Source organism: Perca flavescens, chromosome 6 (genome assembly GCF_004354835.1).
Source record: "Perca flavescens isolate YP-PL-M2 chromosome 6, PFLA_1.0, whole genome shotgun sequence".
NCBI classification, from domain to species: Eukaryota; Metazoa; Chordata; class Actinopteri; order Perciformes; family Percidae; genus Perca; species Perca flavescens.
In genome coordinates, this window is record NC_041336.1 from 28,389,244 (window position 1) to 28,532,035 (window position 142,792).

Consider the following 142,792-nt stretch of genomic DNA (forward strand, 5'->3'; position numbering starts at 1 on the left):
CTTATAATACATACATAAAAAAACAGTATGCAACAGGAATAAATGGAAACAAGTGGCACATTACATAACACTCATTCTGATTCTATAGTCCCAACCATAACATAGCACATGTACGTCAAGTTATTAGTTGTATTTTCACAGGACAGTTTAATCAACTTCAATGCCATGTAAAAAAAGAGTCGGAGGTTCCAGACACGGTTTCACTAAGCTTTGCAAGGTATGGAAATCACTGACAATGACAAACATAGTCCACAACCATTGTAAAGAATCTGTGTCAGAATGTGTTTATATCTACAATACAGTATACCATTACATTTTATTTGCAAAGTATTGCACATGATTTATGGATTCATCAATTCAGCATTATTCCACCGTCTTAAAGATTATAATTTGGTAACTGAATTAGGAGAAAATCTAGTCAATCTCTTATAAAATAAGTTAACACTCCTCGGAAGAAGAATACAAGATTCATTTTCTGTCTTGGTCTTTTGTTTGGATGCATAGATTGTAAAAAAAAATATATTTTATACAGTCATTGTTTGGATGATACTAAAATATCAAGATATTTTTACATACATAAAAACAATACTCATGAGGCATATCATCAGGAGATACCATTTTTATTTTTCTTTAGATAGTTACACAATATACAATATTACCAGTGTGCACATTACAAGTACAAAGGCTTTGTTATATTTCCTGAACCTTTACATGCCTTCCATCTCCTTGCTTCACTCCCTCCTCTGCACCCTTAGAGAGATTTCTCTTGGGGAGGACATCAGGCTCGAGGCTCTGAAGTTCACTCGGACTGGCTTGCTGAGGTCCTGGGTTATTGCAGTCACTTCCTGTGTATCCACTCCGTTATTCCCCTTCCCTAGTATAACTGGCTTTTGTTCTGGGCACCCAAAGGTGGTTTTGGCATGATGTAGGTCCCTGCTGGTGTTGAAGAATGGCAGCTGGTGCTCTGTCATGCCTCTGCTGTCGCTGCCCAGCCTCAGCCTCTGGCTGAGACTCCTCTCGACCATGAAGTGGACCACCTGCTGCTGCTTGTAACTCTCTCTACGAATGTTGTCTGTCTCTGACAGTGTCAGCCTGGAACACATTACACACATCAGATGTAGGATTTTTAATCGACTCACTGCAGTGCCTGAAATGGGCCACCAGTACTTACAAGTACTGAGTACTTCTGATTTCTATCCATGAGTACGCTTGTTTGTTTCTTTTTTTTAAGATTATGTTTTGGGCATTTTTGGCCTTTATTTGATAGGAGAGCTGAAGACAGGAAAGGGAGGAGATAGAGGAAATGTCATGCAGCAAAGAACTCGAACACTCGGCCGCTGCGGTAAGGACTGAGCCTTAGTACATGGGCCGCACGCTCCACCAGGTGAGCTACCATTGCGCCCTGAGTACACTTACTTCTAATTGTTATTATAAGTTTTATTAATAGGCTGATATTTATATTTATGTTTCATAGCAACATTTTCAGACATTGTGACGACTCTACTGTGAGATTGGTAGTCAAATCAGGCGCCTTAGATCGAATCGCTGAATAGTCCACTATTCGGGGTCACCCCTACAAGATATACCTATGAATATAAATATATCCAAGACACATGCAATGATCATTTAATGTAACTGCTGAATTAGTGTACTGGCAACTTTTTTTGATCCAATTCAGGCACTGGCTCTCTGTAATACACTAAAGAAGAGTGGTGCTGTGATCATATCTCTTTCACATTCTTTGCATAGTATAGACAATAGGGCTAAATCCACACTGAATTACTCAAGGAGAAGCCTGCTGCTTCTCTGCTCTTTGTTAGTTAAAACTTTAAAGCCGGTCACATTTTTTGACCACATCACATGACATATTACAGGTGTTTCCCTTTAGTGGTCACCTGCAATGACATCCCTGCTCAGGATGAGGTCATGAAGTGTAACTTGCCTGAAATTTTCAATCCAAAACAAGGCAGTGCTGCTGCAGTTTTCAGCCCTACTGTAAGCCAATCCCTCTGGATGTTACCCTCCACAACATGTCCATGTCATGTGTTTACAGTAAAAACATGAGTGCATGGGCTGCTCTGTTGTCCCTTACCATCTATCCTGCTGCTTGTCACAACATACTCAGCACCACACGGTCTACAAATCTACAAATACTTCTCAAAGTTCACCATAACACAATAGATCACACACTATTCAAACACAACGTGAATTGCAGTGATTCAAACAAAACATCATCTAGAACTAAGCAGAATGTCAAGTGAGAGCAACCTACTTGTATTGTGGTCTCGTTTCAAGGACCAGGCTCAGCCAGCATGCTTGGTAGCTCTCCTTCTTCCACTGGTTTTCCTCCTGAAGATCACAGTAGGAGTTCAGCAGGTAGCAGCCTCCCCTGCTCACACAGTGCATGGTGGGATTTTGTCGAGGGTGTGAATGTCCGTAACTTGTGTGTGTAAAAAGTGAGCATGTACCAAGACCAACTTCTGTCTAACTTTACTTGCATAAAACTTAAGGGAGATGGATAGAACAAGCGATCAAACCATGTGTTATCATCAGTGTGTGTACCAAGTAGTCTGTTTGGCAATGTCTTAAATACCAAGCCTTGTTTCTATTTTTACTCCACTGCATCACTTTGTAGTGAATCTAGTGAATGTCCTCGCTCCAGGGATGGTTTTTATTTGAAAATGACACGAGTCAACCATATGAACCCACAGATTTCATTTGTTGAACTCATTTGTGTTGTATCATGTTCTGTAGATAAAAAGAGAAGTCATCTTAAAAAAAAATCATCTTAAATGATCCAAACAATCTGATCTTGTTCAACTTACCACAGTGTACCTTTGGATTCTTGGTATTATGGTGTGGGTTTGATCATGTGCATGCGAGTATAGGTTTAGGGAAATGGGTTTACATCCATACTGTAAGTGCATATTTGTGTTGACAGAAGAATGAAATGACTAATCTGCTTGAATGATCCAGGGTTCATTGCATCAGGTCAAAGAAAATATCCTCCAGCTCCTCGGATGTCTCTCACATAGACCACATGTCTGAGGAAGGAAACAGCTGACGGCAATCAGTCATTATTCTATACTGTCTGGAAGCGTGGAATAAATGAGAGATTTATGCAGAGTTCCGAGCTCAACAGATGTGTTTCCAGTATCTTTTTATTTTAGTTATAATTGATGCATGTGAAATAAGGTTTTGGAGGCCAGTACCTTGCTGGACTTCTGTATGTGGAGCTACTTAAAAAGTAATTTGATTCCACACTAAATTCCTGACCTTTCAATGACTTAATTCTGTTCTTATGAAAGTTCACAACTCATTTAAAGATGTGAATATCTAATATTTTGACACAGATACACAGATTACTTGTGCTGTCAGGAGGACGTTTCATCAAAGCGTGAGGGTGAAACTGAATCGGAGGGTGTATGATAGAGTGACGGAGGCAGTGTAAGGTATGCTGGACTCATCCCAGCAAAAACAGTCTGTTCCCACAACACAAGAGCCACTATTACACGGATTCAGTTTGATGTTGGATCCGGATGTTGCTGGGGCAACACAAATGTACATTTGTAAACAAAAAACGCATCTCTTCACATTTAGAAGTGGCAAAAGGTTTTCCATCACGAGGAGGCAATTCTACAATCAAGTGCTCTAATGTCGAATGATATTTGATAGGTCGTTTAATATGAGCTATTAAAACGTTATTTTTAAAAGGTGAACAAACAAAGTATATATGATTCTTTTTTTTTCAAATAATGAATTTATTATTCAAACATTCAAATATACAGTAAATTTATCTCAGTCAAAAATATGACAAACGGTTGAACCAATGACAAAAAAAAGCTGTCTGATACCATGATGTGCCTCGCATCGATGATATATACCAGAGTATGTTCACAGACATAACGTAAGTCTGATGCGCCTGTATTTATCACGGTTCCTGGTATCAGTGCTGATCAAACAATCCCTTTATGTTAGTGGTTTGTGGAAGCAAAACTGATAAATAAGCCTCCCCATTTACTGAATAACAGACTGGATAAAATATGCTGTTTACTACATAATAAAAAGAATCCGTGTCTGACCAGACCTGTGTCAAACTCAAGGTATGTATCACACACAGCATTAATATCTTGGCTTCAGTAGCTGAACCAGGCAGGCCTCTTCCTTGGTCTCTCCACAATCCTCTTGTCCTTGTCCTGCTGACTTGGTGTTTCACCCTCGTACAGGACGACAGTCTCCACAGTCGGGGCCTTCAGGGGGCCGCCTTCCATATCTTTTATCTGTTGACGAATCACAGCCGTCTCCCTGCAAACCTTTGCGTAACAGAAGCCACACATGATATGTTTCTGCTTCAAGTGGCCACACTCTGGACAAGGCTCGATGTTGGGCTGAGAGATAGAGAGACAGAGAAACTGTGGGTCAAACAATGTAATGGCAAGACCGTTTCTAAATGACTTCTGACATATCTGGTATTTTCTATACAGCAATTTCTTGTTACTTATTGGCCAATTTATAAACCAATGCTGATATATGTGCAATCAGCTAATGAGCAGCTAATATCAACCGCTAATACCAGCCTGCCTCTACTGGGGATGTTACTTATCTTGGTTCTATTTAAAAATGTTCTGCTGTTACTTAGGTCAGATATTGATAACAAATCATGTTAAACAGAATTGTACACTGATAAAAGCATAAATTATAGAGAATTTGAAGTGTGCAATCTCATCTGTAATTCTAAGAGAGTTGCACCCCTTGTTATTAACAAATATGCCCTTGGTATGCTGAGGCATACAATTCTTGAACAACTTCTCAATTAGACTGTTCACAACAAAGTTGTGCAGATAATTGTGATTGATTACATGTATATTGATAAAAAAATTCTAAACGGCTCTTATTTTATTATTAAGCGTATGATCTGATGTAGAGCAAAGTTATTGAGGAATATTAATCACTGACTGCGGACAGTAGGCAACTCTCTAAGTAAGACAACAATCCGTTAGGTTAATGGGTAATACGACCCTTTAAGAGGATCCAAAGTGTACCTGGACTTTTAGGAGTTTGCTGTCCGCTCTCCTCCTGGTGCGGTTGATCTCTATAGTACGTCTCTTCTTCGGTGCTGCCATCCACAGGATGCCGTCGAGGACGCCGGGAGGCTGCTCCGGGCCCTGCTGCTCCTCACCACGTTCCTCCTCCCCGGTGAGCTGAGGCAGGAGGCTGGGGCCACTCACTGCCAGCGCTGGAGCTGCACACAGGGAAATCATTGTAGGCTAACTGCTATTTACTGCAACCCCAGTCAATCAGTTCAGCATGACCAGATGCAAATGTAGAGGCAGCTGAGGTAAGACGACAATCAAACACAGGTGGTAGACAAAGGTAGCGTATTTAAACTTTGGATGAAATGTACGTATTTGTGTGTCAGTCAGTCTGTCAGTCAGTCAGTCAGTCAGTCGGTCAGCCAGGGACAGGGCTTGTTACCATGATTAGCAATAATGTTAGCAGCCTTCCTGAGCTCCAGTCAGTAAACTCACCCAGTTGTCTGTCTAGTCCGGCCGCCTGCAGAAGTCTGCTTTCAATGTGTAGCAAAGAGCATCTGAGGCTGTGCACTAAAGCGGCTAAATTCATCATTTTGGTTGTCAGCACGCTTCTTTCCCGTCCAGCATGTCAGCAAACAGCTCACGGTCACTGACGTTTGCTACGTCATCAAACAGCGACAACAAAATATACTTCTTTTGTTTAATTTCCGGCAGGCAAAATAGGTGTAGGCTTCGTACTGCCGTCTAGCGGCCATTTGTCTAAACTTCACTCTTTAGTGCAGGTTATATATAATACGTCCATGGTTCAATACTGCTACTCCCTCGGTTTAGAGTAATTCAACAAAACGCTTTCCAAGTAAATTCTCCAAACCAAGTAGATCCTGTGTGCTCTATGAGCTATTTTTCATAATAGTCTGAACTAAATAAAGCTTTTGCATCCAGTTATTATCTCTTAGTTATAGTTCTAAACTATATTTTCCGATATCTTGCCTAATGTTACTTTGTCATTCAATTGGAACATACTGATTATTAATGAATTTCTATTTTAAAATGTGTTTTTAGGATTAAAAAAAAGTATTTCAATAGATACATGTAGAGAAAGGATTTAAATATTTTTTTGTATTCTTTTTTTCAGATAATTTGATTAAGTTTACAGTGCACGTACAAAAAGACCCAAATGAATTTCTAAATCCTCTTATTGTACCAACAGATTACACAACATTATTCCATTGTTTATTGGTCCAATAATAATGTAGGATGGTGAATCATTAATAGAATTAATAAGTATTGCATGAACAGCTTTCTCAGTGAGTTAGCAGGTGTATAACTATTTCCAAAAAAAGCAATAGTCCAGATTACGTTTAATTTTATCTTCAATTTTAACTTCCGTACGTATGGTCTATTACACCACAGGCTTGTTCTCATATATTGTTTTATATTTAGTATTTCTAAACGTTTGCTTTGTAGGGCAGGGTCATGGCTGTAATATATTAACGGGCAGGGTTGATGTATCCTTTAACTGTTGATAGGTGGCAGCATAGACATAATTATGTCTATGGGTGGCAGTATACACCGTTAAGTGGATTTGCAAATCTGCAGTTAACACAGAGTAGAAGAAGAACAACAAGATGGCGGAACGTGGCTACAGTTTTTCCCTCACCACATTTAGGTAAACTTTGTCAAAATTGCCATAAAATTTTAAAATAGCATATAAACTTTCAGCCTGTAGGGGCTGTTGTTGAACAATAGTTTGATAAAAAGTGTGCACAGTTTACCATTCGTAAAGGAAAAGAAGGTTTTAGGGGCCGTTGTAGTTGATGCACTGTCATTGTTAACGTTAACTGTTAGCTAGCATGTAGGCTAACGTTAACATGTTTCCAAATGACTTTTTTTCTTCCGATATCGACTTAAAACTTGCCAAATTGTTGTATTTGCGAGCGTATTATTGAATAGACCGGAACAGGTCAGTTTTACATGCTAACTATAACTTTAAAGAGACTAGCTTAGCTAGCTAACGTAAAATTAGCTCTAAGATGAGTCGGTTGTTTTAGCTTTTGCTTTCAGTTTTGTCTTTGGTAATCGTCGCACTAAATCTTGTTTATTTGCAAACCACAGTAGGTTTTGTATTTGCATACAACGTTAGTTTAGTTAATTTTCCTGCTCCTCCTCACAGAATAGTAATGTAGCATCATGTGTTTCTTCCTGCAGCCCTTCGGGTAAACTGGTCCAGATTGAATATGCCCTGGCAGCCGTAGCAGCCGGAGCACCCTCAGTTGGCATTAAAGGTGTGTGTAAATGTGTGTGGTTTAGTAAACTGTAAGTTTCTGAGCAAAATAGATCGCGGGGCTATGAAGATTTTTGTATTATTGTGAAAAGTAACGTTAGTGTCATGCTTTGAATTCAAAAGTTTTTATTAAATGGGAAAATAAACCACATTCGTTTGATTACTGATTGTTATCACAGGATGCAACATGAATCCCTGCCTGGATAGGTGTATAATGCTAAATGACATGCATTTGTAAATGATAGATTAACATAAACGCAACAATTTCTGATTTATCACCGCTCCTTCAGAGTCATTTCTCCTGACTTTAATGTGGAAAAAGGCAAGTGCAGAGGGCAGTGGTGCATAATGAATAAATTTATTTCAGACATATCACAAATAAACCAAACAAAACATCAAAGAAATGTGTGTGTGTGTATATGTGTGTATATATATATATTGCAGTATTAATTGTGGAGAAACTCAGTTTTACAGATGGTTAATTAACTACATTTATATTGTGCTTTTCTAGTCTTAACCAACTCTCAAAGCGCACAGCTCTGTCAATTAAATCAACTAATCGATTATTCGACAAAATCGTATAAGTGTTAGTCGACTAAGAATTTCTTTAGTCGAGGACAGCCCTAATAATATATATATATATATATATATATATATATATATATATATATATATATATATATATATACACACACACACACACACACACACACTTTTTTTAAGTAAATTATTACCACATATTTATATCTAATTTATATTTATCTATTTTATTTATATATACAAACATACAGATACCTCAGTGAACACATTGCAATTGTTAAAGCCCTCTTTTCCTATATCTTTTGAAAATCGTTGCTTTGTACCTTTTTTTTCACTGGATTATGTTTGGACATTGCTTTAGTTCTGTGCTCAGAACTCATAATCAGGATTGTTAACCTTAAAAAACTGAACTAAATTGGTTTGTAAATGTGATACAGCTATCAAAAGTAATATACGCTATATTTAGAAGGATTTGCTATTTATCCAAAGTCAATGGAACAAACTTACAGACTGGTGCAGCACCCTAAGCAGCCATCAGCATCCTTAAAGGCTATGCATGGGATGACATAGTTAGGATTTGTGAAGATGCTAATTGTGATACTGTCTTTCATTTTCAGCTTCCAATGGAGTTGTCCTGGCAACAGAGAAGAAACAAAAGTCCATTCTGTATGATGAGCAGAGTGTCCATAAAGTGGAGCCCATCACTAAACATATAGGCATGGTCTACAGCGGCATGGGGCCTGACTACAGGTGGGGATTCCTTCTGCATTTGGAAGAAAAAGTATCTTTCTATGAGATGTCCAGCAGATTTTAAAGGCACTGAAGAGGGAAAATGTGAAGATGTTTCCAAAATGTTCATAAGCAACAATATTTCTAGGCTTATTTTTAAAATCAATTATTTTTATTTATTTAATTTTTACCAATGATTGACCTAAATATTTTCTCTTTATACGGTACAACTGAGGGCAACTACAAAATATCCGTTTCCAGCCAAACGGACCGAGAGCAGAAAATGTCAGGCCGACTGACGTGATGTGCTTTCGTCTTGGAAAACAATTAGTTTTAAGAAATGTCTCATGTTATATTGTCTCTAGAAGTGTATTCTTCAACTTTTGTTTTTGTTAAAGAAGGAAAGGAAAATCGCAATTCTCAATACTGTTGAATAATAAATGAAAATCGCGTTTCAAATTGAATAGGCACCCATGTATCGTGAAATAATTAAATCGAGACAAAAGCATATTGTCCCAGCCCTAGTATGTGAGAAATCTAGAAGACGCCACCAACATTTGTCTGACTTACTAAACCTCAAATGCACAGATAAATGAATAAGTTGTATTGTCTTTGCAGGGTTTTAGTGCGACGAGCCAGGAAGTTGGCACAACAGTACTTCCTGGTTTACCAAGAGCCAATCCCAACAGGCCAGCTTGTCCAGAGAGTGGCCTCTGTAATGCAGGAGTACACACAGTCTGGGTAGGTATACAGAAATACACAAATCACCTTTTTATTTCAGAGGAATTCAACCTATCTATCTAGTATTTGGATTTAATTTAGATTTAATCTGTGCTGTTTTTTTCCTCCAGTGGAGTGCGTCCATTTGGCGTTTCGTTGCTGATAGCTGGATGGGATGAAGACCACCCCTACCTGTTCCAGTCAGACCCTTCTGTACGTGTGCTACTTTCATTTTTTCATTTGTTGAAAAACATTTGTCTTCAATTACTTTCTAGCTCAAAGCTTAGTAATTGTTTTATTTTAATAAATCTTTGACAGCAGACTAACCCTGCCTTTGCTGTAGCAATAATACTTAATTCTTTCACATAAACTAAACTGGTCTTTATGATACTATGTCAAAAGCATAATTTGTATTCTCCTAACTTGCAGGGTGCATATTTTGCATGGAAAGCCACAGCCATGGGAAAGAACTACGTTAATGGAAAAACATTCCTTGAAAAAAGGTAAGATTTTACAATTAAAAGCATGTCTTGTTTTTATGAATAGAAGAAAATCGGTTGCGGACAGAAAATGTTTGGATTGTGAGCTTAGTACTTGACAATCGGTGTCCAATCTCCTACAATAAGGGCTCTGTATGTTTATGATGGCTATCTCAATGATAAAAACACTGGTGTCATTCAAAGTCTGAATGGATACCAATGACAGAACCGTAAACATAAAAACCATAAAGAAAGCAATACGTCTACTTTTAATGTTAATGCAGATTGACATAAAGCCCCACTGTGCTCTAGAACTGAAGGCTGAAATGTGTGCTGAAGCTTTACTATCCAATTAAAGTAATTTGTAGTTGTCACACAAGGAAAGTGAACCAGGATGGTACAGTATCTGCTTCACTACAATGGAAAACCCTGGAAAAGTAATTCAGTTTTGCATGAGCCCTAGGGTGTAGAACCAGATTTTAATGGTTCATGTTCCCAGCAAGTGACCTAAAAGGTGTGAATTGATGGCGCTTACCCACTGCTAGTACCAGCTCTGCTCGACTCGGCCGCGGTACCCCGTCCATTTTCCATTGCAGATTTAGTACCGCCTCATGCCTGAGGCGAGCGTGGCTGGTCATCATAGCGACGACGCAGGAAACTAACGCTACACACACACACACACACACACACACACACACACACACACAATGTCGAAGGTGTGTTGTTTTTGACTCTCTGCATGTGGCTGTTTGAAAAAAGGAAAAAAAGAAGCTGGAGGCAAAAAAAAAAACATGCTGGCTAAACTATTTAAAAATGGCGGGTTTGTTCACAGGACACCCCCGTCTGTCACTAGCAATGATGATGCAGTGATTAGTGACTATTCTCTCCGACCAATCAGTAGTCTGTTTTCACGTCACCTTTTGGTATCGCCTCAGCTCGCTTGGAACCTCGACGGAGGTGATCCTAAAAAAAAGTACCTGTTAGCAGGTACCGGGGACGTTTTTATTTTATTTCTTATTTTCTTTTAATGGAAAACCAAAAAAGGCGAGTCAAGCAGGTACCATGTAATGGAAAAACGCCATTAGTGTTGCCCTGGGCTCATTACGTCATATGAGCACTAGCATGGCTTTTAATTAAAAGGGCATCTTTCAACATTAAGCCCCTGACCCGGTTTGGGTCATTGGGACATGGTTTAAGAACAACAACATACAGTACACCATGAGTGAGAACAGTTTGAGGTGTTTGGTACTGTGGGCCCTCAACTCCTACAGTTTTTCTGTTCTTCACACTTCACAGATTACTAGATGACAACTTTGTTTTGTTCCCCAGGTATAACAATGATCTGGAGTTGGAAGATGCCATCCATACAGCCATCTTGACATTGAAGGTAGGGTGTTTGTTATAAAAATACCTAAGGTATGAAATCTATCTCCTTACATCATCAATCATTTACACTCTCCCATCTTTGTGTTTCAGGAAAGCTTTGAGGGTCAGATGACAGAGGAGAACATTGAGGTGGGGATCTGCAACGAGGCCGGCTTCAAAAGACTCACCCCAGCGGAGGTGAAAGACTACCTGGCAGCTATTGCGTGAACACGCCCTCCCTGTGACGGGGCTTTCTGGATACATTTCATGACATAAAAGCACAACAGCCAACAGTCTCATGACACATTGTCAGTTATTCAGGTATTTTGGCCACATTTTGTTAACAGTGATAGTGTTTTTGACCTGAAAACATGATAGGAATGCCAGCCATAACGTCACTATATTCAAGATTATTAATGTGAGTTGGCAGGATCAGACAACCTGTTTAGGATAATGCCCAGGCCTAGGTCTTATGTGTGCAGCTAATCTGGCTGCCACTCACAATTGCATAGACTAAACTCCATCAATGGCTCTGAGGTGGCAAACTCATGTTATCACATAACTAATTTGATTTATTGAAACATACTGTGAAATGTGACAGTTGGCTGCTGTGCATATGAAAAGGAATGTGGGCTCTGATAAGTGAAATCTCAAGTCTTTCATTGAATCCTTCTATTTTCTTTGTTGAAAATCCAGCACGGTTGTTTTATATTTACTCAGAATTCGATTGCTTGTAACCATTTTGGCAAAATGGCCTCTGGTTTAACAAAAAGCTAAAAATTAAAATGGTAATGAGGCTAGCAGTTATTAAATACAGGAAAGAGCTTTGGTCTTGGTTACTCACCTTGGAGATTGGTAGTTTTCCCTTTATTATCCTGACTGCACTTCATTAGTATCCCTCAAACACTAGGAATGAGGATCCGCAAAAGGGAGGATGCAATGGAAAGTTGTAAGATTTTACAGTTAGGATCTGGTTGCCTGTACAGCAGTTTTACACAATGTACTTTTTTTTTTTTTTTTTTTTTTAGGCTAGAAACAATTCTAGACTTTGTATTTTCTCTTCTGGTATCTGTCACTTATTCAAATAAAAGATGATGAGCTGATGTTGACTCCTGTGTTTTGAATTATTTTTGCTATTGTTTGGAAGTGGCCATTTGAAGCAATTTGATTGTTAACCCTTGTGTTGTCTTCCCGTCAACCTTGATGTTTGATTTTTGCTTTTTCCAACGTTTTAAATTGTGAAATTTTTCTTCTACACATTTTCAGCTCATATTTCCACGTCCCATATTTTCTGATATAAAACAAAAATTGAAAACTGGTCAATTTGACCCGAAGTCAACATAAGGGTTAAATGTGTAAACGTGAATATGCTCTTAGTACATGGTTTGTGTTAACAATGAAGTGCGCGCTATTGCGCAGTTTGGAGCAGAGCGAGCTCTTAACTTCGACCGGAAGACCTTTTTAAATAGTATTCGTATCCCTCCGCACATGTTATGTTTAAACAAATCCTATGACTGATCTCATAACACCAGTGACCATTATAATGGGCTGCGTCGTCGATGTGGTAAAATTACTGAAATATAAAACTAGTTTTACAACTTGACGTTAATAAAATTTTTCCAAGAGATCTATTTTTCCTGGCGGTAGCTCTTAGCCGCTTACCTCATAACCTCCGATGACGTTTATGGCGCCAGAAATCAAGGGGTTTAGTGAGGAGCTTGGTTGTCAGCTGGCGGATATTTACCGTTATATCTGTCATGTTGGCGCCACCGTACACGTAACACATTTGTAAGGCAGAATAGCAGCTGGTTGTCTGTCGTTCGTGCTAGTATAGAGTCGGTTTGGAGTCAAGATGGTGATACTACGCAGCAGTAGCGGCGGTGTAGGAGCTGAGCCGGTGGCAACAACTCCAAAGAGGAGATCGATGGAGTTGGAAACAAGCTCCGAGTTTTTGTCGCTGTTTCCCGCGTCGCAGAGAAAGTCCGCCCGGCAGACCCGGTCCTCCCGGGCCCTGGATGACAGCTTTAGCAGCACGGAAAACAACATGGTGAATGTGATCATCTACACTTAGACCGCTGGTTAGATAACTAGATCACCATTTATGCTCTTGGTGTATAAATTATCCATGAACATAACTTTGCTGTGCTAGTTTTGCTAGCGTGCTAAGCTAACATTAACTAGTCCGTTAGCCAGCTTGTCACTTAACGTTACTGATGAATTATCTGAATGAGCACCCGTAACGTTAGTCCCGCTAACATTTTACTGAAACTTGCATGTCTATTGGGCATTGGTTGATTCATTTGTATCAAACATTTACACACTCTACTGTCAAAATGGCACAGGTATTGGACCATTTCAACTGTAATGTTTTGCTCAGTGTTCTGTGTCATGGCTATATATAACAATATTATAACGGTGGGTTACTAGACCAGGTTGTCAAATGCCCTAACGTTAAAAGTCAATTGTTTTGGTATTGTTGCGGGCTACATTATTATTTTTTTGTAGAGGGACGATATGTATTATTTTATTAGCTTAATCATTCATTAAACCGTGTCTCAGACAGACGTATATTTTACTTTATAAAGTAAAGTTTAATAAACCGTAACCCTCAATTTTCACAGAGGCAGTCTTTTGCAAAACATGACCATTTTCTGTAGGATTAACCCTGGCCTTAGTCCAAAACCATATGCTTTATCTTACATGCATGCTTGACATGTATATTTAATTATGTTCATATACTAGTTGCTAAAGTATATTCTGAGAGTAAACTTACTTAAGCTTAAGATTTCTTTTAGGTCGTCATTTCTAATTCATAAACAACACACCCTCTGAGACACATAAGGAGTATTTTAACAAAGTGCCTTCAGAGATGGTGGTCAGCAGCAGAACCCAAAGGGCAAATAGTGGTTTAGTAACTGACAAGCAAGTCTTTAGCTTTCTAGTCATGAGATAGTCATTGCCACCCAGCAGTCTGGTCTTGGCAGCCATATAAATGTATTTATTTCTTTTTTTTGGGTACAAGAATTGATGTATTTATTTCAAATGATAATCCACATATATTCTATTAAATAAAGTTAATGTTTGAATGTTGTATGAACATTTACAAAGTGTAAAATATAATTTAAAATTCAATATACAAAAGCTGGAACAAATTAACAGAAATAAATGGGGATACTGGTAATTGTCACATGTTAACAGTGATGATTCACACAGCTTGCTTCACATTGCAAACATATTCTTTGTTGTGAATCCTGTACACCTTCAGTTTTGTACAGGTCTAAAAGTAAATCAATAAAAGCAATAAATAATCTTCATCATGGCCCATGAATAATTTGAATTTCTAATTTAATCGCAGACACTCCTCATTCCTTCTATACATGCTATAAACTCTCAACTCATAATCTGCCAGGGGCATGCTGATATGAAGCAGGATGAAGGAAGTGGACTCCATCACGCTCCGAGGACGCGAGGACAGAGAGTTAAACTAGAGGTCTCTTTTGCGGACACCGAGCCGAATACCAGCTCCCATGTGAATGAAGACCACTCTGGAGGAGGATGCCTCAGGTAATACAGACTCCCTCACTTTGATATTATTGATACTTTCTAACCAGCTTCTCTCTAAGGGGGATGGTTGCTAGTCAATCTACTCTAGTCAGAAAGTCTCAGGTTTTTTTTAATTAGTCTGACAAAACGTGTGTCAAAAGATTCTTTGCAACCTAAATATTATTAATTTAAGTTCAATTTTATTTATAGTATCAAAACAAGAGTTATCTCAAGACACTTTACAGAAAGAGTAGGTCTAGACCACAGTCTATAATTTACAAAGACCCAACAACTCCAGTAAGAGCAAGCATTTATTGCGACAGTGGCGAGGAAAAACTCGGACAGACCCAGGCCCTTGGTAGGCGGTGTCTGACGGTGCCGGTTGGGGGTGTGATGAACAATGGCAATAATGGTCACAATAAAGATAATAGAACAGTGACTAGAAATAGTAGTTATAGTAGTTCATGGCACTGCAGGGTGTTACAGGATGTAGCATGGCACAGCAGAGCATAGCAGGACGTAGCAGGAGCCTGCCTCCCTCTATTTTTATTATATTATTGATTATAAATGATAATGGTAAATTAATCTGATGACTATGAAGAGAGCAGGTGGGCCGGGTTAGGCGGACGCTGCAACTCCTCACTCCCTAACTATAAGCTTTATCAAAGAGGAGAGTTTTAAGTTTACTCTTAAATGTGGTGACGATGTCTGTCCCCCGAACAGAGCTCCCATTCTACTTTTTAATTGTCCAGAATAATTTTTATTTTTTTTGTAAGTTGGCTGCTAGCCACGTCTTGGTCTACATTTATTACAGAGTCATTCTTGGAAAGACCTTTTATGTCAGCAAATATGTGCTTGCCATATCAAATTGAATGTAAATCCCAAGTTGGGAGTATTTTTAAAAACAATTCTAAATTTGTGCACATAACTATGCACATTGTTAATACTCAAATAATGAGTATAGTAGGAATTAATTTCTGATTTTATGTGTCCTTCCGCTCTTCAGAAAATCTTCCAGGCTGCAGAGAGAGGGAAAAGCATCCAGTGGCAAACAGCAAGCAGGTACAGTTCGCTACAGTGTAATTTCTCTCCAAAGAGCACGGGAGCAACTATATAGCACACTAAGCAAGTTTAGCAGCATTTTAAGGAGAGTCTATACTAGTAAGCTAACATTAAACTGTTTCCATTGCCACAGATGTTCCAGATGAGGTGGAGGGGTCATCCACTCCCAAGAGGAGCCGCTTCAATCTACAGAGCCGACAAGGGGAGGAAGAAGAAGAGGAGGAAGAGGAGGATCGTTCAGTGCGACGTAGTTCCCGAATCACCAGATACAAACTGGATACCCGTAACCAGTCAGTCCTCTACGACCGCCTCATCACCAAGTGAGTTGAGCAACAACTCCAGCTTCTTTTTGCCTCCTGCTTCAGTTCAAAAATAACGCTGATCTATCCCCCCAACAAGTATCTAACAAATGCAGGGACATGCACATATGTGCTGTGGGTGTGGATTTCAAGCTAATGAGTAATGAGATTCGAGATAAACTCTGATAAAATCTGCTAAATTGTTACTCTGATTGTCCCTCAGCACTGCTGAAGCGGTTCTGCAGAAGATGGACGACATGCAGAAGATGAGACGCAGACTGAGGAGCAGAGACCGGGACAATGAACAAGAGGTAAGATCCCACAAATGTTACTTTTTCCTTCTAAAGCTTTACATTGCGTTGTGTAATCCTAGTGTTTATGTTGCTGTTTGAGAATGTGTAACAAGCTTCAAAACAGTGGATTAACCAGCATTTGACCGGTTTCCTCTGAGCAGCTCAGTGTGTACACCAGGGGTAAAATGACAAGGTCCCTTAGGACAGATGTGGAGAGTAAAGACTCCAAGGAGGAGAACCAAGGTGAGATGCATTAGGATTAATAACCACTTCAGGTACATAGCTGGGAAATGCTTTTTACCTTTTTAATAGAAACTTAAATAGGGATGGAACCCCCTTTTTCCCCTCTAATTCACAGGAGAGGATAAGGACGATGATGATGAAGAGGAGGAGGAAGATGGAGAAGATGAGGAGGAGGAGGAGGAAGATGATGACGATGAAGGTGGCGAGGATGAGGAAGAAGAAAATCAGAGGCGTTATGACTTCAGACAACGGAAGACTGTGGTTCGCTACCAGGCCCCACAGGATGGTACTGCTTTTGTTCAACTTGATCGCATCGTGGCAGATATGCCCACATGTGAAAGGCAAAAAATACACTTAATACCTTTTTTTTTATTACAGGGTGGCCGCGGGTCCTTAAAAAGTCTTAAATCACTTTTCCTAAAAATAAGGCCTTAAAAAGTATTAAATTGTCTTAAATTCAGATTGGATAGGTCTTAAATATGTTTGTGTCATGCCACCGCAAAAATGCAGGCAATCTGTTCTGCCAGCCAGGTCGAATATTTTTTACGCAAGGTAACGTAACCCCATTTGTACATGACCTATCCCCTGACCAATCGGCTATCCTAACCTTAACCGAGGTCAAATGCCTAACCCCTACCAATCGAGCTGCTTCGTGGGCGGGTCTTGGCGTGGCCATAGTCAGTGGGATTTGCAATTTTGCCGCATACAGGTAATACAGCAATGGTTGATAGCCACCTAGAAACATGGGAAAATGGAAGTTCAATTACAAATGGCTTGAAAAGAACGAGTATTATTGGTTAAGGTCGGTGCCTGGGAATGTTTATGAAGCGAACTGCGTTATGCGTCGGGAAGAATTTCAAACTTGGTAAACTACGTACTACGTAAAGGCTCGCCAGCAGCCCGTAATTGCTAGTTTCTGCTACACCATTTCTACCGCTAGCAACGATGTAAACGCTACAACGCTGGATGTTAGGATGGGAAATCCACAGCCAACAAAAATAAAACCATGCCAATCTCTAGGTATGGTGAAGGGTATGTGATGATGTGGGGGGTATGGTGAAGGGTATGTGATGATGTGGGGGTATGTGATGATGTGGGGGGTATGGTGAAAGGAATGTGATGATGTGGGGGTATGGTGAAGGGTATGTGATGATGTGGGGCTATTTTTATGAGCAGCATGTATACTATTTATACATATTGGCAGGTAAACAGCAGACTCTAATACCATTCTAAAACTCAAAAAACTTTTTAATTCATTCATTTTAATTTGTCTAATTAACGTATAGTGCCCTATCCATAGTTGTTATTCACTTGACAAATCAGTAAAGCTTAACTATATGATACACAACATACAAGAGGTTAGTTAATAAATATATTTATGGCACACTTGCTTTGAAATGCTGAAGTAGATCCTGGGCAGTTGCATGGCCCATGAACTGCTCCATATAAACTTGACTGGATGTGGTCATTTAACCAATAACTCACATGCAAGTCCAGTTGTTTGCTTTTGGTTGTCTGGTTCAGTGTCTCGTTGAACATAATTACAATGCACCGCATTAAAGTCTTAAATTTAATTTAGAAGTGGTCTTAAAAAGTTTTAAATTTAACTTGTTTATACCTGTAGCCACCCTGTATTAAATTGTCAGCACAACATATATTATACAAGTATAGACTAGAGCTGTCAATCTTTCTCTATAATACCATGCCAATATCTTTATTTATTTATATATATATATATATATATATATATATATTTTTAAACATCAGAATATTTAATACTTAAATGCAGCCCGTTATTAATATGCACTACACTACTCAGGCATATGCATTGTCAATGCCACTATAAGCATGTGGTTGTGTGTGTAGGCCAAGGCAAGAATGGGTAGGCCAAGGCAAGAATAGGGAGATTAGCTGATGTTAGCCAACATATTTATTAAAAAAATCACATTCGAATAGTATTGATTTTTTTTTTTTTTTACTATTCTAATTATATTCGCCTTTCCGAATTCGTTCAATCAGCCCTAGTCTAGACCGACATGGATGTAAACTGCAACTTGACTGGTTGGCGGAGGCATACAACCGCAAGGCGCTAATTCTAGTTTTAGTTAGTGTTTTTAGTGTCTACCAATATTACAACTGATAGCATTCAAATTGGTTTCAATTACTTCATTGTAGATCTTAACATATTGCATATTTGGCATGTAGCGCCACTCTATAAAATTCACTTAGAGAAACTGGATTATTCATTAGAACGCTTTAAGCAGACTGTTTGCATTTTGTTAAATTTGACGGTTTTATGGGGTTTGCTTTTTTTTTCTTAGAACCCAGAGAGCCCAGGAAGCGCAGCATGTACAGCATGGACCACTCGTCTCCTACCAGACGCAGGTTTAGATTCAGCTCCACGGCCCCCAGGAGCCCCTACAACAGGAGAAAAACCAGCAGGTTAGTATGACACAGAGCTCTAGACTGTGACCAAATTGGTTGCATATGCGTTGCACAGCGCGTGATGCGCATGTTTACGTAGCGGTGTAGAACTTTACGGAATGATCCATTTAGCTGTTACCGGGTTCCGCAAATGAAGCCGTCTATACAGTAGCTGATTATTTTAAAAAGAAAAATGAGGCTAGAGAGGAGGAGGAGGACGATGAGAGTTTCTGAGTCAGACCCCACTAATGATGAAAGTGCAGGCAGGGAGAGACTGACTGAGACAGTGAAGAAGAAAAAATACCAGGATGGCTAACGCTGTATCTGTGATTGCGGTACGAGGGGAAAGCTATGCTGTGTGTATGTTGTAGGCGATATGGCCTGCCACACTGTACCAAAGAAAAGGCGCAACCAATTCATGTGCTACCACTGGAAAAGTTAGTCTGGGACTCTGATGACAGCTCATACACCAGCCAATGGTGTATGATCAAGGGATCTGTTTTCTCAGTAACACTTATGTTCTGATTAATACCTTATGAAATAATGTTAGAAGTTACTGTAGCAGTGAGAAAAAGTTTTCTGACTAACGCAGCGTCCAGAACAGGATCATATAGCGCTCTCTCTAATAGCCAATTTAGTATTATCATTGCATGTAAAACCAATCCCCAAATTCCTCTTTTTCCTCTTTTTTTCTGATTCTCTTCATCCCACCCTCAGGAGTAGTTCTGAGAGGTAAGACCCTTGCTACTTGTCCATATTGGTGTTTATTGTTAGTCTGTAGTTTGTCTTTGGGGTGCTGTCTGTCACTGTAGTTGTTGGAGGGTGTGGCACATTTGGGACAGCAGATGGTGAACCAATCTTTACCTGAACTTAATGTCTTAACATTGTTTAACTTTGCAACAAAGAAAAACCCATTGTTTAAAGGCTGAGTTTCTATTAGCCAGTATTTGGTGTAATTTAATTGTTTATGTACATGAAAAACTGTAATTAGTGAGTGGTAATGGTGCTGTGTGTGTGTGTGTGTGTGTGTGTGTGTGTGTGTGTGTGTGTGTGTGTGTGTGTGTGTGTGTGTGTGTGTGTGTGTGTGTGTGTGTGTGTGTGTGTGTGTGTGTGTGTGTGTGTGTGTGTGTGTGTGTGTGTGTGTGTGTGTGTGTGTGTGTGTGTGTGTGTGTGTGTGACCTTAAATTTAGTTTTTTAATACTAAGTGTCTCCCCCTCTTGCTGAGGGCAGCATAGCAAAACCATATATTTTAGTAGCTTAAATGAAAAAGAAAACCATTACCTAAATGCGGTTGGGATTCTTAGTTGTAGATAAGCTTATAGTAATAATGATACAGATAGGACAAGAAATAATGTTGTTGCTTCTTTTGCCTCCGCAGAAGGAGACACGCCATCCACAGCAGCGACTCCACTTCCTCATCTTCAGACGATGAGAAATTCCAGAGACGGAGAAGTAAGAACAGGAGCAGGCCAGTCAACAGGTGAGAGCGTCAGCAGCAGCTGTCATACAGTACAGGTAGACAACAGCAGTGTTCTGTTTTTTTTTATTTTTTTATTTATCTCTTAATTCATGTAAAGGTGGATGAATAGATAACTATTGAGAAATAAATCATGCTTCATTACTAGTGTGACCTCTTGGGTCCCTTAAGGATAACATTTTACAATTTTCCGTTACCCATCACCCTGTTATTTAATGATTAATTAATATGAAAATATACATTATATTTAAAAAAAATGTTTTTGGTTAAGATGTCTGCCAATGAACCTTGCGAAAGACGACCTGCTAGGGATCCAAAAGGACAGGATGAAGATTGGTGCCAGCCTCGCTGATGTGGACCCCATGCACATAGACAAGACGGTAAGACGCATTGAAAGATGGACGGATGCAAACACATGTCCAAATTAGTCTGACAAACAGGTACATGTGTTGCAGTGTTTCCTTTAGGATTTTTTTAGCAGTGGGGGCAGGTCTGTCCGAACAAGCAGTGCCGAGGGGTACCTCCAGGCGGCACAGAGGGAGTGGGTTACCACTACATCTATAGACTATTTCCAATTGATATTATATTACACTGACTCACTTACCGTTTTAATGTTTCCAGATGTTTGATATCAGGACGATGAGCCGACAGAACTGACGAGTTGACCGTTGTCCAATTAGAACGGTCCCACCGCGGTGACGTTTTTGGTGGAGCTTTTCGTTTAATAGTCGACTCGGAAGAAAGCAAACGTTTTGACGATAAACTACATCAACACAACAGTATGTGGAGTTAAACTGGACGGGCCCAATAACCTCTGAATAGTTCTACTTGTAAAATTGCAATGTGAGCGGCAGCCAACATTATGTTGGCAGGATAGTTTAAAAGGCAACCACGACTACATTGTGCCTCTGCCCTATTTGTGATACCGTGGCGGCAGAAATTTTGCCATGGTGGGCCGCCACTACAAAATCAACATAGAGGAAAAACTGTGTTGATATGATATAAATATTGACATTAAATATAGCACAGCATAGCACACTATCACTTAAAGGGGCTTTTATTCCTGCTAATACGATACTGATGAATGGATGCTTGGACAGTTTGTAGGTCAGTAGTATTCTAAGCAAACAATCTAAGCATAACACTTATTTGTGTCATCCAGGTGTGTTTTGAAAGCATCGGAGGTTTGAGAAGACACATCTCAGCGCTGAAAGAGATGGTGGTGTTCCCTCTCCTCTACCCAGAAGTCTTTGAGAGGTTCAAGATACAGCCTCCCAGGTAAACAATGTGTGTTTGTTGTGCGTTCATTTTACATTCATGTGACTTTACATTCATTTTACATTCAATATCTCATTTACTGTTTTTTAAGACTGGCCGGCTTATGCTGTCCTGTATTGCTGTCAAAGTTTTTATTTATATATATATATATATATATATATATATATATATATATATATATATATATATATATATATATATATATATATATATATATATATATATATATTTTTTTTTTTTTAACTTCTTTTCTTTTCAGTCTGATCCCTTCTGCAGGCTTTGGTTGGATTGTAATGGCAGTAAAACTCTAATAAAGTCCCTGTTATTGATCTTTGTCATATTTTCCTCTTGTCTTTTTAGGGGCTGTCTATTTTACGGTCCTCCAGGCACAGGGAAAACCCTTGTAGCCAGAGCGCTGGCCAATCAGTGCAGTCAGGGTGAAAGAAAGGTGTCTTTCTTTATGAGGAAAGGAGCTGATTGCCTCAGTAAGTGGGTGGGAGAGTCTGAGAGGCAGCTGCGACTGCTTTTTGACCAGGTAAGCCAAACTCCTCATCAACGTACTTTTTGGGATGGATGGAGATTGTCCGTTTTTTTTAATTTATTTTGTTTCCCCCTTTGTTGCAAGCATGATTGGTTCCCATCGACAAAGAATATCAGAAAACATTTATTGGAAAAGCTACTTTTAACTCCCTGAATTTTGACACATTAACTTGTAGATTAGGATAAACTATTATCAAGTATCAGGTTTAAAGATAATGCAATCTCCAACCGATTTGAATTCTTATTGAATTGTTTCTAGGCATACCAGATGCGTCCATCCATCATCTTCTTCGATGAGATTGATGGTTTGGCTCCAGTCAGGTCCAGCCGTCAGGATCAGATCCACAGGTGAGCAGCCTCCCTGTTCTCATGTTGTACAGAACACACATGGTGATTGTAATGAGATTAGTGAGCGTTAAATGTACAGAGTGGAAGAATGAAAATGACTGTTGGATCGTGTTGGGTTGCCAGATATGGCTGCCAATTTTCTTAAAAAGAAATAAATGAATCTTAATCAGCATTAAGCATTGGCCGTCATAAGCCTAGTACATGCCTCATGTGAGAACAATCACAGTTAAGTGAATACACTAAAATAACATAATTCCCACCAGCATGATTTTTTTTTTAAACAACTTGGATGCAGCTACACAAACACACCTCACTCACTCAGTTGAAAACAAAGAAGGTATACAACCCTTGAATGTTTGTCGCAACATTTACTGTGGACACATCTTACACACACTAAAATCATTTATGGCCGCGATTGTTGCCCAGTCTGAAAATAAAGCGTAGTTAGAAATGGAAGCAGTGGGCGCCTGGGTAGCTCACCTGGTAGAGCAGGCGCCCATATGCAGAGGCCCAGTCCTCGATGCAGCGGCTCAGGGTTTGAGTCCGACCTGCGGCCATTTGCTGCATGTCTTTCCCCTCTCCTTTGTCTACAGCTGTCCTGTCTATTAAAAAGGCTAAAAACGCCGCCCCAAAAAAGAAATGGAAGCAGTTAAGAATGATCGGACATTTATTATAGTAGTTATATGTTTGAATCCTAATTTCTTCATAAGACATCTTGCGTTTATCAGGAAAAGAAAGTGGCAGCTTGAAAGGAGAACGTGGGAGTTCACTATCTTTTAAATGGATATTATTATATTGTTTTTGCAAGCAAGTAGTCACTAAAATCCAATATAATTAATTTGGCTCAGTGTTCTGCAGTTATATCCTCTTTGTTACAGAGAGATAGTGTTGACCAGTTAGAAAACCTAATCTGAGTCTTTTTTTCTGTCTCTGTAGTTCCATTGTGTCGACCCTGTTGGCTCTTATGGATGGATTAGATGGTAGAGGAGAGGTTGTTGTGATAGGAGCTACAAACAGACTGGACTCCATTGACCCAGCTCTGAGAAGACCTGGGCGCTTCGACAGAGAGTTCCTCTTCGGCCTGCCAGACAGAGAGGTGAGAAACTGTAGATACCCTCTACTGCTTGGCTGAGATTTGAAAAAGAAAAAGAACAAAAAATGACGTGTGGAATGATTTTGGGTTAAAACAGTGGAAGTCTTTCAGCTTGCAAATGTTGGACCTGAACTTGAAATGCTGTGATCTTATTCAATGTTATCAATTTGTATGGCAGGCGAGAAAGGACATTCTGAAGATCCACACCAGACAGTGGGATCCACCACCCTCCGACACTTTTCTGGAAGAGTTGGCAGATAAATGCGTTGGTATGTTCGCATATGATGGTCCAGCAGCTTGAAAAATACACATCTTGTTAAATGTCACCAGTACATATAACAATTGCATTAGATAAAAATTGTCAATACTGTATAACTTGGTATGAAGAGAAAGACATTTTTTTTTTTTAAATCTTTTAGTGCAACATCTACTGAAAATTATACAGGTATGAGCCTAGGACAAACCGGTGTCTCACAACCAAAACTGTCCTTCATCTCCATTCAGATCATTTGCACAGGAACACTGGCACACAATTTGTCCACACCTACAACTACAGATTATATAATGATTGTCTACAATCTGTTTGCCAGGTTATTGCGGAGCAGACATCAAGGCAGTGTGTTCAGAGGCCGCCCTGTGTGCACTGCGGCGTCGTTACCCACAAATCTACTCCTCATCGCAGAAACTTGTTCTTGATGTGAACTCCATCGCTATCTTAAGCAAAGACTTCTTGTCCGCCATGTCCAAGATGGTCCCTGCTGCCCAGAGGTACAACCAAACTAACTGTATATTGTAAAAGGAAAAAAAAAGAGTGTAACATTATTGTTACATTTACAGTGCCTGGTTCTTGCATATGGTTGTCTTAAATATGATGCTGATTGTGATTCTTAGGGCAGTAGTGTCACCAGCCAAGGCCCTGATACCTGCTATTCGTCCTCTGCTGAGTGCCACCCTACAGAACATCCTCCACACTGTCAGCAGACTGTTCCCGCATGCTGAGCAGGGCTTAAAGAGGAAGAGAGAACTAGGTGCAGGTTTGCTTTGTCTTGTTCTTTTGTTGTGGTTTGCATTCATTTATTCTGGCAATCGTCTGTTCTGTTCATTTAACCAAATTATTAGTTGATTGTTCCTTTACCAACCCCTTTTGGGGCATCCGGAGTAACTGCTGTACTGTGTTTCGGTGTGCGTGTTTATTTCCAGATGTGGCCTGTGGTGTGTCTGAGGATGATCTGATGTTCAGTGAGGAGGAGGACTCAGAAGTCTGCCCCAATGGACAGACCTCTCACTCCCAACTCACACCTGCTGTCCAGGGACTCCTCGACCTCAAAAGGTTGGTTAGCCATTGTTCAGGAGGCAATGTTATGCAGGGGTTCATAGAGCTCAACAGTGACAGCCCACCTGTTGAACGGCTCTGGTTCCAGAAGTGATTTTCCCCCATTTAATTGCTCCATTGACCTTTCAGAAAATGCTTCTATAAAGAGTGTTAAGCCTGGAACCAAGCCAAATAAATATTGTTTTACATAATTTCTTAATTTAAAATTGTAGTCCTAATGTCCCAGTGACTCAAATCTTTTTTTTGAAGATCTTTTAGGCAAATTAGCCCTTGAGCCCTTTCCTACCAGTTTACCCATCTCAGTGTCTCTGTCATCTCTCTGTGTGTAGCAATGTGCTGAGCTACCCGACCTCCTACCGTCCCAGGCTGCTGTTGGAGGGCAGACTAGGCTCAGGTCAGAGCTCCCATCTGGCTCCTGCTGTCCTCCACGCTCTGGAGAAATTTACCGTGTACACACTGGACATGGCCGTGCTGTTTGGAGCCAGCGCAACTGCACCGGAAGAGACTTGTGCTCAGGTAAACAAGAACACTATGCAAAATAATGCACTGGTAAATTGTTATTTGGTACATATTTAGTTACGTATAACCAGTCATGAGATGTCTTCCAGTTGGGCATTTTGCATTTAAACAGAATCAGGCCTCACACACAACTGATGTGGACTAGAGGTAGTCTCTACTCTTGCAGCCTTGTCAAATTCAGTGTGTTCTTTTCAGTGGACTTCACTGGCCAAAGTGGCTGCCACATTGACTGTAGTTCATGGGCCCCACCTCCTTACATCGTGGGCAGTGGGGATAAATATGTACTACAGACAGATACTCGTATCAAAGAGCTACGTTAATGGCAGTGGTGAATGAGTCATTGCGTTACCAAAAGTGATGTCTGGAAGTTGCTTATTTATTATGAACAGCAGTCAAAAAAAAAGATCATTCTCTACTTAGTTTATATGAAAACTACTTTATATGAAACGTTTGAACACTAATGCTTTAAATGTACTGGTGATTTTGTATGTCTACATTTTACCTTTGGTATGTCCTTTGGGTTACAGGTTTCTACTACACCCTCATATGTTTTTTATATTTCTTCACTGTGATTTGTATTCATGTGTGTGAAACAAATAAACGTAAAAGTTTAAATGTACAATGACGTGAAATGGAGAAAACCAAACAAATCCTCACTTTCGAGAGAGGCTGTAACCTGGAAATGTGTTTTTTATACGTGAAATGATGTAAACTATTATCGATACACTGTCCTTAACTCTGTAAGGTCCTCATCATACCTGTTGAGTTATGCAATGAGACTCTATCATCCCGTCAAATTGATCCCCATCTTATATTCTATGAAAGTGCCACTGTTATGTACACTCTTTTGTTGATTTACATCCAGTTTTAAATATCCATATCATATATTAATGTTTCCATATCATATGTTCTGCAGATCTTTGTTGAAGCAAAGCGGACCTCTCCCAGTGTCCTGTACATCCCTCACATCGGACAGTGGTGGGAAACAGTGGGTCCGGCCTTAAGAGCCACCTTCCTCAGCCTGCTCAGCTCCATCCCTGCCTTTGCTCCTATTCTGCTTCTGGCTACGTGCAACCTGAAATATGACCAACTCAGTATGGAGGTATGGAAAGAAGAATGATACATGAGGGCATAAGAACATAGTTGTGGTGTGAAATTAAGATTTCATGCCATCTGATGTACTATTCTGTGACAGATGGACACCGTACTGATCTACAAGCCTTCTCTCACTTTTCTTGTCTCAGGTGCAGGAGCTGTTCCGGATGGAGTACGGAGAGGTTTTTCACGTCCAGGTTCCCACCAGCAGAGAAAGAAGAAACTTCTTTGAGGATCTAATCCTCACTCAGGCTGCCAAAGCCCCTGCCTCAAAAAAGAAAAAGCTGGTGAGAAATAGACAAGTTTATAATAGATACTGTAATAGCATTGTGTGATCTGTAGTTAAAGTGGGCAGGGTTGATTTCTTGTTCCTAAAAAAACAAAGGAGAAAAAAAGAAGATGCTGATATTCACATTCAACCCAAATAGAGCAGGATACAAGCTGCTTCAGGTGGAGGATGTTGGAGCGTAAATACAGAGAAGAGAGTAAGGATGTCTGCATGCTGAAAGTCAATGTGATACTAATGTGCGTTGTGTAGTACTATGTTAGTTTAATTCACTTCTGACTTTGTGTTTATCAACTCCACTTTCTTCAGTGCTCAATGCATTGGAGGTGCTTCCTGTCGCCCCTCCACCTGCACCACGTCAGCTGACAAAAGAGGAGACCCAACGATTGGACGAGCAGGAGGAAGATACCCTCAGGGAGCTCCGCCTCTTCCTGCGTGATGTCACCAACCGCCTGTCCCAAGATAAACGCTTCAAGGCTTTCACAAAGCCTGTGGATTTAGAAGAGGTAGCTGTTCCATTATATTATATTATTAATTTCATATTTCCTAATAAAGCCTTACTACCCAGTTTGTACTCACTGCAGCCTCTTTGTCATGTGTTTTAGGTGCCAGATTACGCTGAGGTGATCGAGAAGCCTATGGACCTGTCAACAGTGCTCTCTAAGATCGACCTCCATCGGTATGGGACTGTCAAAGAGTTCCTCCAAGACGTGGATCTCATCTGGCAGAATGCCCTCGAATACAACCCAGACAGGGACCCCTCAGGTACACACAGTGATATACTAAGCATCCTCACAGAGAACATATACAATGTAATGCAACAAGTTTCATTCTTGCTTGTTTGAGTGAGTGTATGTGTGCGTTTCCTCCAGACCGTCAGATCCGCCACAGAGCATGTGCATTGAAGGACACCGTCCATGCTATCATCAGAGATGAACTGGATGAAGATTTTGAGAAGATTTGTGTGGAGATCAAAGCGTCGCGCAGCACAAGAGGTAAATGCGATGTGTTTTTGTGTATGCATGCATACAGTTAGAAAGTAAATATGTGATGTTTGACGGTCAACATTGTCCTAGCCTCAGGGATTACAAAGACATTCTGTGTGATCCCAGCTTTTAAATATTAACCAGTAAGGTACTGTTCATTTCTTATTAAATGGGCTACCGGAGGAGTTTTGGGATCTTTAGTCAAAGTAGACTTGACCCTCCCTTCGCCAACGATACATTTTTCTATGACCCTCCATAATGATTGGGGAAAAATAGGCATGACTCTCCCCAACAATTTATCGATGCCTTCTGTACTGGTTGGCGCTTGGCAAAGATGTACAGATAGCCACTGTTTTTTTTACAAACATGAAATACGTGACTTAACCTCTGCTTTTTCATCTTACACATCACACTCCTCTGTTATGGTGTGGTGGCCATTTCAGTAGATTTATTCACTAACATAGTTGTGGAAGCACAATAAGCATGGAAACTAAATGCACACTTCCTGCATTACTTCAAATACTAAGTTACTCCTCTAGTAAACTAGTATTCACATGAAATAAAACATTGAGACCGTTCAACAAAGCACACTGGGTAATAAGAAATTCAACACATGAACTGGTTGCTATGGACTCGTCACTAGGCTTCCTCAGTCATTGTATATTTTAGCATATAGGTAAAGCTGCCAAAGCTGAACATTATCCAAAACTCGATTTCTCAGACGATGTCAATTTGGGAGCTTGCATGCTACCACTCCTTCCTTCTCAAATGTGGTTTGCACAATTTCAAATCACCGGGACCCAGGTGCGGAGCTGTGGCCTGTCAAATCAGAAATTCAAAGTGTGTTGGTGTGCAAAGCGCTGCAACAATCACAACAACCATGGATTGCTGTTGTGGCCAACAACTGGAAACTTTATACATTGTTTGTCTGCTATTTCATTACTAAATTCACTTCTGAGACTTTTTTTATGCAGATAAATCAACTATGGAGAGCTCAAATATGGGTCGTTTTACGAAACTCGTTGGCTAATTGCAAATTTGGTCCGACTGTGTCAGAGTTCAGAAGCTCCACAGTCTGACGTGACAGCCGGTGGGTGCCTGCCAGGGTCGCTGGTTTGCCGCCCAGCCTGTCCACCTTTTTTTCCCCAATCGTTCTGTTTAAATAACTCGACACACTCAAACCTGTGGTTTTTATGGCTGGGTATCGTTCAGAATCTTTCGATCCGGTGCCAATTTCGATACCGGTTCCTAACGATACTTTTTTCAATACCATATGTTTTAAAATCCATTTCAACATCAACAAAAAACCCACACACACGCATCAGGCAGAGGAGAGGGAGAGCAGCGTCTGACAGGGCAGAGAGATACCAGAGAGTCTCCCTTTGACAGTCTTGTAAATAAATTATAACATGTATATTAGATCTGTCAGTCTTCCTCTATCATAGGCGCCGATTTATGTTTTCCTCTGTGGGTGCTCATTGGCGCACCCCTTTTAAAAAAAATTAAAATAAAAAAAGTAGTCAAAATATTTTGCATTTCAGAACCTTAGGAAATGACTGACACAAACGCACACGCCAATTAACTCGATAATAAAGCCGTAAAGTAGGCTGTCTTTCAATTCAGGACAGCGCCACTTCTCACAAATACAGATAGGATTGGAGATAAGAAGTTTAACTGAAACGTAACCGCGATCAGTGCTCACACGCTCCACTCAGCCCCAACTGCAATGTTTAATTTTAAATGAATGTAGCCTACTGGCAGTCTGGCACACGTGGATGATCAGTATTTTCTGTGGGTGCTCGAGGCAATGTAAAACCTTTGAGCTAGTCAGCTTCATTATATTCCATCTTCATGTCAGTGATGATACTTTGGCAACAGGTGGCGCAGTTTGCTATAGGGCTGCATTCTCAAAGATATAATAATAATAATAATAATACATTTATTTGATATAGCACCTTTTACAGACAAAGTCACAAAGTGCTTCACATGATAAACATTTGTACAAATACAGTACAATCCAACAGAAAATAAACTGAGGAAAAAAGAAAAGAAAGCAACTCCAAACTTGTGTTGCTGTCATGTTTTTTTGTTTGGTAAGACCCATCTGCTAGTGATGGGGGCCTCAACAAAGAATAAAAAGACATGATCTTCCCCTATTTTACTCCGGTGGTCCATTCCATAAATACCGAACGGTCCCTAAAGATCACTTTAGTTACCCAGGGACAGACTCTGCTTACTTATCTATTTTGTCATTTAAGTCGCTCAACTTCTCACATAACTGCACAATTGCGTCCACTTGAACCAGACCTCCAGTTCCACAATGAATCGTGTTTCTCAAAGGTGTAGAATTGCATTGTGCTTTCTTTTTCTTGACTACTTCAGATTGCTCCACTGCCCGGTTTGCTCCATCCTTCTACCACGTCCTTCCCAAACAGTCGAAGTCTCCTGCTGAGGCCAATATCATCGACATGACCCCACAAAGAGAGACGGCCGGGCCCACAGCTGCAGTCACTCCCACTACAAGTGCCTCTGCTGTTACAACGCCTAAAAACTCAGGTAAAAACTACTGCAGATAACAAAACAAAATAATTGCCTAAGAGCTATTGCAAAAACATCTTTATCCCCTTTGGTTTCTTCAGCTCAGAAGAAGAAAAGGCGGAGGAGTCGCTGGTCCACTGGTTCCTATTCAAAGAAGAAGTCTTCCTGCTCTCCTCACACGTCCAGAGATGATGCACACTCTGATGTGGAAGAGGAAGATGGGGACAATGAAGAGGAGGTTGAGAAGGGAGGAGGAGCAGAGTGTGATGAGCAGACTGGAGGAGAGGAGGAGCAGATGGTGGTTGATGTAGAGTCGGGGCCTGCACCAGCCCAGGAAGGTAGTTTTGGGCTCACTGCGAAGGAGCAGGAATGTCAGGAGGAAAGAGAGGAGGGGAGTCAAGCTGCTGAAGATAAGCTTATCCTGCGTGAAACGGGGACACCAGAAAGTGATGACCAGACAGAGAACGAAAAAGAAAAGGTGGAAAAAGCAGTCACAGATCAACCAGGTCAGCCAGAGGAAAACAAAGTGTTGACAAAAGCAGGAAATGAGAACAGTGAAACCATTTCAGTGAACACTAAGAAGGACAGCCACACTGAGACAGAAGGAGATACCCAGGGGCAATCCAACACAGAGGAGAGTAGTGAAGCTACTAGCCAAAAGCTAACAGAAACTGAGACTGAAAAATGTGTAACTGTAATACAGGCAGACAGGAACAACAAGGTAGTTACCATAGAGGAGGCAGAGCAGAACAGTCCTGCTGAACCAATGGAGGTGGAAGCAACAGATACCGCGACCACAGACACCTCTGCAGCTGTCAGAGGAGGAGAGGACACAGGCACAGGTTTGATATTACCCTTGTACTATACTTAAAACCTGGCTCTTTAACTTAATGTGTAGAGACAATATTCACTAACCAATCCCTTGCTAAAGAAAGTCAGTGTAGTGTTTCTAGAGACAGCGAGGTACAGTCCCAGTGTTTCAGAGTGAATGTGTCAGCAGACTGTCATCTACTATAGTGGTCTAAACACTTTGTGTGCATATTTTTGTGTCTCAGAGCCGAATGTGAGGCGCATAACTCGGGCTCTTAAGAACGCTGTGCTGCAGCAGCAGATGGTCGATGTGGACAAAGCTCTGCAGATCCTGGACCAGGAAACTCCCCCTCTGGTGGTGGACAGAGACAAATTAAAGGTGTGTGGGATATTGTGGGTGTCTGGCTCATTCTTGAGTCTTTTTATAGTAGGTGGTCAGATGGGTTTTCTGCATCTTGACTTTACTCATAGAAGCCCTAATAAACAGATGACAAGATGAGGCTACTTTGCATTATCTTTCCCTCATCCTGTACTCTTGGGCTTTTTCTCCATATGAGGGTATGACGATTGACAACTAAAAATGTAATCTGCATGTCATTCCTCTTTGTTTTGCCTTTTCTTCCTCATTTCCTCAGGAGCTGTTGGACAGAGTAGTGACGAAGACTGAAGGCTACGAGGTTTACAAGCTGGAGAAACTCTATGCTCTGCTCTGCCAGAGCATCTATAGACACAGACGAGACTACAACAAGGCTTCACTAATCCAGGTTAGTATTGGACTGTACTGATGAGAAGATGTAGCCTTTTTTTACTGGAGATATTCTGACTTGTCATAGCAAGAAAAGCACAGATGTGACTAATAACCTTAATGATGGCTGTAAATAAACCATGCCTTTGAGCCCAACAGCAAGGTCCTGATACACCTCATTATTAATGTTATTAGTTACATGTGTGCTTTTCCTGTGCTATGTGTCAAAATGTCTGCAATAAAGGAGATATTCCAGTTTTTTTTTCATATTTCAGTATTGCAATGGTATCTAAGAGGAGGGAAAGGTAAGGATTAATTATAGCCTTAACATAGAATATTGCCATTGTTATTAGGTATTAATTAAAATAATATTGTATATTACTAACACACAATAGATGTTACTTTTGCCTAAAGGACCTTAATGTTTCTAATCTATTGTCCTTTCCTGCTCTTCTCATTTGATTAGGAGTTGGAACAGGAGATTGAAGACTTCTGTTGACTTTTCTACAGGAAGAATGTGATTTTTCTTTTTTTAAATCATGTTCATCCTCTGAGCTATGTAAATATACATTGGTTCTATTTTCATAGAAATCTACAAGCACCTCTTTGTGCATTAGCTTAATATTTGTATTACCTCTTTTGTTTATATTTAATTAAATGGATTTCCCCTAAATGTCATTCTGTGACCATTTATGTGCTCATCACGTCATAGCTGATAGTGTGACCTTTGCTGTAACTTTTAGCAAACCCCGATTCACTTGGACACTGCAGTGTGTAGCGGGGAGGGGGTTGTATTAGAAAGTATCATGATTGGTTCCTGGAAACAGTTATGTTGTATTGTGCACATTGTACACATTTAGCAGCCTGTGTTATGAGTTATGGGTGTTGTGGTTGCATTATGAGAGCAGTATGATTCAAGGTTTTTGAAGTCTCACCCATTTAAAAGTCCTTATATCTCTGTATCTGCTGCATCATTTACCATTTTATTTAATCTTTCTCTAACAGCGCCCCAACTTAATGGAGTTGCAATACTAAATTGTTCCATATAGTGAAAAAAATCCCTTAGTCACTTTATTTATCTGCAATAGCTTCTCACAAAAAAGGTGTGCAGTTGTTTGTAAGTCCCACAGTGTTCTACCAGTCATACACTGCACCCTTGTCTAATGTTCATTTTCTGCATTTTGGGATATTAATTTTTACAGCCGCAGGCTAGTAACTTATACCCTAATAACAAGTTATCTTCTGATATTTGTCCATCCCTGTGGTGGTAGTAGTTTTTAACCACTCTTTTAACTCTGCTAGTTAACACTACAATATAATTGTACTTTCGCACAGGTATTACTATATAATAAGGCGTTTGCAAAGCCGTGTCAAACAAGATGTAAAAGCCAATTACGGTGTAGCCAAGTTAAAAATACATTGGAAGTAGTCGAAATAATCAACGGAAACTTCTAAACCGCAACACAAGACAAGATCAACATTGCAATTTTAGTGTTGTCCTCAAGTAGCTTCCCACACTGCCCTGACAGGTCATGTAAGGACATTTTGGCAGACAGCCGGGTAGGCAATCGAATTAGTTTACGGTCCGCATTAAACATCCTTCAATACCACATTTTATTTCTGGTCAGCGCGTAGCTCAATCCATCTCGTAAAGTGCATATTGTAATAGTAGAATTGTTTATTTTTGCTAAATTCCCGAAATTATTAGAGCGCCAAGAGTCGCTGACGAATGACGTCAGGACGTATTACATTGAATGATGACGCCGTTTGATCATTAAAAAAATCAGCCGTTAAAAAATATCAGAGAATTATCCTAGGTCAGCAAACTAACTCAGTACCAACGGCCACGCCATGGGTGTAACTACCGTGTTTTTGAATATATAACCTTCACAAAGACGCGACCTGGGCATACAATATACAACGTTAGGAGAGAGATGTCCGGTGTTTCCAGCATCTGCAGACCGGAGCCTTAGACCGGTCCGTCTGTCTGCTTGCCTCCCTCCGCTGGGCTTTGGAGACCCGCAAACACAAAAAACGTTAACACTAGCTATTGTAGTCCCGGCCAGGCTGGGGCTGAATGGTTAGCCGGGGAAGGAGAGACGTCGACACACACCACCAGACAGAACCTGAAGGCTGCCCTGCCGAGACCCAGGAAATTACTCCTCGCCTCGTCTCGACAGCCTGGTAGCAACACAGTGCACATTTCAGTAACGATAGTTCCAGTAAGTTTACCGCCAGACATGATCAATAATAATGACTGCCCCGGCTAACACCGGCTAGGTGGCCCACCTCATATACATACTAAATGCTGTGGAGCTAAGTTAGATGTCCTTTTATGTTAATGTGTTGCTTTAACGTTACTTTAATTATCTCGAATTAGCTAACTCACCCCTCCAAATTTTATTAATGCGCTAACTGTTAATGCAAATGATCTCATGATGGCAGTGTAGCATAGCATAACGTTACTGTACACAGTTAACGTTATTGTTAACGCGTTCTATCTAGTTAATAGACTTTACCAGCAATAAGTCATGAACCCCAGACATATTAAAGTGGACAATTACACATTTAAAATAGATACGCAAATATTTGCACTAACCAGGTAGCTAATGTGTGCCAAATGTGAAGTTAAGATGATCTAGCTAAGTAATATCCTTAAATGTATTCGGATATCATTTGGGCCCTGCTACTGTTGGAATACCAATAAACTGACTTAAGTTGGGTGTACCCTGATACACTCCAATATATTGTAAATGAATAGGAATTAGCCTACACATCAATTAATTAAGGTTTGAGTGACAATTCAGTACTATAGTTAATGTCTTTCATGTGGAATAATACTGTGTTAGGATTTTACAAAACTCAGTTGTCTGAATTAATGACTTCAAATATAGGGATGCAACGAGTATTAGTATCTAGAGACCAATGATCTTCCTATTGCTGGTTGTGTCTGACCAACAATTCAGAGATATTCAATTGTATTCAAATGTAATGCATGCATTTGATAAGATGAAACCAGCAAATGTTTAGTCTTTTTTTGCTTTATAAATTAAAAAAATTTGCATACAGAAGTGATGTAGTGCTTAGGGTGGTACAGTACACACATTTATACAACATAGGAAAAAGTGAAGAAAAAAAAACTTATGTTAGCAAGATAAGCTGTATGACAGTTTAAGTGTAAAGTAGGGCTGAATAATTTGGGGGGGATCTAATTGCGATTTTCCTACCAGATATTGCGATTATGATTCAATTTGTGTTTTTTTAGCTACATATTGCACCTTCTATGATCATGTTAATTAAAGTAATAAAAAATAAATGAAAGATCCACTGAAAATAGTAAACAATCTGTGATATGTAACACTATTCCAGCATTAATCTTATGAAAAAACAGTAAGTCTAATAATGAAAAGAGGAATAAAAAATGTTAAATCAAATCTTACACCAAACATTCAACTAAATATTTCACGTTTGATTAATCATGGTCTTTATGATCAGCTAATTGCATTCTTTCAATTTGAAAACGATTAATCGTTCAGCCCTAGTGTAAAGTACCATGTTTTTAGTGGATATAATAAACAATTTGTTGGATGTGCAGTCTTATTGAATTCCAGAAATAATTGAATAGATATCCATATATATTGTTGTTCTACTATATCATGGTTATAAGTAGGTTTAAAACTTAACTACTGATACATCTTTTGGTTATTGTTATGGTCATGGCATTGTCATAAAGCACAAGAGCTTAAAATTGCTTCTTGTCTAAGTAAGTCTAACTCTAAATCCTAATGGTAATCAGTTTCTATTGATAGGAAGCAGAAAAGCCAAACCACTCCTGTGAAGCTGCATTTTATAGGACTTAAAACCGAGGAAAGCTAATCGTCGAAAGAAGTGTTAGGAATAAAACAAATCCCTTGTTTAAGAATTAAACAATCCCTTGTATGACATTTGCATATTTGTTATGTTTCTTCCACCAGAAAAAAACATAATTCAAGGACTTGGGCATGTGAACCCAAACACCTAAGACATGTGAGTCTCGACCTTTCTGTCCCAGATCTTCTTTACCCTGAGTAGAAGTTGAAGTTTGACAATGTCGAGCCGCCGGAAATCGACCACACCTTGCATGGTGCTGCCCACTGATGTGGTGGAGCAGGAAGAGGTGGAGGAGAAAACCGAGAGGACAAAGGAGGAGGAAGAGGAGGAGGAAGGGAAGAAGAAGGAGGGAGCAGAGGAGTTGGGTCAGGCAGTAGTGGTTGTCCCCACCCCTCCAGATACCGGTAAGATTTCTTTGGGCCCATTCTCCCCAAGTGTACACAACAATGGCACTTTTTTAGCCTGAAATATGTACAAACTGTCAATGAATATATTATTATTATTATTATTATTATTATTATTATTATCATCATAGATGAGCCCAATCTCTCTGCTGTAGAAGACAGCGAAGTCCTCGCTCCCTCACTAAAGCTCAGCTCTACAAACCCTCCTGAGGATCCAAGCAGCGAACAGCCGCCCCAGGAACAACAGTATGATACACCCGAGGAGGGAGAAGCAGACCCTGCCACGGTTGCTGCCATTTCCCTCAGCAAGACCCCCATCATGAGGATGAAGACCAAATCTGAACCCAAGAGGATCGCCGTGTCCCTGAAATCAACAGACAAAGCGGTTGATGGTTTTGGAAGGGGTGGTGAGGGAGAGGTGGGAGGAGATCAGGAGCCCATTGAAGCTCCTCTCGGGCCTATGACGCCCGTGGAGATGCTGCTGCACGACTCCATGAAGCTCGGGGGAGGGGGCTTGCTGGTCAGCCCATACTCAGAGCAGCAGAGAAAATCAGCAACTTTAAACCCCACAGTTCTGCCTGCTGGCCTGGCACAGGTAGAAAGTCTTGATTATTAATGATTAAGTAGACTCATTGCAGCAGTATGGGTGTAAAAATACTTTTATTATATACAGTACATTTACCCCTATCTGTGAAAAATGAATGCATGTTTTCAGACTCAACAGCGTTCCTGCACACCTAAAAACGGCTGGGAGGCTTTAGATAATGGGTGGCCTTAATGTTAAATATCCCCAACAGAAGGGTTGGATGTCAACTTCCCAGAACAGCAGCCCTGCAGCTGATAGATATTCATTGTCTTGTTCAGAGACACTTTGGCAGGACAGCAGCCAAAAAGACCTCAGAGCAGTGTCTCACCTTTCCCACCATGTAGCATTATCTGTCCAGACCTTTTTTTCATTTCTCCCCGTCTTCCTTTATTTCAGGTGCTTTCTGCTTTCCAGGCCCAGCAGAGTGCAGCAGCAGCTCAGCCTCAGCTGCTAATTCCCCTCAGCAGCATCCCATCCTACAGTGCAGCTATGGACACCAACCCCCTGCTGGGCAGCACATACAAGAAGTTTCCTTACCCCTCCATGGCCGAGATCAACAGCCTGGCAGCACATACACAGTTCACAGAGGAGCAGATCAAGGTAGAGCAAAGTTGGCTGTGGTTTTCAGTAGATTACCTCTGCTGACAAAGGATCTTGTTTTCACCCCTGTGTCTGTTATAAGATACATGTACATCAAAAAACTTCAAATAGAAGCTCCTTACTCTGCATATTACTATGTATATATTATTTATTAAGTAAACATCCACCTCAATCTTGATTTAGAATTTAAGTCTGAAGTATACTAAGTATGGCCTTTTTGCCTATTTTGTAAATGGTGGAGTCAAATGTACTTGATCTCCACCCAGGTGTGGTTCTCAGCCCAGCGGCTGAAGCACGGTGTGAGCTGGACTCCAGAGGAAGTGGAGGAGGCCAGGAGGAAACAGTTTAATGGCACGGTGCACACGGTGCCTCAGACCATCACTGTCATACCTGCTCACCAGCTCTCAGCAGCTGCCAACGGCCTGCAGTCCATTCTTCAGACCTGCCAGATAGTGGGCCAGCCCGGCCTGGTATTCACACAGGTAGGTAAGGAAAGAAAACACGGCTTTGAACTGCCTTGCCTGGAACCCAGTGACCTTAAGACATATGACTCTGATATGCTTTAGTTAGATATAAATCGACCTGGGTCATCTGCTTTGGTTTAGCTGGTCTCGTTTGACATCACTCAACAAAAGTCAGCCTGGCATGGCTTGAGTTTAATTTTAACTTTTAAACAATTTAGTTGTTGCAACTTTGGATTGGACATGACTTGCTGTATGTCTGTCACTCTGCCTCAACTATTGATACTGAATTAGTAGTTTAAATAGGCAGTAATGGCTTAAGAGTGAAGCCATAATAGATCACAATTAACAATGTCAAAGCCTGTGTGTTCCATGAGCTGTGAAATTAATAATAGTAATACATTTTATTTATAACGCACTTTACATATCTCAAAGTGCTGCAGGGTAAAAGCATCAATATAATAGACAAATAAAGCATTAAAACGGGAGACTAAAAGCAGCAACCAGCGAGTTTAATTAAAAGTCATAGGTATTGCTAAAAAGAAATGAAACATTTTCTTTGCTTTAATAATGTTTTTATTAGGGCTGCACGATTAATCGCGATTTTATCGAAATCGCAATGATTTTATGATTTCATGTAGGTTACAAAATGCTAACCATATTGCCTGTTAGCAGATAGGTCTACTGTAGGATTGTGGGATGTCTCTAATTTACTTTTAATGATCTTGCAGTTGGAGTGGCCAAAAGAAAAATATACTGTATATAGTTAGCTCAGACTCACTCAGGGCTCTTTTCATACAGTAAACTAAAGTGTTATAGATCATGGCTACAGTCACTTGAAACTATAAATACATCCCTGTTTGGCTATCTGGCTCATCCTCCCATTCTGTGTGTCATTATTTTCTCTCTCTGTGTAGGTTGGCCCAGGAGGGCACCTTCCAGTGACCAGTCCCATCACTCTGACAGTGGCAGGGCTGCCCAGCCAGTCCCAGAGCTCCAGCAGAGTTTCCTGCCAGCCCACCCCATCAAACAGTGAGCTGAAACGGGCTACTACTGTTCAGCCTCCCTCTCTTTCTCCACAGGTAGGGACAACACTTTTTTGCTCTTGTGCTCTCAATTGTGTTACGCCAGCTTTTTTTTAATTTTAGCCCAATCAGTGCACAAAATTACAACATGGTGTCGCTTTCAGTAGTATGTAATGTGTGTCTGAACTCAAAAAAGTTGCACACATCTCATCTGTAGTCATTTTTGTCCATGTATTTGTTATGTCTGCGTGCAAAATGGCAGTATAAACGCATATTTAATATATAATTCCCTTCCCTTTCTAAGGAAAACTCTGCCCTCAGTGCTGACACATTCAGTTTGCGGCCGAAGAAGTCCAAAGAGCAGCTGGCAGAGCTGAAAGCCAGCTACCTGAAAAACCACTTTGTCACTGATACAGAAATATCCCGGCTGATGAAGCTCACCAACCTCACAAAGGGAGAGATCAAGAAATGGTTCAGTGACACCAGGTACAACCAGCGCAACTCCAAGAACAGCAATGTCATAGTTTTCCCTGACGGAGGGGGCAGAGGAAGTGGCAACTGTGGTAGCAGTGCTGGCCCCACCATTATTATTGACTCAAGCGATGAGACCCCCACATCTCCCCATTGTCCGCGCACCCCTCCTGTGAAGGAGAAGGAGACACGGCCCAAAACATGGAATCCGTTCCCAGATTTCACCCTGCAGAAGTTTAAGGAGAAGACTCCAGAGCAGCTGGTGGTGCTGGAGGAAAGTTTCAAGAAGAGCGGCACCCCATCAGATGAAGAACTGAGCCGTCTGAGAACAGAGACTAAACTGACGCGGAGGGAGATTGATGCCTGGTTCACTGAGAGACGAAAGATGCCGTCTGTCAGTACTTCCCCCCCGGGTTCTTCAGAGGGAGGAAAGATGGAGGTAGACGGAGGAAAAGCAGGAGAAGGAGCCACTTCTTCTTCTCCTTCTGCTTCCTCGTCTCGTAAAGGTAGCCAAACTCCTCCTGGCGGTCGGAGCAACAAAGACGTGAAAGATAAGAGTAAAAAGACTCCGGAGCAGCTCCATATTTTAAAAAGTGCCTTCGTGCGGACCCAGTGGCCCACACCAGAGGAGTACGCCCAGCTGGCAGAACAGAGCGGCCTCCCTCGGTCCTACATCGTCAGCTGGTTTGGGGACTCTCGGTACTCGTGGAAGAACAGTAACCTGAAATGGTTCTTCCAGTACCAAAGTGGCAACGTCGAAGGGCCAAGCAGCGGTGGAAGCAATAAAATGGGAAGCAGCAGCAGCGCCAGTCGAAAAAGACGAAGCCGAAATCGTGGTTGGGGGCGGTCCCGAACCAGAAAGCAGCCAAGAAGATCTGCCTCCTGCAGTGCAGATGTGGATAGATCTCCCCCGTCAAAGAAATTCAAGAGCGGGAGGGAGATTCTGAGGGAGTACTACATGAAGCACCGCTTTCTCAATGAGCAAGACCTGGATGAGCTTGTCACCAAGACCAACATGAGCTACGAACAGGTAAGGACATGGGATACGACTTAGGTTTGTGTCATTGTTTCCTGTCATTGTAACCCTACATATGTTCTTTTTTCTTTACATTTGTAAAAAAATGATCAAAGTTGGCCTTAGAAATCTATTGTAAAAATTAGGAATGCACAATATATCGTGTTTTTTTTTTTTTTTTTATCACCATCGCAATATCAACAGGCACAATAAACATTGCGAAAGGCTGCGACATATCGCAAAAGACACTCAGTGATTTTTTTTTGTTAGGTGTAAGAAAATAGGAGAAAACTGCACTTTATGATGTAACTCTCATGGCTGGGTTAGCTCAGTTGCTAGAGCAGGCGCACATATACTGAGAGGTTTATGCCTCGACGCAGTGGTCCAAGGTTCGAGTCCGACCTGTGACGATTTCCTGCATGTCTTCCCCCTCTCTCTTTCACATCTAGCTGTCCTATCCATTAAAGGCGGAAGAGTCAAAAAAAAATGTAACTCTCTTTTAGTGGTGTCTTTTATATTCAATTCAATGTTGTTCAATAACATTTTTTTTTTGGATGGGATTTCCTTTCATTTGTTTAAAATTCAACAAGCAATTTGTTGTATTTTAGTAGAATACTGAAAGCAGCAGAAATGCAGAACTGAGTACATTTAAGTATCCGTTTATTTATTGCAAGTAATATCGTTATCGCAATATTCTACACCGTTATCGCATATTTTCCTCATTCACTAAAAGGTTCTTGCACTCCAGGAAGTCTTGTGGACCAAAGCCTCTGAAAGAACTCACTCTGTTAATGTTGTAGTCCTCAGTCCTTCATGAGGTAAAATGAACTTTGAATGCCCAGAAATATCACACCGAAGACGTGAGCTTGGTGCCCTAAATGGTAGCTACATCCATGCGTTCATCACCCAGTTAACGCGTTCCTCTCTTTGGTCAAAAGGTGAGGGAGTGGTTCGCCGAGGTCCAGCGGCGTTTGGAGACGGGGTCGGATCCCTTCCTGGAAGCGGCGGCGGCGGCAGGAAGGACAGACGGCGGCAAAACAGGAGAGGGAGGGGAGACCCAGGGAGAGGCGTCAACCGTCACCGCGGAGCAGCCCGGCATGGGGGTGGGAGACGAGGATGATGATGATGATGATGAAGGCGATGAGGACGACAACGCCGACGACACAGACGACAGTGAGGTTTGGGAGCCGTCGCGCAGCGTCAGGAAATCCTTGTCAGTCTCCGAAGACTAATGATTGTGGAAAGCAAACAACACAGAATGTTACAAGAGAAATATAGTTTTATGATCAATGGAAGACAGTTAACTCAACCAAGTCTTTTTGCCACTGATTAGCGAATGTACTCAACATGAATTCACTGTATTTTGAAACTATTTCTGATTACACGAGACTAACAGATGGACTATTAGCTTTAGCTCACTCTCTCAATGCTTACCTTTATTAACTGTAAGTCATGTGTAACAGTTTAGAGTTTAGAGTCATGGTAAAGAAAGAATTTTTAGCAAACTCTGGCACAGCAAACTTTGAACATCAAGTGCAATCTTCAAGCTGAAGAAGAAAACTGTTGAGTTGAAATAGTTACCCAAAAAAAGACTGTGTCCAGACACATCCGTACAATGGATTTCAATTGATGCGTACTGACTGTTGTAGAGTTCTAATGTCAGCCATCCCCCCCCCCCCCTTGTGAAATTAGCCAATCTTTGTTTGCTCAAATGAAACCAGTAAGGAAGTTGTATTTACAGGTGTGTGCTGCATATCCTTGAGAAGGAACCTGGAGCCCGTTCAATCTTCAATGTTATGAACGTTTCACCCCTGGTACCAAACTTAACCCCGAAATTCCACCAACTGCGGAACGGCTGCGGATTGGCTCCGCTGCGTGTCGGCTCCGTGCTCTGCCGTCCTTCACTACCCACCAGGTCCGGATTTGTTGCGGATCCGCAGACATTCTGCAGCCGGTGGAAATTGGGTGTAACAGCGCACACAGAAAAAAAGTGTGTTTACACAGGTGCTTAAAAACGTATCACAGCTAGATGTCACTGCTGAGCAATGTCCCCAATGAAACGAACAAACATCTATTTGTGGAACTGGTTGAATTTTCCCTGGTACAGTACATATTTGTTTTAGAAGATCATCGCAAGAACCGGACAATCAGCAGATTATTTGAGCCAACATGGATTGATAATGACTCTGAAAGTCTGGCATTTATATCTCTTAGACATAAATCGCTAGAACGATAAGAGAAAGTACCTTACTGCCGAATGAATGCCAATGCCGTGATGGTTTTAAACACAGGATGTCTACCCAAGTCTTCCCTTTACAGCAGCTTGTCGTTTCATTAGTATTACTAGTATTATAGATTTTTAACTGAACACATACAGATCTGATGGAAAATGCCACAGTATGTGTTTAGTATGCACTGCTAATGTTACATTCTTCAAATGTAAAATTTTAAACATATTTTTCAACTTTTGATAGAACACATCCTGTGCTATTGTGACCTTTTTAAAGGCGGATTGAGACAGTATGACACTGTTGTCCCAAAGTTGAATGTGTTGTCTCCTGAGCGGTGATCTGTTTGAGGCCGATGCACCATTTGTTAACCAACCAATGGCCACTGTGAGGCAGACATCTAGGTCCCCTGAAGTAATAATAGTAACGGAAATATTTTGCTGCAGTGTTTCATTAGAATTTACTTTTCTGATGGGTTGAAGGGATGGACTGAATTTTAAGATGGTGGAAATTTTACCCAAAACATAAGCACCAGCTGCATCTCCAGTGAAAATGTAGTGTAAGTCTACCCACAAGATATCACCCCCCAAATCACCCCCGACACCTTGCCTTTGAGTTTGGGCTCATCCGCTCATGTCAAAAGCAAGACCTGTGAATCAATCTGGGTCTTCTTGACCCTTACTTAAAAAAAAAAAAAAAAGACTGTTAAACAGTATTTCAAAAAATAATTAGATTTCAGTCTGCACTGAAGAGACAAACGTGAAGCACCTAAACTAAACTTTTTAAAAAATGCACTTTGTCCACTAGTGTACATAGTGGACTAAATCCTGATTTGGCACCTTAATCTCTTATTATACTATGGAATGGCTCTGAGAGACCAAATCGTTTTTTTATGAATACAAACTGAACCAGTATTTTGCCTTTTTTATCCTCTGTGTGTTTTCAGGAGGAGAAATCAATATATCCACTTTTTTAATAATATGTGTCGTTTCATAGTTGGATGTTTATTGTAAGGCTCAAACACTTACTAGAACGATCACCCAGCGCTTTCCTACGCTAAATTGCACAAGAGCCCCATTTCTAAGCTTTTCTCCTTTTTTGAAAATGCACACGTGTTATATTTGTTGTTATGTTTTGTACTGGTGCTTTAACCCATGGGAATTGTCTTCTATCTCTTCTTTCTCTGCTCCCACATTCCCCCTGTCTGACTCTTTACCCTTCTCCTCCAGTCAACTTTTGTAAAATGAATGCCTAGACTCATGATGTGCACTTCCCAAGACATGTTTCTGTAAATGTTAGCAGTGTCCTGTTGGTTCTGTCTCTTTCAATTGTCTACAACACAGACGGACCGAGAGACAGACAGACAGGGGCTAAAGGGACATCTTCAAAAGACTAAAACTGTTCAAAATCGCTGTAATGCCTGAAGAAAGAGCACAGCATTCCCTCAAAGTCTACCAAATAACGCTCCTCTTTCTCACTGTTCTCACGCTTTACCGCATTAAATTGACAGGACAGTGGACTGAAAACTGTCTCGACCACAATTCATCACAAAAAGGGGAGAGACTCTGATGAAGCTTTGCAGATAAACCTATGTGCCTACATGGCTCGTACGCTTGTTTGAACTGAATTTCACCAACTCTCGACAGAAGAGGATGACAGAGAATTTGTGAATGCTTTTTCGAAATCACATACTGTTGGGTGATTTTGAAGGAAGGCCTGTTCAAACTAAGTTGTGATGCATGACCGAGCTCTGCTAATGCTAAAAGATGCCTAGAAACTCTGAAGTTCAGATTAGAAACTTCTGTTGTAAATCCTTAAATGGATCCCTTGGTGTTCCGAAGTGTATTGTATTTTTTTAACCAAGCACTTGTCACACTGCATATTGGCACCTTCAGCTGTCCAAAAAGGATTTTAAACAACGTTGTCTGCTAGCCATAAACTAGCTAGAATAGCTGGTTTATAGCAACCAAAGGGGAGCTGAAACTTTTTGTTGGAATGTGACAAGTACTTGGCCATGAAAAATAAAACATTCAAAATGTTACGGTATACCTTTCGTCTAATACTGCATGCAATAACCAAGACAAACAACTGCTCATTTTGTACATACAATATTTTGGGTTGGTGTACTTGGCACAGTAAAAGCCTAATCTGGGACTCTTTGTATAGCTTTAATACTAGTTACTTTTCATTCTTGGACTTTTTTTCTCAAAAAAAAAGAAAGATGGACATATTTTAGTAATTTGCTCTGAACTACGTTATCACCACAACAATGACAGTTATGATACGGCAGCCATTTTGTGCCCTATTGGTGAATCTTGGTTCTTTGAGGGCTAATTTGAGCACACGCTACAAACTGGTTGTCCGCAACTAGCTTGTTTTAGTCCACAGATTAGGCTTCATCCTGCCCCCGGGTATCCAGCCCAGTCTTTTACAGCATGCTCTGTCTTTACTATAGTCAGTCTGTTTTGAATGGTTTTATATGTTTCTATCTATGAAAACTGTGTCTTTACAACTCTTTCCAGACATCAGTGGATTGCTTGTTAATGAGACAGAATCATACGATATGTACAATAGAGTAGTGTTTTTGAAATAGAATCAGTTTTAATGATCAGCCAGTGTTGCCCAAGTGGCTTTTTTGGTACTTTGGTTTCAAAGAATATAGAATCAGAACTCAATAGAAAAGACATGCGCTCAGTTGAACAAATTGCTAAAACTAATTTCCTGTTGTTTTTTGTTTGTTTGTTTTTTTGCTTGCTAATCATGCTTTCAAATTTAAGAATCTAGAACCATGCTGTTTTTATAAAGATACATTCATTGTAACAGAAAACTAATTTCAAATCAACACAGTTGCTTAAAGGGGCACTCCACAGATTTTACACGTGAAGTTTACTCGTCATGAGAAGTATTAGTCAGCCTATGAAAAACACAGTTGAATAATGTATTCTGTGGCTCTGGAGGGAGCTTTCATAGTGATGTCATTAGGGTAATCTCAGATTTGAAAATCAAATTACAACAGTGAACATGCACTATAAATTGTAGATGTAGGGGTAAAAAGTAGGTTTTTAGAAGGTAAGGTGAATCTAATGAAAGACAATCTGTTGCATTATAGGAAATGTAGGATCTTGTGTTTTTGGAACATGACCCATTATAGAGACTAAAGATCTAGATAATTCAGCCTCTGCTGCACACATTTTGACAATTTTTTTTTTTTTATCTGTCTCTTGTGTGAGTCCCCCAAAGGCAGTACTTAAGCTGGGGTACCCCTTTAATGACGTCATGTCCATTAGACAACAGGTAGAAACAGAAGCAGCCTGGCTCTGCTGCAATATAACTGTCTAATAAACCTGTTATTTTAAATAATAAACCTTCTACTTTAAATATGAATCATGTATCTAAATAGTTTTCCTATCTGTATCTGTCACATTGTGATCGGCGTATTTTACCTGATGTCCTATTGTGCACATGTCATATCTGTATCCTTTGCTATACTCCTGTTATAGTCCTTATTTGTTTTCTGTATTTAGACAGATAGTTGGTTGAATGTTTCTTACAGCAATCAGAGATTCAAATGTTTTCACTATACAGCAGCCAGCTTTTTTTGGCAAAAAAAACTAAACCTTGTCAGAATTGTAATATACTGTATGTATAAATGTTTGTTTTTTTTTAAACTCCATTACAGTGGAAATTTCCCCTTTTGGTTTTTCTGCTCTAATTTCTATCTGTTAACAGTTTTTACCCCACGTTATTGCTTCTAAAGAGTGTGCTTTGCTTTTAACCTTTTTTCTCTTTGTTCCTGCTTCAAAACAACTTGTATTTCCTGACCTGTTTTACCGAATGATGACAGTGATCTCTCAGCTCCTGTGTTAAGTTACAGTTGGTTCCGTAGACACAGATACTGTAGGAAGAATACAATGATTTAACTGTATACTCTTATTAAAGGTTTCATTTTGGGGTGGCAGTAGCTCAGTCAGTAGGGAGTTGGGTTGGAAGCCGAAGGGAGGCTGGTTCAAGTCCCCATACAGACCCAAGTATGGTGGTGGACTGGTAGCTGAAGAGGTGCCAATTCACCTCCTAGGCACTGCCAAGGTGCTCTTGAGCAAGGCACCGGACTCCCAACTGCTCGGAGTGCCTGTCCATTGACAGCAGCAGCCCCCTCACTCTGACATCTGTGTATTTCAGGCCTGTGTGTAATGTGGATTCTAATGACAGAGTGAAAACATTGTAATTTCCCTTGTGGGATTAATAAAGTATAAACTATTATTATTATTTTAAAGATGACAAGTATTTACTTGTTTTAAAATGTCACTCCTGACTTTAAGTAACATTTTGTCCCCTAGACCCTAGACCCAAGCCGGGATCTTGAACTTGAGAATCCACCTTGAACTGATATGCCTTACCCCAGACTTACCCAGAACACCTCATTAACGACAAGAAGGGATTCCGGGAATGAAACTGACTTAATAGAGTTGATTTTTTTTGCAGGTAATGTAGGCAAAGATGTTGTTGTTGATGATGATGATGACCTAAAACTAAAACAAAACAGGACAAATTGGTGTTATTCTGTGTCCACGGAACTGACATTTCCATCTAAGTTATTCCTACACTCTGCCTGTACATCCGAAATGTGTTAAAAACTGAGAGAGTATCTTTCATAAACTTTGATTAAACATGATATGTATGTGCGCTCGCCTCTGGAGGCTTCCTTTAGAAAGCTAACAATTCCTTTTGCAGTCCCTGCAAACATCAGCTTGTAGCTACCAGCTGTGAGGCAGACAATTTGTGCAATGTTAATTTAAAACCCCAGCTTTTATTGAAGCTTGATTTATAGTCTGATTTAAAAGAGTTATATTTTATACTTGTTTGAGGACAAAACCCAATAAAGATTATAATAAAAAAATTCGATAAAAAGATGTGCACTTGTGAGCAACATTTTGCATGTTTTGCTTTGAATAAGTGTGAATTGAAGCAGTGGACTAAATACAGATGCCGAGAACAAACTACTGCATAGTGTCCCATTAAAACTATGACCCTAGGGTCAGTCACCATTTGTTACTTTGAATCACTGTAGCTACTTATTAGTCATTTTAGGAATTTATCATCACAGTTGATAGTATTAACAGTGTTTTAAGTAAACCACCAGTACCAGTTGTAGAAATAGTTGTTACTATTCTTATGTTCTTGGAGTCCATCAAAAGTCTGTCTGTTGAAATGTAACATGTAACTGACAATCAAATTTATTTTGTGGCAAACTTTGTGAATAGATTTGTATATATTTGTATCAAACTCAAAACTTCTCTGTTGAAGTGAATGCATACAATATCATGGGGCTGCAGAGGTGTTTGCATGTGTTGGAACAATCATGCGCTGACATTCTGTATGTTGACCACAGAGAGCATTGCAGTCCCGATATCTTGAGAGATTTGAATATTTCCTGGAGGTGCTTTGACTAGGGGAATAGCTGGACTCTGCATGACAACCAGAAGAGATAGCATTGCTTGGGGTTAGTGTATTTTCATATAGGCAACAGTCAAGGAAAGGAGATAAGTAGAAATACAGCTGTAGCTGGGAGAGGGCATCAATTTACCATCTTTGTGGAGAGAGATAAAGGCTGACAAGGTGAGGAAGGTTAGTACAACATAAATTGTTTTTCCTTTTTTGTAATGTTCAAGAGTCCTTCCAAAGTATTTTCTTAGATGTAGAGACATTTGTGCAATTTAAAGGAAATTGAAAGCTTTATTTCTGATTTTAATGGACTAGTTTGTTACTTGTACAGAACATTTAACTTGTCCTTGGTCAGCTGATGTTGCTGTGTTTTCTCCTCCACAGTAAAGATGCTGTGGACTCTATTGGTCTTTTCTCTGATTGGTAAGTAGCTCGCTTTATTCATATCCACGTCAGTGACTTTTTAAATAATTGACACACAGAATGAGATGTCCACCAAAATGTGAATCATGGATAAAGTGATGAAATAGGTCACCGCATTTGACTGTAAATTGCTCTACACTCATGAATGAAGCACACAACTTGAGGAGAGGATTTGACTTGTATGCCATGTAGGCCATTAAGTATTTATTGAAGTATGGGTATTCCAGTAACTTGACATGACTAATATATATATATATATATATATATATATATATATATATATATATATATATATATATATATATTATAAATAGGGAACAGGAATACTTTTTTTTAATTCTCTGGCGTTTCACATTTCACAGGAAGTGCACACTTAAAAGATACAAGAGGTAGGACTAAATGCATTTTTACACCTCAGTTTAATTTCTCTCAAGTCATGTAAAAAAAAAAGTATGAACATATTTTTATGCTAAATATGTAAGGGCCAATATTTTGAAGTGAATTTTAGATATTTTTTCTCTTTTCATTTGCAACTTGCTGCCAAATAGAAGATATAAGACGTAATGGGACAACATCTCAGTCAACAGTCTATGTAGACAATAAAGATGGCCCCCGTATCCCCTATATCGCTGACAGAGCTATTGATGGGGATCTGAAAAAATGTGCTCACACACTGCAACTGAACAACTCCTGGTGGAGAATTGACCTGCTCGGTGTCTACAGAATTTCTAATATCACTATCTACAACATAATACAAGACAATACTGATATGAGCGGCGCTCAGATCTACATTGGGAACTCTCGTCAGAACAACGGCACCGCCAACCCATTGTAATACCTTTGTGTTATTTCACAATTTCAGGCTTCGGCCTGTCCAGTATTTGCTTTTTTAGGTGGTGCATATAGGCTAATGTTGTCTCCCCCTCTTACTATATGTTCATCTTGTTCTCTCTTCCAGGCGTAGAACCATCCAAAACTTCCTAAAAAACGTTTTCAATTACTATGTATTTAATACAACAGTGTCGGGGCGCTACATCACAGTCTTTTTACCGGAGGTAAAAAATTTAATTCTGTGTGAAGTGATGATCTTCGGCACAATAAAAGGTAAGCTACATAAAAGTTCTCCTCAAAGTGAGTTGCTTAGAAATGAGGTAATACTTTCCTTGAATGTGAACAAAGGTAATTATTAAAGAACAGATAGTATTATGACAAACAGCAGGCTAAGCAAAAACCCACACTAATATTTTAGTAAATTAAAGATTTGCAAAACTATGGCCTACTATGAAGAATTTAAATTGACATGCTGTATGCAGGCTAATTGTAAATAATCAGGGGAAAAGCTCAAATTTTTTTGGATTGTTTTTCAAGTGAAGGGATGGCCACAGGGCTCAAGGTTTGATGCATGATGTATTCTGAGGTATGATGTATGTATTCTCCCTAATTTGTAATTATTTCAATCCTCAAGTGTCTCGTGAAACTTACAGGCTATGCTGCAATTTATAAATGACATCACATGGGCTCATTTTTGTGTTTCTGTTTTTCTCTCAGATGTTCTGTTTCTGGGAAATCTTCCCATCTCATACCCTATTTTTTTCTAATTTGCCCTTTTCTTTGTATTCCAAAATTTAAGAAAAGTAAGAGAATAAGAGGGAATAAGAGCCATCGTAGAAGACATATTTGTTTCTAAAGTGAAGGACTCCCTTATGTTTTTCTCCCCTCTAGAATCAAGCTTTGAGCTGGTCAAAGAGAACAAGACGTGGGAAGATGCCCTGTACTACTGCAGGGACAGAGGCATGGACCTGGCTTCCATTGTTGACGAAGACACCCAGGTCTGGGCTGAGTTGGAAGCCCAGAAGGCTGACACTCCTTTTGTGTGGCTGGGCCTTCGCTACACCTGCACCCTCGGCTTCTGGTTCTGGGTCGATGATCAGCGCTTAGAATTCAGTCGCTGGGCCCCAAATAATAAGACAGAAAAGTGTGACATGAGTGTTGCCATGGACAGACAAGAGGACCATCTCTGGTACAGCAAGCTTGATGACAAGATGTTTAATTTCATCTGTGCAAAGTAGCCTACATGAAATCAGAAATCACTGTTTTGCTGTTCTCAGTCCCTTTTTTTCATTTGGTTGAGTGTCAGTGGGGACATTGTTGTGTTGTGACACATTCTCCTCTGATGTGCTGTAGGTGATGGGTTCAGGCCCACTGCAGCAGCTTTCCACATAAAAGTGATGGAATGATACCGAGAGCATCTCCTCTCTCACCTGAAGCGTAAATATGGCTTAAAACAGGGGTGTTTCTAGGTGTTACATGCCAGACAAAGGGCCTGTTTGCATGTGTTCTCCCTCTTGTTTTTCTTTCTCTTCCCCACTCTGTTTTGACTATGTGTTTTAACATCATTTTGGACCATCATTGTATGGGAAACACTGAATTGTGTAACTAGAAAGAAACCAACAATTCTTACTTTAATGTTGAGCCCCAGGGCCATTACTACAAAGGTGAGGTAGTAGTACAAATGAAATTGGATATGTATCTATGGATAAGCAGACATTTCCAATATGCGGTATATAACTTTGGAAGATTTGAGATTCATGCGATTTTTACTATTTTCTAAAAATGGCTCAGAATGTTTTTCTGAATGATCTAAGCATCCACATTCTGGGTTTAGTTTCACAATGCTCTGATATTCCTAGAGCAGAACTCCTTAGCTCACAATAGGTTAACACAGACTTTTTTTTTTTAGCAAATATTTTTTAGGGGTGCCGGCATCAAGTTTAAGGGTAAAAATTGCCCCTGGCTTTAGAAACTATTTATTTATTAGTTTCACTCTGTATTTTAGGCCATGCATGCACTCACTTTGTAGATGTTTGGAATATGTTTAAAGTTGAAGTTTGAAGTTGTGTCAATGTATCCATTTGAATTCATGATACCGTAATATAATGGTTATATGATAGAGCAATAATTTCCACTGTTATAATATGTAAGAACATTAAGAAAAACTTTTTTTTTTCTCTTCCTGAAAATAGATCTTGCTGGAAATATCTTTTTAGATGTCTCAAATATACAAAAATGATGAAAAAAATGCATTGCTATTTATATTGTATAGGCCTACATTTTATGTGGCCACATATATTTGCATATACCTTTGTTGATATAAAACTTTGGCAGCCTTCAATATGTATTTTGATTGAATTACATTTACTCTATATTATTTCAGCTGAATGCATAGGAAATAAAAGAAGATTATTAGGCTATATAATGTATACCTATCGGTTAACTTTTTTAGTGCACTATGAAGATGCAAACTTACCTTTCACACTATTTGTTTTTAGGATGTCAGTGTCAGTTAAAATAAAAGTTCAGAATTTGAACAATTAATTGTCGTTACGTTCATGTGTGCTGCATGCACCCGTTTTCATCATCTGCCGGTGTTGTGCCAAGTTCTGCATGCCAAGAATTGCATCCACACGGGAAAATAATGGATTTTAAGCCTACGGTTTAAAAACTATACTTCTTGGCCATGTTCAATTTTCATCAATGATGATAAATGATCTGAAATCTCTAATTTTAGAACGTTTAGGGTCATCAGTTTTAATTTTTATTCGGCAGAAATTATTGATGCTGCCCGAGCCGGAAAAACTCGGCACAACACCAGAACACCGGAACCTTTCTGCCCGGAACTATAAACCCTGGACACTGTTATTAGTTGAGCACTTTACAGTTAAGGACCGCGTAACCATGAGGGTGTAAACAAACATGAACTACAGCCATAGACAGTATACAGCTAGCTGTTTTGTTGACACGCGTAACGTTACCTGCTGAAATTGGGGAATTAATCGTGTTTTCGGGTCCGGATGGAGATATTTGGAAGCACGTTTGACGATTCGGTGTTTTTGGAGGCGAGAGACCGAGTCTCTGTGGCTCTGTCGTCTTATAACGCCAAACTGTGTAAACCAGAGGTGAGTCAACATAGCTAAACTTCATAATGTTACATGCGGCACAAAGTTGTGTGGACCGACGATGCTGGACATGGATGAAGTGGCACTCTCTGGAAGGCTTTATGACGAGAAAAAGCTGCTAGCAAGCAAGCTAAGGTTAAGTTGAATCGGTCGTTACAACAACATGCATGAACAGTTGCACACTCGGCTAATATGCAAGTAACACAATAAAAGGGAAGAAGAAAGCCCAAAAAAAAAAAAAAATCACAGATTCAATCAAACATGGGAAGTGAAAAGACAAAAAGGAACGACGAAATAAAATAAACCAAACTATAAATAGCATGTAACACACACAAGGTGTTCTGCTTAAATTTTAAGCAAAGACGGATCTGTAATATGTTTGTTTCTGGATTCAGTCAACGTTTTTTTTTTTTAAATATTGCTTTACATTCTATTTGTGGCACTGTACATGTCAATAATGCATTGTGCATGCAGCTTTTTTAAATTGTCATCTTTCCCCCTGTTGTTTGTCTCTGCAGTGGTTCTGTGAGAGCACTGCTCTGGACACAGATGATCCTTTGGAGAAGCAGAAAGTCTTTAAGTTTAGAGGTGACTTGGCTGTGAGACAGGGAAACCATCAGGTATATTCAGTTTGGTCAGTTATCCCTAATTTCAAATGCTTATTAATGACCATTGTGACTCATCAGTTATGTAAATAACTAGTAAATGTTTCTGTAGAGCTGCTGCAGAGATAACACCAGACAGGACTTTGTTACATCATTTATTCTTGTAATGTACACATTAACATATTATATCCAACAGGACACACAGCAACATTATCAGACAACATGAAAAAGACTTGTAAAAAACATCACACCAAAACTCTTGAATAAAATAAAGCTGGGTTCAATTGCTAGAGTATTAAATACAGCCGTAATGTTGACAACAATTAGTTTGTTGTTTAAGTACATTTACAGTAATAGTACCAACATAAGCTGCTTGGGACAAATAAAAAACTGGGTTTGCCTCATAATGTGCCAACCTTTTTTCTTGCTCATTCATACCACTCTCCATTGTCCACTATGAGGTGTGTAATGTTGTGTTGGGGGATGGTGTGGTGGGTATAGAAAGCCTTGGATGCATACAGTAGCTGCCTGGAGTGGATTGCTGACAACAACCTTACTATCAGAAGAGATGTGCTGGAGGGAATGGCCCGATGCTGCACCAGACTGGGACAGAGAGACAGGGCGCTGGACTTGGCTGACTTACTGGTAATTCTTCAAAGCTTTTTCTGCCTTTCCTGCTTTTACTTACTGTAACAGCTTGTTGTCATTGTGAAAATCACATATATATATATATATATATACACATATATCTCAATTGGTGTTAAAGAAAATATCTGTGTATGTTGTACTGTGTATATATAGTTTCTGTATTATATGTTACAATACACAATAAGTATAATATTAATGATCGTTTCTTAAAGTATAGCATAGTTTTGGTGGAGGAAAAGTTTATTTCTTACCCTCCAGGTAGCAATTGCTTTTTTATTCACACTATGTTAGTTATTTGTTTTTTACTTAAGCTTTATGAGCTAATAAAGATTTTATTATCCCCCGAGGCTCCAATATTAAAATTTTACCAGAGTCCACTTTGCTTATTTGTTTACTGTATATGATTACAGTCTCCTGGTGTCGACCAATGTAGCTCATTATTGCAGTCTGTGTGGGCAGTTGTCTCCTAAATCCTGGATGCTACTTTACCATTAGCACACAAGGCTTGTAACATGAATAAAGCTACAGGTAATTTAAAAGTTCTCTGTGATAGATAAACTATCCGAAGAAGCAAGTGAAATTTGAAAGCTTTGGCTTAGAAAATGACCAGAAATCAGTCGTAATGTATAGATGATGTTTCTCCAGAGCAAAGAAGCCTCCAACACCTGTCACCTGATCAGCCTCCTGCTGCTCAAAGTCAGCATCTACCAGCATTTTGGAGACATACGATTAAAGATGTCGTCTCTGCAGCAGCTGTGTAGCATGCTGCCCTTCAACCCCTGGCACTGGTACAGCCTGGGACAGACGTGTCTGCAGCTGCTGGAGAGTGACAGAACCACCGGTAGGATAGAGTTATCTTCCTTTCTTGAGAGACAGTTATACAGGAAAAATGGTTTGCTGGATGAATGCTCCTGCTCTTTTTTTCTTTTTGCAAGTTGTTGTTTGATGAACAAATTATTTGTCTTCATGGTCTGATGTGAGCTGTCATATTTGCCTTTATTAGGTTTGTGTTCCCCACAGAGATTTGAATCAGTAGAAGAACAGAGTGCGGAACAACAGGAAAAGGCAGCAGAGCTGGATGAGGACAGAATCTGGCTGAAAGCGTGCACCTGTTTCATTAGGACGAGGTACAGCATAGCAATTGTAATCCCTAGGCCTCATATACTTTGCACACAAAATATCATCCAATTTTTTACATATGTAACATATTGTAATAGTTGAAAGCCACTGGAAAGAGCAGCTGGCCCAGATGTTGTATAAACTTCTTGAAGGAAAGGGCTTTTAGGTTTAAAAAATCTAACCAAGACATCTACAGCTTTTAAAATATCTAATTTTAACCAGTTGTCTTGTCCAGATAATCTGCAAAACATTAGTTATGTAGTTTGTACTAAGGTACTCTGTAATACCACGGTTGGATATGTGCTCAAATTAGAGATTTTCTCTGAGTATTTATAAAGAGTTTAAATTATAAATCATAGTGTCTGAATGTCTCTTCTGTCTCCCTCAGACTCCTGTTGAGAATCCTTCGACAGCAGCAGTCCTCCTTTGTGCTGCAGCGCACTGAAAGCACCCTCAAAACGACCGATGAGGTGTTACAGAGGCTAAATCCCAAAGAAACCACCCTGCAGGCTCTCACTGAGGTGAAGACACGCTCCTGGTTTATAGTTTGTGGTGCTCATAAGTTTATGAACCCATGCTAAAGTTGACTAAAAAGAGGAATAAAAAAAATTATCTTTTGGAAATTGATCTTAATGCCTTAATTAAAAAAATAGGAAAAATCCAACCTTTTTCTTTGTGAATGAATAATGTATCATAAATAAATAAATAAATGTTCTTCCTTAAAATACAGGGGGCTTAAGTATACACACCCCTATGTTAAATTCCCATAGAGGCAGGCAGATTTTTATTTTTAAAGGCCAGTTATTTCATGGATCCAGGATACTATGCATCCTGATAAAGTTCCCTTGGCCTTTGGAATTAAAATAGCCCCACATCATCACATACCCTTCACCATACCTAGAGATTGGCATGGGGGTACTTTCCATAAAATCATCTCTCAATGCGAATCAAACTAACTAGGCTAATTGAAATAAAACCATGCCAATCTTTGACTGTACTTTAAAAATAAAAATCTGCCTGTCTCTATGGGAATTTAACATAGGGGTTTGTATCCTTATGCCCCCTATATTTTAAGGAAGAACATTTATTTATTTATGATACATTATTCATTCACAAAGAAAATTGGTATTCTTAAATGTTGGATTTTTCCTAATTGTTTTAAGTAAGGCATTAAGATCAATTTCCAAAAGATGTTTTTTTTTTAATTCCTCTTTTTAGTCAACTTTAGCATGGGTTCATAAACGTATGAGCACCACTCACAGTGTCGTGCCTTAATTTTGGGCAGGTTAAGGTAAAGTCAGTAGTTTTTACACAGTAACACACTTTGAGTTTCTCTCTGTTTGATCTCCCAGGTGGTGTCAGAGGACCTGATCCCGGAGAAGATGAGGGAGGACTACCAGGACGGGGAGAGTCTGGCCAGTGTGTGTCTGCAGAGCTTCAGGGGGCGCTGGTGGAACAAGATCTTACTGACTGGGGTGCTAGAGACTGATGGCTGTCAACATCAGACACAGACGGACACAGAGTCCTGATGCTCCAGTGATGCCTGTTTACAGAGAAGTTGGCAGACAGGGAGGGACTGAAGAACATGCTGAAGGTCCCGTCACTGTACAGACCCCATCAAAGAGCAAAAGACACTGACTGAATGATCTGAAAGCCAGGTTCAAGTCCTGAAACAGAAGTGGACATTATTGATATATAACAAGTCCACATACATGTGGAAATACACAAATACAAGTCAAAAGTCAAATTTAAATTCTGTCAATCTCAAAAGTACCACAAAAAAATGAATGTTCAAAAGAATAAACCACACTCTTAAAATGTCACAGAATTCTTCATCCTCACCTCTTTGCTTAATTCAAGCCTAAGGAGAACTGCATAGTGAATGTTAATCCGACAGTATCAAACAAACCAGCCATACACAGACCCACTGTTTCATCCACTTCATACTGTGTGTAATATCGTTTATGGCAGTGATTCTGTTCTACATTGTGACAGGAATCAAAGTGAAAAATTCTTTGAATGTTCTGCCTAAAATGTCACTAATGCCTTAACATGTTCATATTTTAAGAATGATTTAAATAAAATTGTTGTCGTTTGTTGCTGAAATATTGTCAAAAATTTTGTGCAGAAGTAACCTAAACGGGCTGAAAACAAAGGATGGGTTAGCAGACATTTTCACATGTCATAGCAGGAAAAGCATGCATATTATCATTAATAGCTCCATAGGTGTGACTATCATAGTCATAGTATGGTATGTCGAAAAAGTAAGAAAAAAGTCATAGTATAGCATGTTGAATAAGACCTTAAAGAGCGGAACATTTTGATATTTGAATGTTTTTTGTAGCTGAAAGTATGCAGAAGCATTAGGCCACTAAAAAAACATGGAGAAGAAGCGGAATGATAAAGCTTCGGACAACAATACTGTAAATGCTGCTGAATCAGCCTTCACACAATGCATGGAATTGAAATAATGAGCAGTTGGTAAGGGGAGACTTTATTTTCTTTTACATGGGTAATAGAAAGCCCCCACACATGTTATACCCACATAGGTGTTTTTCCTTACAGTAATGGTCTCATTAGACCTCACAAAGTGCTTCATTGATGTCTCCCTCACTGTTTGTTGTGTTGTATCTGATATTATTATTATTATATATATATATATATATATATATATATATATATATATATATATATATATATACACACATATATATATACACATATATATACACATATATATACATATATACACACACATATATATATACACACACATATATATATACACACATATATATATATACACATATATATATATATATATATATATATATATATATATATATATATATATATATATATATATATATATACATATATATATATATATATATATATATATATATATATATATGTATATATATATATATATATATATAACTCCCAGCATTAACCTCAGCAGAGGTCAATCAACTAATAACTGAAAACACCTGTGTGGGTTTGCAGGGCTTTTGAATAGGAACACGACAAAGTCAACCGAATATTCTGTTAAAAAAACCATCACATTTTTGACACAATTGTATAGGCTTTTAAACATTTACTGAGCAAAAATTAAATCATTTTGTTTTTAACAAACATATTTTTTTAAATGCTACTCACAAATCACATAAAGGTTGATGCTCTAAAAATAGTTCACACATCAGTCTTATATATATACACTCATTTTATATAATTTCATATATTTTTTTAAACAGTAAAATATATTTCATATGTTTTAAACAGTAGAATAAACTTTAAAGATCAACTTAGTCTGTATATTGCTTGGTTATGTTTGGATTAAGGCTTGCTAATTGTCTGTCAGCCATGCTCTGGCTCCTCCCTGCTGATGTATTCATGCTGCTATGAAACGGCCTCCAGCCCATCTGTCCGTCCGTTTGCTGTCCCGTCCTGTAGGTGGTGCTGAAGGAGCTGTGGCGAGCCACAGGTCTGGGTCTTTCAGTGCGACTCTGGCTCATCCAGTTTAGTCTTGGAGGGGGCCTCGCCTGCTGGGAAGAGTGGGGCTCTAGATGTTGTGTGGCTCCTGTACCTGGTAAGAACAACTGGGAGTCTGACTGGAGCTGAGGTTTAAAATGAGCTCCCAGGGCTGATGATGCTGAATTTAAACCTGGAGCCTCTGTGGCTTGGTGCAACTGGAGGTCGGGTTGGCGATGCCTCTGGGAGTGATCTTGCCTCCTGGTTCCTAGAGAGGACACTTTAGTTTGTAGCCCAGATGTGTGTCCCCTCGGGCGGGTTAAAGGAAGCCACAGGTCTGTCTTTGCTTGTTTTTGCTGTAATGTGGAAGGAGACAGGACTTTGGAATTATCAGATAGAAAGTCAGCCTTTGGTTTAAAGTTAAGTAAGTAGTTCCATTGTCGTCTTTGTGTGTCTAGACCTGCAGCAATCCCAGAATGCTCTGTCAATCTGTTCCTATTCCTTTGGTGAAAGAAAAGACCTTCAGTACCCACATAAGGGCGCTCAAGATTAGTCCTGAAAGTTGATTGATAGCTGACAATCCTGTGCTGATTGTGTGCTGGGGAAGCAGTGTGTAGAGGGTTTGACTCTTGAACTCTCGCATTCTTCTCAGCTGTAGCGGCGATGAAGTGGTGGTGAGACTGAACATTTGAGACATGGGGCTGACTGAGAGGGTTTAAGTAACTCTGGATCTGGGGTTGATTCTTCTCCAGAAACTCCACATGTGTTTGTGCTCCAAGCTGTGTGCAGACAGCTTCTATTGTATGCTCTCCCACAGATACACTCTGCAGTGCCCCTGGTTGAATAAGAGGTTTTAGGCACAATTGTGGAGGTTTTTCATGCATTTGTGTACCAGCGCCTGCTCTGTGTAGAGGTTGGGTCTTACCCTTGCTGCACTCCAATTCTGCACTCTGTGAATTGGATAAAACAGGCATTTTTGCTTTTGTTTGAGTGTCTTGACCATCTTCCTTCTGAGCCCTGGGGCATATTGTTTTGGTCGGGCTTGGTTTTGACATACTGGGATCATTGTAAGTGCTTTCAGCTGCATGTAATGTGGTGTAAAGAGGGAGAGTGTGAGGCACTGTGATAAAAGTATCAAAGCCGGGGATTGGTTCGGAGCTGGAATGTAGCCTGAGGAATTCCTGATGGAAAGGTGTGACTGCGCTGCCCTTTACAAGAACAGCAAGACTACGATGGGTCTGCCAGGACAGCCAGGAGAAACTGAAGAGAAACCAGACACGCGCGCACGCACACACACACACACACACACGCACGCACGCACGCACGCACACACACACACACACACACACACACACACACACACACACACACACACACACACACACACACACACACACACACACACACACACACACACACACACACGCACACACGCACACGCAAATTAATGGTAGAGCAGAAAACTAAAAGAGACGAGACAAAGGTAAAGTGGACACAGACTGAACATGCAAATCTAGACTTAGAAGAACACAAACGTTTATTATTTATAAAAACAATTTCTATTTGAATGTGTTCAAGTGCGTGTGTGTGTGTACCTGTATGAGCCAGTCAGCACCTCAGTCCAGTCAGAGATGATAAAACTCTCAGCAATCTCACCAGTCAGCTTCCTGCCTGTCTTGGCACAGTAGGTCTGTCCATTCACACTGTGTACTGACAGTTTCTATTCACACACACACACACACACACACACACACACACACACACACACACACACACACACACACACACACACACACACACACACACACACACACACACACACACACACACACACACACACACACACACAGCAATTCTTAATCAATTATTCAATGTATAATTTGTTTTTCACTCGAAGAAGCAGGGGAAAAAGCACATTTTCCAAGGCAGTGAGAAGTTGAGATGTTTTAATAGTTTGGGAAATTGGTACATTAATAAAAAGTCAATTATCTTCACCACCCAGTGTAGTTATTTTGCAATAGCAAACTTTCGATGTTATGCATATTAAGTAGCTGGTGATCCACCCCATCCTGCTGTACTGTTCCCCGGGTTTCTACAGCATGCTCACCATTTCTAACAAAACCTGAATCACCAAGATCACACACACTCTATTTATCTGTTGACATATTTGTCCATGTATATTGCCATGTACCTGTCAGACTGTGAAAACTAATCTCGCTTATGGGACAAAAAATATCTATCTATCTATCTATCTATATATCTATCTATCTATCTATACCACCAAAAAGAATGCAGCAAGGCTCAAACAGGCAGGGGGTGGAAAGACGAAGATGAACAGACTCACAGGAAAGTTTTTGCTGTTGAGTTTGAGTTCCTGCCACATGCTCACAAACAGGTTCAGGTGGAGATGATCCAGCAGCAGATAAACAGACACATTCCTCTTCCTGCTTGCCTCGAGAAGATCACAGAGCAGCTCTACATCACTGAAACTGTCCATCACTATGGCCAGGGCCTAAACACACACACACACACACATACACGTCTTAAGCTGTCTATCACTATAGCAAATACATGCACAGACACATATCACCCACTGTGTATGACTGTGTATGTGACTTTTCAGCACACAAGATCCAATACTAACATTTTCCATCATCCCTCACATGTACAGGAAAACACGTCATGTTCCGCGCACACAACACACACATGCACACACACACGCACACACACACACACACACACACACACACACACACACCATTCCAGCCTTGGTGATGAACTCTCTGACCAGGTCTTTCATGCTGGCTGCTCTGTTGTCAAACTGAAAATAAACTTGAACATCTGGCTTATCCAGGGCAGGGTCAGTCTGCTTTACATCTGGAAGGGACAAAAACATAATCAGAGATGGCAGCAAATGAGAATGGATACTGATTCAACATATAAGTACATTGGGCTGACACACTAAAGTCTCTGCAGGATTTTAAATACCAAGAGTTAAAACACCAGAAAAAAATGTACTAGTAGCAGAGTAATAGTAGTTTGTTTTTGGAAAGGACTTGCTTCCATATAGGTTTTTGACTCCTGTAATACCTTTTTGGCTGCTCAGGTCCAAACCTGCCAAAATGGGGTCACTGTCTGTGGACACTGCAGGACATTGTGTGGCAGACTGGGATCCAGTAGACAAGCTGTCAAACTCGGTGGCACTTTCATCAGACGCACCAGGATCAGCTGTGTAATGCAAGAAGCGGTGAAAAAGTAAAACAACCAGCTATCTTTTTACTTTTTAATCCAATGAATCAATCTGATGGTTATCTTATGTTTTCAAACACAACAGGCTGCAAAGAGTAGGAAAAAATGTGAAAAGGATACATCACAATGTAAAAACAAACACTTACAACCTGTATTTCCATCCCTCCCATTTTCCAGGATGTAAATCTTCTCCAGCTGTGACAGAAAGTCCACTTCTCCCTCTGCGTTCAACACCTCGTGGTATCCCTCTAAGCCGTGGCTCAGCAGGGAGTCCACTGCCAGCCGGGCACTCTCGTTATGGCTCAGATCCAATGCCGGTCTGCTGGCTATGAAGTCATAGCAAGACGGGGAAGGGATTCGGAGGTCTTGAACCCGTCGCCTCACCTTCCCCAGGGGTTTTGATCTCCAGTACAAAGGCGCTGACGCACTGCTGTCATCCATGGATGGTGGACTTAAATGCAAGTCTTTTTTAGTGGTTTGCTTTTTTAAAAGGTAGAATTATCTCATCTGACAATTAGAAGAACCACAAGCAGGTCCATGTTGCAGCTGTGCACGATCGTCAAAGCGTGGATGAGAGTCTCATGCATGTCTCTGACATTTGTGAATGAACTACTGGTTGAAGCTCACTGAGAGGTAAATGGCAAATGGTAGAACCGCCCCTGCTTAGGGCAATACTGTTTCACAGTAATAAGTGATGACAGGTGACAGCTGAGAGCAAAAAAAACATGCAATAGAGAACAAAAGAATGTAGCTGTGGTAAAAAATCCAGCTTTCCTCAGGTCTCCTTCAGGTCAGTGTCCAACATAACAGCAGTAGGTAATAACCTGTCTCTGGCAGAAGAGTAGTTCAACTCCAGGTCTCCATAGATGATGGGAGACGTAACAGCTGCCTGATAAGACTACTGGTTCAAATGCTACAATCCCACCTAGGTCAGAAGAGAAAACACACATAACACATACTCACATTTGTATGCACACACCAAGTATAGGCTCTATTGCAGTATGGTCAAGCTGACATTGTTAAGGTAAGGATATGTGTTTACAGCTCTCGCAATATCATTGTTTACATTTATGATTCTGCGAAACTTAACATCTCCAGCTAGGTTTAAGTACACCTTGAGGAAGAGATATTTCAGAGTTGGGATGGGACTACACAATAAACAAGTTCATTGCTGCTTCTGTGTAAGTCATCAATATCTCCTGAACCTTCTTCATGCATCCAAAGTCAAGCTGCTGCTGAGTTTCTTCATAACAACTCAGCGTCAATGAACAGGATTCCAAAATAAACTAAAGATCTGGTAATTGCAAATTTTCTTTTGCCTTACCATGTCTGAGTTTTTACAGAATCATAAACTGTGTTTGAATTTGGCTATAAAAAAAAGGCTGCTAAAACTAAGACAGCAGATTGTTTTCCTGGGCCATTTTATGGTTGAGGGCAGCACAGAGTAGTGAGATCATATCTTTAACAGGGTGATGTTATAAAGTGGCTGAGAAATGCCTTTTTTATATAAGTCAATACTCCACAAAAGCGTTTTGTCCTTTGGAAATGTTAGCCTCTGAATTGCCTTTGACACAAAGGTAAGGTGCTATTTGGAATATGTACACAAGAACAAGAACTTCTGAATTTACATCACTAGGTCTCAAATTACCACTACTGAAATACAAAGTTAATGAGCAATGTAAAATGCGAAGAGCTTTGATGCAACTGCAGTGTTTATTGCTGTCTATGTCTGTGTGTTCAATGTTTTAATGTGCATGCTGTAAATTGGTAGGCTAGCCATCAGTCCTCAGCAGAGTCTAACATTCAAACTGTACCACAATCACGAGAAGAACAGGCAAATCTCCTAGCAGTGAGCAAACACAGACACAGAGCAAACAGACAAGCCTGCAGTGTCTCCAACACCAAATCTCATGTCAAAGCATTGTACTCTCCACAAATGGCGGTAGGAATAATTGGGATGGAAATATGTTTTTCTATTCACTTGCTTCTGTGTGAATACACAAACGGCCAATGGCCTTAGAAACAGCTGCAAATGTTTGCAAGACTGTATGAAAGTGTGGCAATGGCTTATCACCATTGTGGTGAAGACTGCGAGTGGGGATCTGATGAGCTTAAAGAAATGATTTAACTGATTGCTACGCATGTCGCTGTGTGTCATTTGCTGATATTGGAGGACGCTTTATAGGCAAAATCAGGTAGAACTGGAGCAGCAAGCGACTGCAAATAGGAAAAGACAGGAAGGGCTAGACAGACTAGAGGCTGAACAAGTTAGAAACTCAGCTGCTCCTGAGTTTTTACATAAGAGAAGGAAATATTTATTCATATGCAAGTTCATAGCATTATGTGTGACGTGAAATTGTGCTTCAAGACATATTTGTGTACTTCCACGAGGCACCAAGTGTGTGTTTTTGGTTGTTGATTCAGATGATAGAACAGAAAATATTCAACTGATTTTGCTGTATTCCTTCCAGGGCCTGAGAGTGATTTAGAGCACGTCAGGACAGATCAACTTTGGGTGGAGGGAAAGAAAAGAATGAGTGACAGGAATGGAGATGGCTGTCATTTTAGCTCATGTCAAACAACACCTGAATGACTATAGGACCAAAAGACAGAGACAGACATTCACAGGCACACCCAGTGAGGAGCAGAGTCCAACCTGATCTGGTTTATGAAAAGAGACAAGTTGCTTATTGTCTTGACATAAGCAGACAAACCATGAACACCCTGAAACAAACTCCCTGATATATCCAATCAAAACATACCTCTAATCCAAATTATAGTGAAATCTAAATGATAATGCCTGTAGTGGAAGCCCTGAGGAACTGGATTTGCATATTGCATGTTGTCTGTTTGTAATACACTACCTATGAATTCTGTATAGAGAACATTTCTTGAAAGGCAAAATGAAACAAAATTGTAATCAGAATTTTCTTTTTTTTTTTTAAACATTTTATCCAAACCAGGTTTTAAATAAGACAAATCACACAAAATTGTATTGAAATAAAAAAAAATTCTAAATGGAGCACCAGCGCAAATATTTAAAAAAATGACAACCATGAATATAAAGTGTACAACTGAACATTAAATGGAATGTGGTATGATAACAAATTCAGAGGTATAATAGTTTGTATAAAGATGTTAAACTGCAGACACTATAGAACTAACAGATGTTTCACATACAGTTAGTTGAGCTAGACATGGTACCGACAGTATTGTACGCTGCATCAGTTTGTAACAGTGCTCACAACTATCCCCAGTTATACAGGACAGTGTGTTTCTGGAGTGGCCACAGACAGACTTGAGTTAAAATGAATGAAACTGCCGTTGCTTGCAGGAATATTATCAGAGAGCCCAGGCATGAATGATGGTCGACCTAGAGTGGTGACAAAAGCTAAACAATTGTGCACATCACACGAGGCAACATCAGAGCACCCATTTCTGTCCTCACAGGGAACCAGAGGACTGGTGTCTTAAACGGAAGACGTGGGTGTTCATGAGATGGTGGTTGATGATGCGCAGTTAACATGTTTGACTCTATTTGCGTTAATAATGTGTAGTTTAAAAGGATGGTATATAAGCACATGGAAAATGGTAAACGGAGTCTGAGTCATTGTATCTGTTGCTTGCTTGAGGCAAGAATATGTTTTTGTGACACTATGAAGACAAGAGAGCAGTTTGTGGTCACGGTGAGACAGAGGACAGTGTGAGGACAGACTGTGAGGAGGCAGAGCTGCCCTCTCTGGCTCTGGCCGCCAGCTTCTGTCTCAGTTCTCTGACTTCCTTCAGCAGTTGTCTCTCGCTGCTGTCCAGCTGGGCCCGGCCTCGGTCCAGGGAAACTGACACAAAATAAAAAGCACAAACAGGAAAATTATTGCCGCAGAAACTCAAGGTAATGGTGGTCACATTATATCGAGCTGCAACAATTAGTGGATTAGTTTATTGACAGAAATTTCATCAGCAAATACTTTTGATAATTAAATGTTAAGGGCCCTATTTTAATGATCTAAGGGCTCGGCGTGAAGCGCATGGTGCAGGTGCGTTTAGGGCGTGTCCAAATCCACTTTTACTAGTTTGACGGCAGAAAAGAGGGTCCGTGCACCGGGCGCCTGGTTCAAAAGGATTGTACTTTGTATCTTCATTAATTTATAGGTGTGTTTTGGACGTAACATGCAATAAACCAATCAGAGTGTCATCTCCCATTCCCTTTAAAAGTCAGGGGCGTACGTATCTTGGCGCATTGCTATTATGACGGCGGATTTGCACCGTAATATTTTTGTTTGTGTGCTGCTGCGCTTCCCTGTGTGTGTGTAACAAGCATAGTGCACGAGCACGAGCATAGGCGCATTTTACCAATTTGCTGTTAAAATAACAATGAAATGCTGCGCTATTGACTTTTTTTCTTGGTCAATGGCATGATCACTTTCCGCTGCCTCAAGATAGCAATACGCCAAGAATTCACCTGAACACACCTCCCTGGAAGACCTGCGCGCCCATAGGCGCAAAGATGGGAGCAGGTGCATTTGCTATTTAAACGACACGGGCGCTGGACGGGAAATTGACAACTGTGTCGGTCTTAAACTAGCAAAGACACTTGTGTCGGGCTTTGTGCTGCACCGGGTGCGAGATAGGGCAAAGTCTATTTTCAAGCAAAAATGGCAAACATTTAACGATTCCAGCTCCTCCAATGTGTTTCCCAGCCTTATATTATAGCAGTAAAGTGAATATCTTTGGATATAGTCTTAGCCTATCATAAGCCTATATAGTTATAGCCTTATCTACTTGATGAATGAATGACTTACAGTTGGTGGCTGTGCTCTCTGAAGGTGAGCTGCTGTTTAGACACACCAGGTTGGTTCCTGACTGCTTTGGGCTGGTGGCAGGGTTGTGTCTGACTGCTGGACCTGCAGTGCTGCTTCCAACATTAACAGCAGTGGTGGCACTGGCTCTAGGAGGAAGTCCTCTGGTCGAACACAGGGATCTTACCCCCATCTGTCTCTGGTTGTCTGCCACAAAGCAAACACATATTACAACACCAATATGCAACACCCAGCTTCTTGAATATAATTCAAACCCCTGTGCAATATTCACCTTGCCATAGGCCTTGAATGTATACATTTTTTAAATTGCTTCTTATATTTTATTGTTTTATATTTTATATGCCTTTCTATATTTACTTTATTTCCTTTCACTCATTTGTTATGCACTTATTTTATTAAATTTCCCTTACATTTACTACTCCCAGCATAAGCCTTTCACACATTTGTGCTTGTATAACAGATGTGACAATAAAAAAATTTTGAATCTTGAATATTAGATCCACGTCTGGATAATGGACAGGTCAGCTCAAAGGCCACAAACACAACAGGTGTATATGTGGAGTAACACCTTTGTCTGCTGTAGATCTGGGTGGCTGCTGCTCCCAGGGCGGCGGCTGCTCCTGTAACTGGGCTCTGGAGCTCATCACTTCATCCCACTGCAAATTAACAAATACTTATTGTCTAATTGAATAACGATAACCAAACAGCATAATTTTCTCAGCAAGGAAGACAAATCTTAAAACCAATTTTGCAGCACTGATTTTATAGGTCACAGAAAAGTCCATAAATGATGTCACAATCATTGTACATAGTCAAGCAAAAACATCATGTAATTTGTTCAGTCACCCTCCTTCCGGCCACATCTCTCACGGTGTCAGCCAGTCTCTCCTCCTCTGCCAGGGTTTGCCTGTGAAGCTCTGCCAGTCTCTCCCTCTTCCTCTCCTGCTTGGCATCGACCTGCTGCAGACGCTCCGCCACCTCTCTCTGCCAGTCAGAGTCCAAGCCGAGCTGGCACGCCTCCGCCAGGGACTCCTCCAGGACCTGTGTGTGTGTGTGTGTGTGTGTGTGTGTGTGTGTGTGTGTGTGTTTTAGAGAAAGTTAACGGATAGAGGAAGAGGAGAAGATCACCGGTACCTGTGCCAAAGTGAGTTTGCATGCCTTCGTGGCTAACGTGATAGTTTCCCCGTAAAGTCAGACCAATTTTCGAGTGCATCGAGATGGTGTGCTTTTATCGAGATTATTACACTGGCTCCATATTGGAATGTGTCACTAACCTGCATGTTTGTCTCTGTGCGGTGTAGCAGCTCTGTGTAGCTATCACCCTCTCGTTCTGCCCTCCTCATCCTCACCTCGGTCTCCTCCTCGACCTCCCGTCCCATTCGCTCCTGCTCCTTAAACAGGTGCTGAGGGAAATGGCCATGGGGAAAAAAAAAAACTTCAGGACAACGTGATGTCATTAGATGTGTTTGTGACTATTACATCATCTAAAAATTGCTTATTTTACAGACCTCAGTGTTTGATTGTAAGAATCTAAATGCAGAATATGTGTGTGATATTCATTTATTATGATTTTAGAAGGTGGTGTCTAGAGGAGGCTACAACACTGGAAAGTCTTGAATTAGGTACAACCATCAGTGATTTCACTTCCTATAACAATAAAGTCTCAAACTTAGAGGCTGACCTGTACCTCTATACTTAACGTCCAGTAAGAGAAAGCACATTTCCTTTTATGCTTCTAGGTAATTCAACTGCAGAATGCTTTCTAGGTTTAGGGGAGTCATCATTGGGGGATACATGGTCACAGAGAGAGAGGAAGGGAGGTAGAAATGAATCAAAAGAAGGATGTTGGGAGAGAGGAAGCTGCAAGCATGCAAGCTGTTTGTAACCTGTTCGAGGCGTCTCCTCTGAGCCTCCAGCTCCATCTGTCGGACTTCTAGATCCTGGACTGATGCAGCTGTTTCTCGCTCCCGGAGATCCATCTGTAGCACAGCATTAAAGGTTATTGGTTGGTTAGTGCTCAAAAGTGATGGCTACTAAATCCATGATGAAGATTATTTGGTAGAAAAAAAAAAAAATGTAATAATGAGAAGCACACTACCCATAATAAAGTGAGCAGCAGAGTTCGGGATCTGTGGTATGGCTAATGCAGGCTCCTTCATACAAAAGACTACCTTGCATTTTAATCACCAGGTTACCTTTCTACTGATATCCTGGTCTAGTCTTTGGACCTGTGAGGCTCTCAGGTTGTGTTGGTGTTTGAGGAAACGTCTTTTAGTTTCGTCCAGCAGCTGTAACTCCTTCACCTTCAGCTCTCTCTTCATGGATGCCAACCTGCAGAGGATGGAGCGGTGTCAGCAACCAATGCTGCTAAATCACATCGTTCTTTTGTCCTCATGACTCAACTATGGAGGTGTGAGCATCTGGTGCTTTTTACTTTGCCCTCTGCTGTGTTAGTTTTTCCTCTTCTTGTGCCAGGATGTTTTTGCGCTGTTCCTCAGCCTTCTGCAGCAGCTCCTGTGTTCAAATCAGTCAAAGTATTCAGTTCACTTAACTTCCATTTCAGGCTTGTGTTTCACATACAGGTTAACTTTACGAGCAGGCAAAACAAAACCAATTCCAACCAAATTTATGGTTGAATTCATTTTGACAAACAATATCTACCTGTTGTGCATAATAGGCCTCCTCTTTAGCTTGGCGACGCACAAAATCTGCGTGCATGGCTGACACCTCCTGCCTGATGAGACAAACAAACACTTTTCATCTGTTGGATATTTTCTCACTAATGGCTTTGGAATGTATTATCTGACGCTAGTTTTAGCATTTCTTATCTTATTAACACTGTGGATCCACCATCTGTAATATCACCTCTCGCGGAGATACTCCATCTCCTGCAGTCGTATCTTCTCCCTCTCCCGGCTCTGGTAATCCACTATGAATTGGGGGTAGTGGTTGAACACGGGGTACTGGCCTTTGGTCAGTGGTGTGAAGTCAGAAAGCATAGTCCTGGGATGGATGTCAGTTGGTGTGCTGCCCATGAGCCGGTACGCTTCCTTTATCATGGCTCCCAAATCCAGGTTGTTACGGTGGTGGAAAAAATACTGGAAGCAAAAGAAAACAGGACAAAACATTTGATGGAGGAAGAGAGATGGAAACATTTCCTGACTCACTATGAGAGTTACCTCAAAGTCCTGTTTCTGGGAGCAGAGCAGCAGAGGCTCACGGCAGCAGGTGACGTAGGCCACGCAGGTGATGAGCAGGAAGGACGGATGGTTGGAGAAGATGTTGTCAAAGAGTCGGAGCCACTCATCGCGAGTCAAAACCTCTGAGAACAAGGTCTCCAGCAGGGGCCACACGTAGAGCTAAATGATATAGAGATGCACATCACATGGAGTTCCAGGACAAGCCTGTCTCTCACCACTCGTCCACTCTTCTCCTCCAGTTGTGTGTAGTTGCGTACAGCTGTTACCTGTGAGGTGATGCCACAGTCCACCAGGTGCTGCAGCAGTTCCTTGTCATGATGAGCCAGAACGTTCTCCGCCATGCTCAGGATGTTCAGAGGAGGGTTGGGGAAGTACTCGAACCAATGCTGACCCCAATTCACTGTGCAACCAAACATCAGCGTATTCAGACAGACTGATAACACAAGACTTGGACTCAAGACATTCAGATGCCTGATAAACAGAGCCAGAGTTGTAAAATGTGAATGTTGCACTGCCATTCTCTACACATAAACAAGGCACAAAAAACATGTAGTAATCCTGGACATAAAGCAGCAGCCCAAAATATTGGAAAGCTTTCAAATGTGTGTAGTTGAAATTTCATATACGTTCATAATGTTGCGTTGACTCGGGAAATGGCATTTTATAATTACTACCATGAAGTACCTATGACAGTGGCCACCACCTCAAAGCAGAGCATCGGGTTGTTCTGGAAGAGCTTGACGAAAGGGAAGGCTACCAGGGGAAGGTACTCCACCTCTCCAAAGATGGCTGCCCAGTGAGCGAAGGCAGACAAAACCCTGTGGAGCCCAGGAAAGGACTAAATAATTAATTTGTTAAAAATCATTTATATTCTGCAGAAAGAAGAAAATACATAGAATGAGTTGCAATTGTGTGTGTGTGTGTGTGTGTGTGTGTGTGTGTGTGTGTGTACCTCTGCAGTCCCCTCTGTAGCTTGTGACTTTTGATGGGGTATTTATCATTCAGAGCGAGGTAGGCTGAATGCAGACCTTTATCAGTCAGACTGCTGTACGCCGCATGGTTCTCTGGGAGACACAACAAAGACCGCCATACAAACATCCTGCAACACAGATACACAAACGAATCATGGAAATGTTACATTAGGTGTTAAAAACTTGGCATGATGCAGTTTTTAAGTCATCAGATGCATGCATGAATCCTGCATGAAAGTAACCTTTACCTGTATTTAGCAGGATACTCTCCAAACGCCTTGAGCAGAGCCACCAGTCTCTTCTTATTCAGACCAGCAGGTAGTTCATTCTATTGACAGACACGAAACCGTAACACAGTATTAAATACGCCCTTATGCATCTGGTTAGAGCGAGGGAAATGCTTTGTGTGCATTTGTGGTGGAACATCTATGATAAATAAAATTTTACATCACTCCGCAAAAAGAAAAACACAATGTATAGGAAACATTGTTGTGTGTTGTTCCCACCTCTTTATCCTCAGCTGTAGACCCAGCGGGGGGTCGGAGTACCTTCACCTGTGTCCGCCTACCCAAGCTCTTGGCTGGTCTCTGAACCACCTCGGACCGGACCCTGACCTTTAGGTTAGACAAGTCCTGATCGTCAGCTCCACCGCCAGTGACCACCGCCACCTGGGAGGGAGGAGGCTGGGGGAGGGGCACACACAAACGCAGGCATTATATGAATACAGATCAATATCTTATTATCAGCAAATGAGAAAACTCTTGCCACCTTGTCCATCTTTGCACAACTATCACAACTGACTGTCACCTTGTTGACTTCCTGTGTGAGACTCTGAACACTGTAGACTTTGATGCTGCCATTATCCATGATGGCCACAACGTGTCGGCCGTTAGGGCTGACCGCCGCCGTGGTGATGGTGTCATCATGGGAACCCATGTGGAAAAGCAGCTTGCAGGTGTGAATGTTAATGAAACGCATCACGCCGTCCTGGCTCAGTACACCAAGTGTCTACAGAGGCAAAAAGTCTCAATTACACAGGGCACAGGCGCAGAAAAGTGCAAACATATGCATACAGAGATACAGAAACAGACGATGGGCTCATTAACATGTACAGATACACAGACGGGGCCTCTTCCAGGCAAGTGATGTCAAAGATGTGTAAAACGAGGTTCCATAGCAGGAGAACAGAGGAGATGAGTGAAAATTCCTCGGTTGTCTGTGTACCTGGCTGGCTCCACCGTCAAAGCTGTCGGGCAGGAATTCCAGCTGTCGGATGGTTCGGACCTGCGTGGGCATCTGAATCACCCTGATCAGCTGTTTGCTGTCCAGACACCACAGGTGCAGCAGGTTGGAGCGCCCACCAGCAGCAAGGCTCTTACCATCACTGCCAACACAAGTCAGGTATATCAGTGTTTGATAAAGCCTTCTGATCCCTATTTACTTTTTATTGTGCTTATGAAGTGTTTAGAGCCAAGCAGGGTGGGACATATAGTAACGAAGCACTACACTGGAAAGCTATATAATCAATGCGCTAGTTAGTTGTTGTGATGTGAAAGACCGTGTGACAGCAAAGGCCTTGTAGGAGATTTTGGGTCCGCAGTCGGGGACAGGGAGCTGGTATTTGCAGATCAGCGTGTCGCTCTCCCAAGCAAAGATGGAGTCATCACTGAAACAGCTGAGGATGGTGTTACTGAGAGGCAGGAAAAACACCTGCAACACAAACAACAGTGGGCCACGACAACAATGAAGAAAGAACACATTTAGTGCGTGCATACCATAAATGCACTTGACATACAGTGCCCTCCACAATTATTGGCACCCTTGTTTAAGATGGGGTCATGGACTTCTAAAAATTCTCCTTTTTTTTAAGCAACATAGAACCCAAATGCAAAAAAAGAGAAAAAATCCAACCTTTTTTTTTTAAGTACATTACTTTGGTGGTAAAAAAAAAAAAAAAAAAAAAAAATCACACATTTAGAAAAAAAAAACTTGAAATCATGTGTCCCACAATAATTGGCACCCCTAACAATTCCGCTGAAAAATTTAATTGATTTTTTTTTAAATATATTTTTCTGTAGTTGCTAAAGTTGGTCAGGGTATCTAGGAACTTTTAAATAGTTAATTATGTAATAGTAATTCATGACTTCCTGTTTCCCTGGGGTATAAATATGACGTGACACAGTGACAACCTTGTTAGGGTGCATGGCATTATGAATGCTTTGAACTACCAGGACATTTTAAATAAAAACCTGATGGCCTCTGCCAGAAAGCTGAAGATGGGTCGTCACTGGGTCTTTCAGCAGGATAATGATCCTAAACATCTGGCAAAATCTACACAAAAATGTTTTTTTTTTACAGTCCTCCCATGGCCATCTCAGTCCCCAGACCTCAACCCAATCGAAAACCTGTGGGGTGAGCTAAAGAGGAGAGTGCATGAGAGAGGACCCAGGACTCTGGACGATCTAGAAAGATTGTGCAAAGAAGAATGGTCAAAGATCCCTCTCTCTGTGTGCTCCAATCTTGTGAAATGTTATAGAAGGAGATTAGGTGCTGTCTTGTTGGCAAAAGGAGGTTGTACAAAGTATTAACATCAGGGGTGCCAATAATTGTGGGACACATGATTTCAAGTTTTTTTTTTCTAAATGTGTGATTTTTTTTTTTACCACCAAAGTAATGTACTTAAATAAAAGGTTGGATTGTTCTCTTTTTTTGCATTTGGGTTCTATGTTGTTTAAAAAAAAGGAGAATTTTTAGAAGTCCATGACCCCATCTTAAACAGGGGTGCCAATAATTGTGGAGGGCACTGTAGTATATCAACAGCTTCAAATTAACCAAAAACTCTATAACTTCATCATTAAACTACTATTTGCAAATGTTGCTTTCATTTTGCATGTTTACCCTCTGAATGCCAACAGACTGTCGGATGTTGAGCTTCCTCTTTCTCTGGAAGGTGTCCAGGTCCCAGAGCTGAGCCGTGTCTGAAGACGTGCTGATGGCGTAGCGGCCTGAGCTGTGGACAGAGATGGACGAAACTGCTCCCTCGTGACCTCGCATCCAACTGACCAGCTGCTTTGTGTCTGAAAGAAAAGAAAATGAAACAATAATAATGATAATAATAATAATACCTTTATTCAGGACACAAATGGAAGGTCAATAGTACATTAAAAATGACAATATTTACAAACATATAGCAATAAGTATACAGTACAATTCATATAAATTAATAAAAGGTCAACAACCCGTAATATACAAACAGGAGCGCCAATGTCTCCACAGTCTAGATTCATACCTGACAGAGCTAAAATCAATGTGGCCTAAAGCTTGAATGATTCTGTTTTCTGAGACAGACATTCTACACATGTATCAATAAACAAGGTTTCATATCAAGACAGAATACACCAACACTAACAAACATGTGACTAGCACTACACCATCTTGGTTGTTTTAGAAGCAGTCTCATGCCATCATTATACGCTACATTCAGGCTCTGCATGTTCTTTTTTCTGTAAGACCGCCACAAGAGGGCAGTATATAATGGTGTACAGAATGCTTTGAATAAAGCTTCCTTAACATTAGCCGAACACATGCCAAATTTACATGCAAGCACATAAGCCTGAGCGTACATCTGGCGACACGGTCTGTTGATTTCCTTATCATCTGATAAATCATTAACAATATGATGGCCAAGATATTTAATCTCATCACACACTTTAAGGGCAGTACCAGATAAAAAGAAATCAGGAAATAGTAATTTCTTGTCTTCTTTACTTCTAACAATCATAATATTGCTCTTATTTGCATTATATTTGATATTGAAATATTGAAAAGTTGTTGTAACCCAGCACTATATGGGCAAATGATTACCAAATCATCTGCATACATAAGGTGATTAATAGCAAGTGTCATTGAAAATTACATTGTTTGGAAAAAGTCCTGAGAACCTAAAAACAGGGTACATGCCTGAAAGTTACTATGAAAAGAACAAAGCAACGTGCCTGGATGTGTTTATCCTACCTTTGTCAAAGCACTTGATGGTGTAGTCAGCCAGAGCCACAAGGAACTCTGTGGTCCTGCGAAGGCTGAATGCCAGAGCAGTGCAGGCCTGTCCTGTCTTCTGCACCAGACGAAATCTGCCCCGTGAAAGAAGCGATGAAAAACACAAGATCACATACACACTCGCTCACATCAAGACCACTTTGTTCAGCTCTATACAGAAGGAAGATACATTTATATTTGGAACACAATCATCGGATCACGTCCTTGTAGATGAGAAGATCAATTGGGAAGAAGATAAAAGTATTTTTTACCATATTTTTGGCTCTAAATAGAACACATTCAGGTGAGAGAAGAGACATGTCAAAATGAAATGCCTATGGCATATATAGGAAATGTGGGCTTATGACTGTATATGGACCATACTATTCGTAAACATGTCACAAGGCAAATCATGTTAATAAAATAGAATAGTGATAAACAAATACTTAAAACACTCAATTATTTTGGGGCTTTTGAGCAGTCAGCCACCTGTTCCTACTGATGTCAAAGACGTAGATGTTGCCATGGTGATCTCCAGCCAGGAAGGAGTCTCCTGTGGTGTCAAAGGCAACATGGAGGAAACGCACCGTCTTGGCCTGCTGAGCTCTGCGGACCACCGTCACTAACACACTAGGACACACAAGGAAGACAAGACAACACCCAGATAGTACTCAAATGAAAAGCAACAAACTGATGAATCATGGCTGCTCTCTAGTGGTTACAATTACCCCCTGAAAAAAGTGGTTGAACATGAACAAAAATGTAAAGAGGCATCCCCTGGGAGTATACAGTACAGTATCATACTTACATACATGCAACATGTGTGACTGAACATAACCGCATTGCAAGCAGTTAGCTAACCTTCCAATGTTAACGTTAGTTTAGGCTCAGAGGTATGCGTTATAGAGACATTTTACAGCCTAATCCAGATAAATGTGTCACTCCCCGCAGCATCAGGTGCACAATGACAACTAACGTTAACGTTAATCAAGCATCGTTTAGCTATTTCCTACCTTTTGCCTAGTGTTGGTTTTCGATGCCAGACTTTCCCCTCTTCTTTGTTTCCGATGTCCGTCACTTCCATTTTAAAGAAGTCTGAAGAAACTCAGTGCATACATTTACAATACAAAATAATATCCTCCTTACTTGACTTGCCCCAGTTTACAGTAGCATGGCTAGCTAACGGGCTAGTTGGCTAAGTTAACCCCTTTAAAGGCGGAGCAAACAGCGCGAAATTTGAAAGCTCAGGCAGTAACGTTAACGTTATATTTAGTTTTAAGTAACGGCCAGAAAGGCCGTTAAGGTCAGCACCATTTAGAAAAATCGGAGCTCAATAGTCCTTTAAATGCTTATCAAACGATACGCTAACAGTTTAACTACAGTTTCAGGAGATGTTGCTTGTTTTGAGCTTGAGGAGTTATTTTGTCGCCCAAAATTGACGTCAAAGGTATACAGCGACGTGCAGTATGGGAGTTGTAGTTCAAAACAGTTTTGAACACACTAACTTCTATGCTTATAACACAAGGCTTACAGAGATATCATGTTTTAAACTGAGAGTGACACTCGATGAAATGTGGTATATACCTGTACCTGTACATATTTTAATTTAGTTTGTTATAGGCCTATGTATGTACAGTATATGATTCTTCGATTAAAAAAAGACACGTTTTAAACTGGAATTGTTAATTTGCTTATAAATATTTTACATACATTTTACTTCCCAACATGAATGTCTAAATGCAGGTGTCTCTGAATACAGAATGTCTTCAGGAGAAGACAATGAGAGGGAATAGAAAGCTCCAAAGAGAGAAAAGAGAGTATTGGACCGGACCCTGAGTTAAGATTTTTTTCTGAATATGTTGTTTTGGATTTCTAGGACTTTTCTTTTCTGCAAATAATACATTTTGAAGTAGTCAAAATGTTGAACCATTCACTGAGCACATGGAGTTGTAACAGCAAAAAATAAATACAAATAAGAGTAAAACAAATAAACAAAATAATCTAACTTCATCTCTTGCTTATCTCTTATTGTGGCTTTGTTTTTGTTCTGTTCTTCCTTTTTCATCTGGTCTATCCATTGACATATATATAATGGACCAATAGACCCCGTTGCTCTGGACGGAGACCAGTGAAGGCTATTAGAAGCACTTTTCCGGTGATCTCTTGCTTTACTGCGCAGCCTCCAACTGACAGAGACAACGTGAGCAACGTGTCTGAAAGTTGGAAGTCTTCTGGTAGCTGTGCCGAGAGAAATCTTAATCATTTCCAATCTTACAGAGACGGAGAGTGTAGGTATATGTAAGGAGATAACATAAGCACAGGCTAATTATTGCTAACTAACATGCTAGTTAACATTAGTAATTAAACCTAAACAGCTAATGTAAGTCGAAACTGCTGCGAGCTTCTCCTGTACTATACGGTAATTCCTCTACTGTGCGACAGTAAGTCACTTGGTTATGACACAATCGTTAGCTTATTTTTATAAAAGCGTCTGCTACGGAGCCATAACGTGAGATACAAGGTAATGGAGCCTTTTATACATTGTCGTGTTTCTTTAGAAATAAACAATGGACAAATAGAGTCTTTAAACGCTTCAGATGTAAAGTTATTTGCAGTCAAGTGACGTAAAAAAAAAAATGGCGGTCAGTGTAATGCTAACAAGAGGTGATCGCTTCGTAGCAACAAAATGGCGCCATCGGAGGTTCGCGTTCTGAAGCGAAGCTTACCCCCTTGGGTCTATCTGCCAGTTTGGGAAACAAAAATATAAAACACCTAAGATGATTATCTAAATCTTTTTATTTTAAATAAAAATTGTTGGACGATATATGGTTGCTTCCATTCACCCATGCCTTTCTCTCTTTTTTCTTAATGCTGCAAACATGTAAGTCAGATCAACCCTGTTTCCTATTTATTCTGATATAAATAATCATTCAAAATGGGCAACAAAAAACCTGAAACCTAACATTTGAGTTATGTATTTAAGTGAGAACATGAGGTTTCATAAAAAGGGATAATTTCCCCAGTATTGTTCCTCAGTAATCATTATGCTTGTTCTTATTTACATTCATTCCATTCTGGTGGCTCGACCCTGTCCACAGGGACCACTGTACAGGAAAACTATCGCGTCTGGCACGCCTCTTTCTGGCTGGCTGCCTCTGGATTGGTCAAGTGGGAGCTTTTGCAAATTTTACAGGAAGTGCTATAAATTCAAAGCAAAATCAAAAGATGTTTGTGAGAGAATAACAATACATCCGGTTCTAACAAGTTTTCTTCAAATTAAGAGCATCATATAAAACATGTCTTTAAAATAAATAAATAATTATGCATATTAAAACTACATAAATATACAAACCCACAACTTGACAAAATGAATAAAAAATGTACAGACCTTCATTGGTGTTGCCTGCATCTATTGTAAAGTTGTCCATTGTCAACATCCCTATAGCGTGACCAACACAATTTATTATGACCAGTGTAATACTATTTGATAAGAATAAGGTGAAGCAAAAAAACGAAACGTACCTGCCAATTCACTCTGGTTGAATTAATCAGTTATTCTCTAACGTTAAGTGAATTTAACTGCGAGTAATTTCACATTAATCTGAACAGAAATGTTTGCAGTATTTCTCTAAAACCAACACTGGGTGTATCACATCATAAAAGTATTCTCAGCAACAAGCTCAAAATTGTAATACGATATATATAACATATGAATAATGATATTACAGCCCTTATAAAACGAATAATTTTCCTTATGAATTGAATTTTACTGTTCAATTTTGACAAACATGATTTATTTCCCTAGAAATAGGACAATAGTTTTACTTTGAAAAGCATAACCGGATGTGTCTGCTCTGACCTCAGCAAATGGATCAGTAAAGCTAGCTCCCCTTGATTAGCCACGTCATGTTAAGTTAGCAGTGAGCACTTCTGGAATAAAGACAGCGAGGGGTCGCAGTGTTGTAGTGATATTAGCTCATTTTTAGAGAGGCGCTCTTGTTTCCTGGTTATAACTCGGCAGTAATCATATGGAAAGATGTCGGACATCGGGGACTGGTTCAAAAGCATCCCTCTCATCACCCGGCACTGGTTTGCTGCCTCGATTGTTGTTCCCCTTATTGGAAAACTAGGATTGGTTGATTTCAGGAATCTCATGCTGTTTCCAGAGCTGGTCTTAAGCAGATTTCATGTAAGTTTATCTTGTCTCTGTTCACTTGTGTGTTTTGGAGTAGCTGATACATGCTATGTTGTGTTCTGGATGCGGTGAGTTAGTTAGCAGGTGGCTAGCAAGGCTAACTGAGCAGGCCTGTGCTGTGTGACAGCCAATGAGAGGGCGAGACGCAGAAGGTTGTGATTTCCGGATGCTGTCGAAAAAGCTTTTAATTTAGCAACACTGAAAAAAAGGTGCAGATATACCTATCATTAGTTCAAAAATGTATTTTAATTACTAGAGACAAGTGTTGCATTTTCGGTATTTGGTGAAATAAAAGTAGTTAGTTTTCAGGTGCTCGTGCTGTGCATGTCACAAGGCGGAGAAAGTATTTTGGACAAATTGTAAAGGGACTTTCCTACACTGTGTAATGATTCCTCCAGACAGCGTTTTTTTTACTGTACATCACTACGCTGTCTGGTTCACAATGTAAACAAGGTTAGGAGGTGGGACGTGGATACGTATCCTGAAAGTCTCACCTTAGGGCAAAATAGCCTCCATAAACTACTTAATTGCAGTGGTGGAAAGTTACTTAGTGCACTTACTCAAGTACTGCACTTTACTTTTTTTCAGAGGGAAATATTTAGCTCCTTTACTAAACTTAAAATGTATTTCTACATTTACTGGTTACTTTAAAGAATAATATTTCAATATATATTAAGATATATTGTTAGTTTATAGAATATGATGCATTGCAAAATTAAACTACCCAAGTAGATTAAATTATTATATTTTTTTTATTATATTTCAGTAAATGCTGCTTCATTAACACTTCAGTAACAACCAATTTAATATAACCTATAATGGGGGTGCACGATTCTGAAAATGTCACAATTCACTATTGATTTTCAGGCTCAAGATTAGATTCAAAAACGATTCTCGATTTTAAAAAAACAATTCACAGTATGTAAATGTAGTTACTTTTCCCATGTGATTGCAGTAGACATACAATTTAAAAAAATATATATATAAAAAATTAAATTCTTTTTATTTTCTTTATTAAACAAATATGAATCGATTTTTGGAATTCTATGAATCGATTTTGAATCGATAGAGCTTGAATCGCGATACGAATGTGAATCAATTTTTTTTTATATTATTTTGCACACCCCATATATATATATATATATATATATATATATATATATATATATATATATATATATACATACATACATACATACATACATACATACATACATACATACATACACAAGTAATAAAGTGTAAAACTCATGTGCCGCTTGCAAGCATAATATAGCAGAATTACTGCTTTTACTTTTGATACCTTTTTTTTCTAAATACATTTTTCTGTTAATACTTCTGTACTTTTACTGAGATAAGATTTTTGACTAACCTGACAACTTTCATGCTGTGGCATTGCTACTTTTTACGTTTAAAGCGTTTGAATACTACTCCCACCAGTGGTTATTTAAACAATCATTGCACTCTCTGTAGTGTTATATGATGTGTATGGTTTAACCTGCCAGAGAGCAAGCTGGTGTGGCAGTTACAATAGGTTACTGATATTGAAGAGAAACACCGGCCGTGCTGCAGCTGAATAGCTTATTATAGTATTACTCTATTCATATTGGAGTAGTTTTGTCGCTTTGCAACCAAATGAGAAATTAAATTTTAACCTTGTGACCTACTGTGGTGGGTTATTCATCTTGAGGGAAGATGAAGATAAAAACCATGATTCATTTCATTATTGCTAAATGGATATTCAGTCAGTGCAATATTATAAGCTCCTGAATGTTTATAGACCCTTGAAGTTTCCTCCACCATACATTGATTTTCAATAACTGGCAAGTCCTGTTATTTGTGATGGTACATGAAAGAGGACTACTGTCCTGTTTTTATAAAAAAAAAAAAAAAAAAACCCAGTTAGCATCACTTTAACTATTATGCTGTTTTATATGGCTTTAGAAGTCCAGATTTTAGATCAAGTGGAAGTTTATTCCAAATACCAAGGCTGTAAAGCTAAATACCTATACATATCAATCCATTGTTGAAATATGGACAATACCAGTAAATAATAATCAAGCAGCATATTCTCTAGTTGTAACCAAGGCACAGTTACAATTTGTTTCACTCCACTCTTGTATGTTGTAATTATATCCAGTCATTTCCCTCTTGATTAATAGTAATTTAACATCAGCCCTCAAACCGCCTCTTAAATGCTGTTTTCATCTGATGTCTGATGTTACCATCAAATAAAACCTTCTGAATCTACTTGTGAGGTGACCGTCTCTGCAGAGGAACACCAGCTGTCTGGGGCCACTTTTTCAGTGCTTAGAAGTTATCATTTACAATCCACACGAGACTTCATGTGTGTTACAGGCACAGCCTTCAAAAATCTGGATCTCTGCCCAAACACAGCTACAGTATTTTGATTTCTATTAGACTAATGTCTCTTCTGTTTCTTTCAGCTCTGGAGACCAGTGACTGCCACCTTGTATTTCCCAATAACCCCTAATACTGGGTTTCTGTTCATGGTCAACCTGTATTTCCTTTACCACTACTCTACTCGACTAGAGACAGGTGAGACTGTTGGCTTTAGTGGCTCACACAACACACAACACACAACCCACAAGCTAATGTTTTTTCTTGGTATGGTTTTCCAGGGGCGTTTGATGGCAGACCCGCAGATTATGTCTTCATGCTCCTCTTCAACTGGATCTGCATTGTTGTATCCTTTAACTGGCATCACAAAGTACCAAACTCTTTAAAACCTCCTTTAAAAATGTTTCAATCTCCTTCAACATAAAGTTACATCCCTGTTTTCCACTCCACCATTGATCCTAGCTCTATGCTGCCTCCTTTGCTTCTCTCTCTCTCTCTCTCTCTCTACACTGTGCCATGTCAGGGTGGCTCTGTGCCAGTGGCCCAGTGTCAGTCTACCTCTGCAGAGAAACCTAATCTAGGTCACATGCAGTACAGCCCGGCCCATATCTCCACACTATCGTTTTTGTCAGGAGTTCAGCTCTGATTGTCACCTTGTCTGACTTTTTCACAGGCATTTATAGTTTATTAGAGACAGATTTGGGCAAAATCCTGTTCTCCTTAAACCTGATCTGGACCAAGTGTTCAGTTTTTGTTATCGCAGGCAAATTGTGTGGGTGGAAAATGGGTGGAAAAAAAAGAGTCAGGTGTGGGAGGTTAGGCTTACGTAAGGGGAAGAGGCAGAAGTGGTGGTTGACAGTCAGCCAGTGTGGGGATTGGACCTGGTAACCTTCCAGTCACCAGCTGCCCTAATCTTAAGGTTCCAGCTGTGATTGTATTGAGCCACGAGGTTGTTGTCCTTGACTCTAGCTACAGATAATTGGGATGCTGATGAACATGCAGGTGAGAATCCTCCTCTTTCTCGCTGTATTTATACCACAACATGAATTTATGTATACTGTACATAAGGCATAAAGCACTTGTTTGCTATGGGAGTGTTTCATAATGCAAGATGACTCTGTTAAATTAGGCTTACTTAAAAAAAAAAAAAAAAAAGACATTTTGGGAAATGTGCTTCACCTCAGGTTTAACCAATGTTACAATAATCCCAATTTATTTAAAAAAAAATCTAATTGATCTAATCTAATTGAGAAACTGTTTTCTCAAAAGTGCCTCACTATAAGTTTCCCCTTATTGCTGTACTGTGAAGAAGTTTGCAGTTACCAAATGACACAGGTGCACTTATTGCGTACTTCAAATTCGAGCTCATATTTTTATGTCTTCAGCACTTACAATACAAAGAATGTAATTTATATTACTTACACGTAAAACAAAAGCAGCTCTTAAACCAGACCTGACTTCATCTGATCATTAGGGCTGGGACGATATGCTTCTTTCACTATACATGTAGAGCTGCAACTAACGATTATTTTAATAATCGATTAATCTGTCTATTTTTTTTGATGAATCTGATTTAAAAAAAAAAAAAAAAAAAAGCTCAACTCAATACATACTTTCTTGTTGTTAGTTAATAGTTGTGTAAAGGTAAGTAGCCCAAAGACAAACAGACACACACACACACACCTACCTTATTCATTAAATACGGTACCTTATAAACACAAAATATTAAGGTCAATCATTGGTAAAAAATAAATTTATCAAATATTGTTTCTAGAGAAAATAATCTATTCTAAAAATCATCACAAAAAAAAAAATCACGATTCATACGATTTGCGATTCCTGCCCCAATTAGCCATTCTTTCTGGAGCCCCCTTTATGAGACACCCCTCAGATGTTAGGGGATATTGTAGAGGTCCTGAGGTGACCAAAAGTTACCAGGAAACCTTTTCACACAGCTGTCTTGTTGATGCCATTTGGTTGGATTTATATATTGCTGTTTGTGTTGTTGTTGTTGTTACCAGCTGCTGATGATCCCACTGATCATGTCAGTGCTCTATGTCTGGGCTCAGTTCAACAAAGACACAATCGTGTCCTTCTGGTTCGGAACACGGTTCAAGGTACCACATATCTTATCACCAACTCTTGTTACATCACAAATTATACAATTCTATCTAGGAGAACATAAAATAGCATGTTTCTATGGTATGGACTATTATTTACTACCACAATGTGAGGCTACTTCTAGGAGTCATATTAATTATATTTCCTTCTTGCTCTGTCCTAGGCACACTATCTACCCTGGGTCATCCTGGTCTTCAACTTCATCATAGGGGGCTCGTAAGGAACTATTTTTGATTAGTTGGATTAAAGTTTAATAGTTGTATTTCAAATGCACTCCACTATAAATGTCTGTCTTTATATGAAATAAGGAATGGGCTCTGTTTCTGTATTCCAAAGTAGGGAATATGCTGTTAAGCAGCTTGTCTTTGAACTGAACGTGTACATGTTACACTAGCACTGTGTATTGTTATTTGGTTTGATTCACCTTCTTCTCTTTGCCGTTAATGGGCAGGTTTGTGAATGAACTGATAGGGAACCTGGTGGGTCACCTCTACTTCTTCCTCATGTTCAAATACCCCATGGACCTGGGAGGACGCTCTTTCCTCTCCACACCAGAGTTCTTGTAAGTTTCCCCCAACATTTGAGTTTAGGCCATTTTTTTTTTTTTTTTTTTTTTTTTTTGCTAATACAATTTACTCACCACCTTCATTGCTGATATGTGGGGATGTTGAGGGTGTGCTATACACCGCGTTAAAGCAAGACTATGTATAACAAAGGTGAAACATATACCCTTTTACAAATGAAAAGTAGAATTCATAAGGAATAAAAAGCAGCCTTACTTATTCCAACCCACTGTTTTTTTGCTACTACAGCCTTACTTGGTCTGTTATGAACGGTAGCTGATGCTGGCTAATGTTTCCTAATGTTTCCACTTGTAGCCAGAGCGGCTGATGTTGAGCTAAAGTTACACGCTCGCTCTAAAACGCAAAGCACAGGACAACCAGATAAGTTATCGGACAGGATTTAAACCTGTCTAAAGCTTGTCTATGTTACCTAAACCACTGGTTTGGAAGACAAAAACAAAAAAGTAATATTACCTAAACTGTTGTAAATGTTCATGTGGTCTGGCAGAGCTTCTTGGTTCAAATCGAACCATCTGTACATTGTGCTTTCACAAAGAAGTAAACAGTGATTTGCATTCCCATTTGGTTTCACTTCCAAACAAGTATTTTAGATAAAAAATGTATCCCGAGAGGGTAAACTGGTTACTCACCCATGCACAGTGACAGATAACAGGTGACTCAAGTCAGAGCAATCACAGCAGACAACATATGAGAAACATACTACCCCAACAAAGTAACAGATGGACATTAGAGTTGCTCAGGAGCTCGCCCAGCCATGAAATGATGAGTTTGTCTGACCACTTGTGTTGTTGTTTTATCCAATTTGACAGTTATTTATGACTTTTGTTATAAAGCTGTCGGTACCTGCCTTGCCACTAAAAAAACTGCAGTAGGCATGTATGTGGGAAAAGTTGAGTGAAATGCTGCGGTGGCCAATCATGTAACAGGCGATCAGACTTGTCAGTGTGTTTTCAGCTATGGTTTGAGGCGGTGTGAGCATCCCGTACAGTAAACAGGAAACATCACTGCCTTTTATTGCTGCCACAAGAAAGTAAAATAAAAACATTTAGGGAAAAAAATAAAACTAGCACTGAACTGCCCTGGAGTTTGTGTAATACATTGAGGAAAATAAGTATTTGAACACCCTGCTATTTTGCAAGTTCTCCCACTTGGAAATCATGGAGGGGTCTGAAATTGTCATCGTAGGTGCATGTCCACTGTGAGAGACAAATTTAAAAAAAAAAAAAAAAAATCCAGAAATCACAATATGATTTTTTTTTTAACTATTTGTATGATACAGCTGCAAGTAAGTATTTGAACACCTGTCTAACAGCTAGAATTCTGACCCTGAAAGACCTGTTAGTCTGCCTTTAAAATGTCCACCTCCACTCCATTTATTATCCTAAATTAGATGCACCTGTTTGAGGTTGTTAGCTGCATAAAGACACCTGTCCACCCCATACAATCAGTAAGAATCCAACTACTAACATGGCCAAGACCAAAGAGCTGTCCAAAGACACTAGAGACAAAATTGTACACCTCCACAAGGCTGGAAAGGGCTACGGGGAAATTGCCAAGCAGCTTTGTGAAAAAAGGTCCACTGTTGGAGCGATCATTTAGAAAATGGAAGAAGCTAAACATGACTGTCAATCTCCCTCGGACTGGGGCTCCATGCAAGATCTCACCTCGTAGGGTCTCAATGATCCTAAGAAAGGTGAGAAATCAGCCCAGAACTACACGGGAGGAGCTGGTCAATGACCTGAAAAGAGCTGGGACCACCGTTTCCAAGGTTACTGTTGGTACTACACTAAGACGTCATGGTTTGAAATCATGCATGGCACGGAAGGTTCCCCTGCTTCAACCAGCACATGTCAAGGCCCGTCTTAAGTTTGCCAATGACCATTTGGATGATCCAGAGCAGTCATGGGAGAAAGTCATGTGGTCAGATGAGACCAAAATAGAACTTTTTGGTCATAATTCCACTAACCGTGTTTAGAGGAAGAAGAATGATGAGTACCATCCCAAGAACACCATCCCTACTGTGAAGCATGGGGGTGGTAGCATCATGCTTTGGGGGTGTCTTTCTGCACATGGGACAGGGCGACTGCACTGTATTAAGGAGAGGATGACCGGGGCCATGTATTGGGATATTTTGGGGAACAACCTCCTTCCCTCAGTTAGAGCATTGAAGATGGGTCGAGGCTGGGTCTTCCAACATGACAATGAGCCGAAGCACACAGCCAGGATAACCAAGGAGTGGCTCTGTAAGAAGCATATCAAGGTTCTGGCGTGGCCTAGCCAGTCTCCAGACCTAAACCCAATAGAGAATCTTTGGAGGGAGCTCAAACTCTGTATTTCTCAGCGACAGCCCAGAAACCTGACTGATCTAGAGAAGATCTGTGTGGAGGAGTGGGCCAAAATCCCTCCTGCAGTGTGTGCAAACCTGGTGAAAAACTACAGGAAACGTTTGAACTCTGACTTGCAAACAAAGGCTACTGTACCAAATATTAACATTGATTTTTTCAGGTGTTCAAATACTTATTTGCAGCTGTATCATACAAATAAATAGTTAAAAAAAAAATCATACATTGTGATTTCTGGATTTTTTTTTTTAGAGGTCTCTCACAGTGGACATGCACCTACGATGACAATTTCAGACCCCTCCATGATTTCTAAGTGGGAAAACTTGCAAAATAGCAGGGTGTTCAAATACTTATTTTCCTCATTGTAGTTGGATGTTTCCTGCAACAACAAAGTACATTCGCTATGTTTTGCTAGTCTCTTTTCTTTCTTTGAAATAAAGCTGCCTTCAAGTGCACTCAGAAACAGCGAAATCTATAAACCATCAGACGGAAAACAGTAATTGTGAAATATAAAGTCTACTTGTGCTTTGTTGGGGGGTTTAAGAACACAACAGGACGTCACACAAATGGTCCGTTTCATTCGCAGAAAATCGGCGGATCGCTTTTTTTGGGTGCGAATGCCCCGCAAAGCAAAAACGACAACCCCACCATGTTTTCTAGTCATTAAATAAGGATTTACAAATGTCATGTTTTTAATGATTGTATGTGAATGCCCGCCCTCCTCATCCCTTTGTACATCTCTGTCCTCCTCTCTCCAGGTATCGGTTCTTCCCTAACAGGAGGGGCGGGGTGTCGGGCTTCGGAGTCCCTCCCAGCAGACCAGCTGCCCCGGAGCAGGCCGGGGGAGACGGAGGAAGAGGGCGTTACAACTGGGGCCATGGCTTCCGTCTGGGGGGTGAATGAGCAGAGACAAGAGGGAGAGAGAGCTACACCCCCTATACCCCCGCCGCTCCCAATAACAAATGGCGTTGCAGTTGAATGTTTAAGGTTAAAGTGCTTGCTTTTTCCTCATTCTCTCTCCTCTCATTTTAGGAGAAACACCTTGACTTAAAATTTAATTCACATTCATGTTTAGTTTTAAAGGACACAAGAGGATGACATTTGAGAAAGCACGCATTTTAACCCTGACAGCCCCCCCACTCTGGCCTTAAGCTCAACTCACCAAGTGAAGCCAGCTCTACTATTACTATTGCTACTACTGCCCATGTGTCCATGTGAAGCAGATAGAAAGAAATATGAATAGACTCCTTTTTTTTCTAATGTGATTCTTGATCTCCCCTCCCCTTATCTTCTTCCTTTCGGTCCTCTTCTTTTCACCCCTCCCTTATCCTCCTCTCCTTTCTTTGCATTCGGACTGTCAAGACAAGAGATGTTGCAGCTGCACACCAGCACGCTGTTGATTTTGACTCTTGGTTTCCTGTCTTCTCCCCTTCTCTCTCTGTCATGCCATATCAGATTACATTGTAATTACCAAGGCACTGGGAGTGTGCTCTCAGTGGAACATGGGCAAAGCTATTTAGAGAGCACTGTTTCCAGGTCTGATTTTACATGGGTGGAACATGTTTTTTAAGCCTGTGTGGCACAGAACTGAGATTTGTCTTAAGATCTGATCTTAACCAAAATAGGGTGAAGAGGGGACTTATTTTTGTAAATATAACCATTTATTGAAAGGATGAGCGAGTCTAAGAGTGTAATTATTGTACTATCCTTGTTTCCTTAATGCAACACTCGGATTTTTGTCAGGAGGGCACAGCCAATTATGTGCCAGAGTGTCTGGTTGAGAATCACTGTGACTATATGTACAATTACGGCTGACAACCTATTCATTATTAATTAATCAATCTGCAAATTTGTCATTAATCACTTGTTCTATAAATACCAGAAAAAATTGTGAAAAATGCTTTTCTTGTCTGGTCCAACAACCCAATGATGTTTATTTTATTGTGACAAAGAAAAACTGAAACTCCTCACAACTTAGTGTGATAGAGGGGATTTGTGCTTGAAATATTATCAAACTAGGTGATTATTTTTCTGTCAATCGATTTATTGAAAAATTGTTTCAACTTTATATACAATATATGCTGCTTTATTGGCCATTCATACGTTTGGTTTTATGCAGATGCACTCTGATTCTCAAGTTTTGGTTGAATTTGTTAATTGCATTTGAACAATGTGCACATAAACCTGGAATTATGCTCAGAAGATACACTTAAAGGCCTTTACAAACCTATGCATAGAAGGGTGTAATGGGTAAACGTAGGTTACAGAGGAGCTGACACGTACACCTTAATTTCAGCTGATGGGAAGTCGAAACAGCAACAAAGATACCTGGAGGAGCATATCGCATCAACACGTTTTGTTCCACCCAGATATAAAGTTGAAAAAAAAGCTTAGGTGACCTGACAAGCCAGTGTAAGGCCTAGATCATCTCACTGATTCAATGCTTAACTCTTGACGCGTACAATTTACACTGGTAAACACATGTACAGTTGGTTGTGTATTTATTGAGTTACAGCAGACTTAAAAGTACAAAATGAAAAATGCAAGCAGTTTTCCATTCTAACCAACCGAATGTACAGTATCCCAGATACTTGTTTGAACATGAAACTAAAGCAGCAGCAGCAGCAGACATTCAGCCAGTAAACAGTCATACACCTGCTGTTCAAACCAGGGTAAAATGACAGTTCAACTCAACTTTTTTTTTTTTGCTGCACAAATATTGCAAGCGTTTGCAATTTGACCCATAGAATCACAGATATCCCTTTAAATCATTTTTGAAAATGAGTTGTTTAAAATGAACATGCAATAAGTTCATGACAGCTTTGGCTGTTGTGATATTCAAATGCTTTTTTTGTGCCGTTTTTCAAAAAAAAAAATACAATCAGCACAGGTCTGATAATTTCTCTCTATAACTCAGGAGATTCATGAACAACCACTTCAGGTGACCTGACTGTACACCAATCCAGCTTTGAACAGACTGACCTTCCTAAAGCCAGAAATACTAGAGAGAACACAAGGGGTGCGTTTACAGATCGCAGGAGCTTCAGTTTTATCATGCGTAAAAACTACTTTACCTAAATGTTCTTGGCAGATTCAATCGAGAATATTTCAAGTTTTTAAAACAAAGACGTGAAAAGCTGAAATCACTGTAACCGGTCCATAGGGTACCCAGTTTTGAAGCAAACGGCAAATGTCTGTAAAGAGAGCCGAAAAGGCAGCATGGTGCGATCAAACAGACACTCCACTCTCTTCTCTATGTGATTAATCATCTTGATACATGTTCCTGTATGTAAAACACGGTCGCTCCTTTTAGCTGCGTCTCAAGCACCTCGGAGTGATTTTCACCTTCATCAGCATAATTCTATGCAAGTGCGAGTCAACGCTGCAGGAGAAAAGGAAAAGTTTCACAACAGTTTGAGATGTAATTATCTATCACTAACACAGGAATATATTATGCAAGTGCCCCCCAAGTCTACTCATAATGAGTAGTGCGCAGGTATGATTTAAAAATAGGGCTGATTTTCAGCAAATAACACACTATCATACACTTTGATCTTAAACAACACAACAACAAAACATTCCAGGTTTTGGGGCACCGGTCATGACTATTTTTTAAAAAAATGTAACAAAACTTGCCCTCCCAGAAAAACTGTACAAACCTTCTTTTTTGTAATACAGAAAAATATTTACAAGGGTGCTTCTTTAAAAAAAGAAAAAGAAAAAAGTAACAGTAGTAAGAACAATGCATCAAGTCCAGCTTTGGCACTCCTCTTAATGTCCCCATCTGCACCAAACATCAGTCAGTGCTTTAATGGTGGAACTCCAATGTCCCTGGCGCTTTGTGATGACATCACAGGCAGACAGTTACATTACCGAGTCCACATCTTGAGTCGTCGCATGATGGTCGGTGACTCAGCAGTCAATGATTTACTCGACCTGGAACAGAACCGGACAGAAATGGGGACTGGAGTGAACACATGGGCTCACTTTTCAATTAAAAATCACTCTTCTCCCTCCTGTTTAAAGAAAATGCATTTCTCTTTTTTATTAATATTGATTCCAGATTACAATTTGAACAAATGCTTGCAATGGTCACTGAGAAATTCAGAAATACTTTACAGCTTCATGATGGTTTTGCATATAAACTATTAGATACATTGTGCTGAATATTAGAAATACACCATTTGCCTTCCTGTGACAACAATCACTGTGTGTGTGTGTGTGTGCGCGCATGCATCTTTGATGCTAATGATGGTGTGGGTCCAAATATCATCCTGCTATTCCAGGGCCAATCAGAGGTAATTACACCCTAATAACTTCCTGTGTAGCTGGAGACTGCAGCTGGGGCCTCTTAAAGGAACAATTCACCATTAATTTATCTATTTATTCGAGACAAGTCGCACAAAATCAAAATCCATCTCTTCCAGACAAAGTCAAAATGTTGTGAAAAGAGTTGCTTGAGTGTATCCCCTAGTTTCCATCGGGCACAACTGCGCTGTGTTCCAAGTCAATGCTCGATATTCCACCACCCGCGTCACGGCGCATCCCAGAAGCGTGCGTGAAGCGGCTCTCCGCTCCGCTAAAGATACGCACCAGGTCTATTTTCACGCGAGCCGAGGGCCTGCGGACAGCCAGGCAGGGAAAAACATCATAGACATCACAGATCCTTTTTAAGGACAACGGCAGAAAAAAAAGAAGGCATGAAGTTCGACTACAGGAGTGCTTGGAGTGGAAGGTAGATACTAGCTTAATAAACACGTGATGGTCACGTAAAGTACTTGTAGAGACAATAAAATCTGCGAGTCAGGCAGGCAAGACGCTCTGCTTCGAGACACTCCCGGTGTGGTGCGTGGCGCGTGGCGGAGGACGGAACAAAACCACAGTTTAGCCGGTTTGTTTTCTTTTGAAGGATATTTCCACCTACCGTCAACCAATGACCCTCCCAGGTTGCTCCAAGCTCAGAACTTCTGTGTCTGTTGCCAGCCTCGGTCTTTCCACTCCCGCTTCACTCTCCTCCCCTACTGCCACAGTCACCTTTACCCACCTGGCAAGGAAGCAGACAGAGTTTAAACACAAACAGAGTCCTTAGAAACAAAAAGCAAAGAAATATTTGTGATGTGCACATTGAATGGTTCTGAGAAACATGCTATAAACAATGCAGGAATATCTAGTTGATGCAACAAATAAAAATGCAGTAATTCAGCATCCATGAGTTGCAATGCCCATACAGTGCTGTATTTTTTAGACTGTTTTCACAAAACAAAATCGTAAAATAACTCCTCAGATATTCCTTTAAAAACAATCAAATATTGGCAGTGAGCGGATCTTTTTTTTCTGTATTACATCTCCCACTAGAGAATAAATATAGGAGAAAAGATCTGTTTCCCTCTCTCCACCCACCTCCCTTTGTCAGCAGTGCTCGAGCTGGTTTGGTCCAGCCTGGTCCGGCTCAGGTCCGTCACGCTGTGGGCTAATCTGTCAGTCAACCACTGGACTTTGTCTTGGTCGGACAGCTTGAAGTGCTCTGCAGCAGCTGCTGTGTTCTCAACGGCCTCCTCCACTGCACCAACGGCTGTAGAATTTGAAACGTGAACAGAGAAAACACAAAAAGGCAAAAAAAAGGGTTTAAAACGTGATATTAAGAGAAACTAAATCTCTACTCCCAAGGTCTCCTCCAAAACTCACCTTTCCCAGCTGGGACTTCCAAGGAAACACACTGTTTTTTCTCAGGACTCTGGCCGTTCTGTTCCTGGCCTGCTTTCTGCTCCTCTACAAGGTTTTGGAAACTTTCCATCCAGTCCAGAGTTTCACCGTTCTTCAGTGCCGAGCGGTGGTCCTTGAACCAGCGGACAATGTCGGTGCGCCCAAGGCTTGTCTGGACCTCCAGCTGGCTGTACTCCTCGGGAGATGGCCACTGAGTCCGACAGAACATCTGTCAAGACCAACACAAAACATTTTACACCAGTATGTAATCCACGGTTCTATAGCAAAAACAAAATGATTTATTGGGCCAGTATAATAAACAAACTCAAAGCTCTAAATTCAATGATCAGCTATCGGGGAAAGTTGCTTTCTTATTAAGGGAACGTGTGTGAAGCCTTCTGCCAGAGCTCATGGTTAAGTCATCAACGTCAGCAATATTCAGCACTCGCACATTTCAGCAAAGACCCGCCCTACTTTGCATCTGATTGGCAAGAACTTATTTCATTGGTAGGTGGAAGTTCGATGATTGGCTAAATCCAGCGCATCAAAAACAAATCCAATATGGACTTTTTAATCCCGGCCCTAATATATATATATATATATATATATATATATATATATATATATATATATATATATATTTCTCATGTAGCGTCAATCACAGATTTTTCAGTAGTACAAAACCTTTGAGATGAATCAATTTACATCATCTCACTTCAGATTGTACTCATCAGTTAATCTCTTTAAAGTCCCAACTCAAGGTCTTCTTCGCAGCCCATGTGCATTCATCTTTATAGCCTACATTAAGGTTCAAACTTGTGTCATATTTGAATACGTAGCCATCTAATCGGAGTCGATGTCGAAATTTTTTGGCCAGCGTTTCTTATAGGGCTGCACGATACGAGGAAAATACACGATATGTGACAACGTTGTTGAATATTGCGATAACTATATTACTTGCGATAAATAAACAGATATTAAAGTGTACTCCGTTCTGCATTTCTGCTGCTTTCAGTATTCTGCTACAATACAACACATTGCTTGTTGAATTTAAAACAAAAGGAAATCATTTTCGACATTCTTTTATTGAAGAAATTAAACCTTGAATATAAAAAGGCACCACTAAAAAAATGAAAGTGCAGTTTTCTATTGATATTTTTTAACAAAAAATCTCTGAGTGTCTTTCGCGATTTGTATATTGCGCCTGTTGATATTGCGATGACAATTTAAAAAAAAAAGGATATGTTGTGCAGTTTCTTACCTCTCGGAGCAGGCTGAGCGAGCGGCTGGTAACGGGAGCTGGGCTGGTGGAGGCAGACAGGATGGGAGGATGGGGAGAAGAGGAGGAGGAGGAAGTGAGGATGGGAGGAGATGCCGAGGAGGAGGAGAGGGTTGGTGGATGAGGGGAGGAGGCTGCCAGCACAGGAGGGGAGGAGGAGGATGAAGAGGAGGAAGAGGAGAGGACAGGTGGCTGAGGAGAGCAGCGTGGAGGTTTCCCTCCGTGTGAAGCGCCGTTCAGCAGCGCTCCCGGCCGCTCTGCTCGCTCTTCTGTGCTCTTTGCAGACATGGAGAGTAAAGCCTTCTCCATGTTGTCCCTCAGCGCCCTGCGCTCGGAAAACCAGCAGTCCACCTCCGTCTTGGACAGCCTGGTCTCCTGGGCCAGCTGGTCTGCAGCAGGACAGAGTTCAGTGGGTCAGATGAGCTGTGTTACCTCCAAGTGGAAGTCTCTCTCCAGGGGACCTAACAATGGGCTCATTAAAAACATTTCTGCTATTTCTGTCTGCAGGAACCTACCAGATGCGGCCCAGCAGGTCCTTTGGGGTGAAAGAGAATTAAGTCACATGCTGTGAACTAGTAAAAATAGGAGAAAACACTACTGGACTTCTTTAAGTAATGTTAACAGTGAGGAGGAGGATATTGAACTTGAAGTACTTAAAATGTTCTGTAATATTTCTTCTCAGGAACTTTACAACGTAAAAGGATCATAGAAATATAGGAAGACAGAACTGGCAAGTTCTTCACCGATTATAAACCTGCAGTGTTGTGTTTCTGTATGTTAATATAATGTGTATAATGTGCTCACACGAAGCATCTTGATTTAGGACCAGGAATGGGACCACCAGGAAATAAGTGAGCAAAATAACATCTGTTTAAATGTACAGAAGTACACGGTAGTGGTTTTCACCACATTTAGCAATTTTGTAACTGCAAAGGATAATGTTTAAGGTATGTCAAAGGTCTAACTGCTGGACACAAGACGTCTTCTTTTTCTTCAGTGCAAAGTCAGACAAGTCAAAACACTGTTTGAGTAGATGGGGGCGTTAATGCCTTCCCTCTCTTCCATCTTTCTTGCCGCTCTTACGTTTTATATACTACCAACCAAATCTTAACTATTTTCATCCCGAGACTTTGAGTTATGCGATTAAGTCCATTTGCTTGTGAAAGGGGTTGGCTTTACCTAGCACTGCTTCTGTCGGAGTGCCGCTTCTCTGAAAGCTCTCCTCCAGCGCTTTTAGCTGTTCTGATGACTTCCCCTTCACCCTCTCCAGCAGGGGAAAATGGCTGGGGACTGCTTTCTTTACAGGACCGTCTTTGGGTGCTGGTGTCACCTCTGCTTTCACCAACACTGGAGGTGGAGGAACACCTGAGAGAGAGAGAGAGAGAGAGAGAGAGAGAGAGAGAGAGAGAGAGAGAGAGAGAGAGAGAGAGAGAGAGAGAGAGAGAGAGAGAGAGACTTAAGGACCAAAATATGCTAGACAACACGGGTAACTGATATTACTAAACAACACATGGCACTAATGGTGCTTAAAAAAATCATTATCAACTGATTACCGACTACGATTAAGCACAATTTGCTTTCTCAGGATATATACCCTATATATTTTTAAAGGGTAAGCAATCAAAACCTACCTCTGAGAACGATAATTAGCTTGTTTAAAACCTACAGAAAGATGTGTGATTAATCACTGTCAGGGTTTGTTTTAGCACTTTAGATGTGTGGCACTGATCACACCACATACCTTTGAGATTAAGGAGCCTCTGTTCACTGAACCACTTCTTTATCTCTCCTCTGGACAGCCCGGTGGTCTCTATCAGCCTGTAGATCTACCACATGACAAAATGCAACAGAAATGTAACTATCAGTGTGTACTGTTGACAGGAGCACTAAATTAGAAATGAAATGTGGCTACAAAAATCCTAATGCCAAAAAAATCCTTCCAATTAATTTTGACCTTCTAAGGCATGGCACAAGAAATGTCATTTCACTCACTTATTCTTACCTCATCTTCCTCGGGGAAAGGACACTGTGTGTAGCTGGACCTCAGTACTGAGAGCTGCTCGTCGGTTTTGTTGGGGTCAACTGTAAAACTCAGCACTTTGGGTGATGCCAGCTTGGATGTGGCCATGGGCGCCGAGATGTTTTGAATGATGGAGGGCCGTTTGGTCTCCGTGGCGATCACAGGGGAGGCCAGGGGTCGTTTGAGCGACTGTGCCACCTGCAAAGCACACATAGGTTTTATTCCATTGTCATCGTAATATCAACTGGCGCAATAACCATGTCGCTAAAGTAGTGAAATATCGCAAATGTGAAAAAAAATGCACTTTAAAATGTAACGGTCATGTTTTTAGTGCTGACTTTTATATTCAATTCAAATGTTCAATTTGTTCAATAAAAGAATGTTGGAAATTATTTCCTTTCATTTGTTTTAAATTCAAGAAACAGTTTGTTTGTTGTATTTTAGCAGAATACTGAAAGCAGCAGAACTGAGTACACATTAATATCCATTTATGCATCGCAAGTAATATCGTTATCGCGATATTGAACAGCGCTATCGCATATTTTACTCATATCGTGCAGCCCTAGTGAAAACTGTGACATCTTTAAATCATACGTCTTGTGTACAAGGTTTTGTACCTGGTTAGCCACGGTGAGTGCCAGCGGCGCACACGTGACAGTGGAGCCGTTAGCTACAGGAGTCAGCACCAGGCTGGTCTGTCCCAGCAGGTGACAGGGGAGGGACTGCAGGACAGACGCTGCTGACTGCATGGCTTTGGAGGCCGCGGTGGGGGCAGACGGGTTGCATGGCTGGGAGTTGAGCTGAGAAGCCACCACGGTGAAGGTCTGAGGCATGGAGGAGATCGTACCGTTGAACATTTTCTTCCTGGCTTCTTCCACCTGTCATAGGAGGAAAGCACTTGTTATACTTGTAGGTTTAAAAAATAAATAAAATAAAACCATTGTAATTAGGGATGCACCAAATCCAGGATTCGGGTTCGGATTCTGACAAATATTGGGTTTTTTGACGGGGCCCGGTTTCTGCCGAACCTTAGAATTTTTTTCCACCGAACCCCACGCTTGCACTACGCTGGTCGACGTAATGATGCAATGAGGATGGGAGTAGGATTCGTTATTTGGTTTCGGTAGAATCTTAAGGAGTGGATTTGGTATTCGGCCCAACTCCAAAAATTTGGATTCGGTGCATCCTTAAATTTAATACCAAAAATAAGAATTGACACTGTAATCTAAAAAGGTCTGCACAATTACTAGCTGGTTGTTTGTTAATGTAGAGTGAAACAAAGAGTAAAAAGTATACAATTTTACATTATGGATCAGTAACAAAAGCCCACAACCTGATCAGAGGTTATTACAATATACAATGAATTGCTTTACAGCAATTTAACATGAGACATTCCATAGCCAACTTAAAATGTTAACTATTCTCATAGTATTTGGAATCTGAATGCAAGTTAAGCATTTCAAACATAAGGTTCTAGAAATACAGATTAGGGATGGCGAAAACTAAAAATTTTCTTGACCGGTCACCGAGCCTCATTAACCGGTTAACCGTTTAGTTTAACATATGCTACGCTATTTGAAATAACAGCCATTTCGAGCCGCGCCTGCAATTTCTCAACTCTGTCGCATCTCTCTCTCGCGCACGCACGCACACAGCCAGCCCCGGCACCGCCCTTCCACTCACGTCACGTTTTTTAAATCCCCTACATCGCGAAACATGTCCCGCAAATGCGGCGCAGAGGAGCTTGTATGTAATCGGAGGACAAATGGCTCCTTAGTTTCGGTACAAGTCAGGTGATCGCGTTTAAAATAAAGTCGTTTGTCTAGCGTTAGAAGCTCATTAGAAACATTGCCGCGGCTCATTTGAGAAAATGACAGCTCCGAAGAGACGCCTTTAGTTTGAGTGTAGTGCTAACAATAATAATAATAAAGATGATGATCATCATCACCTTATCTGTTACCATTGAAATGCAGATGTAATGTGTTTCCAAATATAAGCCCATTTTATGCGGAATATTGCCTAAAAGACTGCAACAGGATACAACCAATGGATAAAACCTTCAGAATGCGTAAAACAGGCGATTAGGCCTAACAAAATTAATTGTTTGGTTCCGGTTTTCGACCGACCCTGTAAATTAATGTGCGACCCAAATTTATTTTATGAGCTTGGGGAAGAAATTATACTAATTAAATAAATACACAAATAAAAAGTTTAAGGCGAACTATAATTACATTTTTGTACAGCACTCTTGCGATGCAAGATGCCCGTTTTCCTCCAGCAATGCTGGAAGAGGACCCGATGTCGCCGCAGCGGCACTTAACTTTGCCGTGTCCAGTTTTAGGGCAGCAGCAGCAGCGTGAGGATGGCGCCTTCAACCAGCCCTCACCGGCCACGGCGGCCAGCTACAGCGCTACTGCGCCGCCGGGGAGCTTCAACACGTCAGACAGGGCAGATGAAACCACTCATGAACTATATGTTGTGTTTAATGTCGTTCAAGAGGATGGCAACGTAGCAAGCAAACCCGATCAAATGAAAGGTAAACCCCCTTTAGAGTGCTCTAACGTTACAGCAAGTCCCTGGGGCTCTTTGGAGGTGGCTAACAGCAGTGAAGCTAATGACAACTTCCCAACACAATTCATTTGGATACATTACATACATTATGGAAGATAGACGGGATTCTGAACAGCGATGCACAAACAAACAAACAAACAAACAAACACACACACACACAAACACACACACACACACACACACACACACACACACACACACACACACACACACACACACACACACACACACACACACACACCAGAGCCAAGGTGTCTGCGTTACTTCACGCAGCACATGTAACTGGCTGGAAACGATAGCTACAGCTTATACATTATTTATTTCCGCTGGCGCAGATGAACTAACGGTACACTCGTTAACTGTAAGAAGCCTACAATAAACCCTCCATGATTAAAGAGTCAATATTTATCAATACCCACCTACCTGTTCTACAGGCAAATTTAAACATGTAGAAACCGATATTTCAGTCTGCTCTTCATGCGCTGTCCACTCTTGTTCACCGCGCTGTGCAAACAAAGCTCTACTCTGCAAATAGCGACTTTACAAACAAGCTAAAATCAAAGATGTCAGTTTGTAGTCTGTTTCTTAGTTTGAAACGAATCTTGATTTTTTTGGACAAACTCTTGTAAACGTAGCTGCTGTCTAAACGAACCATCCTCTCCGCTGGATCGGTAAACCTGTGGCTGTATTATAAGACCAAAACAAATACACGTGGCTACTTAATATGCACGTGAATTACAGTACACGTTTTCAATATATTAAGCGACAACTGTACATGTAGTAACAGGTAGGCTATGTTATGAAAATATTGAGTATCCATCGCTACTGTAAAAGGCAAAAAAAAAAAAAAAAAAAAAATCCTACTTATCCCTTGCTGCCACTGGGAAAAAAATAAAATAAATTCCTATCGACCCATGAACTCAACAGACAACAAACCGGAACCAAACTATTTTTTTTTTATGCCTTATGAAAGATTTTGCGTGAGGGATTATTTCACTTCACAGAAAAAAAAAATTTGGAATGAGATGGCTAACTGTAGTAGCGTTTATTCCAATATCTATAATTGCTTAAATTAGAGATCACTTTTTTTTTTTAACCGACTAACAATAATTTTGACCAGTTAACGTTGAAACGGTCAACCACCGGTCAAACGGTCATCGGTTAACATCCCTAATACAGTCTATTATATTACTATTATTTTTAGTCTTTGGGGAACCAGATGATGCCTTATTTAAGCTTCTAAGCTTAGAAAAGACCTGGTAAAATACACTCAACCTCACTTGAGGGAAGAGAATTGACATAGTGCCTCAAATATTATCATTACTATAACTCCTACCTCCTCAGGTGACCAGCTAATGCCCTGTTTGAGCCTCTGTGTGGTGAACCAGACTTTGATTTGCTCCTCTGGGTGTTTGGAGGCTGCGGTGAGCCAGGAGAGCTCAGCCTGTGTTGGGTAGGGGAAGTTGTTGAAGGAAGAGATGAGCGTCAGGTTGTCGTCCAGCGAAGGGTTGTATTTGCTTGTGTTGAGGGGCACTGCGATCTTCGGCACCTGAAATTATACAAAAGCAATACAGTAAGCCTAAACAGCCTTTTCTTTTCCCCCAAAAAGAAGAATATTTCCACAAGTACTTTATTCAGTTCTTGTGTTAAAATCAAAATCAAATGGTAACACTTTATTTTAGGGGTGTGTAATTTCTTAATAATGTCCTAGGAAAATCATTTCCTTATAATTAGCACTAAATGACATTGTTCTAACCAGGAGACGGCCTTGGAAATTATTAAGAAAATTACAGACCCATAAAAAAGCATTACCAGCAAAACATTCAAATGTTAACTCGACAAACGACTTTTCCACTTTCAATGCAGTTCCAGAATTTAAAGGAATACTTTGAAATTTTTTTTCTTCTTTGTTTTTTTTGTTGTTGTTGGTGAGATGAGACAAACAACACCACTGTCATGTTTGTAGGCTAATTATATAGCTAGAGCCAGGAGACAGTTAGCTTAGCATAAAGACTGGAAGCACGGGGAAACAAGTAGCTTAAAAGCATTAAAGCGTAAAAAAAAACACACCTTCTAACACCACTAAAGCTCATTAATTAACACGTTATATATCTTGTTTGAGTAATCCTTACAAATACTGAATTGTAAAAATGTAGTTAACACACATCAGCTTTAGAGGTGCTGATAGGGTTGTTGCTGTTTTGAACCTTTGGACAGAGCCAGGCTCGCTGTCTCCCATGCTTCCAGCCTCTACGCAAAGGTAAGATCACTGGCTGCTGACAGGAGCTTTATATATTTAGTGTACAGACACCAGAGTGGTATCGGTTTTCTCATCTAACTCTTGGCAAGAAACCAAATGAGTGTTATTTCCAAAAATGTAAAACTATTTGTGTAACTGTACAGGAATGGTACATAAAAAGATAATTGGTATACTTCCTCCACTGTGTTCTACCTGAGTATAGTTTAGAGGCCGCTGGAGCGAAGGCATGATGTGAGAGAGACCTTCTGCTTTGAGTAGAGTCGACTCCGGGATGATGACCGTCCCGTTCACGTTGACCGCGGTGATTGGTTTCTTGGCCAGATCTGTCCGCTTATTATCTGGCGACATTATTTTCGGCTTGCCGATCTTGACTGTGGTGGGTTTGCTGAGCGGCAGAGTGCCTTGTTCGTCCCCTTTGCCAGAAATGGCGCTGGAGGTGTTGTAAATGACTGCATTGTTACTGCACCCCTCGATTGTCTGTTCCAAGATTGTCTGATTGTTCATTTTGATGCGTTTGAATTTGAAGTTGCTCTCCCCTGGGTGACACCTCTCGTTGTGTTCGGTCAGGGTGTCAAACTTCTTTGTGTTGAAGTTGCAGACGGCACACAGGTACAGGGGGTTGAGGATGACGTTAGGGTGGTTGGCATCCACGTGTTCTTTGAAAGTGTTGAGGTTCTGTGTGGAGAAGGGGCAGTATTTACACTCGTAGCCCCCCTGCTGTCTGCGCTGAGGCTTGGAGAGGTCTGGTGGCTCGGCGGCTGGTTTGTCTGGAGCCGTGGGAGGGTCCAAGGCCTTGCCCATCAGGTCTAATTCCACAGAGGGCTTCGCCTCTGTTGAGAGATCTGTTTCCATAGGTCCCTCCTCAGCATGGTTCTCCGTTGTTGTCTGGAAGAAGGCAGTTTTTAGATGGAAAAGGTATGACGTGAATCCTTCTAAAATCAGTACACATCCACTAAAAACACACAGAAAAACAAAAACATGCATCCTATAAAAGAAAAATATTGTGTGTAAGTGCAGTGTAATACACAAAACTATTTAAAAAAAAAGGAGTAATTTTCCTCACAGGGAATTATGAAATCTTATTTTATTTAGCTGATACTGTAAAAGAAATGAGTCGCTCCTGCCAGACATATTAGAGTGTACCTCCATGTCGTCCTCGGTGTCATCATCCAGCTCCACCATGGTCTGCTCTGGTCGGATCATTAAGGGAGTGGAGGCCTTCCGTCGACTCGACATGATGATGGATCCTGGGTTTGTCTGGGTGGACAGCTGCCCTCACTTGGTGCCCGCGATTGGCCCGTGGTGATATAAAGGAGGCTAAGGGGCCCAGGGTGCAGAATGCAGGACTACTATCACAGAGGGCTGGGTGGATAATCAGTTTCAGGTACCGAAGGATAGCCAGGAGGCCTGGCTCGTACTGGGACCCAGATACAGAACTGGGCTCTCTTTTTTAATAGGACAGGTAGCGAGCACAGGAGAGTTTCTGGGATGAGTGTCTGAAAACCAGTCTTCCCCAGGGGTAAGATTAGTGGCTGGAGCGAGAGTAAGTGAAGGCCTGGCAGAGATGGGACTGTTGTGGTGTAGTGTAGGCCGGGATTGCTGACCGTGTCAGCTCCGGTTCTGGCCGACCTCCTGGAACTGCATGACAGGATGCTACCTGGATGGAAGAAAGAAGAGCCAGAGTAGAAAAACGGATTATTATTAACATTAGACGAACATTTCCTTTCATTACATTTTCCTTATCTTTTGTTTTAAAAACCATTACTTTACCTTAATTTCCTCTACTTCTGCTATCTATGATTTAAGTGTTTTTAATAAGTGAAAACCAGTGAGGAGTCACAGAGCTCATCTGGGCTGCCATAGTCACTCAATACAAGGCAAATAAAGATGGCGCAAATATGAGTTTCACCACATAAATTCACTTTATGTGGAGACATTGGTTGTAAAACAGTTTGAGACAACTGAGACATTGGATTAAGGGAGAATAAACCAAAATGAGAAATGGGTAAGCAAAAACCTTAGATACCCTTTTCAAGTGCCTTTAAATAAGTATGCAGCAGGCACCAAACAGGCTGGTGAGAGCGTGTCAAGAAAGGCACCACCATGCTGGATTATTTCAACTCAGCAGTGTCCCATGTGGATCTGCAGCAAGCCACCATCCAGAAGAGAGTCGAGTGAACAGTCAGCCGGCGGCTCAAAATGAAAAAGGTCAAAGGAAGCTGACAAACAAACAGAGCAGGAGGTCTACAGGTGGTCGACTGCCAGACCACTACAACCACAATCTGGAAGCAAATAGGAGTAAAAGGCAATATTGTAAAGTGTTTTATCTCAGTGTATAGGGCACAATTTCAAATAAATCATAAAACACTAAGGAAGAAGTGGCAGACGTGATGGAGAAGAGATGATACTAATGTTACTGATTATGCAATGTAGAGCTGGAAATGAATTGCAACCAACTTAAATAAGTGGATAATAATAATAATAATAATAATAATAATAATAATAATAATAATAATAATAATGGCATACATTATTTGTTAAGCAGAAATGCAAAGAATTCCCTGGTTCTTGCTTCTCAAATGTGAATATTTGTATGTTTCTTAGTGTCCGTCTATGACAGTAAATTGAGTATCTTTGGGTTTTGGACCGTTGGTCAGACAGAATGAGCAATATGAATATATCAACTTGGGCTCTGGCAACTTCAAAATGGGCATTTTGCACTATTTTCTGACTCATCAGATTAATCATCAAAATGATACAATGATTAAGTAGGCGATAATGAAAGCCCAAGATCCCTGGCTCTTGTATTTTCTGTGCAGTGTGAATTCTGCTACATTTACAGTATATTTTCTGCAAAACTACCAACTTTGGAAATTGTTCAGGAGTGCCACCTTGAGTATATATTATGTATATTAAAAAGGTGCTGTAGGTAGGATTGCGAAGATCCAGGACTTAGCCAAAAAATTTGAACAACAACAACATCTCAGTCCCTCCCCCCTTTCTGCTAAAGCCCAATTACAGTCTCCTAAGCCCCTTCACCCACAAGGCAGAATGAATGTGTGTGCATGAGCAGTGATTGACATGCAGTTAGACACCCCCCCGCCCCTGGCCCTGATTGGTGCATCTGAACAGGGAGCTGTGGATTTTTGCAAATAACACTACAGGCTGTAGGTGGTGTCAGTTTCAGCAAATATGACAGAAAGTTAGTTTCATAACTCTTACCTACTGCACCTTTAATGACAGTCCCCCACACCCCCCCATCTCATGTGTTGGCAAAACAACTATTCATATATTTTGAATACATTAGGGTTAACTATTCACTGATCAGTAAGAAAGTTGCTGTAATAAATATTGTTATATTGTAATATTGTTTTTCTAAGACATGAAAGACAAGTGGTTGCACAATCAGGGCAACAATCTTTCAGGCCATATGAACTTTGGCCACTTCCAACACCCACCTGCTATGTTTACAGTTTGTCAGTTTTACCTGGCTGAGACCAGAAGAGTTCAGGTGGCAGAAGCAGCAGCTGCTGTGTTTTGCAGCTTCACCCTGACTGAAAATGAAAACAACTCCGCTACATGGACCAGCTAGTGTCTATTTATGTACAGTAAAAACATTTATCATCACACTTTGATAGTGCAGTTGGTATGCAAATATATGCAGCTGACAGTAAGACAAGTTGTCCTGAGAAATATAGACTAATCATATAGGATTGTGCTGCAGAATGTGAATAGAGAAACCAGAGCTTCAACCAAACCAGCTTCAGAGAGACATCTTAAAAAGCCAAGAGCTGCTTTTATTTTGGGTTCTGTTGAAAGGAAACCTCCATGAAAAAAAGCAGTTAGGAAAAGCTGAGGGAGAGTGAGCAGAGAAAACTTTCCTAAGGTAATATTGTAATGAGGAGAGTGAGAAGCTTATCTGGCTGAAAAAGGTCTTATTGATATTCTGGAGGCCTCATGCAGAGGCTTCATACTCATTCACATGAGTAAAAATGAGTCGATGCAGCAGCGTGCTCTTCCATCAAGACATAATGAGGCTCCATAAAACCAAGTCGGCACAGAGAACGAGGGAAAGCCCTCCACCAAATTACTACTACACTACTTAAATATTTGATGCTTATGAGGAAATATTGACAGAAGAAATAGGTTTGACCCCACCAAACAAAGATCCTACTTAACAGTATGATCATATTTAAGCATGTATGGTTACACTGATAAAGGGTGGGGCAACAGTAAATATGCCCTAACCCTAAGTAAGGCTTTAGTCTTCTGTCATCTCAGCAGGTTAGGATTTTACTTTGTTTACTTAGGCCCCGAGATGCTCCAACTCAGTCATTTCCGTGGGTTGAGTGTATGATTCCAATGGGAGAATTAAATGTGAACACAATGTATGACTGTGATTATTTCGCCCCATAGTCACCAAAGTAAATATTGGACCAATTTTCCACAAGCCACATACCTCGGACACAAAAATGGCATTTTCAGATGGACAAATCAGGAGAAAATGTACTTTGTTTGAGACCTGTTTCTGTCTAAGCAACAAACTCTCGTGAGATCTGGCAACACAGATAGGCTAAAGTTAACCAACGCTTGCAAACGCCACAGATAACTTATTTTCTTAATGCTAAATCTGGCTTTTAGCGGTATAAATATCTAATGTGAGCAAAAGAAAATATAAGTATATTATGCAAATGTAACCTTTCATCCATTCACTTGACTTTCAATACACTACACAAACGAGGTCACGCTCACTTAGGGGGACAGGAAGTGTGTACCGTTTCATGCCATCGGGACAGCGTGTAATGGGCTATCTTTAGTTATAGAGCATCTTTGTTTGTAGTCACACCAAAGTGTCACATGCTTCATTTGGGCTACCCTGCCAGGCAGCTAGGCATCAATCACATGGCACCGTACCCTTCAAGGCTCCAAGGGTGTCCTTCGCTAGTCCACTCTTTGTCCCGAGATATCTCAACTCCTCATACAACCCACTGAGGCATCATTAGAATGCAGACTCATTGCCATGGTGTCACTATAGCAACCGTGGACGTAGAGCTGTAGTCAAGTAGCTGCTAAATCAGTGTCACTGACAGAGACTGTATACAGAAATGACCAGAACACCGGTGTTTTTAGAGAGAGAGAGAGAGAGAGAGAGAGAGAGAGAGAGAGAGAGAGAGAGAGAGAGAGAGAGAGAGAGAGAGAGAGAGAGAGAATAAAACAAAACAGGAACAGAGAAATCTTGCACACATTACCGACAGTAGCCTGGTGAATCCCATTCCGTTCCCATGCATTTGTAAGGTTTATTCAGCTTCATTCGAATAATCAGAGCTAATCATGAAGAGCGCATAGAAACTATTGCTTCCGTAGAAAAAAAAAAAAGGTTACAAGCTTCTTGATTATCCTACTAACCCTGTTTTGGGTGATGATTACACACATTGTGTAAACACTGCAGTGTACATACTCCTTCCACTCACTATCTGTCCTAGGGCTGCCAAGAACGATTATTTCATAGTCGATTAATCGATTATTTTCTCGCTTATTCGGTTAGTTGTTTGGTCTATAAAATGTCAGAACATGGGGAAAAATGTGGATCAGTGTTTCCCAAAAGCCCAAGATGACGTCCTCAAATGTCTTGTTTTGTCCACAATTCAGTTTACGGTCACAGACGAGAGAAGAAACTAGAAATTATTCACATTTAACCCTTGTGTTGTCTTCCCGTCAACCTTGAAAAAAAAACAAAAACAAAAAAAACACGTTTTTTGACGCCTTTTTTTCTTTTTCCAACGTTTTAAATTGTTACATTTTTCTTCTACACAGCGCTTATTTCTACATCCCATATTTTCAGATATAAAACAAAAATTTAAAACGGGTCAATTTGACCCGAAGTCAACACAAGGGTTAAGAAGCTGGAATCAAAGAATGTTTACTTTTGTACTTTTTAAAAAATTACTCAAACCGATTAATTGATTATCAAAATAGTTGGCAATTAATTTAAGAGTAGACAACTAATCGTTTAATCTTTGCAGCTCTAATCTGTCCCTCAAAGTCTGCCCAAAATCCTAAAATGTAGCCAACATCTGGTAAGAAGGAGCTGGAGATGCATCTGTCAGCTGCATCTCAGGTGCCCCTTTACACGACCTGCTGAACATCTGCCGCCTCAATGCGGATACAGCCTCAACACTTTCTGTGCGTGCATATGGGTGACAGTGGCTGGACTGCGAGCACAACGGAAGAGAGCGCGCTGTAGCTGGACTGCTTTACCTCCTACTGGTGTGTTGAACCCACACAAGTAGAGGTAGAGAGGATGAGCAGTTCCATTTATGCAACATCTATATTAGTAAGCCGAAAACACAACTGCTATATAGCTTAACAATGTCACTGTTGTCAACTTATAAAAGCTACCAGTGGCTCCTCAAAAATGTGCCACAAGTGACTGGATGACATCAGACACCGGTTTGCATATTAAATGAGTGCCTGTTGAGTCCTTGATAGAAAAAAAAAAAAATGTTTACAACATGACATGATTTTGAGCAGAGGCTGACTCAGAAAAATGAACATTATCTTACACAATATAAACACAAACAGCTCTGCTGTTTGAGATGTTGCAGTTGAATTAAACTTGTGTGAGCTGACTGTGTCTCAAATAAAGAGAAAAGCCTATGCAAAGAGTGCTGATCGCTGAGGATACACTGGCACCAAAATCTTCTTCCTCTCTTTACTCTACCAGGAGAGGGGCCGCTCTCCTGCTGCCTTTACTGGCTGCTTGGGAGCACCATGGATAAAATAATTAGTATAGTGTGTGATCAATAACCGGGAAAATGTATAACTATTCACCAGTCACGCTAACTTTAGCAAAATAACTTGTATAATACCTCGATAATATCCTTACTAACGGGCTTCAGTCTTATTAATCATTCGGTGTCCCTGAGAGACACATATTGTTCTCTCTTTTGTTAGTCTGTTAACACCCCAGCTGTGGAGCTGAAAGAAATGTGCTCAGACTAATGTTTCAGACTACTAGTCAGCCATCTGAACATTCTTAACATCATTGCTTTGACTTTATTTTGAGTACAAAAAAAATGATTGCACTCAAAACTCGGCTGCTTTTATAACCTGGGTCAAACAAGTGAGTCTCGCACCTTTTCTTCAGTGTGTCTAACCTAGTCAGCCAGTTAGCATCTGTGTGCAGAGAGAGCGCTATGCTGGAGCCACAAACTCCCTAGTGTCTGCACGCTCATTAAACTTGTATGAATACCCAGCCTGGCAGTCCCTTGCCTGCCCGTCTATCTGTACTCGCCAGTTGTCTGGCTGTCTGTCTGATTGGTGCATTATATTAGTGGAGCCATCTTTTTTTTTTTAAGGAGTTACCTTTAATGGTGCCAGGCAGCAGCTACATTTATCAGCCCTGGCATGCATACTGGAGAGAACACAGGGGAAATCAATTCAAATCCTTCGTACCACTGAGTCTGTCTAATGTCTGAAGACAGACAGATGATCTAATACAACAGAAATATGGTAGTGCTATAGGAAGGATATCTATCCAAAGAGCAGTGGGTAGAGAACAACACTAAACAGATGAGTCACAGCAGCACACTCTTGTCGGCTCCTATTTCTGTGCATCATTGATGTAATCTCAAAGTGTAGTTGGGGGGAAACATATGACTCAGATTGTGCTCTCAGAAGTTTTGGAAAGGGAGTGAAACAGAGGATATCTGCAACAGAAGGCCTGTTGCAGATATCCTGTGTTTTAAAAACACATCTGAACCTACATACCCCATGTCAACTGTTTCTGCTAAACACGTCATGATGATTATAGTGATGTAATTATTAGGGGGGAAAAAAAATTCTTCTTATGGATCACCAGAGTAACTACAGGACCTGTGGCTCAGATGTTAAGGTCAAAGGTTGCTGCTTTATTGTCAGTGACACATTAAAAAACAAAGGCATATGTGAGGTTAAAGGCTTGTCTGTGTTTCATGGAGAAATGTACGGCATCATGTGCACACTGTTGATATGATACAGTAAATTAGAGCTCTAACAATTCCAAATTTTGCTCTACAATTAATTGTCTCAAAAATAACTGCGATTAACAATATAAAAATATGTATTTATTACTTTTTTAAACATTACATTTGTGATAAATTCCAGGATCCATCTTTTGGTTATATCACTGTCATGTGACACAGATAATGGAATAACAGGTTATACGAACACGGCCTACGAAGTAAACAACGCCTCTTTATTATCGTAAAACATTTCTTCCAACTGTATCCCCACTTGTCATTTTTGTTGCTATGAACGTATATAGGGTCAAGTGCCAACAACTAACAATGGAAATAATAATAAAAATATATAGTCTGACCGATAATCACTTATATAATTACAATTTGGCATACGTAAACAAAATCAACGATTATCAGTCATACGCCTTAAGACCTTAGCTAATGTTAGCAATTAACTGCGGTTAAACAAAGATGCCGCGATTATGTACACATATTGACAATTAGACAAGTATGTAATAATTTTTACAGGCCTACAGTAAATATTAAATTATATAATGCATAACCACTGATCAGGTACACTTGAGTCTCTTGCAAGTCCATGAAATGTAGAGACACAGCCAACCGAGTGCCAGAGTTTTCAGGCAGGCAGTCAGGATGGCAACCTCTGCAGCTCCCGCAAATGAAGCCATGCATGAAGTACAAACCAGCCAGTAACACCAGGGCTCTAAAATAACCAGCACAACATGACAAGAACGCAGCATAGACACCACTAGCTGCAGAAACACTGACTGCTGTAACATTAACTAAAACTTTGAAGCTCGATTAAACACTTCATATCACAAGTAACCAAAACCTTATTGCAGGGGGAGTGCACACACTGCTTTATGGAGCATTGCTGTATGGAGTGAGTTCTCCCTTTCTGACTGCTGGTCCACAAGTCAGCCACTGCAGCGACGAGGACAATGTGTGTGTCTGAATTGTGTGGGTGAGGAGAAGCACTACCACCATTAATACAACATGTCCCAGCAGGGGTGGAAGAGGCAGAATTTGGGACCGTCGCAGAATTGATTTAAATCTCATCACGTGCCTTCTCTAGAGCAAAGCAGTGCTGCACTGTGTTTGAGTGCGTGCTAGGTTCTGCCTGGCAACAGAGCCGCGCTACTTTTGCTGGGCTGTGATAAAGACTGAACGTGGATAAACAATGAAAATAGTTATTTTGTCACTGGAGCCCAACCTATACTGGATTCATTCCTGAGGCCGATGCGGATATTAAGTGAGTAATACAAAAAATGCTATCGGTATATCATATTTATTTTCTTTTACACAAACATTTTAAATAAGGATCCCTCACATGAAAGTCAATAAGTGTATTGCCCTAAAATGTTAAACTTCTTTATTAAAGAACTGTTACCAAGATATGTACTGAGCGTGACCTTCTTTTTTCTTTTTTTACAGTTGAGAAATAATCTATAATAATAAAACGGGAAAAACTAATGGCGACAATGTTTCTAAATGACTTCAAACTTATTTTTGTTTTGCAACTTCTTGTTACTTATTGGCTGATACACAGACACTGATATGTAAATCTTTTGATTTGAACAAGATTTGGTCACATCAGCAAATTGTGTATATTGCACATATTTTCATTTTTTAAGACCAGCAATTTTCCCTTTAATTATTTTATTCAATCTACTAAAAGGGGCAGGGGCTACTTTTGCAATATGACACACCCATCAACTTTTGTGACAAGTTGCCAAACTTTCTCCTTGATAGAGCTGCAAAGATCTATCGATTAATCGATTAGTTGTCAACTCTTAAATTAAATCGCCAACCATTTTGATAATCGATTAGTCGGTTTGAGTAATTTTTTGAGTCCAGCTTCTTAAATGTGAATATGTTCTAGTTTCTTCTCTCCTCCGTGACAGTAAACTGAATATCTTTGAGTTGTGGACAAAACAAGACCTTTGAGGACGTCATCTTGGGCTTTTGGGAAACACTGATCCACATTTTCTGACATTTTATAGACCAAACAACTAACTGAACAATCGCGAAAATAATCAACAGATTAATTGACTATGAAAATAAATCGTTAGTTGCAGCCCTACTCCGTGAAGTAACAGAAAGCTAGACTGGTCATCACTGCTGGGACCTTGTTTAACCTACAATGTAAGAGACACAGTGGCCTATACACACAGTATGGTGGAAACACTGTCAAGCGGACTATACCGCATTGGATCAAGAATCAAGTCTTCCGTTCATTCGGGTTCACGTAACACAGAGACACATAGTCTCACATTGTCAGACCTGTCTGAATACACAGGTGCATTGTCACACACACAAAGGGCAAGCTTTAAAAATATCCAAGTGTCACCCACTCTGCTGCGGATGGTTGCGTTACTATGGTAACACTGTAACCAACAGAAAGCGTGCGTGCGCTTGCATCCAGGAGCCGAAACCCAGCAGAGGTCATTAGTGTCAGGACAGCAGCAATGTTTTAAAATCCATCCCAAATTCACTTTTTCTGCATGACGAGGTTTACACCATATAACTAAATTCTGTCCACGTTCTTAGCACCTTGTGTAAACCAGTGTACAAAACATTACCGACTGCTTCCTCATCTGAATGTATTTCCAAACCCAACAGTCACTGACCGCAAACATGAGAGTCAAACTATGGTGGACTCAGCTGAACATCAGGAACTGATGTGTCTCCAACACACACAAACGTGTTACATGTAGGGCAATTCAGTTTGTTGCTGCAACCCCATATAGACTCACAAAATGACCCCAATGACGAAGGCCAACACGTCAGTGAACATTCACTTGATGCCAGGGCTGTGAGTGGGAATGAAAAGCAGATGGGGTGCGTTTCATTACAGCAAACAGAATAATACAGGGGTTAACCATACCTCTTGCACATTTTTATTTAGCTTCCATGGCAATAGCCCCCCCTTGACTTGATTTTGCTGTCCAGCTATATTCTCCTCTTCCACTCTCACTAATGGCCTTATGCACAACTAGCCACACTTATAACAGAGCACTGCTCTCCACCTGAAACCTTGTTCTTCACCATGTCAACTTTTAAGAGCTTAAACCACTGCTAATGATGCTCTTGGTTTTTGTTTCGATGGAGTAAATTGTGAGTTTTTTCGTTACAGTAATGCACTGTGAAAGTAGGGCAAGGGTCAGCTTGCACCCAACCAGCAGCCTCCAAATTAGGTCAACTGTGACAAAGGCTGTGGGAGGGGGTTCAGCAAAACGTCAGTCCAACGGTTACCACGTCGTGATCACCGCAAATGCAATGTGCTATAATGTTTAGGTTTGGTTTAGGTTGTTGTATAGTATTCATATTGTTGTACACAGTATGTCCTTATATGCGTGCGTGAATGCATGAGAGGGAGAGAAGGATGTACAGTATGTCTGGAGTCCAAATGAGAATGCTTGGAGACTTTGGAGCTCTGTATTTTTTTTGTTTTTTTTGGAGCCTCAGCGAGCATTTGGTGCTCCAGCGGGGCCGGATTTCCGACCCGTCAATCTCTGCCTTCCCTGCAGTGGGTGTGGCTTGTAAATAGCTTCGGCCTCTCCTCATTGGTCTCACGATGGCAGGAGGGGTGTATCTCTGCTGTGCCAGCGGCTGACGTGGTGCAGTGCAGAAGGCCTTTCAAAAAGCTCATGCTCCCCACAGCCCCCCCCTATCCCCTTTCGTTTCCCCCCCCCCAAAACTTGAATTTTGGAGGACACAGTGGGATGGGAGAAGGGGAGCACACATGCTCACGCAGGCATGAACGACCTGCAAGGGTGTGGAACTAACTTTCGCTTGTAGTGGTCGTCGTGTTCAGAATTTCAGCAGAGGATTTAATTTGTCAACCGCACAAGCAATATCAAGTTCTAAAAGACTGCAGTGGCAACGAGAAATGAGCCCTCTGGATGATGAACACGGGGTAGTTTAATACATGCTTACACATGCAGAAGCACACCGCTCTACAAACTGCTTTGCACCCATAGACTTAGATAATAATCAATGCAGCAATAAAGCAGGGCAGTCTTTAATAAAATAGCTTATGAAATAACCAACTGCAGATACTAATGATGGGGTCCAGTGTACCTGCTCTTTCTCCCACACACTTCTCTTGCAGTCTGTTACTCCTAGGCCGTCTCTGGTTTCTCATTCACACCGCTTAGACATTCTGTCTCTCGTGTCTTCTTTCTTTTCTTTGTCACTCTCTGGCTCTCTCGACGTCGCTGGTTTTCTTAGCGACACCTTTAGTCTGGTTGGATTTCCGACATGTTAAATACCACAGACGTACCTTAAATTCTTTATATGCTAACTGCAGTTTTCTGTTATCACTTCCATGTGCACACACTGGCAACAACATCTCCGGTAGAACACCAATAAGAGGGACTGCCTTCATGGACACATAAAAGCACATCATAACGTAAGAGCGTTTTGACCTGCTGTGTACTTTACCTGGAAATGTTTCTGCTTTGGTTTCCACTAAGGCTGCGCTTGAAGATTTCCAGGAATCCAACTAGGTCTTGAGGCAACTCGCAGCCTTTCACACCAAAAACTGACATGACACCAATGTGGACAATTGCTTTTACAAGTTAAGATGCACGTGGACCTTTAGTCTCCATCTGCTTCTTACTTCGGTCGTCCTCTCTCGTCACTCTTGTGCAGTGTCACTCAATTGTCTCTTCCACTGTATCACTCCGTCTCTCTCAGACATCACGTGTACTCTCTCGTACAGTGTTGATTTCATGCTCCCTCCCCTTCTGTCCCTATGTAACCCCCTCAGCTATACCTCTCTAATTGTCTCCTTCCCTCCATCACGCTCTCCCTCTCAGCCACACCTACAGGTGATGAGCTCATGTGTGTGGTTGCCTTAGTCACCTAAAAACACGTCTGAGAAGCCGGTGGGAGACACAGCCGAGAGGGGACCTGAACCGAAAAACACTGGAACAAAGCACAGAGTAGCGTAGATGTTGATGTCATCACAAAGCCCCGCTGAGCACGACCGGCCGTGATGACAACAACCTACGTCCTCCAACCCGCAATGACTCATTCCAATGTTTCACCAAGAGAACAGACAGCCATGAGTATATAGCTCGGGATTGGATGTGGCAGTGTAATGTGCAGTTAGGAAATGCTGGATGTTTCTGCTAAATGTGAAAAACTAAAACTTCTAAAAATAACAGCCACACATCATGGAATAAAGAGGTCTGACAAACACTAAAAAATATAGCACCGATACATTTTGTCTCATACAAAGCAAAAAAAGGCAACATGGGTATTATTGTTCATGTTAATATACTCCTATAAAATAAAATATATAAATATTATTTTAAAAAAGTCCATTGTCACAGGGTTTGAGCAACCATCACAACTATGGCAGCCAACTATCTCCATTAAAGTCACGAGCAAGTTCCAGTAGGAGTTAGATTTTTAAGTGGCATGTGGCGGCCGGAAGTGGCATGTCCTGGCATGTGCCACCGGAAGTGGCATGTTCTTCACCGCAAGATGGTTGGGTTTAGGAAAAGAATAACCGGGTTAGGGTTAGGAAAACAACAAACGTGAAAAAGAAATATCAATCGTGTGACACAAAGTCACACGCAGGACTCGATCCCCGCTCCCCATGGGTGAAAGTCCTGTGTTTTACCCATCCTCCACCCTAACCAATGTACCCAAATGGATTTCCGCCCTTTTATAGGCTACTACTCGCTACGGCGTCAATTCATACGCAATTGGCATACGGAAGTACCGGAAGTACATGCCACTGGCACGTGCCACATGCCACTTAAAAATCTAACTCCCTCTCGCAAGTTCTATGCTCTTAGCATGCTTCAGATTATTTTGATGTTATAAACTGTAGGAACATTTATTTGGTCAGAACACATATTAGTAATAGTCACAGGTTGATTTTCTTGCCCGTTGTTTCATCTGTGCAGCCTTGGGTTGAAAATGTTATTGTCAAATGTATACCGAAGACTGTATTGTTTTAAACATATGGTATCGAGAAAGAATCATTACTTTTGACAACTATACAGCACACACCACAAATACTTTCTTCCACAGCCCTGAAATAGAACCAACTCTCCACTTTAATGTACCTAAAACAAACATACTTTCTCATTGTTTCACTGTCATCTTCTGCTCCAGCTTAGTTCCAGTTAGCTGTCAGAAATGGCATCAGACAATTTAAATACAGTAGCTCTCGCTAGCATGGCTGACACATCTGGCGGTAAGATACATGTCAACAATCCGATCTTGCACGCGATTTATAAAAATGATATTTGACTGTAGTGCACGTTCTTCACTGTCAGACCATACCAATGGTTCCTAAATTGAATCTGACAGACTGAGTCTTGTTCATTTTCCACCATCTGACTAGAGTAAACAAATAAACGCCTCTAAGAACAAATAGAGTGGATCACCTCACAGCTGGATGTTTCGGATTTGACATTTTAAGGAGGTCACAGTACATTGAGAAAACACCGCATGGCTGAGCAAGACTGGAAAAATAGGCGATTCAATGAGTGTACATTTATCTTTTATGCCACTTCTTCAAAAATAATAATAGCTGCTCCTTACTGTAAACAATCCAAAGGAGTGTAGGCTGTTCAGAAAAGCTCTCCTTACTAAAATGCTGTCTCTCTGCTGTCACAGTGTAGTAATGATAAGGCAATCACTAATGGTATGGACAACAAGGTAGGGTGGAGACATCTGTCCATTGCTCTAATCCCTTAAGCAATACCTAGAAAAACAATTTCCCCAAAAAATATTTAAACAGCCTTAATCCTGCATCTGTCAAAACTGTAAATTCAACAACAACAACAACTCCTTTATACCCCAAACTGGACAAGAATAGGGATTTTAAATAGTCTTCCTTTACATTCAACACTTCTTTTCCAGTACACTGACTTGCTAACAGTTCATTCGTTTGGGCAAGCAACACAATCATAATTCCCCTTATACACCTATTTTTGGCTGTATTCCCTACATTGTTCTGCAAAAAAGCTTTGCTACACAACACGCTAAGCAACTGTATGTGATTTGAAACGTGACGGTCTACTTTTATCAACAGAAACCCTTTGATTGTTCCGCCACCAATAAAAATTAGCCGGTTGTCATTCTAAATGATATAACATTATCTTTGATTTGGCAGATCACACGTGGAAACCATGTGAAGAACAAACATGAGCCACATTTCTACTCACATGGAAAGAGCAAGTGTGCATGGCTTAGTGAGCGAAGCCAAGTTTATACCCAGAGGAATTGCTGACTGGAAAAAAATAGGGGGGTTAACTGCGCTGTGATCAAAATCACTTACATCTTTTACAGATTGGGCTCTGTTGGGCTGCTGATCAAGAAATGTTTAGCAACACAGTGGGTCATCCCAGTATGAGGGGAATGTCGTCTAATGAACAAAATATTCATCAGACACACAGTAAGAATGTATGGGTTGACAGCTTTACTTAAAAAAGCAATATGCTGTTCAATGAATTGGCCCACCTGTAGGAACTGAGTGTGTAGACCTGTCAGAGGTCTAAGACTGTACACTGGTGAACAGGTGCATTCAATTACAGTATAGTACATTTGTGTTAGGGGCTGTTTATCACAACCACCAATAAGATATCAAAATGCTACATTAATCTCAACTACAGTACATGCTGTCAGAATTGTAAGTGGCACAGGGAGCTGGAGTGTCTCCATTCTTGGAATTGTCATAGTCAGGTGTTACTTTTTGCTTGCTTATCATTTTCATTTTAACGTCATCATCGGCAGCAGTACTTAGGAGTATGTCGTTGACAGACTTTAATACAACCATTATGTCCACACGCAACACAGAATACAACACATTTACAGGCCAATAAACACTAGATGTATGGCTTGAAAGTGTTTAGTTCTACTGTGGGTGTATATGCTGCACTTATGTCATATAGGGTCATTATGTAGGGTTAAAATAGAATCAGACTCAGGTACCAAATTGGAAAGTTTACAGTGACTTTTAAGAAATGTTTTGGCATGGTCTCCCAATAATAAACCTATTTAATAATAATAATAATAATAATAATAATAATAATAAGACATAGTAGGCTGCTGTATATAAAATTGACTGTTACGTGACACAATGGTGGAATAAACTAGAAAACCAGGTAAATGCTATACATTGGCCATCAGCAGCAAGCAGAATCCCCATGTTTGAACTATGGCACTGGAGTATGTTTATAATGATGTGGGTTCAATGCTCATCCTGTATCTGTTTATGTTCATATCTCTTCTCCGTGACTTGACTAATGCTATCTTATGCAGTGCATGACAACATTAGGTATGCAAAGCAATGAAATGAATCAAAACAACCACAATCGCTTCAAATGGTTTTACTGGTTACACACTATTCCCTTTAGTTTAAGTGTGTTTCCTCCAGAGGAGTGCAGCACACACACACACACACACACACACACACACACACTGCTTACAGTCCGGGACACTAAGGTTCATTACCAAAGTTGATATTCTAAATAAAAAAGAACAGCAGTTGAAGGCCTACTGCAATGGCAGGATATAAATCAGCTCCTATGCTACAGTAGGCTACTGACTGTGTGCCTGTCTGCATGCAGTAGCCTGAGTGAGCCGTGGTGTCGGAGGGGAGGAGGCATCACCAGGGGTAACGTTACGCCTACATCACAGAGTCGCGCAAATCAAAGTATAAACAACGTCGGACTCAAAAAGTTGCACTCAAACCTCAGTGCCGCCGATTGTGAGCGGGTACACACTGGCGGCGGTGCGGAGTTTAACCGCCGTTTCCACCGGCCAGCCCGAGATGTGACAGTGGGGCGCAGAAAAACACTCTCCCCAAATGTTCCCCCTCTCGCCGTCGACGTAACAACATGTCGGCAAAGGACGGCCATGTTTTGCTGGTTATGTCGACACGGGGAGGAGGAAAAGTAGGCGACACGATGTTTCTCCTGTCTGCCTTCTCTCGCCGCGGACACAACGCATCAAAGTGAAACTTAAACACTGGGGGGGGAGAGGGGGAAACGTCCAATTAACAACTTGGCGGACACATTGTCTCAGCACGCAGGTGTAGACGACAGAGGCAGGCAAAGTTCATGCGGCTAGACAAGTTAAAATATTTATACAGAGGCGTGTTGGTGTTTGGGAGCCACGCAAGGGGCAGAACAAGCCAAGAGAGGGGCACAAAAAAAACAATAAACAACTACGTGCAGTTTTAACTTGAGAGACTTCTGAGGGGGGAGCCGTGGCGAACCATTAGAAAAACAGAGGAAGAGTTTATCCATTTCTTACCTGCCCACCGTTTTGGCGCGATGCTCAGGTTAGTGCGTACAATCCCAAAGCGACTGCTAGACCCAGAAATAAGCCAAATCGGTTTCAAACACTCTCGCGGCGGTCCAATAACCGAGCAGACAACAGGCGACAGGAAAGAAAAAATTGGCGATCACAAGGAGGATCTACGCCAAAAGCCACATGATCGCCGACGTCAGAGTACGTATTTGCATGCCGTATCGGAGCGCCGGTGTCAGCCCACGGCGGGTCCATAGTGTTATTGCCGTGAAAAGTTCAGAAACAGAGGGAGTAAAGTGAAACAACTCTCTGTCGAGACGGCAGCAGGAGTGCCTGTGGCTCCATTAAGCATTCCCGCTGGTTTAAAAATGAATGGACTTCGCCGTGTTACCGTCAAGTTGCGCCTGAGTTGATGATGCCTGCCTGCCTCTTCGCTTGGAGCTAATTGCATATTAAAGTAGGCTATCAGAGGGGGCGTTTGTTACCCCAAAAGCCCCTCCCTCTTTCACCCCGCCCACCCCTCTTTCCTCTCCCCTCTGAATGTAGTGCATGTGATGTGAGAGGAGTTGCTGCAGTGCTTTCTCAAGTGGAAGCTGGTCTGCAGTGGGAAACTGCATACATCACCGCCCTTTCATCACACACAGAAAACACACTCACATCTGGATCCAGAAAGGTTAGACTGAGGTCAGCTGATACTCACAGTTTGTTTTGAGACAAACTGCCCTGAAGTGACCTATGGTAGTGACACAGACGGCTCAGTGAGCTCACACGCAACACTGACCTCCACTGGATCCTCTGTAGAATTGATTCTGACCTTGCATCCCATTCTTCATGTAGCCAATGGTGGAGTCATGTAGAACATTTGTACTGCAGTGATGCCTCTGGTTTCCACAAAACAATACAAAGTGTCATTCATGAATGAAACATATTACAGGAGAACAGAGAAAGTGTTATTTTAATAAACTAAAAAAGTCTGTTTTCACAGAGATTTGATTTTATTAGGATCCCCATTAGCTGATGCAAAACATCAGCTACTCTTCCTGGGGTCCACACAGAACATAAAACTCCATTTTCAGACAAAACAAACAAACTACAAATAAAAAGATAAACAAAACATAACATGATATTTTCAATTTAAAACAGTCACAAACAGTCACAAAATATAAAAGCAAGATAACTAATATTTGTCTCCTTGCAGATATACACATTTCTTTCCATGTATACAAATAGTAATATAAGATCTCATAATGAATACACAAATACAGAACATAAAAATTTCAATTTTATAACATCTTTGTTTACATTTCAATCTTCCTATACATAAACTAAATACAAAAATATGGTTACAGTCTTCTGGCCCTTAAATGATCCTTTACTTGTTTTTTAAAACTTGATATATTAGACACTTTGGCAATCTCTACTGGAAGGGAGTTCCAAGCAACCATTCCTCGATACAATACTGTATATTGCATTGATTTTGTTCGGGCTCTTGGAACTTTAAAAAGACCTTGAGTGGCATATCTAGTGGAGTAATTATGTGTGTTAGAGCTAAATGAAAGTTTTCTATACAAACAATCAGGTATTTTTAATTCATTCATATTTCTAACAAAAACCAGGAGTGAAGCTAAAAGTCTCTCCTCAACTTTCAACCAAGAGAGTTTAACATGCATGTAGTTTACATTAGACTTAATTGGACATTGAAGGGCAAGACGAGCTGCTCTGTTCTGAACCAGCAGCAACTTTCCTAGATCTTTCTTTGCAGCAGTTGACCATATCATTGGGCAGTAGTCAAGATGTGATAACACTAGAGTGTGCAGGACTTGTTTGGTTAGGCGTGGTGTTAAGAAAGCAGAGCATCGTTTTATAACAGAAATATTCCTCCCCATCTTTGCAACAAGAGAATCTATTTGTCTTGTCCACAATAGTTTACAATCTAAGAGAACACCAAGAAGCTTTGTTTCCTCTACTTGTTCAACAACTATATTATTTAACATTAAATTCAACTGAGGCCTAGAGCTCAAGGAATGATTTGTACCAAATACAATGCTTTTAGTCTTTGACATATTTAGGAATAGTCTATTGTTGATTACCCATTCTAGTGCTATCTGCAACTCTTTGTTAAGTGTTGCACTTATTTCATTAATAGTAGGTGCACACATGTATATTGTTGTATCATCTGCATACATGGACACATAAGCTTTTTTAAAAGCAAGTGGAAGATCATTAATAAAAATTGAAAATAATAAGAGAGTCCTGGTTCAGTTACAGCGCGCGGTGACCCTGGACTTGGAAGCTATTCTTTTGCTCATGGACACTTCAGCAGGGTAAAGGTTTGCTGACATGTGGCCTGTAGCTCTTAGGGAATAAGCAAATGCATCAATAGGGCTTTGCAAGCATATGTATATTTATATTTATATTTAACAGATATATCCGTTAAAAAAAAACCCTAATCAACTGATTTCACTCCGTTTCTGAGGCAGTGATTTGTTTTCTGATGATGAAAGGATTCAAGAGCACAACGTGTGAATGTTTCATCTTAAAGAGGTTCTTCAGTCTTTAGTATTGTACATCCATACTGTTGGGGAACTTGTGAGAGACAAATTAAAAAAAAAGAATGATTGAGATCAGTGGCCGAGATTTAATATATAATATTTCCTCTATTTGCCAAGTACATTTACACATACAAAGAATGTAGCCTAACCTCTGCATTGAACCATTCCTCACTAGTTAGAAGGAAGAACATGCAAACTCCACATAGAAAGTACATTGCTGTGTGCCAGCAGTGCTAACCATTGAGCCACCGTGCCGCCAATGTTGCTCACATATGCTCACTGTTATGCAGTTTGCACCATTGAAACTATTAGTCAAAGCCTACTAGTTCTGTTTGTGCCATGTGTCTATGCATGTATTCATGTTATCATAGAGTCTGTAGTGTGTAACGTATACAGTACTTAAACAGACTGGACATTGAGTGAATTAAGTTTCCTAATCGATTTTCCTCAGCATATAATGGCAGAGATGATAAGATAATTACACCAGGGTTCCTACGCCTTAAGATAATGGAGATAATTGATTTAGGTTTAGTTTAGTTTCTTTTGAATGTTTGAATGTCAAAAATAAAAAGATAAAAGATAAATAAGAACATGAAAACCAACAAAAACAAAATACTCAGCTAACATTTCTTTCAAAATTATTGTAAATGATTCAAATAAGGATGTCCATGTCCATGTCCAAAAAGTAGTAGGAAGAAGTTAAAAAAACTTTTCTGGTCCTACCCCATTTTTTTACTTTTGTACTTGTATATAAATTATTTAATTCTTCACATATTTATACAATATGTATACATACATATACATGCATATATACATACTTACACACACAAATACACAAGCACACACATATACAAACATGCATACACACATACATATACACTTTTTTCTTTTCCAGCTGTCACCTACCGGTGTCAGTGTCTGTTAAATCAAAGTGAATAATAACCCATCCAAACTAGACATAATATATATCACACATGCAAAAGATAACGCAGATTGAATGTGTTGCATAACGTGTTGTACTTGTATAGGCTATGAAGAATGGTGAAGCTCAGTAATACCAGCTGCCTACCACAAAAAAGGTGATAATAATTGTTTGTGCAAGCAATGTTTTTATATAATTTTAGCCATTATTTATCTAGTAGGCTAGCTAGCTTGTTCGGTTTATGATTGACCAGATGTAGTGTAGCTACCTGATGTCATAAATCAAACTTAGTATATTGTTGTAGATATTCTGCATGAGTATTTTTCAATACTATACTTGTTCTCAGACCAGAACATCAAGACAAATTCCCTGGCTAGATGAAAACAAACATAAAAGGAATGCTGATACATTGCCTATCTCCAAAAAAAATATTATAAAGGGAAAATGCAGGAACATGAGAACATAGTTAAGATCAAGAGCAGTGTACATTTCTCCAACCTTGTTTTGAAGGACTATTTTACTTGCAGAATGTTTTACTATGTTGTGGATTCAGGTTTTTTAACGTCTCTTCTGGCCCTGACATCTCTTTTGAACGTTAAGAATTTGTCTTTTGTTGTGTGACCAAAAAAAAAGAAAGAGTTGTGTCTTTTATGTGTATGAAGTTGTCAACCCCGGTCCACTCTGATCCTTTCGCAGAAAATTCCCTTACAAACTATGCGAATGAGTTAAAGTGATCTGTTTATCCCCTTGATGTCAGTTTATCATTCCCTGCATCGGTTCAATTTTGTCTTGATTCCTTATCTCCAATACATGCTTTCATCCACAAAGGCGTGCTTTGATGATCACTTGGCCAGGGCTCTGTAGAACAACAATCTTCTTCTCCTTTTTACACGTATGTGACAGCAACTGAGCTGACTGGGTGTCACAAGCTTTCTCAGTCCCCCACAGGCCTCAGAGAAATACTTAAATACTTTAAAAAAATCTGAATATGAAAAAGAGAGATGTTTTCTGGATATTCAGTGCTACTCTGCTACTCTAGTCAGATGTCACCGCCACAGGTCAGAGCAAGCAGGCAGTCATTTCGTCAGAACATTCTTTATTATTTTTACATATACATTGTTCTGATAATGGCAAAGCAGTCGGTTTGTGTGCACAGTGCTGTTTCAGTCATGGTCTGACTGAGGGATGCTGGCGGTATGATCATGACCAATTAATGTTTCCATGATGACTATCCAAAATTCTGATACAATGAAACCAGCACTGGAATTGTTTTTTTCTTCTTTTTTTTTTTAAAGTGGCAGACTGAGCCAATAGAAAATGTGTATTATATTTGGATATACAATTTGTTTAAAATGAAAACAAGTGGAATTAATAATGAATGTGATGTTTTATTTCCTATATTTCTAAGGAGATTTTCTATGCTGTATGTCCCCCCTGTGCCTCCCCACTTAACAAATCCTGGAATTGCACCTGATTACACCTACACATACATAATTTACATATTGCATTCTTTCCTTTTGAAAGATCACATCCAACCTGCAAGTTGATACAAGTCGATTACTTGAAAACACTATTGAAGGAAGGAAGAGTGAATTTATTAAGATGATTATAGGCTCCAAAGCTATATGAATTTGCCTTTGCTATAAAGACTTGGTTGTGTTTTTTTTTTTTATACCTATTTTCCCTTCAAATTCTTTTTGAGTAGGAATAAAGGTAGAAATGTCAGGAAAATTCAGTATGTGTGTAAATGTGATTAAAATAGAAGGTCACTAGATGGTGCCATATGGTTGTACAATCACTCCTGTGTAGGATCCCTAAACCTCCTGGGCTGAACTGGACTGCTCGTTATTTGAAGCACATTTAAGGTGGAAGTGCTTTCAACTTTTAGTGCATTTAATAATTAACTTAGCTTATAATATAATGTCTCAAAACAGACTTATAACCACTCTCACTGAAGGAAATTTATATAATTCAAAGTATATCTTTACAACAGAATCTTCAACCGTTATGTTTGCTCTGGTGAAAATAGCACTGTACAGTATGGTTATTTTTTTACTTATTACTTTACTTGACAGGACAGGATTAGAATCACTAAAGGAACTGGAAATTTGAAACAACTTTGAGAACTCGAGACAGAGAGAAAGAGGGAGGTTGAATTAAAGAAAATAAATTAAATTAGAGAAGACTTTGTCAAAATAGTTCATGGAGTTCAAGTATCAGTGTGTGGTCTTGGCCCATAATGAATGGTGTGCATGTGAACACACAGAGGGAATACCAGACCTGGTCATCATCTCTTCTCCTCTCCTTTGTCTACAGGATAACATCAGTGAAGGGCTTTCCTTCTGGTCACTTCTTGATTTAACTCCATCTTTTCGTTTCGTTTGTCCATCGTGGGGTAGCATAACATTAGCTAACTACATCATTTTGCAGAGTTAATTGTTACGTTAGAAAAGGCCTTGTTCAAGACTGCACATCCTACAGTATGTGTGAGGGCCATGTGTTGCTTGCTTAAAAATCTAATCGAGTGATACATCTGCCGCAGTTACTGTAAATGGCAAGTGTCAAGCTAGATAGCAAAGCTTAGGTGTAGCAACAGTAACTAAGAGGGATGGAGTGACTTGAATGGTCAGTTGACCAATTGGCTGGTGTATAGTTACAATAATAGGCCCTTTGTAATGTATTTCTGTTGCCTTGTTAAATTACGGAGAATGTAATGTAATGATGTTGTAGTCTACATGAGTGAGTGGCGAGTTAGTGTACATTTGTGAATATGCTTGTGTGTGTGTAGGTTGTGCATGTACTTCCCCGATGAGCAGTTTTGACCCATTCAGACAGTAGACAGTTGGAATATAATCTGTTTGTTATCGATGCATTCACAGACAGCTCATCCAGTGGGACTTTATGAATCCAGTTATCACCCCCGCAAGCTCAAACCGACTTCCCTTCCCACGTTCAGGTTCAACCATGACACAGCTGTTGATACAACCATGATAAAGCAAATGAAGAGGAGGAGAGATAGAAATGATGGTGACTTTTCTATTTTCATATGCGGCACGTGTTACAATAACACAAGGAGAAGGAAGGGATGAAGAGAGCATCCTGTCACAGCTGTGCTCCCACAATGTGTTCTGGCAAAGTACCTTGCTGAAGTCTCTAAGAGCTCGACACCAAACCGTACAAAGAAGTAGAATAGTACAGCAGAGTACAATTTTTGGAAAAGGCTCCTGCACAGACCCTCTCTCAGTCCCAGGAGAGGAGCACCTAATTGAGAGTCCAGAGATGCTGGAGGTCAATTAAGTTCACTGTGTTTAGTAAATACACAGAGAAGGACCAAGCCTTGTGTTGGATTAAGTTATTTTACAGTGGAGTTCTGCTTTTTAAACAACACTGGTACTACTGTTGGCTCTGGTGAGGAGCTTGAATCCAACTATAAACTCTTTGGCTCATCTCTCCACTGTACACTTCTCAAAGGAGCAGCAGTACTCAGATGAAGAATATACAAACACACTATTACACAGTGTTTTCTTAAGCACCCATCTCCCCCCATTAACTTAATGGAGAAAAGTGTGTTGTTTAACCTAAAAATCCTACAAGTTATTACAAGGAGGAAACCAGATCGCTGTTCTTCGTCCTCTCCCACTCCCTCTGATCTTGCCCCTTGTCCTTGTTTAACTCAGCTTTCTTTGATTTCAAATCTACGTAATTCTTATGTTTTGCAAGACAAAGAGCATTTTTTCTAATTGAGCAAGACAGCAGCACACAATGTACAAAGCTTGGCACTATTATGTTTTCCCAAAGCACACGAAACGAGAAAGAGGGACGTTTACCAGACGATTCATCACCCCATTTCTATTTCTGTGAAACACTAATCCTTGTGGTTTAGGCTATTGTCACTTCACAAAAGCAAGATATGAAAATACTTACCACAATGACATGAACTGGGAGGAGAAACTTTGAAATTGCTTCCTCTTTGTCTCTTGAGGCATCTCTGGCATGATACAAGTGTATACGTGTGTGTGTGTGTGTGTGTGTGTGTGTGTGTGTGTGTGTGTGTGTGTGTGTGTGTGTGTGTGTGTGTGTGTGCCACCTCTATGTGTTATAGTTAAGTTTCCCAGAGTCTGACAGAGCTACCACTGTAATCTCCAAACACACACATGGTTACAATCAGACCATATGGCTTCAAGTAACAGAAGGAGAGAGAAAAAGGAAAGCAGAGAGAGAGAGAGAGAGAGAGAGAGAGAGAGAGAGAGAGAGAGAGAGATAGTGGAGGCAAAACAAAGGATAAGGTGATTAGAGAGAGAGGTAAGTAGAGGTAGGTGAAGTGGAGAGTGGATAAAGGAAAAGAAAAAGGAAGGAGTAGAGAATAGGATGAAGACATTGGAGTTGAGACGTGAAGATAAAATGAAACGGGCAGAGGAGGACAAGAAGAGAATAGAAATGACAATGATGAGAGAGAAAATTGGGGGCAAAGAGAGTGAAAGAGTGGTTCCTGGCAGGTTCTCTTTTAAATCCTCTATTTGGTTTCAGGTGTTACTCGCAACTATGTGGCACTTGTGGTGTGTATGTGTGTACAGTTGTTTAGGGCTATAAGACGTTGTCCATTAGGAAGTCAAGTGCCTTCACCAAAGTCATGTCTTGTTTGTCTATTTATGATTTCTATGGACACGCTGTATACGCAGATGATGTAATGGCTAACTGGCTTAATGAGACCATGACCGGCAGTGTACACTGGGGCTGTTTGAAGTGGCAGGAAGGCCTTGATACTCTTTTGGAAAGCAGTGCATTGCTAACTTCAGGTTGGGAGCAAGTAACTGCCCCAAGCAAGGCAGTTCACATACAGTATTTTGAGGTCTTTTTCACAAGTGATAGTAAAAATGGTCCGTGAGATTGACCAGCGGATTGGTGGCTCATCAGCCGTAATGCTGTAATACGTTCGATTTAACAATCTTCACCTATGGTCAAGAACATTGGGTAGTGACCAAAAGATTGTGATCAAGCATACAAGTAGCTGGAATGAATTTTTGTGACGGTGTCGCTGGGCTCAACCTAAAAGTTGTTGTGTGAAGAATAAATAAAGAGAGCCTGAGAGTTTTGCTTTCTCTCCTGCGTTAGGTAGGCATAAATATCGGATTGTCAGTTTCAGATAGTTACAGAAAGTGTTGGACGCAGTCTCGCTGATGTCACAAAGGTGTGGGTGGAAGTTGGTTTTTAGACAGACAGTTGCAGATTGGTGCCGCGTCAGCAGAAATGCAGACGCTGTAAAGGATTGTTTTGGTGAGGCGGAAGCTGATCCTGAAGGTGAAGCTCCTGATTTACAAGTTGATCTATGTTCCAACCCTCACCTATGATCATGAGCTTTTGGTAATAACAAAAAATAAATAAAAATTGTGGAAACAAGCGATAAAAATGAGTCTTCTTCGCAAGGTGGCAGGATTCACCCTGAGGAATAGGGTTAGGAGGTTAGCCATTCGGAGGGAGTTTGAAGTAGAACCGCTGCTCCTCTGAATAGAAAGGAGCCTATTAAGGTGATTTAGGCCTGTGATTAGGATGCCTCCTGGACACTTCACTGTGGAGGTATTCCAGATGGGTCAAACTGGGAGGATACCCTGTGGCAGACCATGCTGGAAGTATTATTATATTAAGTACTATTTTCTCATCTGGCCTGGGAGCGTGGCTACGGAGATGTACATAATGTAACCTGCTGCCACCACGAATCAGATTTGGATAAGCATGGGAAAATGGACAAATGTATGCACGAAAGCGTATTCACTGTCCAGGATGAGGAAGCCACAGTGAAGAAGAGGAGGAAGAAAAAGAGAAAGCATTCAACAAAAAACAGCATGAAGCCAAAAAAAAGGCTGTAGCCTAAATTTACTTCAGTATGGTTCCAAGTGCAGGAGGGAAACAAACTGCACACAGTAACAATGCTTCTCTTTGTGGCTTATTAAGTGCAGCAGTATAGACATGCCTGACTGTTTAAAGCATTGCGTTGTATCAAATCATAATGCTGCATTATTCTGTTGTGCAACTATCCACTTTGTCACCGATACTTTGTTTCCTGCACTTAGTCAAGTCATTTGTACGTGCATATACCCCTCTAATCTCCTGGTTTCAGTGTCTATCTACGTGGTTTACATATGCATGATGCACTTGTGCTGTTGGTCTGTAATTAAAGTATTCAAGACCAGTGTCATGTAATCTGTTGCAATGTGCTGGCTATTACAGGGTGTGCTTCCCCTTTCATTTCTGTGTATATAGTGTTTCAGAGAGCCTCTTCTTGCTTGTCTGGTAGGAACTTGACATGCATCCAGCAGTAGAATTAAGACTGGGCTGTAAACAGTGCTGCGGATACATTTGGTAAATAGTTTAGATTTTTCTTTTTCATTGTTAAGGTTTATTATTATGTTATTGCAGGGCTTGGGGGTAAGGCTATAATCTCCTAAAGAACACTAGATCTTCTCCCCTCCCCTCCCCATCTTCTCTGTCTTGCTGTTTCTGCCTGGTCTTTTATTTATTTCTCATTGTGTTATTGTAGTCTTTCCTTCTTACACGCTCACTGTCTTCCTCTCTCATCAGTTATTTGGAAGCCACATAATTTTTTTTGGTGCTTTATCTGTTTGTCTGTGTTATAATTTTGGTCCCTGATTACAGATTTCCTGATTCTATGTTACAGTTTTAACTTTCACATCCTATTTCGGTGATGTCACTCCACAAGAAGCAAGAAATAAAGTGTTCCTAGGAAGACACATATCTGAAAGCACAATCTGTATCACCTCTTTCACCTCTTATTTCCAAACCAGCTTCATGTCACTTTTCCCCTTACGTCTTTTAGATATTGAAGGAACAATGCCGGTGAACATTTAGTCAGTGTAGGCATGTCAGGATGCTGAAAAATCCTCCAGTAAGACAGAAAATATTGCAAATTGGGGAAACACAATGAAAACAACACAAAAGTTCTGTTTCTCCGCCTCGCTTCCTCTCCTGTTCCTTTCCCACTCCTCCCTAACTTGCTTTAACTTTTTCAATCTCGCCTCAACTGACCTTTCTGCTTCTCTGTTCATTCTTCATTCCCCTATCCTTCCTTTCTCACTCCCTATGTCTTTCTCATCTACACCATAGCATTAACTGTGGTAACCTCTGCACCAATAGATGGCCATGCCAGTCTTTAATTAGTATACCAACACCACACAATAATAAACTTTAAGCTAAATGCAAGATCAAAAGATGCACTGTAAATGTAAAAATGTGAAATAAATATGCCCACATCTCGTTCTCTCTGTCTTCCTCTCCTTTTCTCTTTCTCAAAACTCAAACATGCGCCTTCCAGCTGAGCGTCTTGCGTGTAAAGGAAAGTTAATTGGCCTAAAGTGGCTTAACAACCCTAGCAGCTAATGGTGTCCGTTTACAGCCAAGTGAACCAAACCCAGCAAACGAGTGATGGGGGCACTGCTGTGACGGCAGCCTGAGCCGGTCAACTTGAATTGGACTCACCTGGGAAGCGGGATTTATTCCAGCTTGATTCACTCAGATTTACTTGTTTAATTGAATGACTGACCCATAGTCACGGACATGGGTTAAACAGCTTCCTTGAATAATGGACGGGAACAGGAATGAATGGACATGTGGTCGCTGAAACGGAAAATTGTTTGAACCCTGAGACCATTGTTTGATGTCTAATATGGGAACTACCTGATTTCATGCTGTTTCCTCTCGGTGTTGTGTAACAAATTCAGTTTTGGCTGGTCATTTATGGGGTTGCCACAACGCTAAGAGGGATGGATACTCTGTACTGTACACCTTCTATTATACTCTGGAGTTGGGCTTAAAGGTGCCATATCATTCTCATTTTCAGGTTGTCTTGTATTTTGGGTTTCTACCAGAATATGTTAACATAATATAAAGAGGATTGTGCAGTCTTGGTGGAGGTAACTGCTCTCTGGCTCATATACTACGGTGTATGTACCATATTTTAACCAAACGCAAGGAGGTTAGAAATCTTGGGACCCCTAACAACATTTGAACAACACTTGTGACATAATACATGTCATTAACCCTTGACACGTTTCAGGCCCCCTGTCCAGTTCTGGGCCCCTTGAATCATTGAAGCCCCCCTGTGAAAAACATTACTGTCACATGCTGCTCCTTGTCTATCTATTTTTGTAAAATAACACAATCACAAATCTGTGGCAAGAGCTGATAAGATCAGAGTACGGTGCTTAATAGGATATTCACTAACCCCAAACTGAAATATTATACCTCATAAATCTGCCTGGGAAACTGTAGGCTGCTGTTGAGTAGTCTTCTTGTAAATGTGACCGCAGTCAGTCCCCTCCTCATCACTTTTTAGTGCCATATATGAGCCACTGTGTGTGTGTGTGTGTGTGTGTGTGTGTGTGTGTGTGTGTGTGGCAGCTAGAGGAAGTTGAGTGGCATTCTGGGTTCCTTTCCATAGCTCTATAAAAACTGGGAGACCATTTGTTAACTGTCAGTTGGTAAGCCTCTGTCCCCACTCTAACCCAAAATAAAAACCACTGGACATCTGCACCAGCTTTGAGAAGGTGAGCCACACTGCTGTACCTTCACCATCTGCAGGCTTTTTTTATGCCATTTGGTGGTTTCCTTGATCCAAAGTGCTTACTCCACAATGCGTTACCGTAGTCGACTGGCCATTCTGCAGTTTCTCAAAATGTAACAGTACAATAAAAAATGATTCCCATCCGTCTTTGGTTAAATAACATCATGGTCAGCCGCTGGTTATCCTTTGTGCATTGTGCTCATTACCAACACATGTACTTCAGACTTACTTCTGGTCAAAATCAAATGATCTCAGTGCATAGCGAAATGGAGGTAGCTCATTGCATGAATATTACTAGTTTGTATACCACAATTCTAGCTTGAGCCACTGTGGTGTAGGACAGACATTATTTAAAATAGACTGTACAACACGTTTGATGATTGTCAGTTTTTTCCCCCACTCAGGGATCACCGTGAACTTCTCCTAAACCTGAATGGACAAATTACCCCTTGTTTGATCTTTGCTTCCAATTTTCAAAATGGAAAATCACGGCAGCTGTTTTGGAAATGTCACATTTTCTCCTATGCAAGATGATTTTCACATTGTATTTAAATAGATGAAAACCACTAGCTGCCTGGAGTGTACATTGATCTAAAACTTATGAGGAATGTAAAGTAGACATGATTTGCTGTGTATGAGCTCAGTGGCGGACTCAGGCTTTGAGAGGGGCAGCGGCGTAACAATAAAAAGGGCACCAGCTGCATATGATGGGGCACCAGCATGCAGAAAAAACAACTGGGGCACCAGGAGGCCATTTTCTACCATAGAGGCATACCATGAGGGCACATTGTTTCACTTTATCATGTTTACTTGTACATTGAGCCACTATAATTAGACTTTATCATGTTTTAGCTACAATAGGGGCATTCAAGAGGGCACTATTGCTTATGTTTCGAATATGGGGGCTTCAAAATAATATGTTACATATATTCTATGTAAATATATTTACAGATTTTTGCATACCTCTTTAATATAAAGAAGCCTTGCTTACATATCCGATAAAATTGTTTATTTAATTTTAGTTATGCATTTTTCTTTTATGTACGTGCACTTTTTATTTCCAGGTATCAAACATTCACTAACACACAAACGTCTAAATCTCTATGAATGAGAATAAAAAAGCATTTCAGCAATGTATTTCAATTCTAATTTATTTTCACATTTTATTTATTTAGCAAACAAATCACAAATTTGTCTCATCTGTACAACATACCAACACACTCTATCCTTGAACCCTTAACCAAGATAAGGAAAAACTCAGGTAGAGCAGCGGAGTATGGAGAAGCAGTGGCAGCAAAAACTGTCCTGTCCTGTTAGTAGTGTCCTGAGGACTGTCTGGGGACAGTCAGACACTGTCCTGTGACTCCATGACTGTCCTGTACACTGTCCTGTGACTCCAAGACACTGTCACAGGACAGTGCACAGGACAGTCATGGAGTCACAGGACAGTCATGGAGTCACGGGGCACACTACTTGCTACTATTGTCGCTCTTAATACTACGTCATCTTCACGCGCCACAGAGCTGCTGCTCTGCCCGGCGTGTTCCCTACACACGCTGAGGGGTGCTTATTGAGTCGTATCTGGCGCTGAGAGCCACTGGCCAAGCGTCCGTATTTTACGAGATGGGAGTGAGAACCGGTTGTATGTGACATTGTGAGAATGTTTTTGAAGAGAACATTTTGTCATCTGTTACCTCAACAACATCCCCAATACATCATCAGAATGTTGCAGGTAAAACGGCCCACCTTTGTACCTAGTGCCAACATGAGGTAGACATTTTTGGTTTTTAGTGAAATTCTTATCTGATGGAATGCCATGAAATTTGGTAGAGATACAAGTGGTGTCCAGAATATTAATTCATATTTTTAATCACCAGCAGCAGGTCAAAGTTTTAATTTGTTTAATTATTTTGGTTTGTGACAAAATACCTGCAAAATTAATAACAATCCCATCAGCCTCAGCTGTACTTTGTGTGTAGTGCTAATTAGTTAATGTCAGCACTAAGGCTGTGCTCGATTGAAGAAATTCTTAGTCGACTAACACTCATTCAATTGTATCGACTAATCGATTAGTTGATATGATCGACAGATCTGTAAATCTGAGTTTCTCCGCAAAGAGTCATGCAAAAGCACCACTTTAATTCTTGTGTTTACCAGAGATGTGCTCGTACGTTTCTTGGAAATAAGTCATTCAGCATGAAAAAAGCATAAAACATGACTAATCGACTAAAGAAATCTAAGTTGACTAAGACCAAAACGAACCAACTAATCGACTAAGAGGGAGCAGCCCTAGTCAGCACGCTAAACTAAAATGGTGAAAATGGTAAGCGTATACCTGCAAAACAGCATTTTAGAATTATTATTGTGAGCATGCTGACATTAGCACTTAGCTCAAAACACCACTGTGCCTAAATATATCCTCACAGAGTCGCTAGCATGGCTGACTCTTGGCCTTGTTTAGCCTTACTGAGGATCTACAAAGCGAGCTGTCTTTACCTTAGCAAAAATGGTGAGCAGATGCATGTAGCAACCACATATCTCAGTGTCTCCATTGCATTCTGTTAAGACTGTTTTTGTGACCTCTTCGAGATAGCAGAGAGAGGAAGGGCATGACGTGCAGCAGGAGTCAGAGGTTAGTGCAGCACTCATTATTGGGTGGCCTGACAGTATATGACTCAATAAGAGCACATCCTGAGGGGGCCGCGGGTCAAACAGAGTAGGTGCAAACACCAGCAACCAAGAGAAAACCTGAATTAATAACTTCACAATGGCTGTGCATGTGTGTAGGGTGATGTCATCTTGATGTGAAAGGTCACAGCAGTTAAAACAATCAACGAACGTGTCACTTACGGAGTCACGGCCTGTAACGCAAACACATCCCCATGCTCTCACATGGAGAAAAATATTTGATATTTTAACTGATTATGATTCAATTCAATTTTATTTATAGTATCAAATCATAACAGGAGTTATTTCAGGACACTTTACAGATAGAGTAGGTCTAGACCACACTCTATAATTTACAAAGACCCAACAATTCCAGTGATTCCCCCCAAGAGCATGCATAAATGCACATTCATGTTTGAGATATTCACTGATGTATGTAGGATTCTACAAATGAACGGCAAGATAAAGTATGGTGATGTTTTTTCCATGTGAAAATGGATTGCCATTCAGCCATCTTTTGATCTAACATGTTGAAAGTGCTCATTATGCCCATGCAGCTAAGGGAATACATTATGTTAACCATTTACAAACCTCAACCCCTGTGCAGCTCAGTAGACTGGCTGACTAACTGTGGGGGCTTTGTTCAGTCTCTGAGTGTGTGTGCTTATGTCGTAAACCAGACAGGGGGGGTCTGCCTTGGTGGTGGCCCGTTATGGAAAAAGGCAGCGGGAGGCTAGGCACACACACACATTTTTTTTTCTTTTAAACACAGACAGCCTGATCAGAAAGGCTACTGGACGTCATTGTGTCAGGGATGTGCTGTATGGTGTAGGAAGCAAAGCGAATGAGGGGGAGCTGCCAAGAACAGAGGAGACAGGGAAGGAGGGAGGTAGAGATAGAGGGAGCTAGAGGGGGCTGCATGCTAATTGGAGCCAAATGGACAGCATATGAACTGAAGTGGTTTGCTATGTAGCCTGGACACTCTCACACAGTCTTTTTTCATTGCTACTTCTTGTCTGTCTTTTAAAAAAACATAGTTATAGCCTAATCTAATTAGTTTATGATTTATATCTACATTTCCTTTTTTGTTCTCTCCGCATACAACATATTTACCTATATATCACAACAGCATTAAAGAACTTCACCTGAGCTCAGTTTAATTCAACTAAACACATACAGATTATTTTTTTGTTTTGGCTACTAAGGGGCGGGGCGGCATACAATATTATCACCTTATAAAGTTGATATGAAGAATGTGTTAGCAAACAGACACAAAGCTACGTTAGCATTTGGAGTTTTTTTGCTTTTATAGAGATTATGTTATGGGCATGTTATGCCTTTATTTGATTGACTAGGATCCTAAAATATGTTTCGAATTATAAATTATTGCAAATCAATAATAAAGAAAACAAAAACAGCAGCTGAAATATGTAGAGGTTACAAGAAGTAACATCTAAATGTCCCTCCCAGTGTCTGGATTTGATTTACAAAATACGCCATAATCTATTTTGCTTTTATGATAAAAATATTTTTTAAAACACACAGAGCAAGCAGACAGAGCAAGCAAATGAGGTATGGCAAGAAATGTTTGTTTAAGAGCAAAATAAATAATGGAAGAGTAGAAACAAAAACATGAAAATGTAGAGGAGAGAATCGAGGAACCCCCAGGGGCAAGACCTCTAAAGACAAGACAAGGGGTTGTAAAAACAGTCGAATCAGAGAGGTAGTGAAATATTTGACATGTTGGTTTTAAAGTTATGAAACTGGAGTTGAAACAGGATTTCCTAAAAGCTCCGGCTGTCATCACAGCACTTAGCTGACTATTTATCTTAACTCCCCTTAAATCTCTACCTACTCAACATTCGGTATAAGATTACAACTTTAGCGGTACCTTATCATCAACCAGAAGTATGACCACCAGTATGAGAACGAGATTTAGGTCAGAGATTACAATAGCATTTGTGTGTGTACGTATGAGTTTGACATTTGACAGATGCATGCATGTCTATGTTGGGGATTTTTTTTTTTTTTTATGAGTTTCTAATGAAATTCAACACATAAAACAAAACCCTCAACATGGTAAGAATGTGAGTAATTGTGTTGATCCAATTAGGTGCTGGCCTGCAGTGTTGGAGCCAATCAGGCACAGAACGCCATGGGGTCGTCAGAGAGAAACCAAAGCCCAAATACTAATTAGCCCGGTAGCTTTTCATTCTAGCAGGCTCTGTGTGAGGAGGAAGAACAGGCAGCAATACACGCACACATCACAGACACACTTCCTCTTGTGCAGACACAGACACAGTGGAGGCAGAAAGTGTGCACTCGCAGCAGGTGAATACTGTGTGATATCCGAGAAGCACGCATAATCCACCTGTTAATGCCGGATTTGAGGATGAAGGTGAACATCGGAGTGCAGCCACCAAATCAAACAGAACATCTATACAAAATATCCCACTGTGGCTAAATGAAAAAATGTCAAAGTTGTATAAAAGAAACAGACCTTGTGTGTGTATATGTGTGTGTGTGTGTGTGAAAACAGATAACCCTAATTAAATTCTTTAATCAAGTTCCAGTCAGGTGATGCCTGTTTGTCTACTATTTATATTTGTAATCATGTACCAAATGACATCAATTCCACTATGTTAAAAGCTGAGGTGGCAGCTACTGCAAATCATTCCTGCCACATACCATAAAACTGTACAATAACTCACAGCTGAGTGTAACACAACTCTCATTACATTTAGTCATTCATTATTTCATATAAATTAGGAATGTAGTAGAACTTACCATATGTTATTAATCAAAATGAATATGTTTCATTTATAGATAACAGCTAGGCAGTGACGGTTCTAAACCATTTTAAATGGAGGGGCCAGGCTGGGGCCACATGTGATTTTAGGGGTACCAAATATATCGAGCACAAGTGTTACATACCACCATTGGTTCTAAAGATTACCGATACACATAACAATAAACACAAGAATACTCAATCAGTGTTAACCTACATTTTATTCACTGCACATTCATTTTATACCCTCTTTGGGGATAAAGGTGGGGTTAAAAATGTATGAAAATATTACCACAGTTAGGCGAGTTGAGGCTTAATATTGGGAGGGCACTGGCCACTCTTGGTCACCCCCCCTCATTAGAACTGTCACTGAAGTTGGGAAAAAAATCAATAAGTAATTTAGACATTTAGTCTGCGGGAGCCGTGCCTCCTAATGCATTTATGTCTATAGAGGCAGGCACAATTAAAATCATGATTTCTCGCTGAATGTCAACCGATTTTCAAGTGGTTTGGTTTGATACAAATGCCAGAGATGTATTGATACAGGATAATTGGTAAATGAAAATGCAGGTTTTCATACCAAAATACTTTATCTTGTGTAGATAGTAAAATGCATGACACACTCTGACATATAGATCCAAAAGAAAACGTATGATCATTCAGACAATGAAGCCGAGTCACATGTTGAGTGTTTCTAGAAGGATCAACCTCTTGTTGGAAAACTTCTCGAAAGCTTTAAGTGCATTATTAGTTATTGATTAGTGCTAAAAAAACATTTGTGAAAAATGTAAGGAATATTCAAACTTGATTGTTGCATTGTGTTTTTGTGCAATCTTGTAATATGAACAACTTTAAATTCTCTTTTGAAATGTAATTGACGGTTCTGTCAGTACTGTGCAGTTCTATTAGCTCTAACTTCATGCTTCCCATTCAGCAGACAGGTGGTAGTCAGACACCTGTTTTGGTATTAAATGCTGTGATCTGAAGTAAGTGGTTTTGATTTAAAAAATATGTTCGCTACATTTTGCCACTAACCTCCAGTGGTATCTCAGTACAATTTAGGCAAGTGGAATTTTTTTGTGTTGTTCAAAGCAATGACAAATGGTTTTTGTTACATGTCTTTCAGAAGCAATGTCCCAGTTACTCCGGATCAAACAGATAAAAACAGTTGACATGGAACTATTTTCAAATGACGAAAAAAGACCCTCAAACTTTGTGCATGCAAGGAGCAGTGAGAAAATGTGTTTTTTGTGTGATTTGGGAGAACTGCCCCTTTAATCTGGACTGTTCTACCCAACACTTTACACTGCACTTGTGTGCTTCACTTGGCTGGAACTTCCCTCTGAGTTCACTGAGGCCACATTGCCTCTACTGGGAGATCATTAGTGACAGTGCCAGTCCTTCAGTGGATACATTTTCACTTTGAGCATTTTATAACACAAAATATATCACGTAAATTCAGCTGTTCGCAGATGACACAGGTTTTCACAATTGTTATAAAATGCACAGCACTGGCTATTACGATAATTAAATCCTGCTGCAACAGAAGTAGCAGAATAAAATCTCTCCTGACTCTAAATCCTCGGACTTGCTTTGGATACAAGTTCAGTATTTTAACCTTTTCCATTTTCACTACCATCGTCTATTCTCCAACACTTCTTCACGTTGTCATTTGAGCCGAGAAAACCACCGCTGTGCACAATTCTGTTATGTGTATTTGATGAGTAAGTCCCACAGCGGTTATTATTTGTGTTATCAGCCCTGAGCTTCACACGCAATATTGATTATGGCTGGACACCACAAAGATAGTTTACCACTTACAAATAATCTGAATTATGATGCCTGTGATTCCATTGGCATCTCTTCCTCTGTGTCTCCTTTTCTATCTCTTTTTTTATATTGTGTCCTTTAATGTGTAAGGATGCATGACTGGCTCTCTTCCCTGGTGTCTGTAAGAAAATACCCTAACCCAATTTACCCCAATTACATGCTCCCTGACTTTGAAATAGAGATGCAGCCCATGGACAAAGTGTAATAAATCAAGTTAAATATTCAACTTTCTCTCTCTGGCCACAATATGTGGCTCTACTGTGTTGATCCCTTTTGTTTTGCCCTTTCCAATTTTCTACAAAAAAAACCTCTTTAGTTTGAACTTTGTCCTCTCACTCAAAAAGCTCACACCCAACAATGATCTGTGGTCTAAAAAACACAATTTAGTTTGTTAACTAAATGCATACCTCGGATCTTCTGCGGCCCAGGACTAGATTACACCCGGTCTAATTTATTTGTTTCATTCAATTAAGCACTCAACTCCCTGATATCCCTGAAATAATTTCTCTTTAACCATGTTTTGGTGTCAAATGATAAAAGAACATCCATTCCTCTAAAAAAGTTTTATGGTTACCAGAGACCTGAGGTATGTAAGAGCTACATTTTTTTTATTAATGGTATACTGGATATAAGTGAAAGCGGGTTAATCTTGTGTTTTCCTGTTTGGTCTCAGGATTGCACTGTGTTAGGATGAATAAATACAGACACAATAATGAAAAAACTGTGTTTATATAAGCTTACTATCACAGAAACATGATGGTGATGTTTAGGAGGGTTTCGCATATTTTCCTCGGAAGCCAATCAGAGCAGACTGGGCTTTTTAGGAAGCAGGCATAAAGACAGGTACTCAAACGGAACGTTTCAGACAGAGGCAGACAGACAGTATGAGAAAAACACTTTTTTTTTAACATTAAAGCATGTAAACATTTTCTAATAGAAGGTATGAACCTTAAAATGAGCATGATATATCTACTTTAAAAGCAGAACTGGAGCATAAGAATGACAATGGCTAAGATAGTTTCAAGTACTGGTTGCAAGAGAAGTTAGGACTGATAAGGGAACCTTAATAAAGTTACCTCAACTGTCTCAACCTTACTGCTATAAACACAAGTATTTTTCCTGGCCAAATGTCCAATTTGGGAAGATCTCTCAAAGGACCTCGGCCTTTAACGGTTGTGGTCATGGCTGAAGAAAATGAAAAAGATGCCATGACTTCCAAAAGCTGATGGATTCTCTAAAAGTCTTTGGTTTATCCTGAAACAGAACCGCTTCAGCTGAGAAAACTACCACAAAAATGCTGGACATTGAAACAACAATGTTGCAATGACCACAAGCAAGTGACTGTAATTTGGTGATTACTGTGCAGATTTACTTTGGTTTGCTAGGTGCCAGACTATTAGATTGATGTGTCTGTGACAGTACAGTAATAACATGGAAAATCAGGCTACGCTGAAATCTATTAATGAATAAAAAATAAATAACAAAATCATAAATATTTGCAAACATTTTGGAAATTTTTTGTGTGTTTGTTATCGTTAAAAACGTTTTAAGCAATTACAAGCAATTTGAATTTGATATATGACTTGCCAGGTTGTAGAATGTTGAAAAAAAATGCATTTTTTACAACTATATATCAGGGAACATAGTAGGTGAAAAAATTTACTTAAATTCGCTGACTTTGATAGATGCCCAGTGTCCACTGCATCATGCAACATTTTCCCATGCCGGGTCATGAGAGATGTTGTGGGAATATGTAAATGAGCACAGGCACCAAATACAATGCAGTGGTGAGACAGTGATGCACAATTTAAGACAGATGCCAGTGTGTTGGAGGCTTTTGGAAATGCCTTTCATGCCACCAATGTGTACTTAGAGCATCAGAAGAATGAGATACTCAGTGTATTTGAGCATTTTGTTTTTTTGGCATGCCTTAAAATGCATTTTGATGCTGTTTGAAAAACCAATGTGGTCACATTTCAAATGCAATTCCTTTCCAGCAGGGTTTAGATACACTTAACAAATAATGCATTTGTTGTATATTTAAAATTGTAAAACTAGTCTTGGTTATAGCAAGTCTCACTAAGTCCTGCTGTGGACAAGCCACTAATGATCATAGTTAATGATGCAGCTAGGGCTGGGGGGTCAGATAATTCCTGGATGCCAGTAATTTGCTGCTAAGTAGTTGGACAGGCAAACAAATTGTTAAAAGGCAGAAACAGGAGCGTGAGGTTTTGGAAGAGGGTACACCGCCTGTGTTTACCGTGAACAAGTCTGACCAACGGATTAGTAACTTCCTGCAGAGATCAGGGGAGTGGGTGGTCACAGTTTGTGTGTGTGTGTGTGTGTGTGTGTGTGTGTGTGTGTGTGTATATATGTGTGTGTGTGTGTGTGTTTGTGTTTATGGGCGTGAATGACAGAGAGCGTGATGGTCTGGGTACTTTGTTATCACTATCTGGATATGATTCCAAAATTATTTAATATACAATATTCAATTTAATTATGTTTGTGAGGTCTTACAAAGGTCTTGAAAAGCATTGCATTTGACTTGAACAATGGTGCACGCACCCTAAAATAATATGTTCATATGAAACCTACCATCTTAAAGGTCATCTTATATTTCTTTGCACAAGGTGGAAATAAACAAAGATGCCATTGTGTCAACCTAACATTATATTCATATAATAACAATAAAAACATTGTAACAACATTTACATGCAACAGTGGTTCTATGAACTTGCTGCAAAGACAAACAACAGAGATAATGTCAGCGGGAATGATTTTAATACAGAGGTAAATGGGTGCATTTGCAACGTATAAACAACCTACTTGGCAGAATGCATGAAATTCTTTTTCTTTTGTGCTCTCTGTGTTTATGTATATGTGTGTGAATTGCAGCAGTATGGGCCATTAAATAGATCTGGATGGAAGCCTAGTCCACTATGTAGCCATGAGAGAGAGAGAGAGAGAGAGAGAGAGAGAGAGAGAGAGAGAGAGAGAGAGAGAGCCAGGGCAGAGATGATGGGAGGGGTAATGTGAGGGATTACAGACACTCAGTGTTGTAATCAAGACCACCTTAACCGAGCCCAAGTCATCACCAAGACTAGAGTATTTCAAGACCAAGTCAAGACCAAGACTTTGAGGAGTTGAGACTGAGTCCAGACCAGACCAGTGCCAAACCGCCAGAGCTTCTCCTGTCTCTTGCATTCACTTTCTTTGGAATGCGTGTTAAGGGGGCGGGTAGACCGGTTTAACAGCAACACATTTCAAATGAGAAATGAGTCAAGTTATTGGTTGCTTTTGAAGCAGGAAGTTTTACATCCGATCACGGTAATGATATGTCAACACATACAATTAGACAATGCAGAGGCAACTTAGTGATATATCTGCAGTTGTGGTCTTGACCGGTATAGAAATAAAATCCTGAGTCCCCTTCATCCGAGACAAGACCAAGTAAATCTTACACACCTTTTTTTTGTTCACTACTTAAGAGACATATGCTTCTATGCTTTCTTCGCCAGAGATAGTATAGAAAAGAAGATCGATAGCACTCTCACATCTGTACACTAAATATGAAGCTAGAGCCATGCGTTAGCTTGGCTTAGCATATAGACTGAACGCAGGAAATAACAGCTAGCCTGGCTCAGTCCACCTGGGGTCCGGTTCAGAAAGCAGGTTTAGTGAAAACTCTGAGTTTGTTAACCCTGAGATGAGGGAAACTCTGGGTTTTCTGTTTCAGAAAGAAAGGTAACTTAACCTCAGAGTCAGTTACTATGGTAACTCGAGTTTCTCTCAGTCTCCTCCCTCTGACACCAGCCCAGCCTACTGACACAGCCCTCTTTCATTTCCTCATTCATTCATTAAGTCTGTATCAGGCACATTTTAGCGCAGTTTGTTATCTGCATGAATAAAAAAACAGGGTTGGTTTATTAACCGTGTTAGGCAGACTATAAAACGCTTTTTTCCCCGTTCAAAACATGGCATTTCCTTTTGTCGACGATCCTGTTGATGAAGAAGTTGCTTTACTTTGCAGGGTGTTAAACACATGTCGGGAGATGATATTGAGGCCCCCACGCATTTTAATTTCCAGATAACTACCTATTTGAGCAGTATCGTTTTTCTTCCCAGTCTATGTATCTGTCCTCATATGTCTAACGTCACCCATCTTATGCTTTTACCTCCCAGCAGATTATTTGTGTCACATTAATTATTTTTTTTGCAAACGGCCGTTTTCTTTACAACATTGGTGATCCGGAGCATATTAGTAAAGCCAGCGTAGCAAAGCTAAGAAGAGTGTGACTCGCTCTGAAATGTGTTTTAAACATTTTTGTAGTGTTCCCTGGACACAAACCAGTAAGATACATTTTAAAGGAGTTCCACAGGATTGCAGGTGAATGATGTAAACTCTTTGAAATAAAAGATTATGAATTATAATTCTGTTAATGATGCTTCTGCAGCCTCAGAATGGGATTAGTAGGCCTAATTTTTCACCCACAGTATTGCATTTAAATAAAATAGATTATAGGTTCAATACCATTTCACCAGTAATATTATACTTATGATTAAATATGATATTAATACACTATATTGGAATATACGCATTTACACTAGCAGCAATTTTCTCCCACGCACATTCTCTCTCTTTTGCAGCAGCCGCTGTGTTGCTTTTTTAACGAAATACATGTTCAAACTCGCTGTACGTGCGCATGAGTATTTCTGACGACCCGTGTGGTTGTGGTTGTTGCCATGGTGAATCGTAGTATCATGGCTCCATTCATACTGCCTTTTTATTGTGGTGGTGCACACGCGTGAACCTACTCTGAGTTGATTGAACCAACTCAAATCAGCTGTTCTGAAACCGAAAACTCAAAGTTTCCCATCTCAGGGTAAATCAACTCAGACATCAGGGTTAGACTCAGAGTTTGTTAAACCTCCTTCCTGATATGGGCCCCTGGATCAACACATCTAAAGCTTACTAAGCAACACGCCATTAGTTGTTTGACTTGTAATGTAAAAAAATAAAAAATGACAATTGGTGGTTTTATTGAGAGTGCTTGTTCCCTTCTGTAACCCCCTGTCTTAAAGCTAAGCTAACTGCCTGCTGGCCATCGCCTCATATTTAGCATACAACCATGAGAGTGGTGAGAGAGAACTATTTACTTGTTCATCTGTCATTTTTGTTTCCCAGTTAGATTGTTTAATTAAATATCCAATTAATTTTCATGTCATCTAATCCTTATTCACACATTTATATGAGCTGCTATGGCACTGAAAAGGCACTGGCACTGTGCTGTGGATTACTCCTACAGTTTCCACCAGCCAAGTATTTCCTCACTACATGGAATACACAAAAAGTCTCTCTTATGGTCATTATAGTGCAGCCACAATCTGTCAACTGGTTGTTTAATCAAATTTGCATTAACAGCTCTGGATAGTCTGCTTTTGCTCAACATTCATATACACAGTTTCTTATTGTGTAATCTGCACTAAATGGTAGTTAGGCTGTGTGTAATATATGCAGGCATACAACATACACAGTGTTTTCTTTATTTTTTGTCATTTGTAAGAGCAAAATATGTGCAATCATTGTGATAGGATATAGGAACCAAACATATCACTATACTTTTGAAAATGTTTAATTACGTAAATGAATGAACAGTTGAATTCAGTTCCCTAAATTCATTCTCAACACATGGCTTTACAAACACACATAACAAGTACCTACTTTTTCTCCTGGCTGCTCCTCTCAGTGTGTATTTAAACCACACTGGAGTGCTCTGCCATGATTGCTTAATGGTGATGAATTTGTGCAATAACACACAACAAGGCCCTCTGAGGACTGACCTACACTACCAACAATACAGGGACTCACACTGGTTCCATACAAAATTAATGGGCTGAGGAGACTGTCACCACACTGTGAGAGGGGATGAGAAAAATATGCGTATGAAAAGGTTTAATGGCTACACTAATAGAATAAAAGGACGTGTTACCCTGTCAGTCAGCCAAATAAGGCAAAGGTTCCTTCACATTGTTACCTACAAGTAGTCATCTATTTCCAGCC

The 142,792-nt window shown here is 40.3% G+C and overlaps 10 protein-coding genes and 1 non-coding gene across 11 annotated transcripts; 7 read left to right on the forward strand and 4 right to left on the reverse strand.

The window, feature by feature from the left end:
- Positions 1–603: 603 nt before the first annotated feature.
- Positions 604–3,048, reverse strand: zmp:0000000930 (telethonin). The gene is made up of 3 exons (XM_028580579.1): positions 2,826–3,048; positions 2,273–2,748; positions 604–1,092 (listed from the first exon to the last, which is right to left on the reverse strand). Exons 2-3 carry the CDS (start codon positions 2,404–2,406, stop codon positions 732–734), a joined length of 495 nt encoding a protein of 164 aa, XP_028436380.1. The 5' UTR covers positions 2,407–2,748; positions 2,826–3,048; the 3' UTR covers positions 604–731.
- Positions 3,049–3,885: 837 nt separating this feature from the next.
- Positions 3,886–5,721, reverse strand: mrpl32 (mitochondrial ribosomal protein L32). The gene is made up of 3 exons (XM_028580865.1): positions 5,529–5,721; positions 5,043–5,242; positions 3,886–4,388 (listed from the first exon to the last, which is right to left on the reverse strand). Exons 1-3 carry the CDS (start codon positions 5,623–5,625, stop codon positions 4,137–4,139), a joined length of 549 nt encoding a protein of 182 aa, XP_028436666.1. The 5' UTR covers positions 5,626–5,721; the 3' UTR covers positions 3,886–4,136.
- An 850-nt stretch (positions 5,722–6,571) lies between these two features.
- On the forward strand, positions 6,572–12,254 carry psma2a (proteasome 20S subunit alpha 2a). Its single transcript, XM_028580038.1, has 8 exons — positions 6,572–6,702; positions 7,242–7,318; positions 8,475–8,607; positions 9,205–9,327; positions 9,438–9,519; positions 9,736–9,809; positions 11,115–11,172; positions 11,262–12,254. Exons 1-8 carry the CDS (start codon positions 6,662–6,664, stop codon positions 11,376–11,378), a joined length of 705 nt encoding a protein of 234 aa, XP_028435839.1. The 5' UTR covers positions 6,572–6,661; the 3' UTR covers positions 11,379–12,254.
- A 566-nt stretch (positions 12,255–12,820) lies between these two features.
- atad2 (ATPase family AAA domain containing 2) lies at positions 12,821–32,740 on the forward strand. The gene is made up of 30 exons (XM_028580835.1): positions 12,821–13,197; positions 14,506–14,714; positions 15,700–15,755; positions 15,889–16,075; positions 16,278–16,365; positions 16,509–16,590; positions 16,706–16,876; positions 18,912–19,032; positions 19,732–19,746; positions 20,393–20,494; positions 20,763–20,871; positions 21,654–21,769; positions 22,130–22,304; positions 22,569–22,657; positions 23,594–23,753; positions 23,929–24,019; positions 24,341–24,518; positions 24,642–24,778; positions 24,951–25,080; positions 25,413–25,599; positions 26,519–26,704; positions 26,847–26,978; positions 27,289–27,489; positions 27,589–27,748; positions 27,856–27,978; positions 30,352–30,525; positions 30,609–31,349; positions 31,563–31,696; positions 31,953–32,081; positions 32,529–32,740. Exons 1-30 carry the CDS (start codon positions 13,003–13,005, stop codon positions 32,559–32,561), a joined length of 4,611 nt encoding a protein of 1,536 aa, XP_028436636.1. The 5' UTR covers positions 12,821–13,002; the 3' UTR covers positions 32,562–32,740.
- LOC114558004 (small nucleolar RNA SNORA5) lies at positions 25,764–25,898 on the forward strand. Its single transcript, XR_003692889.1, has one exon. It is a non-coding gene; the product is annotated as a small nucleolar RNA SNORA5 (small nucleolar RNA).
- Positions 32,741–33,845: 1,105 nt separating the features above from the next.
- zhx1 (zinc fingers and homeoboxes 1) lies at positions 33,846–44,480 on the forward strand. Its single transcript, XM_028581459.1, has 8 exons — positions 33,846–34,284; positions 36,037–36,336; positions 36,468–36,931; positions 37,319–37,522; positions 37,789–38,004; positions 38,901–39,065; positions 39,313–40,509; positions 41,433–44,480. Exons 2-8 carry the CDS (start codon positions 36,150–36,152, stop codon positions 41,724–41,726), a joined length of 2,727 nt encoding a protein of 908 aa, XP_028437260.1. The 5' UTR covers positions 33,846–34,284; positions 36,037–36,149; the 3' UTR covers positions 41,727–44,480.
- A 4,035-nt stretch (positions 44,481–48,515) lies between these two features.
- Positions 48,516–51,615, forward strand: LOC114557848 (C-type lectin lectoxin-Phi1). Its single transcript, XM_028581530.1, has 4 exons — positions 48,516–48,587; positions 48,950–48,976; positions 49,546–49,691; positions 50,310–51,615. Exons 1-4 carry the CDS (start codon positions 48,523–48,525, stop codon positions 50,654–50,656), a joined length of 585 nt encoding a protein of 194 aa, XP_028437331.1. The 5' UTR covers positions 48,516–48,522; the 3' UTR covers positions 50,657–51,615.
- A 649-nt stretch (positions 51,616–52,264) lies between these two features.
- Positions 52,265–57,021, forward strand: c6h8orf76 (chromosome 6 C8orf76 homolog). Its single transcript, XM_028580846.1, has 7 exons — positions 52,265–52,543; positions 53,062–53,163; positions 53,650–53,793; positions 54,442–54,637; positions 54,800–54,923; positions 55,304–55,436; positions 56,268–57,021. The coding sequence occupies exons 1-7, from the start codon at positions 52,439–52,441 to the stop codon at positions 56,442–56,444; spliced, it is 981 nt and encodes a 326-aa protein (XP_028436647.1). The 5' UTR covers positions 52,265–52,438; the 3' UTR covers positions 56,445–57,021.
- A 7,252-nt stretch (positions 57,022–64,273) lies between these two features.
- On the reverse strand, positions 64,274–76,099 carry tbc1d31 (TBC1 domain family, member 31). Its single transcript, XM_028581262.1, has 23 exons — positions 75,672–76,099; positions 75,148–75,288; positions 74,638–74,753; positions 73,522–73,700; positions 72,182–72,333; positions 71,848–72,007; positions 71,431–71,631; positions 71,130–71,306; positions 70,872–70,951; positions 70,605–70,751; positions 70,337–70,470; positions 69,919–70,052; positions 69,632–69,811; positions 69,318–69,550; positions 69,114–69,186; positions 68,887–68,966; positions 68,648–68,783; positions 68,339–68,431; positions 67,727–67,855; positions 67,299–67,493; positions 67,021–67,108; positions 66,435–66,638; positions 64,274–65,471 (listed from the first exon to the last, which is right to left on the reverse strand). Exons 1-23 carry the CDS (start codon positions 75,740–75,742, stop codon positions 65,317–65,319), a joined length of 3,258 nt encoding a protein of 1,085 aa, XP_028437063.1. The 5' UTR covers positions 75,743–76,099; the 3' UTR covers positions 64,274–65,316.
- A 2,403-nt stretch (positions 76,100–78,502) lies between these two features.
- derl1 (derlin 1) lies at positions 78,503–87,960 on the forward strand. Its single transcript, XM_028579794.1, has 8 exons — positions 78,503–78,847; positions 81,301–81,412; positions 81,496–81,560; positions 82,190–82,216; positions 83,236–83,331; positions 83,499–83,551; positions 83,787–83,897; positions 87,020–87,960. The coding sequence occupies exons 1-8, from the start codon at positions 78,695–78,697 to the stop codon at positions 87,162–87,164; spliced, it is 762 nt and encodes a 253-aa protein (XP_028435595.1). The 5' UTR covers positions 78,503–78,694; the 3' UTR covers positions 87,165–87,960.
- Positions 87,961–88,745: 785 nt separating this feature from the next.
- Positions 88,746–117,776, reverse strand: zhx2a (zinc fingers and homeoboxes 2a). Its single transcript, XM_028579795.1, has 14 exons — positions 117,401–117,776; positions 101,238–101,751; positions 100,287–100,979; positions 99,171–99,383; positions 95,881–96,141; positions 95,246–95,461; positions 94,985–95,069; positions 94,423–94,608; positions 93,436–93,632; positions 93,226–93,291; positions 91,947–92,193; positions 91,662–91,833; positions 91,186–91,305; positions 88,746–90,197 (listed from the first exon to the last, which is right to left on the reverse strand). Exons 2-13 carry the CDS (start codon positions 101,328–101,330, stop codon positions 91,188–91,190), a joined length of 2,547 nt encoding a protein of 848 aa, XP_028435596.1. The 5' UTR covers positions 101,331–101,751; positions 117,401–117,776; the 3' UTR covers positions 88,746–90,197; positions 91,186–91,187.
- Between the last annotated feature and the right edge of the window lie 25,016 nt (positions 117,777–142,792).

Excerpts from the sequence above, each read along its gene's own strand:
- zmp:0000000930 (XM_028580579.1), bottom strand. The coding sequence starts at position 2,406 with ATGCACTGTGTGAGCAGGGGAGGCTGCTACCTGCTGAACTCCTACTGT. Across the intron at positions 1,093-2,272 it reads GAAACGAGACCACAATACAA|GCTGACACTGTCAGAGACAG; the intron begins GTAGGTTGCTCT and ends AATGTGTTCCAG.
- mrpl32 (XM_028580865.1), bottom strand. The coding sequence starts at position 5,625 with ATGATGAATTTAGCCGCTTTAGTGCACAGCCTCAGATGCTCTTTGCTA. Across the intron at positions 5,243-5,528 it reads CGGACTAGACAGACAACTGG|CTCCAGCGCTGGCAGTGAGT; the intron begins GTGAGTTTACTG and ends CCCTGTGTGCAG. Across the intron at positions 4,389-5,042 it reads GCAAACTCCTAAAAGTCCAG|CCCAACATCGAGCCTTGTCC; the intron begins GTACACTTTGGA and ends TCTATCTCTCAG.
- psma2a (XM_028580038.1), top strand. The coding sequence starts at position 6,662 with ATGGCGGAACGTGGCTACAGTTTTTCCCTCACCACATTTAG. Across the intron at positions 7,319-8,474 it reads ACCCTCAGTTGGCATTAAAG|CTTCCAATGGAGTTGTCCTG; the intron begins GTGTGTGTAAAT and ends TTTCATTTTCAG. Across the intron at positions 11,173-11,261 it reads CAGCCATCTTGACATTGAAG|GAAAGCTTTGAGGGTCAGAT; the intron begins GTAGGGTGTTTG and ends TTTGTGTTTCAG.
- atad2 (XM_028580835.1), top strand. The coding sequence starts at position 13,003 with ATGGTGATACTACGCAGCAGTAGCGGCGGTGTAGGAGCTGAGCCGGTG. Across the intron at positions 20,495-20,762 it reads AGGAGCAGGCCAGTCAACAG|ATGTCTGCCAATGAACCTTG; the intron begins GTGAGAGCGTCA and ends TTTTTGGTTAAG. Across the intron at positions 24,779-24,950 it reads AAAGAGGAAGAGAGAACTAG|ATGTGGCCTGTGGTGTGTCT; the intron begins GTGCAGGTTTGC and ends GTTTATTTCCAG.
- zhx1 (XM_028581459.1), top strand. The coding sequence starts at position 36,150 with ATGTCGAGCCGCCGGAAATCGACCACACCTTGCATGGTGCTGCCCACT. Across the intron at positions 36,337-36,467 it reads CCCCACCCCTCCAGATACCG|ATGAGCCCAATCTCTCTGCT; the intron begins GTAAGATTTCTT and ends TTATCATCATAG. Across the intron at positions 40,510-41,432 it reads CCAACATGAGCTACGAACAG|GTGAGGGAGTGGTTCGCCGA; the intron begins GTAAGGACATGG and ends TTTGGTCAAAAG.
- LOC114557848 (XM_028581530.1), top strand. The coding sequence starts at position 48,523 with ATGTTGCTGTGTTTTCTCCTCCACAGTAAAGATGCTGTGGACTCTATT. Across the intron at positions 48,588-48,949 it reads ATTGGTCTTTTCTCTGATTG|GAAGTGCACACTTAAAAGAT; the intron begins GTAAGTAGCTCG and ends CACATTTCACAG. Across the intron at positions 49,692-50,309 it reads GATCTTCGGCACAATAAAAG|AATCAAGCTTTGAGCTGGTC; the intron begins GTAAGCTACATA and ends TCTCCCCTCTAG.
- c6h8orf76 (XM_028580846.1), top strand. The coding sequence starts at position 52,439 with ATGGAGATATTTGGAAGCACGTTTGACGATTCGGTGTTTTTGGAGGCG. Across the intron at positions 52,544-53,061 it reads CCAAACTGTGTAAACCAGAG|TGGTTCTGTGAGAGCACTGC; the intron begins GTGAGTCAACAT and ends TTGTCTCTGCAG. Across the intron at positions 53,794-54,441 it reads TGGACTTGGCTGACTTACTG|AGCAAAGAAGCCTCCAACAC; the intron begins GTAATTCTTCAA and ends ATGTTTCTCCAG.
- tbc1d31 (XM_028581262.1), bottom strand. The coding sequence starts at position 75,742 with ATGGAAGTGACGGACATCGGAAACAAAGAAGAGGGGAAAGTCTGGCAT. Across the intron at positions 74,754-75,147 it reads TTTGACATCAGTAGGAACAG|ATTTCGTCTGGTGCAGAAGA; the intron begins GTGGCTGACTGC and ends TTCACGGGGCAG. Across the intron at positions 70,053-70,336 it reads GGTGGTGGCCACTGTCATAG|TGAATTGGGGTCAGCATTGG; the intron begins GTACTTCATGGT and ends TTGGTTGCACAG.
- derl1 (XM_028579794.1), top strand. The coding sequence starts at position 78,695 with ATGTCGGACATCGGGGACTGGTTCAAAAGCATCCCTCTCATCACCCGG. Across the intron at positions 82,217-83,235 it reads GGATGCTGATGAACATGCAG|CTGCTGATGATCCCACTGAT; the intron begins GTGAGAATCCTC and ends TGTTGTTACCAG. Across the intron at positions 83,898-87,019 it reads CTCTCCACACCAGAGTTCTT|GTATCGGTTCTTCCCTAACA; the intron begins GTAAGTTTCCCC and ends TCCTCTCTCCAG.
- zhx2a (XM_028579795.1), bottom strand. The coding sequence starts at position 101,330 with ATGTCGAGTCGACGGAAGGCCTCCACTCCCTTAATGATCCGACCAGAG. Across the intron at positions 94,609-94,984 it reads GAGGCTCCTTAATCTCAAAG|GTGTTCCTCCACCTCCAGTG; the intron begins GTATGTGGTGTG and ends TCTCTCTCTCAG. Across the intron at positions 93,633-94,422 it reads TCCGACAGAAGCAGTGCTAG|ACCAGCTGGCCCAGGAGACC; the intron begins GTAAAGCCAACC and ends GTCCTGCTGCAG.